The sequence below is a fragment of the Pseudorasbora parva genome, chromosome 22 (assembly GCF_024679245.1).
Source record: "Pseudorasbora parva isolate DD20220531a chromosome 22, ASM2467924v1, whole genome shotgun sequence".
Lineage (NCBI taxonomy): Eukaryota > Metazoa > Chordata > Actinopteri > Cypriniformes > Gobionidae > Pseudorasbora > Pseudorasbora parva.
In genome coordinates, this window is record NC_090193.1 from 38,104,297 (window position 1) to 38,248,475 (window position 144,179).

The 144,179-nt window shown below is 38.2% G+C and overlaps 8 protein-coding genes across 11 annotated transcripts in view; 6 read left to right on the top strand and 2 right to left on the bottom strand.

The window, feature by feature from the left end:
• The first annotated feature begins 2,397 nt into the window (after positions 1–2,397).
• LOC137058318 (dynein axonemal heavy chain 12-like) lies at positions 2,398–19,198 on the top strand. Of its 3 annotated transcripts, none has more exons than XM_067431563.1 (10): positions 2,398–2,589; positions 2,700–2,893; positions 2,980–3,032; positions 7,061–7,192; positions 7,278–7,436; positions 9,785–10,030; positions 11,767–11,938; positions 16,768–17,311; positions 17,397–17,550; positions 18,684–19,198. In XM_067431563.1, exons 2-10 carry the CDS (start codon positions 2,766–2,768, stop codon positions 18,851–18,853), a joined length of 1,758 nt encoding a protein of 585 aa, XP_067287664.1. In that variant the 5' UTR covers positions 2,398–2,589; positions 2,700–2,765; the 3' UTR covers positions 18,854–19,198. The 3 variants fall into 3 exon arrangements, with proteins under 3 accessions (XP_067287664.1, XP_067287665.1, XP_067287663.1); XM_067431564.1 differs by having other exon boundaries at positions 2,736–2,893; XM_067431562.1 differs by having other exon boundaries at positions 2,398–2,893.
• A 1,034-nt stretch (positions 19,199–20,232) lies between these two features.
• On the top strand, positions 20,233–45,005 carry appl1 (adaptor protein, phosphotyrosine interaction, PH domain and leucine zipper containing 1). 2 transcript variants are annotated; one of them, XM_067430766.1, is made up of 22 exons: positions 20,233–20,426; positions 21,317–21,415; positions 22,541–22,600; positions 22,708–22,779; positions 22,863–22,950; positions 23,188–23,229; positions 23,329–23,387; positions 24,585–24,731; positions 24,823–24,905; positions 28,476–28,634; positions 28,708–28,896; positions 30,554–30,596; positions 31,377–31,433; positions 31,538–31,629; positions 33,245–33,424; positions 33,544–33,596; positions 36,918–37,092; positions 41,177–41,213; positions 41,305–41,451; positions 41,545–41,595; positions 41,685–41,774; positions 43,705–45,005. In XM_067430766.1, exons 1-22 carry the CDS (start codon positions 20,373–20,375, stop codon positions 43,852–43,854), a joined length of 2,127 nt encoding a protein of 708 aa, XP_067286867.1. In that variant the 5' UTR covers positions 20,233–20,372; the 3' UTR covers positions 43,855–45,005. The 2 variants fall into 2 exon arrangements, with proteins under 2 accessions (XP_067286867.1, XP_067286868.1); XM_067430767.1 differs by having other exon boundaries at positions 33,547–33,596.
• Positions 45,006–47,934: 2,929 nt separating this feature from the next.
• hesx1 (HESX homeobox 1) lies at positions 47,935–50,318 on the top strand. Its single transcript, XM_067431576.1, has 4 exons — positions 47,935–48,068; positions 48,994–49,166; positions 49,779–49,880; positions 50,079–50,318. The coding sequence occupies exons 1-4, from the start codon at positions 47,945–47,947 to the stop codon at positions 50,187–50,189; spliced, it is 510 nt and encodes a 169-aa protein (XP_067287677.1). The 5' UTR covers positions 47,935–47,944; the 3' UTR covers positions 50,190–50,318.
• Positions 50,319–57,044: 6,726 nt separating this feature from the next.
• On the top strand, positions 57,045–114,810 carry il17rd (interleukin 17 receptor D). Its single transcript, XM_067431689.1, has 13 exons — positions 57,045–57,205; positions 93,481–93,544; positions 95,495–95,620; positions 102,399–102,517; positions 102,653–102,773; positions 102,975–103,019; positions 103,141–103,292; positions 106,311–106,376; positions 106,466–106,520; positions 106,600–106,710; positions 109,480–109,664; positions 111,263–112,178; positions 113,972–114,810. The coding sequence occupies exons 1-13, from the start codon at positions 57,092–57,094 to the stop codon at positions 114,088–114,090; spliced, it is 2,193 nt and encodes a 730-aa protein (XP_067287790.1). The 5' UTR covers positions 57,045–57,091; the 3' UTR covers positions 114,091–114,810.
• A 3,481-nt stretch (positions 114,811–118,291) lies between these two features.
• On the bottom strand, positions 118,292–121,865 carry si:ch73-106k19.2 (glycine N-acyltransferase-like protein 3). Its single transcript, XM_067431806.1, has 5 exons — positions 121,744–121,865; positions 120,891–120,998; positions 120,685–120,808; positions 120,389–120,515; positions 118,292–118,853 (listed from the first exon to the last, which is right to left on the bottom strand). The coding sequence occupies exons 1-5, from the start codon at positions 121,816–121,818 to the stop codon at positions 118,436–118,438; spliced, it is 852 nt and encodes a 283-aa protein (XP_067287907.1). The 5' UTR covers positions 121,819–121,865; the 3' UTR covers positions 118,292–118,435.
• zgc:194981 (uncharacterized protein LOC561073 homolog) lies at positions 121,818–129,039 on the top strand. The gene is made up of 5 exons (XM_067431807.1): positions 121,818–121,939; positions 122,872–123,109; positions 123,244–123,446; positions 123,525–123,638; positions 128,745–129,039. Exons 3-5 carry the CDS (start codon positions 123,261–123,263, stop codon positions 128,826–128,828), a joined length of 384 nt encoding a protein of 127 aa, XP_067287908.1. The 5' UTR covers positions 121,818–121,939; positions 122,872–123,109; positions 123,244–123,260; the 3' UTR covers positions 128,829–129,039.
• A 1,023-nt stretch (positions 129,040–130,062) lies between these two features.
• Positions 130,063–131,724, bottom strand: LOC137058259 (uncharacterized). The gene is made up of 2 exons (XM_067431502.1): positions 131,518–131,724; positions 130,063–131,260 (listed from the first exon to the last, which is right to left on the bottom strand). Exons 1-2 carry the CDS (start codon positions 131,576–131,578, stop codon positions 130,614–130,616), a joined length of 708 nt encoding a protein of 235 aa, XP_067287603.1. The 5' UTR covers positions 131,579–131,724; the 3' UTR covers positions 130,063–130,613.
• A 7,909-nt stretch (positions 131,725–139,633) lies between these two features.
• Positions 139,634–144,179, top strand: part of LOC137058283 (GTPase IMAP family member 4-like) — an 8,492-nt gene continuing 3,946 nt past the window's right edge. The window contains exon 1 of the mRNA XM_067431518.1: positions 139,634–139,749. Within this exon, the coding sequence (XP_067287619.1) occupies positions 139,740–139,749 (10 nt within the window). The 5' untranslated portion in view covers positions 139,634–139,739. The remainder of the gene's footprint in view (positions 139,750–144,179) is intronic.

Consider the following 144,179-nt stretch of genomic DNA (forward strand, 5'->3'; position numbering starts at 1 on the left):
GCACTTTAATGATGGACAGATGCACTTTAATGATGGATAGATACACTTTTATGGACTTCAAAAATGAGACAACCATTAACTCCCATTATAAAGCTTAGAAGTAATTTTTTAATATAACTCTTAATTGTATTCATCTGAAAGAAGAATGTTATATACACCTAGGATGACTTGAGGGTGAATAAATCTTGGGGTTATTTTTGGGCAAACTATCCCTTTAAGAAGTCTTAATGCTAAGTGCTTTCAAAACTGTTATATAACATTACATGCATGTTTTTAGCAGATGCATTCTTAACCCTAAAAAAATAAAAACAAATCTGATGTTACTTTGTTTGTTGCAGAGTAGACGATACAGGATCCAAGTGCTTACAGGCCGAGACAAACCACCTTCCAAAAAGACGAATAAAACAGCACATTATAAGAGGATTCTGGGCAGATTAGGACAGGAACACATAAGGTGAGATATGAAGTTATGAAATATGTTTTGTCAGATTGGTGTCAAGCCCGTCCTGGCCTAGAATCAACCTGGAACACAATTGCATCACCCCTCAGCATTTGATTCTTCTTAACCCAAAACCTGAAGCACTGTGTGTTAAAGCAGCGTCTGTCTCTGTGTGTGTGTGTGTGTGTGTGTGTGTGTGTGTGTGTGTGTGTGTGTGTGTCTGATCTCTGATGTCTGACTGGCACACTCTCAAACTGAGAGATATAATCTTTGGATTACTTTATGAGAAGTGAAATTAATGTCCATGCTTGTTCGAAAAGGAACCTCTTGTTTTGTTTATGCAACCAGACACAATATAGGCTAAACTATGATTTTTTAATCTCTAATTTGAGTATATTTGTTTGATTGGGGTGGCAGAATAAACACATTTGGATTTAAACACCATTTTTACTCACAAGACTTTTTCTGGTCACCAGACACTGAATTACACAAAAATGTTAATAAGTGTGAAATATTTAATCTTGCATATACTGCTTCATCTACAACTTTAGTTTTTTATAATAGTAGGCAGTATTGTATTATATTCCACAAATCTAAATCAGTGCAAACATATTGACGGTCGCCATCTAGTGTTCAGACGTGTGATGACATTATTATTTCTGTTTCACTACAGGGTTTTATTCCTCAGAGGAGCTTGATCATGAAGATATCACACTGTCACCTTCACATATGAACAGCATTATAAAGCATCAGGCAGCAATGATGCCTCCATTTCCAAAACAATGGGACCATACGTGGGATATTTCATGTTGCAGAATGACAGGCTAAGATGTGCGGACCATCCTCCGAAGCAGGGGTTTCCAGGGACCCCCAGGGGCCAAAGGGAGTGCTAAGGGGTCCATGGAAAAGCTTAGAAAAAAGCAGTGTAAAAAATAAATAAAAATAAGATTTACCTAACTAAATTAGATTAATATATATATATATATATATATATATATATATATATATATATATATATATATATATATATATATATATATATATATATATATATATATATATATATATATAAAATAAATGTGATTTTAAATGAATACATATGATTAAAATAAATACAAAAATATTTAAATAAAAAACTAATAACTCCATAAATATATTTTTAAATAAATTAAATTTTATTTAAATAAATTAAATTGATAAAACGAAATAAATCTTGTTTTAGATTTAGAGAAAAGAGAAAATCAATGTAAAAATAAATAAATAAAAATGATTTAAATACATAATACATTTGAATGAAATAATTTGATTAAAAAAACAAAAATAAATAAATACATCTAACAGAACAGTTAAAAATGCAATGATATAAAATAATATAAATACATTTTTAACACATTAATAATATACATTTTTCACAGTATTAATCGTGTCTTTATCCATGACAACATCTTTAGGATTGAAAACCGTTTACTTTAATATATTTTGTAAAAGTATTTAAATAAATAAATAAATAAATAAATAAATAAATAAATAATACATTTACATTATATTAAAATAAAGTGATTAAAATACAATTTGATATAATTACAAAAAAAAAGAACTACATATATATATATATATATATATATATATATATATATATATATATATATATATATATATATATATATATATTTATATATATATATATATATATATATATATATATATATATATATATATATATATATATATATATATATATATATATATATTAATACATTTTATATAAATAAAATAAAATTGATAAAACCAAACAAATACAACTTGATTTAAATTAATCAAAAATAAGGAAAGGGGTGTTTTTAAAAAATAATAATAATTAAAAAATCTAAAAAAAATGCAATATGTAAATATTTCATACATTATTAACATTAATTATTCGCCGTATTAATTAGGTCTTTTTACATGAAAACATATAGGCCTACAGTAGCTGCTTTTCCCCTGAATGAGGATGATCTTATCTGAGGGTAAAAGATTGAACAGCTCTTCTGTGTCGCATGATCCGGTATTTATAGAAGACCTCTGACCTAAATAACCTCAGTCAGTGCGACCCGGAGGACGACACAACAACACGTGCTGTCAGAAAGAGTCTGAACGCGAAGCTAAAGAGGGTTAGTTTGCTTCTGAAGATACACACACTGCTTTTATTAGGGTTATTGTGCTAGGCCTCATGACTTTGACATGCACTGAAGCATTCAAATATCACACTGATTGGTTTTAGACTTGCACGTGTGCTGCAGATCAGTGTTTTCTGTAGCGGGTTCACAGGAGATCTGCCTCTTTATCAATGGATTTGGAAACATCCGGAGGGATTTTCGACGATGATTCGGCGACTCAACTCATGATCGAGCAGAGTATTCGGCAGCGCCACAAACAAGCGGAGAGTAAGAGCTCCGCCTCTGGGGACGCCTGCAGGTCAGAGAGTCCTTCTGCGGTCAGTCAGATCACTATGGGATGTTACTTGTTATATTTATATATGAAATATTTATTTATGTCTGCAGGATCATTCAGATCAGCCCTGAGAGAGAGAAGATATTCAATGCAATCAAGCATGGTATGATGATGGGTGAACCGCGCAACCATATCCACAGTATGATAAATAAACATTTGATTAAAATAAATAAATACAATTTTGTATAAATTAATCATTTTATTCAAATAAATAAATTAAATTTGATTAAAATAATACATAGATATATAACCATTTGATAAAATTGTGTTTAAATAAATAATAAAAAAATAATATAAAAATAAATAAACTACATAGATAATAAAAAATTATATATTATTAAAATAAACTAATTCAAGTAAAATAAATTAATGATTGATTTAAATAAATAAAAAATAACTACATAAACATTTGATTAAAAATATATATAAATATTATTCAAATAAATTAATTCAAATGAATTTTACACTCTAAAAAATTCTGGGTAAAAAATAACCCAGTATGGGTTAACCCAGCGTTAAATATGGACTAACCCAGTGATTGGGTTGTCTTAAAGGGGGGGTGAAATGCTGTTTCATGCATACTGATCTTTTTACACTGTTAAAGACTTGGAATCCCATACTAAACATAGACAAAGTTTCAAAAGTTAAGGTGGACGTTTGATGGGAGTATTTCTTTGTCAAAAATACTACTTCCGGTTAGTCATAAGTTTCGGCAAGTTTTTTGAGATCATGCGTCCCCTTTGACGTTAATGGGGGCGGAATTTCCTTGTATGGGCCTTACGGACAATTCTACCGGAAGAGCGTGAGAGAGAGAGAGGGAGAGAGAGAGAGGGAGAGAGCGAAAGTAACAGGCTACGCCCATCAAAGCGCTGGCTCGTAGGCTGCGCTACACAGGTGATGTGCACATAACAATGTCACCAAAAAAGTGCGTTTTTGGTTACCAGACCAAGACAGTCCTGCACAGATTCCCCAAAAACCCCGCGTTAAGGCAACAGTGGATGTAATTTGCTTTTCCGGATCAGCAACTGAGTTGCGCGAATGTTTATATCTGTTCGCTGCATTTCGGTGCCGACTGTTTCATAAACAAGGCCCAGCTCGACGCCGGATTTTCCCAATCGCCTAATGCTGAATGATGGAGCAGTCCCAACGTTAGAAGGGTGAGTGAGACTGCTTCAAACGTCTGTGTTTTTTTTAGTCCGCTTACTGTCTACACAAACCACGCGTAAACACACAAACACACGTGCACAACTGCACTTCCCACATGTACACCTTCAAAGACAAAAATACGACGATATAATTCAAGTATAAATATGTAAATAACACAAGCCGCTAAGCATATTATATAGTTAGTGTATAACTTGTACCACATCCGACGTCCTGCTCTAGTCGTTTTTGCTGCTGCTCCTGTTCAACTGCAGCCTCTGGGTCTGATTCCGGATCATAGATGTATGGCTGTATCTGATTAAAAGCCATATTTTTATTTTCAATAAAGTTTTTTTCCCGCTGTTAGGGATGACGCACTCGACTCAACACACAGCGCGCTGCTGCACACGTCATTATTTAGCTCCGCTCACACGACACGCCCCCACCCGCTCGGCTTTTTCCGGAAAGACTCGGAACAGCGCATCTTTCTTATATAATTATTAAAAAAATAAAGACTTTTCGGAGATATGCAGGATGCAATGCTACTCTATAGGTACTCAAGATTGACATGACACTGACTGAAACTGAGTGTTTCACCCCCCCTTTAAGCAAATATTTAACCCAACCGCAGGATTAAAACAACCCAATCGCTGGGTTAGTCTATATGATTGGGAGAGGTGACTGCTTTGGTGAACATTGGGTGAAATGCTCTTTCATGCATACTGAGCTTTTTACACCTTTAAAGACTTGGATTCCCATCCTAAACATAGACAAAGTTTCAAAAACTAATGTTGGACGTTTGATGAAGTATTTCTGTGTTAAAAACACTCCTTCCGGTTTCTCACAAGTTTCGGAGAGTTTTTTTCGAGTATGGGTCGGCTTGACGTTAATAGAGCGGAAGGTCCTTGTATGGGCCGTACGGGCTCTTCTCCCGGTAGGGTGCGCGCGCGCGTGACTAGAGCGAGAGAGGAAATGCACGCCCATAAACACTCGCTCAGGTGCAGATCCAGTCGTCCGTGAACACTTATGTCGCGCGCCGCGCTCCACTTTATTCCTATGGGTGACGTCAAACGACTTCAACGCTTCAGCACAGCATTCTGGGAAGGCAGCGCTGCATTTGAACCGATTTGAACGCAGAAATGACAGGAAGCTTCACAGCATCGCTTCAGTCGCGTCGCAAAAGTGGATTTACACGCCACTGCTGTCAGGACTTCACCAAATCATACCAAAGAAGTGTGTTTTTGACGGAGCGGTCCCAGCGATAAAGGTTCGGTCCTGCTTTGGAAGCAGCCGGTGAGTAAAACGGCTTCAAATGTCTCTGCTATTGGCGACTGTAGCATGAGTAAACATCAGTAAACGACACGATCGCGTGCTTCGTCATTCAAATGCGCTAACGGTTACTCCATTGTTGTTCTCTGTATAATGTTACACTAGTCTGACTCTGACGTGCAAAACCGTTTTGCTTGCTACTTCTAAGGTCTAGTCGCATACAATAGTCCATAAACCGAATCATGTCCTCATAAACTGCGAGTAAACACACACAAATGTTGACAGGCCACTAAATACAGTCCATACCACAGAGACGGACGTCCTGATGTTGCCGTTTCTCCTGTTCAATTTATTTCTGCCTCAGATTTGATTGTGGATCATTATCTGTATTAGCTGAGATAGATGGGTTTCTCCACGCTTGAGGACGTCACCGCTTTGCGCTCGTCATTCTTTAGCTCCGCCCACACGATACGCCTCCAGGCGCTCGTTTTTTTCCGGAAAGACTCGGTACAGCCCATATTTCTTTTATAAATATAATAAAACTAAAGACTTTTCGGAGATATGAAGGATGCAATACTACTCTATAGTTACTCAAGATTGACATGAGATTGACTGAAACTGAGTGTTTCACCCCCCCTTTAATGATTGATTGAAATAAAAAATAGATAACTACATAAATAAAAAAACATTTGATTAAAAAAATATATAAAAAAAGATTTTATTTAAATAAAATAAATAAGTAAAACCTGGCTTAAATAAAGATTGCCCATTAAGATTTTTTTTAATGTGGCTATTTTCATGCCAAATATTGTGTGACTTATATTATTATTTCTTGTTATATTCTCAGTAGAGATTATCAGTAATAATTTGTTATAATTATATATATATATATATATATATATATATATATACACACTCTAAAAAATGCTGGGTTGTTTTAACCCAGCTGTTGGGTTGATTGTAACAACCCAATGGCTGGGTTAAAACAACCCAATTGCTGGGTTAGTCCATATTAGACCCAACATTGGGTTGTTTTTTTACCCAGAATTTTTTAGAGTGTGTATATATATATATAATATATATATATATATATATATATATATATATATATATATATATATATATATACACACACCAATGAGATTTATTTTGGAGATATGTACTTAATTGTCATAATCACAATATCAGTAAAGCAAACTATATTAAACTCAATATTCCAAAATGGTCCTAGGCTTGTTTTTACTTTGAGAAACATAATGCTTATTATTTATTTTCATATTTTATGAGTGATATGACCTAGACATCGTCATGTCAGGTTTCATGCACTGTAAAAAAAAAATCAGGTCTCCAATTTACCATTTTCTAGTGACGGATCACATCTACATTTTTCAGTTGGCCAAATTAAATTTCTATGAATTGATGCAATTTAATTCACAGAAATTCAGTCCGGCCAACTGAACAATGTAGATGTGATCCTTCACTAGAAAATGTTCAATTGGAGACCTAAAATGTTTTTACAGTGTGAGTTTTACCTGAATATATTATTAAATACAGTAATTATCATCACATTCAAACAGTAAATAACTTCATTAATTTCACGCTGCAGAAGGTTTAGTGCTGGTTTGGTGCTCGTCTAGCAGCTGGACTACAGCCATGAAGTTCCCCAATATCATTTCTCTGCTTTTGTTTGTCAATGTCTTTCTCTCGGCGGGTTATCAGGGGATGAAGGCACCCTCCGTACGCTGACTGTCCATCAGCAGGCTTTCTCTGAAGAGGACGACACCGGATTCGTGCCCTTACACGAGGCCGCCATACAGAGCAACCAAAACATCCTTCAGATCACATTCACGGGTTTGTCCTGAGGAGTCATGTTGTTGTTCTTATGTGTTTTACTCGTATCAGGACAGGAGTAACTGGGATATCATCTGTTCAACAGCCTCTCCTGAGGATGCAAAGCACAGAAAGACTCACCGGGGCAAAACCGCTCTCTTCTTAGCGGTGGAAAAAGGTCTTTTGGACAATGCTTGTTTCCTGCTGGACAACGGCAGCAGTCCAGACAGCCTGGATCAGGAGGAAGACTCGCCTCTCGTTGTAGGTCAGAAAAAACTCATTCTTCAATCAAATTCTCGGGAGGTTGGAGATTTAGTGGCTCAATGTCAGCATTTCTCACTCGTTATGAAACTAGCATCTGAACACACACACACACACACACACACACACACACACACACACACACACACACACACACACACACACACACACACACACAACTAACCTCTGCCACTCACACACACTCACACACACACACACACACACACACACACACACACACACACACACACACACACACACAACTAACCTCTGCCACTCACACACACACACACACACAACTAACCTCTGCCACTCACACACACACACACGCACGCACGCACGCACGCACGCACGCACGCACGCACGCACGCACGCACACACACAACTAACCTCTGCCACTCACACACACTCACACACACACACACACACACACACACAACTAACCTCTGCCACTCACACACACACACACACACACAACTAACCTCTGCCACTCACACACACACACACACACACACACACACACACACAACTAACCTCTGCCACTCACACACACACACACACACACACACACACACACACACACACACACACACACACACACACACTCAACTAACCTCTCCCACTCACACACACACACACACACACACAACTAACCTCTGCCTCTCACACACACACACACACACACACACACACAGACAACTAACCTCTGCCACTCACACACACACACACACACACACACACACACACACACACACACACAACTAACCTCTGCCACTCACACACACACACACACACACACACACACACACACACACACACACACACACACACAACTAACCTCTGCCACTCACACACACACACACACACACACACACACACACACACACACACACACACACACACACACAACTAACCTCTGCCACTCACACACACACACACACACACACACACACACACACACACAGACAACTAACCTCTGCCACTCACACACACACACACACACACACAGACAACTAACCTCTGCCACTCACACACACACACACACACACACACACACACACACACACACACACACACACACACAACTAACCTCTGCCACTCACACACACACACACACACACACACAACTAACCTCTGCCACTCACACACACACACACACACACACACACACACACACACACACACACACACACACACACACACACACAACTAACCTCTGCCACTCTCACACACCACACACTCAACTAACCTCTACCACTCACACACACTCAATTAACCTCTGCCACACACAAACACACACACACACACACACACACACACACACACACACACTCAACTAACGCCTGCCACTCTCACAAACACACACACACACACACACACACACACACACACACACACACACACACACACACACACACACTCAACTAACCTCTGCCAATCACACACTACACCCACACACACACACACACACACCCAACTAACCTCTGCCACTCTCACACACACACACACACACACGCACACACACACACACACACACACACACACACACACACACACACACACACACAGACAACTAACCTCTGCCACACACACACACACACACACACACACACACACACTCACACACACACACACACACACACACACACACACACACACACACACACACACACACACACACACACACACACACAGACAACTAACCTCTGCCACACACACACACACACACACACACACACACACACAGACAACTAACCTCTGCCACTCACACACACACACACACACACACACACACACACAGACAATTAACCTCTGCCACACACAAACACACACACACAGACACACACACACACACACACACACACACACTCAACTAACGCCTGCCACTCTCACAAACACACACACACACTCAACTAACCTCTGCCAATCACACACCACACACTACACCCACACACACACACACACACACACACACACCCAACTAACCTCTGCCACTCTCACACACCACACAAACACACACACACACACACACACACACACAACTAACCTCTGCCAACCAGATATGCACACCAGATATGCAATTACCTGTAAGGACCATCCCGACAGGTCTAAAATATAAACACGTATAATAGGCTTTCTATAGTGAACCAGGCTAAGACAAAAACACATTTCGGAAGAAGGACTGATAATCTATTGACTCATGATTTAAGTTACGTACAAAGTAGAGGAGACACCGCTTGCCACCGCAGATGAAGAATGGCCTCAGTATTTAAAAAGCCTTCAGGGGGTCTTTAAGTTTTGTCATGTTCAGTCTTTAATCTTCCTGTCCAAAATTTATTTTAATTCCTACAGCTATAAGAAATAACCACTACGACATGACGAAGCTTCTGCTCAAGTTCAGGGCCAGAGTTAACCAGGAGGGGGCGCACCGCAGGACTGCCCTGCATGAAGCCGCTCGACTGGGCCTGACGGATCTCCTGGATCTGCTGTTGAAGTGCGGAGCTCATCCTGACCCCAGAAGCTCCTACGGCTTGACCCCGTTAGCTTTAGCGGCACAGGCGGGACACCTGGAGGTCATCCGAACGCTTCTCTGCAGAGGTCAGGGGTCAACTGGGATGCAGCCCAGGGTTATTAGAGTTCACTATCTGTTTTTTTCTTTCTTTTTGCTTCTAGGACAGGACATATTTAGACAAAATATAGAAATACAAAACAAGCCTGACAACAAACAAACTAATCAAAAAACAAGAGTCAAAAAAGAATGCAATTATGATTAAGAAATGTGATTATGTGAAGTGTAGGTGAGGTTGTGTTGTATACTTTTCTATCTTGCATGTATCTAAGTATATCTTTAAAGTGTTTGAGAAAGGAGAAAAGAGAGGGAAGAAAAAATTATAAATAAATAAATTAAGAAAAAAAATAATTAAATACATTAAATTAAAAATATATTATTAAATTCAATTCAGCTGAAAACTCTATAGACATTACAGACGCACAGATAACAAACAACACAATTACACAAATTTGAAATAAAATTAAAATGAAGCTGGAAAATAAAACTATAACGTTTTATAAAATATAAATATATTGTAATATTTTGATGTATTGTATTTTGCCGTGGTTTGAAAAGCAATGTGCGGCATATGAAGTAAAATAAACCTTAACTGAAATAAAATCAAATATAAATTATTTCACAGATGTTGCAACATTTCTCATTTTTATTTAGTTTAATGACAGACACATAAAAAAAGACAAAAACACAACAAAATTACTAAAACTTTAGTTAAAATTAAGATTTTTATTTTATTTCACACATGCTGTGTATGTAAATAATAATAAATAAATGGATAAAATCTAATAAAATGAGCACTCAATGTGTATTTTGGATGTTTTCTTTTCTACTAGTCTGGAATTTTTTTAATCAAAATCTCAAAATTGACCTGCGCATGAAAAAACAAGACACTTGGTTGTAGTGTTTTGCCTTAAAATATATTAAAATATGTGTTTTATTTTTCATAATATGCTACATAAATATATATATTTTTTATTTGGGTTAAATTGTATGGTTGCACTTACATATCAGGATTCTTGTTGGGAACTTGCAGATTTTAAAGGTCCCGTTCTTCGCGTGTTTTCGAAGCTTTGATTGTGTTTACAGTGTGCAATATAACATGAGTTCATGTTTCGCGTGTAAAAAAACAGTATTTTTCACACAGTTGACTTATCTGTACAGCGCTGTTTCCTCTGTCCTAAAAACGGCCTGATGATTTCCTTGTTCTATGAAGTCCCTCCTTCAGAAACACGTAATGAGTTCTGATTGGGCCAGCGCTTCCCGTGATGTGATTGGACAGCAGCTTAGTGCACTTTGCCCAGAAAGGTCCCGCCTCTTACCTTAACGGGGAGATGCAAGCGCTGAATGCGCGCTCTTCTCCACGTGGGAGAGCAACAAGACCACGCCCCCTATTTTGCGTGTTCTTGTGGGCGGAGGGTTCGTCAACAAACGGTTCAAGTGACGTCATTACATCCCTGCACTTCCTGCTGTAGTCCAAACCAACCGTTCGCTGTAGGCTTTGAAAGGGAACTTCTGTTAAATAAAATATCTCGCTTGGCATTGAACTTTGAGCTTTATAATTTTACAGGTATTATTTATGCTCCAACAGCAACATTACACACTAACTAAAGTTTGAAAGATGGAATCGCGAAGAACAGGACCTTTAATATATCTTTCAAACTCAATGAAATATGTATTTTGAAACTTAACTTTTAACAATGCACAGTTTCTTTTCACCTTACAGAATCCAAGCATGTAAATGATAAAAGCATCTGTTGGTGTTCAGGTGCTGATGTGGAGTCTCAGGCTCAGGACAGCGCCACGATCCTATTTGAGGCGTCTGCTTCAGGAAACCCAGACGTCATATCATTACTGCTGGAGTACGGAGCGGATGCAAACATCCCCAAACACACCGGACACCTTCCCATCCACAGAGTGGCCCATCGGGGACATGTGAAGTTAGTGCTGCTCATATGTCACATAGGGTTCTTCTATATGACAGTGAATGTAACCCAGCATGGCGAAACCTTCTCACATTTTAATTTCACATTTATTCGATCTTATATTTTTCGGTGCATATATTATCAGGGCATACTGTACTCCGCTGTGCATAAGTCTAGAGTTGGTAATACCAAAAATACATTAATATTTTGAAATATTATTACAATTTAAATAACTGTTTGGTGTCCAAAAGAGATGTTTGGAGGAGATATTTGTCGTTAAAGGGATAGTTCACCCAAAAATGAGAATGATACCCCCCAGGGCATCCAAGTTGTAGGTATCTTTGTTTCTTCAGTCGAAAATTGATGTCATTAACTCCTCCCCCTAATGTCGTTCCAGAACCGATATTTTATATTTAGTCCGAGAGCGTATGCAAGTGTATGCACACTATACTGTCCATGTCCAGAAAGGGAATAAAAACATCATCAAAGTAGTCCATATGAGACATCAGTGGGTTAATTAGAGTCTCTTGAAGCATCCAAAATACGTTTGGGTCCAAAAATAACAAAAACTACGACTTTATTCAGCATTGTCTTCTCTTCCGGGTTTGTTTTCAATCCTCAAACAAAGTTTCAAACGGTTATGAATCAGTGTATTGATTCATGATTCGGATCGCCAATGTCACGTGATTTCAGCAGTTTGACACACAATCCGAATCATGAATCAATACACTGATTCATAACCGTTTGAATAGGCAACCGGAATAAACGTCTTTATCAAACAAACACAATGATTTATTTCTCATCCACCCGCGATTGATTGGACTATTATTTTTGTATTACATAGCCCGCATGATCGGTCGATATAAGCGCAAACCGCTCGCACCCTTCAAATGTCAAGTCGAGAGAGTAAACGGCGCAAATCAAGAAAGGAATATTATTTCACTATTTGAGATTCACTGGCCTTCCGACGGGCTTACGTTTTGGTAGCCCATCTGGAAAACACACAGCCCCGGGACATCGGGCTTTGTGAGCCTTGGCCCATACGTGTCTGAGTCCAGAGTGCGGTATGTTCTGTTAGACAAGTACACATAAGCAAAACTATCTATAACAATGCAATACTATTACATATTAAAAGACGTTTTACTCACATAAGTGTGTTGCACCATTCCTGTCGGATCCAATATAGAAGAAACATTATTGTGTTTTAATCTCAATATGTCTGCAAATCCAGCTTTGACCTGAGACTTATTTAGAAACGATTCTGCGGTGAAATGAAGCGAACACGCGTACATGTCTTCCCCACGTCAGCTGGAACTTCATTAAAAATAAAGTTCAACCACACATTCCTAAAATTAGGATCCAAAGGAAGCTTATGCAGCGACTGTGTTCTTCCACAACCAGGAATTACGCAACATCTTAATATATTCTTCGGCATGTTTATTGTTGTAGGTGTGTTTGGTCACGCGATGACATTAATATGCGACCACGATCGTTTTCTGGGCCTGGTGTCTATAAAAGCTTTTCCTTTACTAACAGATTCAGATTCAACTTTATGGTCATTGAGCAGAGTACAAGTACAGAGCCAATGATATGTAGTTAGCATCCAACCAGAAGTGCAAATCCAGTTTATATAAAAATAAATATACGTGAAAAATTTACATCTATATATATATATATATATATATATATATATATTAGACATGTGCCGATTTTCGATAATGCGATTTATCACGATAATGAATATGCACGATATTGTTATCGTGGGCACTTTAAAATATCGTAAATAATAATTTATTAACAATTTATCATTTTTTTATAATGCACTCAAGAATACTTTGCCCATCAACCGTATAAATGCTGTATCAACACCGCTGTATTCTGCGTCAAAGGGACACGTGCTCAGATATAAACAAGCCCAACGTGCGTTTGCACATGACTGAACCGGTGAAGGAGACGCGCTGCTGAAGTGCCGCTCAGTGACAGCAGAGGGCGCTGATGAACTGCAGAATGCGGCCGGTTACCCCGGAAACCAGCAAACAAACAAAAAAAAACGCGTGTAGTTTTTAAAACAGACATTCGTTTTTTGTAATCTCAATGTTGTTCATCACAGCACCAAATACTTAATACTTAAAGACTTAATAGGCTATTTATTTTCAATTTTAAACATTTTTATGTTTTAATCTGGACTACAGCATACCCTAATAATTAGAACTGTTCTAATTATTTGTTATTGTTCAGTATAACTTTGAGATACGACTTCATTAGTTAACATGTTAATTCATTATTACCAAACTGACAATGAAAAATACTTATAAAGAATTAATCATTCTATGTTAATTTCTTAGTTACTTTTTAATAACATTAAAATCAAAATCAAAATAACTTTTTTAATGGACCTAAGATAAAGCTAACAATGATCAGTATTTCTTAACTAACATTAACAAAAACATACTTTCTGTACCAAATGTAGCTATTGCTCAATCTTAGTTAAGGCATAAACTAATGAGACCTTATTGTAATTTGTAAGCCTACCTGTTGTTCTTTATAGTCTAATTCTTTTGCACTTTAATCTGTTTGAAAATTGTACTTTTACAGCTCTGAAAAAAACCAAGAGACCACATAACATTGTTTCTCAATGAGAGGTCTCTTAATTTTTTTTCCAGAGCTGTATATATTTTTGGTGCATTATTGTATTTAAACATTCAGTTATTTTTGTTCTTACAAAAGTAGTTCTTAAAGCTGTTATGCTATGGCAACACTTTTTTTTGCAACTTATTTCAATATCGTGATAATATCGTATATCGTGATAAAACTGCATCAATTAATCGCAACATGAAAAATTGATATCGGCACATGCCTAATATATATATATATATATATATATATATATATATATATATATATATATATATATATATATATATATACAGTCTTGTTCAAAATAATAGCAGTACAATGTGACTAACCAGAATAATCAAGGTTTTTAGTATATTTTTTATTGCTACGTGGCAAACAAGTTACCAGTAGGTTCAGTAGATTGTCAGAAAACAAACAAGACCCAGCATTCATGATATGCACGCTCTTAAGGCTGTGCAATTGGGCAATTAGTTGAATTAGTTGAAAGGGGTGTGTTCAAAAAAATAGCAGTGTGGCATTCAATCACTGAGGTCATCAATTTTGTGAAGAAACAGGTGTGAATCAGGTGGCCCCTATTTAAGGATGAAGCCAACACTTGTTGAACATGCATTTGAAAGCTGAGGAAAATGGGTCGTTCAAGACATTGTTCAGAAGAACAGCGTACTTTGATTAAAAAGTTGATTAGAGAGGGGAAAACCTATAAAGAGGTGCAAAAAATGATAGGCTGTTCAGCTAAAATGATCTCCAATGCCTTAAAATGGAGAGCAAAACCAGAGAGACGTGGAAGAAAACGGAAGACAACCATCAAAATGGATAGAAGAATAACCAGAATGGCAAAGGCTCAGCCAATGATCACCTCCAGGATGATCAAAGACAGTCTGGAGTTACCTGTAAGTACTGTGACAGTTAGAAGACGTCTGTGTGAAGCTAATCTATTTTCAAGAATCCCCCGCAAAGTCCCTCTGTTAAAAAAAAGGCATGTGCAGAAGAGGTTACAATTTGCCAAAGAACACATCAACTGGCCTAAAGAGAAATGGAGGAACATTTTGTGGACTGATGAGAGTAAAATTGTTCTTTTTGGGTCCAAGGGCCACAGGCAGTTTGTGAGACGACCCCCAAACTCTGAATTCAAGCCACAGTACACAGTGAAGACAGTGAAGCATGGAGGTGCAAGCATCATGATATGGGCATGTTTCTCCTACTATGGTGTTGGGCCTATTTATCGCATACCAGGGATCATGGATCAGTTTGCATATGTTAAAATACTTGAAGAGGTCATGTTGCCCTATGCTGAAGAGGACATGCCCTTGAAATGGTTGTTTCAACAAGACAATGACCCAAAACACACTAGTAAACGGGCAAAGTCTTGGTTCCAAACCAACAAAATTAATGTTATGGAGTGGCCAGCCCAATCTCCAGACCTTAATCCAATTGAGAACTTGTGGGGTGATATCAAAAATGCTGTTTCTGAAGCAAAACCAAGAAATGTGAATGAATTGTGGAATGTTGTTAAAGAATCATGGAGTGGAATAACAGCTGAGAGGTGCCACAAGTTGGTTGACTCCATGCCACACAGATGTCAAGCAGTTTTAAAAAACTGTGGTCATACAACTAAATATTAGTTTAGTGATTCACAGGATTGCTAAATCCCAGAAAAAAAAAATGTTTGTAAAAAATAGTTTTGAGTTTGTACAGTCAAAGGTAGACACTGCTATTTTTTTGAACACACCCCTTTCAACTAATTGCCCAATTGCACAGCCTTAAGAGCGTGCATATCATGAATGCTGGGTCTTGTTTGTTTTCTGACAATCTACTGAACCTACTGGTAACTTGTTTGCCACGTAGCAATAAAAAATATACTAAAAACCTTGATTATTCTGGTTAGTCACATTGTACTGCTATTATTTTGAACAAGACTGTATATATATATATATATATAAATACACTTATATACATACACACCATTTTACATAGTGTGAGATATAAAAGACCAGCTTACAATGCAGATAACTGTAAATATGTGTAAAGTGCAAATTAATAAGTACAATATAATACTGAATGTGCTGGAATCATTGAGATACCATATATCCACACACATACACGGACATATTCACATATATGCACATACATACACACATGTACGATGTATATGTTAGGGGCTAATCTTGGTACTATGACAGTCTAAATCCTTGACGTCCTGTGCACAGGGCTCTGGCTCTCCTGATCCCCATCACGACGTTGGATGCAGTGGACGACAGTGGGATCAGTCCTCTTCATTCAGCAGCGGCTGGTGGACACACACAGTGTCTGGAGATGCTGCTCCACGCCGGTTACGACCCCAACTTCATGCTCCATCCGTGGGTTCGGCGCAGCTATGACGACAAGCGACAGTCTGCGCTGTACTTCGCTGTATCCAATGGCGACGTCGCCTCCTCCAAAGTTTTACTGGAGGCCGGAGCGATGCCCAACCAGGACCCCGTCAAATGCCTCCAGGTGGCGCTGCGTCTGGGCAAGCACGAGCTCATCCACACGTTGCTTCGATACGGAGCCAATGTGAATTACTTCTGCAGGGTGAACACCACACACTTCCCCTCGGCCTTACAGTACGCTCTAAAGGATGAGGTGGTGCTGCGGATGCTGTGTAACTATGGTTACGATGTGGAGCGATGCTTTGACTGTCCGTATGGGGAGGGCTCTCATGTGCCAAGCGGTTATGAGGGCTGGAGCGATACTGTCATTAAAGACACCCTGGTGATTGATTTCATTGAGCTCGCTGTTGATTATTGATGAAATGTTTTGTGTTTGTGTTCTGCATCCTCTTTTCCTCTTCCTGCAGTTCTGTGAGTTCATGTGTGTTTCATGGCTGAAGGATCTCACGGGAAACGTGGTGCGCATCATGCTGGATTATGTAGATCACGTGACCTTTTGCTCCCAACTGAAGGCTCTGCTTATGGAGCATAAACAGTGGGCTGAAATATGCAAAATTCAAGGTTTGTACAGTAGCATTCATCTCACTTATATATATATATATATATATATATATATATATATATATATATATATATATATATATATATATAAATTGGATAAATCAGCAGTAAAAAAAATTCTGGTAGAATCAAGGTTTGTGTAATAGCAATTTATATAATAATAATAATAATATATTTATTATATAATACTTTGTATAATAATATTATATAGTATTGATATTTAAAGGAACATTTTATATAATAATCTATTAATATTTCTTAAAAATTTAAATTTACTGTTAAAATTCTGTTTTGTGTAATAGCAATTTACATAATAATAATAATATATATTCAAATTTCTCTTTGTATAATAATATTATTATGTATTATTGATATTATTATTAATAAAAGTAATTACCTTAAATTGTTCACACATTATTATTGTATTTGTATATTTTGTATAATTGTATTTTTTACCGCTTATTTTAAGTATAATATATTTTAAATACACATTTAAAATATATGTTGTAATGCAGAGAACAATTACTTTAAAAAAAATTACTGCTAAATTCAAGATTTGAACAATAGCAATTAATATAAAAATAAACTATTCATTATATTATACTTTATATAATAATATTATTATATATAATTCATATTTTTATATGTATAATTGATTTATTATATATTATATTTATAACATATTTATTACTGCTGATTTAAATTAAAACAAATATAATAATGCAGTGAAAAATAACTTTAAAATGACAAATTATTGCTAAATTGGAGGTTTGTACAATAGTACAATGTATATACTAATAAATAGATATTATACTGCTATTATTTATTATTGATATTATTTAATAATTGTTTTTAAATGTTGTATATTTGTATAAAAGTTTTACTGACGTTTTACTAAAATTACTTTAAAATGAGAATCACATCTAAAAAAAAATGACAAACTGCTTAGGTGTCATGAAAATGTAAAATTAGCTTCATTTTCTAAATGCAAAATATATGAACCTTTTTCTTTTGACTTCTGCATGAAACTGCTTGTTCAGCTCATGTCCTGTTTTGTGCAGTTGATTCTGAGTGTGTGTGTGCGCGCGCATGTGCGTGTGTGTGTGTGTGTGTGTTTGTGTGTGTATCACCAGAGAACGTGCGCTGTCTGCAGCATCTCTGCCGGCTGAGCATCAGAGCTGGTTTGGGTCGACTGCGTCTGAGAGCTCCGGTGTTCATGAGTTTCCTTCCTCTGCCTGACCGGCTGAAGCGATACATCCTGTACAAAGAATATGATCTCTACAGTCAGACACAAAGCAGATGAGCCAGAGCACAGAATTACAGCTGATTCTGATCACACACTGTCAGATAAAAGGTACAGTGCTGTCACTGGGGCAGAACCCTAAGGTACAAAACTGAAAAGGTACATATTTGTACCTTACTCACCCCTAAATGGTTCATATCAGAACCTTTTCGGTTTTGTACCTCAGGGTACCGCCCCAGTGACAGCACTGTACCTTTTTTTCTGTCAGTGCGTGTATAATGGACACTACTGACACTCCATGACATGCTTGTTCTCCAGAATATACATATAAACAAAGTCTTAATGAATATGAATATGTACCAAACTCAATAAATTGTTTAAATGAATGAATGAATAAAAAAATAATAGCCACTGTTGCATCTTTTATGAAGGGAAGTGGTCTTTATAAGATCATTAGCTTTTTTAGGAAGCACACCTGTGTAAAAAGCTTTTTTAATCTATTGAGATTTTACATTTTGCTGGCTAACGTTTTTGTGCAAAATATATTAAAATAGATGAAAATACATTTAGTTGTCTCATTTCAGATCTCATTAAATTGACCTTTTTAAATGTATCTATTTAAATCTTTCCCTTTATTGAAATACAAAATTTGACAAACATCAAACACACTCAGTCACACACACACAATAACACACACATACTTAATCAAATACACACACAAACACACACTCATGCACAATCACACGCTCACTCACAAACACGCACACACTCACACACACACTCACACAATAACAAACACACACACTTCTGGTGCGCTATCTTTCTAGGGACTCGCTACAGACGTAGCCTAATGGTTTTTATAGCCTACTGTAAACCATATATTCTATCCCCTACACTACCCCTAAACCTACCCATCACACGAAACTTTCTGCATTTTTATATTTTCAAATGAACTCATTCTGTATGATTTATAAGCTTTTTACCCGTTGGGACATCGATGTAGGTCCCCACAGTGACATGAGACCCCATGAGTATGTGTGCATTCAGCTCTCTCTCTCTCTCTCTCTCTCTCTCTCTCTCTCCTCTCTCTCTCTCTCTCTCTCTCTCTCTCTCTCTCTCTCTCTCTCTCTCTCTCTCTCTCTCTATCTCTATCTCTCTCTCTCTCTCTCTATCTCTATCTCTCTATCTCTCTCTCTTTCACACACACACAATACACTCTGCATAATATGAATTCAATACAACAAAAAACGAAAAATAAAGTAAAACATTTTTTTTTGTAAATTGTAGGTGAAGAGAAAAAAACACTAATGAAAGAAATATTTATCTTTTATACTAATATCATTTACCATCAAAGAGTCACGAATGTCTTTTATTTCTAATAAACAAGCGTAGACGTCATCAAATGATCGACAGCGTCTCCACCAATCAGCGGCCGGGGGAGGCGGGACTTCCGTGTTTGTGGGCGGATCCGGGTGGGTGTTGATTTGTCAGTAATAAAGCGAAGATCAACATTATAACATTAAGACTTTTGATTCTGAATAAAAGCATATATCGTTGCGCTCGCGTTAAATCCGAAATCATGCCTGGATTCGATACATTACCGATAGAGGAAACCCTGGAAGACAGTCCGCAGGTAAATATCATCATTTAGCTAACAAGCTAACAGAAATACATAAACACATGAGCATTATTAATAATAAACATCTGCTGCTCGTGCTTCGCATTCTGTGAAGATCATGAGTCTGTTCATCCTGATGGTTTGATTTGACTGATTTTGAGCTTTTTAGCTTTTTGATGGGTGGTGGTGGATTGGATTTGGCATGATGAGTTATTATAACACAGATGAATCAAAAACTCATATTTTAAATATATAAGAAAACTGCAAAGAGAGTCTAAACATTGCTTGATCAGTGCTGTACATAGATATCAGATGGAAACTGATCATTAATAAGAGCGAATGGTTAACATTAATATTCTGGATGATTTTGCTGTGAAAACTGGCACATTGCTCTGTAATGTCTCAACAGAACTGTCTCTTCAATAAACGATACATGTTATGATAGTAACACTACATTAAAGTCATGTCTACACATTGTTGCTTCTCATATTCATTATATATGTTATGATATATGTGACCCTGGACCACAAAACCAGTTTTAAGGGTTAATGAATAAATAATCTTTCCATTGATGTATGGTTTGTTAGGATAGGGCAATATTTGGCTGAGATACAACTATTTGAAAATCTGGAATCTGAGGGTGCAAAAAAATCTAAATATTGAAAAAAATAATCTGTACAAGTTGTCCAAATAAAGTCCTTAGCAATGCATATTACTACTAATAATATTTTTTTTTTTTTAGATATTTACGGTAGGAAATGTATAAAATATCTTCATGGAAAATTGGCTATTGCCACAAATATACCCGTGAGACTTATGACTGGTTTTGTGCTCCAGGGTCACATTTATTGTTGATAATGATATCTATTATTGTTTGATATATCTTCTCATATATGTTTTTCTAGACACGCTCTCTGCTCGGGGTGTTTGAGGAAGACACAGCAGCAATATCCAGTTATTTCAGTCAGCTCTTCAAAGCCATGCAGAGAATCTATGACGCCCAGGTGAGAACCCACTCCTAACACTCACATTATAATATTCTCTGTGTAAATCAGTGGAACTGACTCCTTACACATGAAATATTATATCAGGTATGCTCAAGAATATATCCACATTATTAGGATAGTGTTTGATTACTTTAGTCTTAATCGATGAATCACGCACAAGTTTAGAACGTCATATATTTAGATCCAAAAAGGATAACATGTTTGGATAAAGATAATTCATTTTCAGATATAAAAATGATATAATTTTATTTATACTATTTATTATTATTATTATTATTACTTTTAACAGCAGCAGCAGTAACAGTATTAATATTATTAATAAAAATATAATAATACATATTCATATTTATACTAGATAATATAATGTAGTAATAATAATGCTATTATGATATTAATATTATTATTAATGATAATAATAATAATAGTAGTAGTAATTACTGTAATTAAAGCAAATGAACAAAACAACTTAATGCAATGAGAAATTTATTTTTAGAATCATGATTTTTTGCATTATATTATTATTATAATCCACCCTAATATTATACTAGATACAATAATGATTTACTTTATTTTATTTCTACTAATTTTAAAATATTATTATTAACAACAGCAGTAATAGTATTAATAATAATATAATAATGATAGTATTTTATTTCTACTATTTGTAAATGATTATTATTAACAATAATATTAATATAATAATAGTAGTATTTTATTAATTATTTTTTAATTTATTCTTAACAACATCGCAGAAGAAATAGTATTAATATTATTAATAATAGTATAATACATATTCATATTTATAGAAGATATAATAATATATTAATAATGTTATTATATATTATTATTAATTATAGTAATTACTATTATGATATTATTATTAATAATTAATTTCATGTGTAAATAGTTTTTTAATACTGACTTGGAAAAAAATACAACTGAACAAAACAAATTAATGCAATTAAAAAAATCTTCATAATTGAGACAAAAAAACTGCTTAATTGTCATGAAAATGTCAATGCAAAAAAAATGTATGCAAAATATAATACTTTTCTTTCTTTTGACTGGGGTGAAAATGATCGATATACATGTTTTCACGAGACTTGCGTGGATCTCTTTCAGAATGAACTGAGCGCTGCCACACATTTGACCTCTAAATTACTGAAAGACTATGAGAAACAGGTGATTTCTGATCATTTGATGCGTTTATACCTCAGTTTATTGTCCATATAAGGGCTTGTGTTCTAGCTGCGTGGTATTGTAACCTCATTCTGTTCTCTGGCGTGCAGCGTTTTCCTCTGGGGGGCGACGATGAGGTCATGAGCTCCACTTTGCAGCAGTTTGCCAAAGTCATAGACGAGGTCAGAATGACATCAATCACTCATTAACATCCTGTGCTGGTATGATCATTGAGATTTCACTCATAATCCCGTTTTTATTTCAGCTCAGTTCCTGTCACGCCGTTCTCTCCACTCAGCTCGCAGACGCCATGATGTTCCCCATCACACAGTTTAAAGAGAGAGATTTGAGAGGTATGAGACAGCAATGCATTATTCTGATTTGGTATGCTGCTTATAATGACTGCATAATTGATTGTTATAGAAAGCCGACCATTTCCAGTGTTCATTTCATGTCTGTTATTCTTCACTCATAAAATGTAATTGACCTCAAATCAATATTTCAGGCTCTTTTAGTTAAGTAGCTGTGTAATACGCTGACTGATGGTACATTATCGCTTACATAACACATTAATTTTCCTCCATCTCTAGAAATTCTCATCCTGAAGGAAGTGTTTCAGATCGCAAGTGATGGTAAGCACTTTGTTATTGTTCTTTTCTACATAATTGCTGCGACATATGATAATGAAGCCATTATTTCTGCTTCATTATGTTTAATATATTTCGTTTCAGATCACGATGCAGCCATAAACAGATACAGCCGTCTGTCTAAGCGAAAGGAAAACGAGAAGGTGTGGCATTTTGAGACTTTACAGTGTTGTATAATTGACGCCTGGTTAGTTTGCATGTGCTGATAAGAGTGTAAGGTGTGTGTGTTTTTCTTGCTGAATGCTCTGGCTGTCCTCATTTATTAGAACACACACTGAGAGCTGGCCCGACCGCCGATAGATGAGCATCTGTTACTCTGAGACGGTTGGCTGATACCGGTGTCCTTGTCCAGGATGAGAAAAGAAGACAAATAACTCATTATTCAGTTTAAAGTGCCCCCATGACGCTATTTGAAAGGCTCCTAATTTTGTTTTGGACTGTCCTTCAATAGATTTCCATGCATCCAAGGTCAAAAAACACTTTCTCATAATGTATATTGCACATCATCTCATTTCTCAAAGTGTCTGAAAACGGCTTGTTTGAAGATTCGGTCTCTCTAAACCCGGTCTATCTGAGAGCCTGCTCTTCTATGATTGGTCAGATGGCCCAGTCTGTTGTGATTGGTCTACTGTGCTCTGATAGGTCAAAGGGCCCAGTCTGATGTGATTGGTCGACCACTTACTTCTGTATCAATTCCAGAGCAAGTCCTTATTTTTGTAAGTGTATTGTAGTGGATTTGCAGTGCTGAAAACAGCGTCTTCTTGACATGAACAACACAAACCAAACTCTTCCCATCTCGACTACAACTACTATGTTTGAGGGCGGGAAAAATTAGATGTTGTTTGCAGTCAGCCAATGAAGACCTTAGGCTGGCGTTACACAAGTTTGTTACATTGTTACGTAGGTATGCAACTGGACGTTAGACTACTCGACTCATTTCAGCAATTCAGAATAGATTATTTCTTTTAGGAGACAGTGACTTTATTTGTTATGAACTTTGGTCATTAAGACATTCATTGCAGACATTTTACAAAGAGCTTTATTACACAGGGCATGAAAGATAATATTTGAAAAAGCATAACAGGGGCACTTTAACAGAAATGAAGTTGAGATGAAACAAAACGTTCTTAGTGCATGTTCTCAATCTTACTGTGAACGATCAGTGACTGTTATTCCAAACACTAGTCTCCATTGTCTTGCATCAAACTTGCACCAACTCTGAAATAAGTTTTTGACCCACTTTATTTTTCAACCAGACTTTTCACCATCCAATCAATTCCCAGTTGAGAAAAGCATGTCCTGCTCTACCTGTAACTAACTCATCCATGCGTCCCCTGCAGGTGAAGAATGAAGTGATGGAGGACGTGTACACGTCTAGGAAAAAACACCACGAGACCACGATGCACTACTTCGCATCGCTAAACATGCTGCAGTACAAGAAGAAGATTGCGCTGTTGGAGCCGTTACTGGGATATATGCAGGCGCAGGTGTTCATGAACTATAGACCTCATATTTAATCCATAACACCTTCTGATAATATAGTCTGCTTATAGTTCATTATTGTTGCATTTTCATCAGATCAGTTTTTTCAAACTGGGATCAGAGAATCTGACGCAGCAATGGGAGGATTTTCTCACGAACATCGGAACCAGCGTGCAGAAGTGAGTTTCACACACAACTTAAACTAAAACTGATAAAAATGAAGATTAAATAAAATATGAAAAACTTAAAGGGATAGTTCACCCTGAAATTAAAATAAAACAATCTTTTACTTACCCTGCTGTTGTTCCAATGCCTTGATGTCCTTGGAGAAACATGGAGGAGCGCGCTGGACATTTCAATTTTTTTTTTGCTTTTGAGTAGAAAAAGCTACTTCACTTCTAAAACTGAAACAGCTGAATAATAAATAAATAATGAATAAAAAATATATAGCTGAGTAGAAATATATTTAAAAAAACTAAATAAACTAATAAAATGATAACTGGACATAACAATTACTAAAAGAAAATCAAAACTGGAAAATATAAAACTAAAATTTAAATATAAGTATATATATATACAGTCTTGTTCAAAATAATAGCAGTACAATGTGACTAACCAGAATAATCAAGGTTTTTAGAATATTTTTTATTGCTACGTGGCAAACAAGTTACCAGTAGGTTCAGTAGATTGTCAGAAAACAAACAAGACCCAGCATTCATGATATGCACGCTCTTAAGGCTGTGCAATTGGGCAATTAGTTGAATTAGTTGAAAGGGGTGTGTTCAAAAAAATAGCAGTGTGGCATTCAATCACTGAGGTCATCAATTTTGTGAAGAAACAGGTGTGAATCAGGTGGCCCCTATTTAAGGATGAAGCCAACACTTGTTGAACATGCATTTGAAAGCTGAGGAAAATGGGTCGTTCAAGACATTGTTCAGAAGAACAGCGTACTTTGATTAAAAAGTTGATTAGAGAGGGGAAAACCTATAAAGAGGTGCAAAAAATGATAGGCTGTTCAGCTAAAATGATCTCCAATGCCTTAAAATGGAGAGCAAAACCAGAGAGACGTGGAAGAAAACGGAAGACAACCATCAAAATGGATAGAAGAATAACCAGAATGGCAAAGGCTCAGCCAATGATCACCTCCAGGATGATCAAAGACAGTCTGGAGTTACCTGTAAGTACTGTGACAGTTAGAAGACGTCTGTGTGAAGCTAATCTATTTTCAAGAATCCCCCGCGAAGTCCCTCTGTTAAAAAAAAGGCATGTGCAGAAGAGGTTACAATTTGCCAAAGAACACATCAACTGGCCTAAAGAGAAATGGAGGAACATTTTGTGGACTGATGAGAGTAAAATTGTTCTTTTTGGGTCCAAGGGCCACAGGCAGTTTGTGAGACGACCCCCAAACTCTGAATTCAAGCCACAGTGCACAGTGAAGACAGTGAAGCATGGAGGTGCAAGCATCATGATATGGGCATGTTTCTCCTACTATGGTGTTGGGCCTATTTATCGCATACCAGGGATCATGGATCAGTTTGCATATGTTAAAATACTTGAAGAGGTCATGTTGCCCTATGCGGAAGAGGACATGCCCTTGAAACGGTTGTTTCAACAAGACAATGACCCAAAACACACTAGTAAACGGGCAAAGTCTTGGTTCCAAACCAACAAAATTAATGTTATGGAGTGGCCAGCCCAATCTCCAGACCTTAATCCAATTGAGAACTTGTGGGGTGATATCAAAAATGCTGTTTCTGAAGCAAAACCAAGAAATGTGAATGAATTGTGGAATGTTGTTAAAGAATCATGGAGTGGAATAACAGCTGAGAGGTGCCACAAGTTGGTTGACTCCATGCCACACAGATGTCAAGCAGTTTTAAAAAACTGTGGTCATACAACTAAATATTAGTTTAGTGATTCACAGGATTGCTAAATCCCAGAAAAAAAAAATGTTTGTACAAAATAGTTTTGAGTTTGTACAGTCAAAGGTAGACACTGCTATTTTTTTGAACACACCCCTTTCAACTAATTGCCCAATTGCACAGCCTTAAGAGCGTGCATATCATGAATGCTGGGTCTTGTTTGTTTTCTGACAATCTACTGAACCTACTGGTAACTTGTTTGCCACGTAGCAATAAAAAATATACTAAAAACCTTGATTATTCTGGTTAGTCACATTGTACTGCTATTATTTTGAACAAGACTGTATATATAGTATAAATAAATACTATAATAGTATATAAATAATACTAAAATATGCTGGATTAATGCATCTCACAATACATTTAAAGAAATGTATCAATTTATGTGATGGTAAGGTTTTTATTGGTCTGATTATCCGATTATCATATTTTGAAATTGGAAGCAGATGATTCAGAACTTATTTTTCTAATTCATACAATATGGTTAATTAGGGTTAAGTATTAAACACTTTTCTATTTTCAACAGCTTTCTATTTTCTTTCCATATTTCAATGTTAAGAATGAAAAAAAGCCAAAACTGTGCAGATTTATAATGTTATATCTATTATGAGTCGTCATATCGGTTTTAAAACAAAGATAATTATCAGTCAATCGTTATCTCTATCTGGGCTTTTAATAAATACATTGTAAAAAAATTTATCAGCAAGAGCACATTAAATCAAAAATTACAAAAGACATTTATAAAGATTTCATTTTAAATATATGCTGTTCTTTTGAACTTTTTCTTGCATATTAGAATGATTTCTGAAGAATCATGTGACACTGAAGATTTTTTAAAATTCAGATTTGATCACAGGAAAAAATTACATTTATTATATATTTACATAGAAAACAGCTATTTTGAAAGTAGAAATATTTCCAATATTTCAGTTTTTACTGTATTTTTGATCAGCCTCGGTGAGCAGAAGATGCTTGTTTTAGAAACCTTAAACGTTTCAACAGTCTTTTATATTTTATACAAAATGCAAATTATTGTACAACGTTAAATTCGCCGTTATGCTTTCTCGTTGTTCTTTGCATTTAAGTTTGTGCTATTTGCAAATGAGAAAAATAGTTCATTAAAGGGTTAGTTCACCCAAAAATTAAATTTATGTCATTAATGACTCACCCTCCTAAGGTTGTTCCTCACCCGTAAGACCTCCGTTCATCTTCACACACAGTTTAAGATATTTTATATTTAGTCCGAGAGCTTTTCTGTTCCTTCAATGCAAGTGTATGCACACTATACTGTCCATGTCCAGAAAGGGAATAAAAACATCATCAAAGTAGTCCATATGAGACATCAGTGGGTTAATTAGAGTCTCTTGAAGCATCGAAAATACATTTGGGTCCAAAAATAACAAAAACTACGACTTTATTCAGCATTGTCTTCTCTTCCGCATTTGTTTTCAATCCTCAAACAAAGAATCAAACGGTTATGAATCAGTGTATTGATTCATGATTCGGATCGCAAATGTCACGTGATTTCAGCAGTTTGACACGCAATCTGAATCATGAATCAATACACTGATTGATAACCGGTCAAATCTTTGTTTCAATCTACACCTACACTTTCATTTAAGGAACAGAAAAGCTCTCGAACTAAATATAATATATCTTAAACTGTGTCTAAAGATGAACGGAGGTCTTACGGGTGAGGAACGACATTAGGGTGAGTCATTAATGACATCAAGTTAATTTTTGGGTGAACTAACCCTTTAATTACGGGGAAATTAATGGTTGTGTACTGTATTTGTGAGCCTGATTTTCATCTCTTGGTGGTCATAGTGTTCGGAGGGAAATGGACAGGGACGCTGAAGCGGTGGAGCAGACGATTCAAGACCTGAAAGAGGCCAGTGACCCGCTGTACATGCCCGACCCGGACCCAAACACCATCCCTGTGAACCGCAACCTGACCCGCAAGGCCGGCTACCTCAACACTCGCAAGTAAGAGAACATCAACACTTCAATGTGCTTCAGTTGCCTGCGTTTATACTGATCTCATGCCTCTCTCCGCCAGTAAAACAGGCCTGGTGTCGTCCAGCTGGGACCGGCAGTACTTCTTCACCCAGGGAGGAAACCTCATGAGCCAATCACGTGGAGCCGTAGCCGGAGGTCTCGTGATGGACATTGACAACTGCTCCGTCATGGCAGTGGACTGTGAGGACCGCCGTTTCTGCTTTCAGATCACATCGTTTGACGGAAAGAAGTAAGATTTTAGATGCACAAATCTGTCTGGACTGGTATTACAATATACTTCTTCTAGGTGCAGTTTTGTGTAACATTTATTATTTCTGATAAACCTGCCTTTAAAGAAATTGGTTTGAGTGAATGATTCAATGACGGACTCGTAAAGACTTCACTTGTTTAATGTCTGAATAAATCAGCATTTTTTAACGATTACGATTATGATTCAATGATTCGTAAAGACTTTTTGTTTCATTACTGGATGAATCAGCGTTTTTGAATGAATCTCTTGAGTGAATGATTCAATCAATGATTCACTCGTAAAGACTTCACTTGTTTATTACTGGATGAATCAGCGTTTTTGATCGAATCTCTTGAGTGAATGATTCAGTGACCACTGGATGAATAAATAAAAAAATATAAATCTTTTTCCTCTATTTGTCTCTATTCCCTCCCTATTCTAGCTTATGCTACTCTGAGTAATGTCCAAAACCTTGTATTTAAGGCACTTTTTTGCGTTTCTTCGCCTCTTAATGACGGATCGCTTCCTGTACTCCTCAGTTGTAAGTCGCTTTGGATAAAAGCGTCTGCTAAATGCATAAATGTAAATGAATCAGCGTTTTTGATCGAATCTCTTGAGTGAATGATTCAATGATTCACTCGTAAAGACGTCACTTGTTTAATTACTGGATGAATCAGCATTTTTTAATGATTACGATTATGATTCAATGACTCATTAATAAATACTTCACTTGTTTCATTACTGGATAAATCAGCATTTTTGATCAAATCTCTTGAGTGAATGATTCAATGACTCACTCGTAAAGACTTCCCTTTTTTCATTACTGGATGAATCAGCGTTTTTGAATTTTTTTGATCATGCACCTCTACTATAAACTAAAGGAAGTGTTATTACAGTTAACTAAAACCATTAATAAAAATAGTTGCTTTAAATAAAATAAACGTTAACTGAAATAGGATAAAATCTATAATAAAATGTAGACTTATTTTATTTCAGCTAGTTGCCATAGCATAATTTCTCATTTTCATTGTTTAACGATGTGTTGAAATAATTAATAAAAACGACATAGACATACACAAACTTATAAAAATATTAGAAAAACAGAAAATTACAAAACTTCAAATGAAAACAGAAAATATATTTAAAAAAAAGATTACTTTTTTTTAACTAGATCAATACTAGTCACTCAGTGATACTAAAATGACACTGGTTCTGGTTGTTTTACATGTCGATCTTGTCCCGAGAAAGCTGTGACGTAGTGAAATGTGACATTTTTACAGTAATTTCATCTCTGTGGTTACTAAAATAGTTTTAGCAAATGTCTTTGTCTTGAAGCTGAGTCTAGTCATGGTCAGATTTCACAGTTTAGCTCTTTGTCAGCCCTTATTTGTTCTTTGGAAACTAAATTCCCTAAATGTTTTGGTGACCTGCGCTGGTCTTATGGTATTAGTAATGAGTGTAGTAATGAGAGATGTAAAAACTGAAGTGCTAAAGTGCTGTCCGAGAATTCCCAAATGCTGATCCGGTTTAAGCTGATGAACTGAATATTTATCAGCCGGGTAAAACGGCTGCATTATCCTTTCTCAGTGCGTGTGCCAGATATCGAGTCATTCTGAGTTTCACTGAATGACTGTTTCTTTCTTTCCTTGTACCGCAGGGCGGCCATATTACAGGCGGAGAGCAGGAAAGACTGTGAGGAGGTGAGAGAACTGACGGCCATTAAATCTCAGTCACATGGAGAACCTTCTGTGAAAAGCCACATACTGATATAAGGGTCAATTTCACCAAGAACATTTAAAAAATATATATTATTACACTACCATTCACAAGTTTAGGGTCAGTAAAAATGTTTTAAAAAGTAATTAATTATTTTATACAATTCAGCAAGGATTCGTTAAATTGATCAGAAATGTTTTGTAACATTTAAAATCTCTTTATTATTTATTTTGAACTTTCTGTTCATCAAAGAATCCTTTAAAAAATATGAATATATGAAAAAAATATGAAGCTGTACAACTCTTTTCAACATTGATCATAATCAGAAATATCACAATAGCTATTTTAAATTGTAATAATATTTCACAAAATTACTGTTCTTACTGTATTTTTAACCAAATAAAAGCAGCCTGGGTGAGTATAATTCTAATAACCCTATAATTCAAATGAGTTTATTAGTATTTCTCTTTAAATTCTCATTACTGTAATTGTAGCCTTTTTAAGAACAATTATTTCTTTAAAATTAGCATAAATAACGGCAGTAGAAGTAAAACTATCATGATGCAAAATATTAGATTTGATATACATTATTTACAATAATGAGAATTGTGGGGAAAATGTGCATCATGCATGTTATGTTACAATATGAAATAACTTATGGTTCTAAAAAATAGGCTTACTATTCAAAATATGGAGGAAATATGACCCTAAACATGATGGCCTTCTTTAGATTCACTAATTGGAATGTTTTTCTTTTTTTTTAGTGGATTGCAACGATAAACAACATCTCTAAGAGGATATACCTCAGTGAAAACCCAGAGGTGAGTGTAGGGTTCAGATCTTGAAAACCTAAGCCTCTGCATACATAACACCATAGCTTTAATGCAGTTTAAAGTCAGGTATTGCTAATGTTTCTCTATGGCAGGAAATCGCAGCAAGAGTGAATCAGTCGGCACTGGAGGCCGTGACTCCTTCTCCATCCTTTCAACAGCGACACGAGAGTTTTAGACCGAGCATGTGAGTAACAACATTACACCAGCACTTAAAGTGCCTCTATTATGCTTTTTCAAATATTATCTTTCATGCAGTGTGTAATAAAGCTCTTTGTTGAAAAGGTCTGCAATGTCTTAAATATCAAAGTGCATGATAAATAAAGTTTCTGAACCTCTGTCATCAATCATTCCAGACAAACTTCCTGTTACAAACCTATGTAACAATGTAACAAAATTTGCATATTATCAACCGATGGCCTTCATTGGCTACCGGTGAAAAACATGTGTTTTGCCCCGCCCTCAAACACTGTAGTTGTGGCTTCAGATATGGTAATGAGACTTTCATTTCTGACACTCTGTAAACGGTCGTCGACCAATCAGAGCAGGGTATCTCTCAGAAAGGCGGGGTTTGGAGAGATCGAATCATTTAGTGAACCGTTTCAGACACTGTGAGAAAAGAAGTGATGCTGCAATATACATTATGAGAAGATGTGTTTTTTGACATTGGATGCTTGTAAACATGTTGTAGGAGACAACATTAGGAGCCTTTAAAAAAGCATAATAGGGCCACTTTAATATTACAAAATTTCTTTTTTAATTTTGTCTATAATAGTTAATAGTCTTGAAGGCACAGTAAGTGTGGATATTGCATTACTAAGAATATACTACGAGTCAAACATTTACATTTTTTAAATGTTTTGAAAGTTGTCTTCTGCTCAGCAAAGCTGCATTTATTTGATCAAAATACAGCAAAAAGTGAAATTACAGTTTAAAATATATTTCTTTTATATGTGAATATACATTAAAGTGTAATTTATTCCTGTGATCAAAGCTGAATGTCCAGCATCATTACTCCAGTCTTCGGTGTCACATGATCCTTCACAAATCATTCTAATATACTGATTTTATGCTCAAAAAACCTTTCTGATTATTATTAGTGTTGAAAACAGTTGTGGCTCTTCACATTTTTGTAGAAACAATGATATATATAAAAAAAAAATTAAACATTATTACAGTTTTTATCGTCACCTTTTTGTATTTGCTGAACTTTTATCTTGTATTCAATTAAAAATAGTTATTTTAAATGTTATTAAATTTATATATATATATATATATATATATATATATATATATATATATATATATATATATATATATATATATATAAATTTTTTTTATTTTTTATTTTTTTATGTCAGATAAATGAAGCCTTGGTGAGCAGACCCCTTTCAAAAACATAACTTGATTTATTAAGAATTCAAACATTTGGGGACACAAATTTTAACTAAATAAACATTTAATTACTAAACAAAATTTATTTATCAACTAAATTACAGATCTGCCCACATATGATAATTGAAATGAGCTGATGACGTCACCGTTTTCTCCAGAGTGGCTATACAGCCGAATCACATTCTGTCGCATTATTTTCCCGTTTAACACTGTGGATCTGCTTTGAAACAATCGGCATTGTAAAAAGCGCTATATAAATGAAGTTGATTTGTCTTGACTTGATTTGACCGTTTTGTAAATACATTTAAACTCAAAACATGATTTCCCATATCGGAGAGAAGCATATATTGTGCTTGTAAATGATTCCATGTTTTCTTTCTCAAAGCATTCGTTTTTTTCCCCTGAAGGCAAGGGCGGCCCAAAACAGCCCGGTCAGGCAGTCAGTGCTCCGTGGGCTCCGAGTCTCCGGCGCTGTCGTCTCTGTCTCTGGATTCGCTGGTGGCTCCGGACACGCCCATTCAGTTTGACATCATCTCACCCGTCACCGAGGAGCACGCGAGTCAGGCCAAGAGCGGCGGCCAGGGCAGGTCTGCTTAAGAGTGCTCAAAGTTGATAGATAAAGAGGGCAGTTTACTCTTGACTCTTATTAGCGAATTATCAAGCATAGACGTAAAGCACTGGTTTGTGTTTTTCCCTTTGCTGAAAGAAGGACCAATCCATTCGGGGAATCTGGAGGGACACAGTCCGAAGAAAGTGAAGGTACATTGATAAAATTATATGTACAGTATTGTTCAAAATAATAGCAGTACAATGTGACTAACCAGAATAATCAAGGTTTTTCGTATATTTTTTTATTGCTACGTGGCAAACAAGTTACCAGTAGGTTCAGTAGATTGTCAGAAAACAAACAAGACCCAGCATTCATGATATGCACGCTCTTAAGGCTGTGCAATTGGGCAATTAGTTGAATTAGTTGAAAGGGGTGTGTTCAAAAAAATAGCAGTGTGGCATTCAATCACTGAGGTCATCAATTTTGTGAAGAAACAGGTGTGAATCAGGTGGCCCCTATTTAAGGATGAAGCCAACACTTGTTGAACATGCATTTGAAAGCTGAGGAAAATGGGTCGTTCAAGACATTGTTCAGAAGAACAGCGTACTTTGATTAAAAAGTTGATTAGAGAGGGGAAAACCTATAAAGAGGTGCAAAAAATGATAGGCTGTTCAGCTAAAATGATCTCCAATGCCTTAAAATGGAGAGCAAAACCAGAGAGACGTGGAAGAAAACGGAAGACAACCATCAAAATGGATAGAAGAATAACCAGAATGGCAAAGGCTCAGCCAATGATCACCTCCAGGATGATCAAAGACAGTCTGGAGTTACCTGTAAGTACTGTGACAGTTAGAAGACGTCTGTGTGAAGCTAATCTATTTTCAAGAATCCCCCGCAAAGTCCCTCTGTTAAAAAAAAGGCATGTGCAGAAGAGGTTACAATTTGCCAAAGAACACATCAACTGGCCTAAAGAGAAATGGAGGAACATTTTGTGGACTGATGAGAGTAAAATTGTTCTTTTTGGGTCCAAGGGCCACAGGCAGTTTGTGAGACGACCCCCAAACTCTGAATTCAAGCCACAGTACACAGTGAAGACAGTGAAGCATGGAGGTGCAAGCATCATGATATGGGCATGTTTCTCCTACTATGGTGTTGGGCCTATTTATCGCATACCAGGGATCATGGATCAGTTTGCATATGTTAAAATACTTGAAGAGGTCATGTTGCCCTATGCTGAAGAGGACATGCCCTTGAAATGGTTGTTTCAACAAGACAATGACCCAAAACACACTAGTAAACGGGCAAAGTCTTGGTTCCAAACCAACAAAATTAATGTTATGGAGTGGCCAGCCCAATCTCCAGACCTTAATCCAATTGAGAACTTGTGGGGTGATATCAAAAATGCTGTTTCTGAAGCAAAACCAAGAAATGTGAATGAATTGTGGAATGTTGTTAAAGAATCATGGAGTGGAATAACAGCTGAGAGGTGCCACAAGTTGGTTGACTCCATGCCACACAGATGTCAAGCAGTTTTAAAAAACTGTGGTCATACAACTAAATATTAGTTTAGTGATTCACAGGATTGCTAAATCCCAGAAGAAAAAAAAATGTTTGTACAAAATAGTTTTGAGTTTGTACAGTCAAAGGTAGACACTGCTATTTTTTTGAACACACCCCTTTCAACTAATTGCCCAATTGCACAGCCTTAAGAGCGTGCATATCATGAATGCTGGGTCTTGTTTGTTTTCTGAGAATCTACTGAACCTACTGGTAACTTGTTTGCCACGTAGCAATAAAAAATATACTAAAAACCTTGATTATTCTGGTTAGTCACATTGTACTGCTATTATTTTGAACAAGACTGTATATACTACCATTCAAAAGTTTGGGGTCAGTAAGATTTTATTTTTTTAAAGGAAATGTATGCTTTAATTAATTAAGCATGCATAAAAAATAGATAATAAATGTCAGTAATGACATTTATAAAATATTCTATTTAAAATAACTTTATATTTATCAAAGAATCCTGAAAAAAGTATCACAGATTCCACAAAAATCAAGCACGACTGTTTTCAACCTTGACAATAATAATAATTGAGCAGCAAATCATCATATAATAATGATTTCTGAAGGATCATGGGACACTGAAGACTGGAGTAATGATCACAGGAATTTTAGAAAACCCCAAAATGATCATATATATATATCATATATATATATATATATATATATATATATATATATATATATATATATATATATATATATATATATATATATATATATATATATATATATAATATAGAGAGAGACTAGAATATGAGTTTTAAAAGAATAGTTTATATAAAGGTATGCATTTTTATCTTTTATTTTAATGACAGAGTTTTATTTTTTGTGTGTACTATCCCTTTAATGGCTTAAACTGCACATGAAATGGCATTCACAATGCATTTAACATCAATAATGTCGTATTTTCTAGTGAAACATAATATTCAGGGATATAATATAGGCTGGGACTTGATTATTATATCCATCTGATTTGATTAGATTGTGCGAAGCAGGCTATGATATTATTCATTAATATTATTTTCTCCACTCATTTGGCTCTGGTTGCATGAGCAGAAAAGAGCAGAGAAAATGCTAAGAAAATGCATTTTGATTTCATGTTGCTGTGAAGTGGGACTCAGGGTGCGTTCACACTTGTCATGTTTGGTTGGATTAAAACGAACCCTGGTGCGATTGCTCTGTTAGTGCGGTTCATTTGAACATATGTGAACGCTGCCTTCCGAACCCTGGTGCGCACCAAACAAGTGGACCGAGAGCGCTTAAAAGATGAGTCTCGGTCCGCTTCCAAACCAACTCTGATGCGGTTCGACTGATTTATGAATGCAACACGGACCAAAGACATGTAAACGGACCAAAAACCGGACGTGATGTCATAAGATGCGACGCATAGTCAACTGATTTAACGACGCGGAAAGATCGGTGTATCCAAAATGAATAATGTTAGAGGGCGAACGTGGAGCAACGAGGAAGAGCCTTATCAATATTTGGTCCGACGAGCATGTTTTGAAAATGCTAGAAAATACGCACAAAAAGCTAACCTGGTTCTTCTCATCAGAGGACCTGTTGGCCATCAGTCGGTACAGACGACAGAACGGCCGTCTCTTTTCTGCACAACAGAGGAAATCCTGCTGCTGTTTTGAATGTTTTGAACATTTTATGAGCTCTTCATGAGTTCTCAGCGGGTAATAATAATGCCATATGTACACGCATAAAATGATGGTGTTTAATCAGCACACAGCATAGTTTTGAATGTTCGGTAAGCAGCTCCTGCGTCATATAAGCCGACCAATCAGGTTGTGAGCGTCTCCCTGTGCCTTTGGTTCGGTAACTTTAGGTTCGCTGTTAAAAATGCCAGTGTGAACGCTAAGCGGATCAGGACTATGTTTTGTTTTTGTTTTTTGGTCCGGACCAAACTAACCGAACTACAAGTGTGAACGCACCCTGAATCTCTCATGTTGTTCCAGACTCGATCCTGCACCAGCTTTTCATTGTTCGGTTTTTGGGCTGCATGGAGGTGAAGGCCACAGAGAGCACGGACGTCATCTATGAGACCATGAGACAGATCCTGGCAGCCCGAGCCATACACAACATCTTCAGAATGACCGAATCGCATCTGCTCGTCACGTGCGAATGCCTGAAGTGAGTTACGGCGTTTGATATTCTCACAGCGGTGTTGAACTGATCCTGGATCAGGGCTCTGCTGCTTGTCCTGAAGTCATTAAAAAGAGCCTGTGAATATGTCAAGCATTTTAAATTTGTTTTTTAAAATTTGTGTGTGTGACAGAGGGATTCCTGCCTCTGTTTTGACTCCTTTAGATGTTTTATAAACTCTTCACGAGTTCTCATCTGGTCAAAATAGCATCATCTGTAGCTACGCACACACAACGAGCACATTTAGCCAAAACACAACTTGGTATATTGTCAAAAGTATCGATTTTTTGATACATATAGATACTGAAATATATGAAACACTTCCAATACTCATTTTCCACAGAATAGAAACAATATCTACACTATCACACAAACCCTCCTCCTCTTACTCACTCGCTTCATTTGCTCCAGATGAATATTGTTGCTGTCACAGGGCTTGAATTTCGGCATGGGATTGCGTGTATTGCGCATAATGTTACTAATTTCCGCAGATTTTGTGCTCACACTCAAAGTGCTGCACATAAAGCCGCCAGAACTAAATTGAGTTCTTTTTCGCCGATTATTGCGCTTATACAGTCAAACACACAAAAATATGCACACACAAAAAATGTAAAAATGTCTTGGGGAGTATTCCCGTAAACTCAGTCAGTTCTGTTTTAGGTGAATGTAAACATTTGAGAAAGAAATGCACGTGTAACAGTATAATGGATCTGTGCGTCAGGTCTTAAAGGGGTCATATAATGGTACATGCACTTTTACAAGCTGATTGTGTGGAAATGTGTGTTGGCAGTGCCTGTACACAACTATCCTGTAATGATTTAATTTCCTTATATGTTTTCCCCTGTCTCAAATTGAGCCGTTCGGCCGTGTGACGTCACACGACCCGACGCCCCTCCCACGACTGTTGATTGACAGCAGCGTTTCATCTCAGACCCGCCCCGAGTGAGCTCTGTCATAGTCTGCCATTGTGAATACGCTGGAGCAGAAAGGCGTCTAAGTGAATGTAGTGTTCTGATCTTGGGTGTAATAATGAACACAGCAGTCATTCTGGTGTTCCTAAATCCAAACCGCTCAAGACGGAGTGGCTAAGTTTTGTTTTCGTCAATATTTTTATGTCTGCGCGAACCGTGAAGCATTTCTCACCAGTGAGTAGTTTGAAACGCGTACACGCTTCACGATAAATGCGGCTAAAGTGGGTAAGTTACATTATGGCATGCTTTCTACGTATGACGTTCTCAATATAATTCATAATCGCACGTTTATAATGAACAACGCATTATGGTTATTGTGTTATTACAAACTGTGTACGCTGGTTTTAAAGTTAACATGGACGTGGTAGCTAACATAAGCTTAATTATGTTAGATGGTTTATAAATTACTGTCAAAAAATAAATCGTGTTGTAACAGTTATTACACTGCATTGATAACGTTAAGCATCACTGACAAGCCGACATTTACAGAAAAAACGTTTTTATTGGCATTAGCTGTAACATCAATCTGTCAATGAACTAATGTAAACATCAGTAAACACAGCATTCATCGCTAACGTTACCCTGCCAGTACATGAAGACAGATCAGTGACATTACGTTAACCAGCCATTCAGAAACGCCTGTTTAGCTTTAATTGTCGAATTTCGTTGAAGCTGTTGTCTTGTCCCGTTGTCACACACCGGTTCATATTGCTAAAGTTGCACAGATTTCCTCAGAGAGTAGCGTGGCCATTCTTTCGACTCCGTGTGTGTGTGTGTGTGTGTAAGCATAGTGAGCAAAGCACATTAGCATTTAAAGCCGTATGCACGAGAACGGCTTGCTGAAAACAGAGCTGTTTTTGACGAGGTTAAATTAGTGTTCTTACAATACTAATGAGAATTTTTAATTAAAGTATATTACAAAGTTATCATTTAGACACTAAAGAATCATGTTAACTTGTACAAAAATGCCATTATATGACCCCTTTAAAGTGACAGCAGCCTAATAAACCTGCTGCTGAATTATGAGTTAATATTAAAAAAAAAATCTATATGGCAGTTTTTCCCATGGTATCAATGTCAGGGATCAGGAAGTGGAGGACCCAGATGCAGAGGGAAAAATAATGACGATTTATTAACAAGACAGATCAACAGACACAATGGGGTAGTGGATGAGTGACAGTCCAAACACCAGGGCAGGGGAAAGACACCACGTTGACGGGCAGGGGAGGATGACCACTGAGACCAGTCCAGGCAGCCAATGAACTTCACGACAGCCTCGGAGGCAACACCAGGCAGAGCGATGGTGGACCAATCCAGGCAGGAACCTGAGGCTTGATGTTCTCATAGAAGCAGCTCCCGTCTTGGCTGACAGGCAGTGGAGACAGCGGCCAGAGAAAAACTAAGGACAGAAAACAACACAGGACACACACACACGACAAGACTCTAGACAAGACAACAAGAAACAACAGTCACACTAAGAACTATGACTAAATTAAACAAAAACTTAAATAATAACTGGAGCTAGAAAACGAGGAAAAATAAAACAAAACCAATCTCTATAAAAAGACTGAACTGAAAATAAAAGTGGAAAACAGGAAAAATAAAAATAAAGAGGTAAGCTATCAAAACCAAGAAAACTAGACAATAAGGCTAGAGAGAAATACCAAAATAAAACCTGGAGAAAACGAGCAAAATAAAGAACTTCACTAGACTAAAAAACTCAGGAACAAAGAAAAAACTGAAAATAAATCCAAAGCTAGAAAGACAGGAGACACTAAATCTAGAACTGACTAGACACTGGGCTAGAAGCTTGCACGGACAAACAAACGCAACGAACCAGCAAAGACATGAGGGAAGGTAGCACAATATAAAGGGACCAGAGCACATGAGGAACAGGTGAGCACAATTAGTGAAACGAGGACTAGACCTGACTAAACAAGGGGGTGTGGTAACAGCAAACAAGGAGGCAGGACAAGAGGAACACATGACAAACACAGAGAGAGACAGATCCATGTACTAAGACACAACACAAACATAGAAACATTAAACAAAGACAAAACAGACAGAGCTGCCAGGGCAGAACCCTGACAATCAATGTCAAAATTGGGGCTAATAACCACTACACACAGTGGCTGGTGAGCAAAAAACCTAATGTCAAACCCTGTGTTCGGTAAGTTATGTCACAAAATATAAATTAAGTCATAAAACCAATACGATAAAAAAATGTCTTTTTTTTGTTGGGTTTTGTATCTTTAGGTTTGGACTTAAAAATGAAGTGCGTAACAGGACTAAATTGTATAATTTTCTTTTTTGGTCTGGACCAAAAACTAGAGAACTTGTGAACACACCCATAACCCTCTAGTGCTGTTCGATCATATTTGACAGTTTTTAATGTTTTACTTAATGGGAATGGTGCGAAACTTTGTAAAGGTTTTGGCACTTGGAGTGTGAACGCACAAACAAATCATAGATATGATTCGAAAAGGTAAATGGTCCTGACAAAAAGAGTCACACTTGAATTGTTTGTGCATTGGAAATGAACCGGAGGCGAATTTGGAAGCGTTTGGTACTGCGCCCAAACAAAATCTGACTGAAAGCACATTTTTTGAGATCTCAACCTCAAATTTGCTCGTTTTGATTTATGACTTTGATATTCTCTCAGTTTTAGAGTAGAACGTGTTTTGGAAAATATATATTTCATTACAATTTTTAAATGGTATTCTGGTGCATTTTATTGTATAACTTTTTTTCAAGTTCACTTTTTTAAACTTCTTTCACTTCAGCAATAATCTGCCAAGTGTCGTCTTTGAAAAGAGCTCAAACTTCAGTCTGTGCTCCAAAACATTTAAAGATGGGAAATTTCATTTTCAGAAATGTTCAAAAAGTTAATAAATGGATTATAACTACTGCATAAATATAATTTAGTACCATAAAATCCCCTAAAAATACAAAATATTTAACAATTGAACTAAAATATAGTATATAGAGTAATTTCATTGAAATAAAAAAGAAGTGGTAATCGTGTATTTTCAAAACTTTGACTAGGCTTACTTTACGCCAAACTTTTGTGTCTTTTATAAAGTTCTGTTTGTTTATTCCAGGCTTATTGACCCACAGACACAAGTCACAAGACTACGGGTACGTCCTTAACCAATCGTTTATCAGTTTTGTTCACTGCTCATATCGGGTGTGCTGTTCTGAAGCCAGTGTCTGCTCTGCCGTTCCTCAGTTCTCTCTCTCCAGCGTTGTGCTGTGTGCGACACATCAGGAGAACAAGCGCTTGTTTGGTTTCGTGCTGCAGACGGCAGGAGGACGAGTGGATGGGCGGCCTGTGACCGTCTGCTACGTCTTTGAGTCAAACAATGATGGAGAGAAGGTGCAAATACCTTGAGCTCATATTTGCATATAAACTTAAATTGTTCTATTTTAATAAGGACGTGTTTATACCTTTTTTTCTTGAATATATCAGATCTGTGACAGTGTTGGACTTGCAAAGCAGATCGCCCTCCACTCGGAGATGGTGAGAAAAATCTGCATTTATTTGAATACATGAAATTGATAATGCTGATGATTCTTGAGGATATGCATGTATGTATATTTTTATGACAGGACCGCAAAGCCTCAAAGAAACAGAGAGAGCTGGACAAAGCCAAGGAGAAACAACAGGAAGAACTGCATAAACAAAAACAGATCGAGAAGGTAACAGACATTCACATCCCATGATTCTCATTGTAACCAGCATCCACAAAATGTTGACTTTTTAATGGTTTTGAAGTCGTCTCTTCTGCTCATCGAGGCTGCATTTATTTGATCAAAAATACAGTAAAAATGTGAAATAATATTACAGTTTCAAAACGGCTGTTCTCTATGTGAAGTGTAATTTATTTCTGTGATCAAAGCTGAATTTATTATCATTACTCCAGTCTTCAGTGTCACATGATCCTTTACTAATCACTCATATGAGGATTATTAGTTTTATAACTTAAAGTTAACTTTAAAAAAAAAAAAAAAATTCACTTCAGCCATAATCTGCCAGATGTTGTCTTTAAAAAGCCCATGCTCAAAAAGTGAATAGATTATAACTACTGCGTAAATATATAATTTAGTACAATAAAATCCCATAAAAATACCAAATATTAAATAAAAGTATTTTCAAACTAATATCTAGTACAATCATTTCATTTAATTAATTAGTTTTTGTTCTCATTTTTGACCGACACACGAGCAGCACCAGAGGGTTAATCTTGTATTCTCAAGACTTTGGTCAATTTTTTGACAAAAATACAGTAAAAAATCTGAAATTTTATTACAATGTAAATAGGGTTGCCACCCGTCCCGTGAAATACGGAATCGTCCCGTATTTTCAGGAAAAATGACGATTTGTCCCGTATTTTACATAGGTCCACCCGCATTGTGTGAAGACACGTCCTATTCTGCCCCTAATTGGGTCGCTGCCGTCGTTGGTTTGTTTGATTGGTTTGTTTCAGAAGGCAGGTCCAAATACCCTGTATCAAAATAATTTTTTGATTGATAACGTTAGATTTCATATGCTGCCTATTAAGATATAATGTTAATAATGTAGGCTACATTAATGATGTTATGGTATGATTTGTTTATTAAGGTTAAGTTGTACAGTCAGACACAAGCATTACTTTAATAAGAGATAAGATATATATATATTTAATACATATTTAATCAAAATAGGACCTTTTAGGAATAAAATAAACAACTATTTGTTATGCTTAACAAATTTAAATAATTGCATCATCCAATAGGCTACTATAGAATTAAAAATAGACTATATAAAAACGGAATAATACATAAATATATTTACTTAACTTACCAAAACTAAAAATGTTGCTATGTGTTTTATTAAAATAAGAAATGATTGTAGATATTATATCATTTACAGTTATTTAGGTGTGGTTTCACTGTTTGGATGGTGTTACTGCAAACAATGACAAATATTTTAGTCAAAATCTTTGTTCACAACACTATAAAATTACTCGAGTTAATTTGCAATTTCTTATCCTGCTCCCCTCTAGGTTACAGCAGCTGAGTTTGTTTTTCATTGTCATAGCTGTGTATTATACTGAGTGCATCTGTTCACACTGATTTCAATAGCAGATATCCTATTATAATGTCCATTGGTATCAATCTTAATATATATACACATTATGAAAACATGTTTTAAGTTATGATATACGACCACTGCACTGGCACACCATCGGGACTGTGGTCATCGTGGCCCCAAGGGATGTGGCCACCGCTGTGGCAGGCGTCCCTTATTTTTCTGTATTGAAGGTGGCAACCCTAAATGTAAATGTGAATATATGGTAAAATGTAATTTATTCCTGTGATCAAAACTGAGTATTTAGCAACATTACTTCAGTCTTCAGTGTCACATGATCCTCCAGAAATCATTCTGATATGATGATTTGATGCTCAAGAGACATGATTATTATCAGTGTTGAAAACAGTTGTGCTGCTTATTTTTGTGGAAAGCGTGATATTTAAACCACATTTACTGTCACTTTTGATTCATTCAGTATTACTTTTCTTTAACTTTTAAGCAGAAGTGTATAATTAAACACATTTCATAAGTAAACCGTGTTCTCCAAACCTTCAGGATCTTGAGGAACAAAGCCGTTTGATCGCCGCCTCCAGCCGACCCAGCCAACCAGCTGCTGATGGACAGGTCTTGGTCCTTAGCAACAGCCAATCAGAGGACAGCGATGCAGGAGAGGAGGGGCAGAAAAAGGGCGAATCAGAGGCCTGATAAGAACCGTTTTTCACATATCACTTCCTGTTCTTCAAGGGTTTTCCAGAGTGGCCTGCAGGACCCATGATTTAATATGAAGCTGCAGAATATTATAAAACAAATTGTGGACACTTCGGGGGAAAACTTCTCAAAAGTTGTTATTTGTAAGAATACTGTATTTTTTACCATATCCGTTATCAAATTGCATTTGCTTTTAGAGGGTTTTATATATATATACGTGTGTGTCTGTGTGTGTGTGTAAATGAATCCACTACCACGACAAACTACAACCTAGCGAGACGTCAGGTGATGTTTGTTGAGCTGCACGTGTGAGTAACAGATGTGTAAAAGATATTAATACTGTATGTTGGGCTTCATTTTCGGTTCTCACTGATAATGTTTTAAGGCTGCATGTGTTTCCGTTCCTGTCACTTACGGTGAATTATTGTAATTGTCAATCTCGATTCTAAAAATCGTCATTTTCTTTATGCACTATTTTGACAGGTTCACCCTATGATGGGCTCAAAATCATTTAAGGTTATATTTCATCTTTACAATTAATAAGCCAATACAAATCAGATTTTTGTCTGTTAACTTTTGCAACCATGATTCACAATGTTTTACAAACGTGTTTCTGTTCATTTTACAGACTAAGTTTTGAGATCATTCAGTGTTTTTTGCCTAAAATGTTGGCTCGCGGCTTGGGGTATACGGTATTTTTTTGTATAACAGATATATTGAGGACTGCATTGCATCATAAGTGTTTTATTGGCCCAATATTTTGAAATCTGCAGTTCAAGCAAAATGATTAAAAATGGTGATGGAATTGCAAACTGAAACAGTCATGATTTTAGCTTTGCTCCTAAATTCTGGAGTGGTGGAAGTTGCACAGAACGCTACTGCATCAAATATTGTCTCATCCATTGATTTGGTTTATTTGACAATTTGCATTAAGTAATGAAAACTTTATGGTTTAAACTTTATCAAGTCTTTATGGTTTGTAAGATGTCAGAAAAATGCACTTTCTGTTCCATTATAATCCGTTTACTGAGTGTAAAGCATTTGCTCCTTTCAATTTGTCAATGATTGTTTCTAATCTTTAAAAAACGGTTTGTGTCTAAATGTCTTTCTACAAAATCATGGGGTACAATGAAGATTGGTATTAAAATCTGTTTTAAAAAAAAAATCCTCTTTGACTCCAGAATCTTTATTTATTTTTTTCCATTACTCTGGTTTAGACATTTTTTGAATAGATTTTTTGACACTTGGATTAAACTTCTTCACATAACAAAAAAGTGTGTGTGTATATGTATGTATATATATATATATATATATATATATATATATATATATATATATATACACACACACATATATTATATATATATATATATATATATATATATATACACACACACATATATTATATATATATATATATATATATATATATATATATATATATATATATATATATATATATATATATATATATATATACTTTGTTGGACGAGAAGGCCTGGCTCTCAGTCTCCGCTCTAATTCCTCCCAAAGCTGTTCTATCGGGTTGAGCTCAGGACTCTGCGCAGGCCAGTCAAGTTCCTCCACACCAAACTCACTCATCCAGTGCATTCGCTTTGTGCACTGGTGGGCAGTCATGTTCGAACAGGAAGGGGCCATCCCCAAACTGTTACCACAAAGTTGGGAGCATGAACTTGTCCAAAATGCTTTGGTATGCTGAAGCATTAAGAGTTCCTTTCACTGGAACTAAGGGGCCAAGCCCAACCCCTGAAAAAAACCCTCACCATAATCCCTCCTCCAACAAACTTTACACTCGACACAATACAGTCAGACAAATCCCGTTCTCCTGGCAACTGCTAAACCCAGACTCGTCAATGTGATTGCCAGACAGAGAAGTGTGATTGGTCACTCAGAGAACACGTCTCACTGCTCTAGAGTCCAGTGGCGGCTGCTTTACTCCACTGCATCCCACGCTTTGCATTGCTCTTGGTGATGTAAGGCTTGGATGAGCTGCTCGGCCATGGAAACCCATTCCATGAAGCTCTCTACGCTGTTCCTGAGCTCATCTGAAGGCCACAGAAGTTTGGAGGTCTGGAGCTGTTGACTCTGCAGAAAGTTGGTAACTTATGCTCACTGTGACCCTCAGCATGTACTGACCCGCTCTGTGATTTTTCGTGGCCTATCACTTCGTGGCTGAGTTGCTGTTGTTCCCAATCGCTTCCACTTTGTTATAATCCCACTAACAGTTGAGCGTGGAATATTTAGTAGTGAGGAAATGTCAGGAATGGACTTATTGCACAGGTGGCGACCTATCACGGCCCCACGCTTGAGTTCACTGAGCTCCTGAGAGCGACCCATTCTTTCACTAATGTGTGTAGAAGCGTCTGCAGGCCTAGTGCTTGATTTACACACCTGTGGACATGAAGAGATTGAACACCTGAAGTGAAGATTATTTGGAGGCGTGTCCCAAGACTTTTGGCATAAGGAATTGGTTGCTTTAAATATTCAGCTAAAATTTTCAAATCATTCTTAAATGCCACAAAACATAACAAAACATTTGTGTAAATAAATCTTATGATCAAAATATTAATACAGAAAATAAATCATTATCTTAATAGGCTATTCCATACCAAATATTTAAAAGTTATTGGCCAGGTTTAGGAAATATTTTTGTTGAATTTTCTGTAATTGCTAAAACAATTTACAGTTTAAAACAATATTACACAAAATCTTTTTTTTTAATTCAGCCGGGGTACCGAATATATTTCTTTTTTAACCTTTTAAGGGTTGTTAAACCTTTTTCAATACTTACTATTTCAATTTATAGTAAAATCAAATTGAGTTGAATAATCCTTATATTATTCATATTATTAATTTTTAATGAGTAAAAAACTAGAGCATAATAAAACATTTTGTATAAATATTAAATATACATTTTTTCATTCCATTCCATTTCTCTATTAGGATTTTATGCAAAATGTTTTATTAATTCATCAATTTGATGGAGTTTTACTATTAAATGCGTAAATCTTGAATAAGGCTTAATTTAGTCTTTAGTCTGTCCGTTCTCATGAGTTAATGCACTGTGAACTAATATGAACATGAACATTTTTATTGACAATGGTTGTTGTAAATATATATCGTACGTTGTTAGTTTATGTATAAACTGTTAATAAAATGACACCTTATTTTGAAGTGTTACCGAATAAACCTAACCCTAAGGATTTGAAAACAACCTCAATTTCATAAAACTCTCCAAAGTTGTGCCGCAACTGCACGTCTGGATTATCTCTGTATAATAAAGCGTTAAATGCTTGTATTGTTGGTTAAGTTATTTTCATTTCTAATTGGTCTTCATGGGGTTTGCATTTAAACAAGTCTAATTGGTCATTTCTTTGCAAAACAATGGAGCCGCAGGGGCCGCGCTCGTGTCCCCGGTGCTCTCCAAGAGCCCAAGACAAATAAACAAGCAAGTCATTTATTAAAAGCAGCCAAGCAACCAAAAGAGATCAATTCAGCACTGAATGAGACAATTATTACATGCTGCTTCCAGCAAATTGCCAGCCAGCTATTGTGCTTTTGTGATCCGGAGCATCTTCCTCCATGCATGTCAAGAGAGAATGGGAATATTCAGCAGGATTAGTTTAAACAGTATTAGGCTTTATTATTATTTTAAACTCGTGTGGTAGAAAATAAGGTAAATAAGATTAGGCACTAGTTGACTGCTTTCTCATAAAGCTGGAGATGCAGCAGAAGGAAATGAGAGGGAGATAAATCCTGGGAACGGGGCCTAATTTTCTACCTGGTGAGTAAAAAGAATGGCACATCAGCCGGGTTTTGTCCCGCTCAATAGCAGCTTTAAGGGATTCAGTGTCTCCAGAAGATAACAGGTTGCTGCTTCAGGTTGGAACGCCTCATTTAGACCCTGAATTACCTGCAGTCGTCCAGGGGCCCCATGGTGAGGGCCGGCGATTCACATGTAAAACATTCAGTCTCTGGCTTTAATTGGTGACGTTTGGAGCTATAAAGGCGAACCCAAGAGTTCAGATCACACCAGTCAGGAGAAGAAGAGCACTCAGGGCTCCAGATGGCCTCTCTCACGGTCAGCGTGCATCAGAACAGACAGTCCGTGTTCACCATCGACAGCATCCTGGGACTGAACCGACCGGACCAGAGAACCGCCCTGTCAGCGCCGCACCGACCCTGGACAGGTAAAACATCACAAATATTGAGTTTTTGCTATTTGTTTTTAATATATTTAAAAAAAAATGTGTGTATGCATCAGGAAAATTCACATTGCATTTACAATTATTCTATAGTGCTGTCAAATGTATCTAGTGTTTATATAATACATGTCGGTCAAAAGTTTAAAAAAGTCTCTTATGTTCATCTAGACTGCATTTGATCAAACATACAGAAACAAATTGTGAAATATTATTCTAATTTGAAATAATGGTTAATAACGGTAATTACTCCAGTCTTCAGTGTCACATGATCCTGCAGAAATCAGGATTCTTTAATCAATAAAACATTTTTAAAAAAGGACAGCATTTATTTAAAATATAAATCTTTTGTAACACTATACATTACTGGTCAAAAGTTTGGTGTCAGTAATTTCGATTTGACAGCAATAATCGATTCATTTTATCAGAAAGTGACAAATGGGGACTCTATACATCAAGTGCTGCTTATAAAATATAGTTACAACTAATATTTATTGTCAAAAATAACTCTGAATAAAGACCTAGGTCTATTTTTTTTTGTATAGCCTCCAATCTCCATTCCATTGTTGTAAACATTTTCGTAAAAAAAAAACAACATTATTTTTTTAAGAGTAAAACTGTAAAGTACACTTTTAATAACAATATTGGGAACAATTCATGATAATGTTACTTTAAAAGACGCGTCCCAGAAGTTTTATTTATTGACCGATGACTCGGTTTACTGAACCGGCTCTTGGTTCGAACGAATCGATTCACTTAAATGAAGCGCATTTCCCAACGATAACGCGCAGCTATCATAGGATGCTTCTCAATCAGATCCCTAGTTCAGTTGTCAGGGCACTGATCAGGACATACTATAGCGACTATAGCGATCTGTTTGAGACGCACCCATAATGTATTTTATTTTCTTCAGATGTGAAACCAGCATGCCAGAATCGTCGCGTGGTCGCAGACAGTGAAGCTTCGGTGGATGTGAGAGTGAATGAAGATGGTAAATCTTACAGTAAATCGCCAGCAGACTCGTACAGGAGAACACTGAACTGGTACATCGGGCGCAGGCCGCGGACGGCGTTCTCTAGCGTTCAGGTGAACTCTTCTGACCTGCGCATGCGCTTTAATCGCTTAATCACCTTTCATTGCCTACACAAGTGTGCACTGCTAACTAAATATAGTACTTTGATCCTGTTAAGTTATAAAAACATTATTTCTGAAAGTTCTCTGAACGTAAAACCTTTTTTATTGGTTATGAACGTTAAGAAAACATTCTATTTTATCATTTTGTAAACATTAAGAGTTTGGAACGTTAGTTTTAAATGTTCTATGAACATTCTGAAACACATTCAGAACGTTCCATGAACGATGTAGGCCTATTAGGTTTTTGTAACGTTTTGAGAACATTAGCAATTCATTACATAGAAACGTTCTAAGAACGTTGGAGTGTGTGTGATGATGAATAGCTCTATTCATCATCACACACACACACACACACACACACTCCAAAGTTTTCAGAACGTATTCTGTGTTGACTTTCTTGTCAAAACTTAATAAATTATTAGGATAAATTATTAAAGTTACTTCTAACATTGAAATCACAGAATTACATGGATGTAATTTTATCTAAAAAGGCACTAAAATACACTAAAGAATAAACTGTGTTTTCACCTGTAGTTTTGATATTAATGATGTTTTTCTGTCCAGATTAAGATATTGGAGAGTGTGTTTCAAGTGAACTCATACCCGGGCATCGATATACGGGAAGAACTTGCTAAGAAACTTCATCTAGATGAGGACAGAATCCAGGTAAAGACTGACCTGTTCATCAGTGCCTCATTTGCGTTAATATTTATTGATATTGTGTCAATAATAACCAAGATTATTAATTTAGCTAGTATAACAATGTTTGTTTTGGGATATTTGTGTTAGTTCTATAGATGTAGGATTAATAAACTGTTCAAACTGATGATGATGAAGTATATGGTGGATGTTTCTTTCTCTTAGATTTGGTTCCAGAACAGAAGAGCCAAGCTGAAGCGCTCACACAGAGAGTCTCAGTTTCTCATGGTGAAAACCGTCCTCAGTGATTTACAGTCCAGCAGGGAACAACGCTGAGGCTCGCAGAAACACATTCACTCTTTTTATTTCTGTCGCTCTGCCTCTGTTGTGATATTGTAATTTATTATATATGTCTTTGCATTTATGTAGCCTAAATAATAATGATCTCTCACTATGATTTAAAATGGTTCTCATTGTCATTTCTTATTGCGTATTACTGAAAATATAAAAGAATAAAGTCATTATAAATACAATTTTAATCTAACTCTTTGATTCAAACCTAAAGTTCAATTAAAACTTTAAACACTTTCTCTAGTTCCAAGTGAAGTTAAGTGAACATTGTCTTCTGCCAACTGTTAAGCAAACACACCACACACACACACACGTTGGTCTATGTGGTTTACAGGGACTCTATGGGCGTAATTTTCTATCCCCTTACACTGCCCCTAAACCTACCCATCACAGGAAACAATCTGCATTTTTACTTTCTCAAAAAAACATAATTTAGTATGTTTTTAAAGCTATTGGAAATATGAGCACATTTGATATGTCCTCATAAACCACATTTATAGTGTAATACCAGTGTAATATCCATGTAGTTATACAAATTTGTGTCCTCATAAACCACATAAACAGGCTCACACACGCACACACACACACACACACGCACGCAAATGAATTAGTGCTTTGTAACTATAGGACTCAGTAAACCTATTAAGTATTGATTGGGTCACAATGGGGGGTTTCTCTTAGGGGGGATTTATATTTGCATTTTGAGTCACTTTCAACATTTTCAGCACTTGTATAAATAAAATTGCCAAATATATGGTGTGAAAATGTGAACATGAAGGGTTTCACCATTTCCAGCACAGTTTTGCATGTTTGAAAGGGGGGATTTTTTTAAAACAAATATAATATTTGTAGGCTATGTTAATTGGCATGCATGTGTTGAGTATATTTGTAAACACGTGGTGGCGCTGTTGTTTTAGATTTTGCTCTGAGACGGAACTTTTTCAAATTTACAAAATATTATATTTTCTTTCATTCGTTATGCACTGTTTTTTTTTTTTAACAAATAGAACACTTACCATAAAAACAAACTCATTTATTCTGTCCTTAAACAAATGCATTTTTATTATCTTTGTCATTATATAATGTCTAATATTACAGTGATCTACATAAAATAATATTACAAAAATTATCCTAGGAAGAGAGACACAAATGTATAATTTTTCCAGAATATCAATGCATATTTTCAAAGGGCAATGCCACATTTGTTTACAGCTTTTAACATATATGAAGTGATAACTGATGATCTCTTCATCACGGCTCCTGTTGGTGGGTGGGATATATTAGGCAGCAAGTGAACATTTAGTCCTCAAAGTTGATGTGTTAGAAGCAGAAAAAATGATCATATGGTCATATGGTCACTGATCGTAAGGATTTGAGTGAGTTTGACAAGAGCCAAATTGTGACGGCTAGACGACTGGGTCAGAGCATCTCCTAAACTGCAGCTCTTGTGGGCTGTTCCCGGTCTGCAGTGGTCAGTATCTATCAAAAGTGCTCCAAGGAAGGAACAGTGGAGAACCGGCCACAGGGTCATAGGCGGCCAAGGCTCATTGATGCACGTGTGGAGCGAAGGCTGGCCCGTGTGGTCCGATCAAACAGACGAGCTACTGGAGCTCAAACTGCTCAAGAAGTTAATGCTGGTTCTGATAGAAAGCTGTCAGAATACACAGAGCATCTCAGTTTGTTGCGTATGGGGCGGCACAGCCGCTGACCAGTCAGGGTGCCCATGCTGGCCCCTGACCCCGCCGAATGCACCAACAGTGGCACGTGAGCATTATCTTTTACATCACGTGGCTGGCCGGGTGTGTGTGCGTGGCTTACCTGAGGAACACATGGCTTCAGGATGCTCCCCCTTGTGGGGCTCGTGAACCTCCTTCACAATCTTCGGCAGCGACTCGTTCGCGTTTATTCTCTCCAGAGGAGCTTCATGGACGGGCAGGAATGGCTGGATCACGGAGACTCTATGGGAAGAAGGCGGAGGCAGTGTGATGCTTTGGCCAATGTTCTGCTGGGAAACCTTGGGTCCTCCATCCATGTGGATGTTACTTTGACACGCTCCACCTACCTAAGCATTGCTGAGACCATGTTCAGCCTTTCATGGAAACGGTATTCTGGTGGCTGTGGCTCTTCCAGCAGGATAATGCTCCTGACACAAAGCACAAATGCTTCAGGAATGGTTTGAGGAGCACAACAACGAGTTTAAGGCGTTGACTTGGCCTCCAAATTCCCCAGATCTCAATCCAATTGAGCATCTGTGGGATGTGCTGAACAAACAAGTCCGATCCATGGAGGCCCCACCTCGCAACTTACAGGACTCAAAAGGATCTGTTGCTAACATCTTGGTGCCAGATACCACAGCACACCTTCAGGAAGTGGAGTCCATGCCTTGATGGGTCAGGGCTGTTTTGGCAGCAAAGGGGGACCAACACAATATTAGGATTGCCTGATCGGTGTATATCTAAATGATGGCCCTGCATTATGAATGCATGCTAAAGCTGTTTGGGGCATTGCTGGTGTGCTCATCTTTAAAAAGCAGCTTGTATGCTGTCAGTAACAGAAGCGGAGCTGAAAGAGGATCTGGGTGTATCAGTGCAGACGGCAGCTCAAATGCTCCCGATTCCTTTGGCCTCCAGTTTTCACTTTGATCTGAAACAGGATAGTTGGATGCACATTGTGGCTGTTGGCTACAGAGCCGATGAGCCAAACTTTCTGTCTTACATTGCCAGCAATATCATCAGGACTGCATAGACACCAGTATTTTCCAGGTGATCCATATTTGAAAAGAATGAATCTATTGGTCCAGAATCCTAAAGCTCTCACGACACGATTCACCTGTTTTTCTATTCTGAACTCTCTGGAAACTGTTCTCTGGCACCTGTACCGTATTTCATGTGTATTTGGTTCTGTCATCTAGGTTTTGTCTTTTATCTGAAACCAGAGTTTGATCTGAGGGAAGAGAATATTATTTTATGTGTTTGGTTTTGTCAGAAGTTTGAGGTTGGTACAAATGTGTTGAAAATCGAGAACACCGCATTCAAGAGATTAAGATGGAAAGAGATTATTCACTTTTCACTAATGCGTCCACAGTTGCGTATGATTTCACACTTTACATACTTCAGATGTCTCACATGTTTCGAGCGTGTCATAACAGGGTGTGAATGAATCTCTAACCTGTGAGGTCGGTAACCTGAAATTATAACACAATGAATTATGCCAGCGTGTCTATCACTGTAAAAACAAACATGGCTTCATAATGAACATGTCTGAGGGTACAGGTACACACACATCGGTCATAATCAGACAGTCATGAGCATGGACTATTTTTGCAGTATAATGCAAATATTCTATAGCTGGATAATCTACTACATTTATAGATTCAATTATGGATGCAACAGCAGCATTCTGGTGTTTGGAACATTTATGGTTGTATAAAACAATATTTAAATAAAACAAATTTTGGATTATATAGCACATGCATCATATAAATCAGGTTCTCAGGGAATTCCATAAATACATAACATTTGCATACTGGAGAAATAATTTTATGTTGGTATGTTGGTAAACTAGTCACTGAATAAACATAAACAAACAAATAAATAAATAAATAAGATTTCAGAGACTAGGATGATATATAAACACATTCACAAACACAATTATGCACTTAGACACACACACACACACACACACACACGCACACACACACACACACACACACACACACACCAACACACGTACACTCACACGCAAACACATACACAAATGTACACTCATTCACACGCGCACACACACACACACACACACAGACACAAACACACGCAAACACATACACAAATGTACACTCATTCACACGCGCACACACACACACACACACACAGACACAAACACACGTACACTCACACGCAAACACATACACAAATGTACACTCATTCACACGCACACACACACACACACACACACACACACACACACACACACACACACACACACACACACACTCTTCCATGAAATCTAGAATTTTAATAGATTTGAATTATTTTAAAGCAATGGATAACTTTTTAAAATTTTGATTAATTTGGTGTGTTGACAAACAGGCCAAAAGTTTGAACACATTACGATTTGTAATGTTTTTGTTTCTTCTGCTCATCAAGCCTGCATTTATTTGATGTAATACAATACAATTTAAAATAATTGGTTTTCAATTTATTATACTTTAAATGATCATTTCTTTCTGTGATAAAAGCTGAATTTTCAGGATCATTCCTCCAGTCTTCAGTGGTCATGATCCTTCAGAAATCATTCTCATATGAGGATTTAATATGAGTGTTGGAAACAGTTCTGCTGCTTAATATTTTTTTCATAACCTGTGATACTTTTTTAAAATAATACTTTGATGAATAAAAAGTCAAAAAATAAAAATAAAAAAAAGAAGCAAATTTTTTAAAAATAGAAATCTTTTGTATCAACAATATACACTACTGGTCATTAATTTGGGGTCAGTCATTATTTTTCTTTCTTTTTTTGAAATAATTCAATAATTTTATTCAGCAAGGTTGTGTTAAATTGATAAAAATTGATAGTAAAGGAGATTTATTTTATTTGAAAATGTTTTTATTTTGAATAAATGCAGCTCTTTTGAACCTTTTATTCATCAAATATATTAGGCCGCAGAACTGTTTCCAAACACTCATATTAAATGATTTCTGAAGGATCATGACCACTGAAGACTGGAGGAACCATCCTGAAAATTCAGCTTTTATCACAGAAATAAATGATCATTTAAAGTATAATAAATTAAAAACCAAATATTTTAAATTGTAATACAGTTTTTTTCAGTCGCTAACAAGCACTTACCCATACTTCAGATAATTTTTCTAAACTCTTAACACAGACTTACACCTACAAAACACAATTGGCCAAATGGATAATTTTATTCTCAATAACACATTTTGTTAAATATACACTAACTCTTCATTTCAAAACAGAACACATCTTTCTCTGCACACACTAACTTTACCAAAACACTGGAAATCTGACTCAAAATGGAATTATTCTGTCAAAGAATAACACTTGTTTTCACTTCACAAGGTACATGCAGTCAATTAAAGTATACCAGGTTTCAAAATTCTGGCTATTGTTAACATTACAAAGACTGCATAGACTTTTATGTTTCAATTTTACAGGTATCTGCATGCAAAACATGCAATCCTCTGTTTTGCACTAAATATCTTGGTTGGGAACTGTATGTCCACATGTACATGTTCACATTCAAAAGCATTCTAGTAAAAAACAAATCAGTTTTTTTTTTTTTTACTATTTACTACAGGAGATAAAGTAGATACAACGTATGATAGAACAGAAAAAAGTTTTACAGTATTGCTTACAGTGAACAAAATTAACACACAAGAACATTTTGAACAAAGAAAAAAATAAGCACAAAATTACTGTATCTAATCTCTGCGATCTACAGGGATAGGCCATGTTTTCATCAACATCACATCTGATATTATCCAAGTCGATGCACCTGGGATAAGACCACTTGGTATGTCGGATCCACTCTTAGCAATTACAAACTGTGATGTCCCTGCAGCCAGCATCCATGGCTTCAAGGAGGGACATCTGGTCATGTGGCTGATGGTCATAAACCTTCAATCTCCATGCACAAAAGATCTCCTCTATGGGGTTGAGGAAAGGTAGGGCTCCTTGACTCTCTCACTGTTCCTCTCAAAGGGAAGAGTGTAGAGCTGCTTCATTCGCACTCAGTGTTTGGACAATGCCCGCGTAATGGTTGTGAGGCTAATGCTATCGATATTGTCAAAAATCTCATGGTCCTCCACAATTCTAGTTTGAATATCTTGCGGTTTTATTGCATTATTTTCAAGAACCATGTGGCATGCTCTTGATCATTATTGAGGAGCTTTCCTCTTCTCCCAGAGGGTGGAAGACGTTGTTTTCTTTAGAGGGACAAATTATTCTACATATGCATTACTGTATGACCTTATTGACATGTCAATTGAGAATGGAATTATTATCAGCTGAGATATATTATTTTTGAAATGATAGCATTGCAGAAGCAGGGGTTTTTATACTGTATCTAAGGTTTGGAATATTGTTTTTACTATTGTGGGATGTTGTGTGTTAGCATTCGCAAATACAACAAAAACAATCCATAATTTTGTTGGGAGGTATAGCTTGTCTGTTAAGAAAATATAAGCATTGTGGAAATGTGTTCACTAACTGCATATTGTGTGAAAACGACATGAAATGTGTGAATGGTATGGCCACAAAAGACTGATGCTGTGCTAATTGTGTTTAGAGTTTTGAAAATGTGACAACTGATTGGACAAACGCTTGTTAGCGACTGAAAAAAACTGTAATATATCACAATATTTAAAAACAAATTCTGTATTTTTGATCAAATAAATTCAGGCTTGATGAGCAGAAGAAACTTTTTCAAAAACATTACAAATAGTAATGTGTCCAAACTTTTGGACTGTAGGCCTACTGTATATTGTATGAAATTGTTAACAATGAGTTATGGTTTCTTTTTCTTTTTTTAGAAAAGTTTGGGGTTTTCTTAGTGATTGATGCTTGATTTAAATGTTGGTTGAATGGTTTGTTTATTGTAATAAAGGGGTTTTAAAAATCTCTCTCTCTCTCTCTCTCTCTCTCTCTCTCACACACACACACACACACACACACACAGAGAGAGAGAGAGAGAGAGAGAGAGAGAGAGAGAGAGAGAGAGAGAGAGAGAGAGAGAGAGAGAGAGAGAGAGAGAGAGAGAGAGAGAGAGAGCTCCCCCTTGTGGGGCTCGTAAACCTCCTTCACAATCTTCGGCGGCGACTCGTTCGCGTTCATTCTCACCAGAGGAGCTTCATGGACGGGCAGGAATGGCTGGATCACGGAGACTTGTTCGTTTTCTCACGGCTTTATGCGTGTTTCTGTGCTGCAGCTGCTCGGCGAACGGAGGGAAGAAAGGAAACTCGGAGAAATGCAACTACAAGGTAAGAGACGCATTCCACTAAAATCTGTAAAACGTGTTGTGCGGTGTTTCTGTCAGAGACACGAGCTGAAACTTTACCAAAAAGTTTAGTCATGTCATGTTACACCAAAACAACATTGAAAGCTTATAATATTTGAGTTTAAGGTTTAAACAAGAGCATTCAATAACTATGATGTTTGTGTTGTGTGTAGTATCCGATACAAATGCAACAGAGCCTAGCTTTGATGTTTGTTGAGGTGTACACTCTTTAAAGTAAGGGTCTGGTGTCATAGGGAAACCTTTTTACATTTCTCCAGCCTTTGTTTTGGAACTGGATTTTAGCTGGCGCAAGTTGGACATTACCTGATTGACGGTCTAAAACCAAAACTACTAAAGCTCAACTTAATTTTTTCGACATAGCTGTTTATTCTCTAGTTCTTCAGAAAACCATTAAACACAGAATCTGAAGAAACTCTTAAGCAGCTTTTGTAACTTCTAAAGAACCACACAGCCAATAAAAACCACAAAATCTTTATTTTTAAGAGTGCACCTGTGTATTAAAGTGAACGTGTTCTTCTTCACTCTGATAGTCTTGTGTAAACAGTGTTCATCCGGTCAGGAGCATTGAGCTTTGGGGAATGGCCTTTTAGGAGGTCAGATGTGTGAATTAGTCTCTCAGTAAGGTCTATTGTTGACTCTATTGTTGGTGGAGTTGACCTGTTGATGCTTTTGTGAATGGAGTTCAATGGTGGTTGTAGTCTGGAGATCATATGGGAAGATAGAAATGAAAAGCCTTTACAGATTTTCATTTAAGCATTCAGTTGAATTTACTTCCTTTCCTTTTATAGGCATTGTACAAGTCCAGAACATGTCCTGAACAAAATCAACCTGCCTTATGTAACATAGTAAGCCAAAATGTGCACTTTAATAGTTTAATCTTTCGGATTTTATTGACATCAACATGACTTGAGGAACTACTGTAAATATAGTAAATGCAACTGTTTTGCACGATTTGTTGTTTAGGTATTTGCCTATAGATGATTTTTAGGAATGAGTTTCAAATTACCGTAAAGGATTTAAAGCACTATTTTGAGAATTTGAAATATCTTGCTGATCATGTAAAGGGAGTTGGGTTCAAATATGTTTTATATTAGACATCTTTAATGTGCAGTGAAAACTATTTATATTTAAAATAGACCAGCTAGCTAGTGAGAGCTTTTTAAATTAGTTTAAGAATAGTTAAACTCTTTAAATGAGTAAGGAAAGATGATTAAAAAATGAATATGGCTGTAATACGATACTCTCCACACGTCCATGTTGTGTTGGTAGTGTTTGGCTTTCGCCGTTCTTCCTGTTGAGCCGTGTCTGGGTAGTTTGCTGCTGACAGACGGGCTATTGACGGACAGATTGCCCCCCAATCTCATTGTCTTATAGGGGCAGAGCTGCTTTGAAGTCATTTCCCATAGGAAGTCAGTGAACTGTGTGCTCTATTAAAATTCTTTGGCATTTCCTTTTAGGAAGCAGTTCGCCTCCCTCCACCGCGGCATCAAAGCCGTCCTGTTGAGAGAAACACTTCAGGTGTGAATGAATTGTGTGGCCATTACAGTTTTTCTCCTGCACAGACTCCTGGGCTGATACATGGTTGAACTTCTTACTTTTTATATGCAAAAGAGTAAATGAGCAATTGTGAAATTGTCCATTTTTATGTGTGAAGATATTTTGTACGTAATGAAGTTGTGCTTTTGCTTACTTTCTGTGTTTTAAAGTCCTTTTTGGCTCTTTATCACTATCTTGCTCTATACCGAGAACCGTTTGTGCTATAGATGTGAATAATGCCTATGCAGCTGTACAGCAATTCATGATAGTCATGTTTATAATATCTGAAAGGGTTACTTTCACGGAAAGATAAAAGATAGAAAATGGAAAATTCTATTACCATATGTCAGTGGTGGACAGCATATAAATTAAAGTTATTAATATGGATATTTTTCCTTACACAAACCCCTTTATTAACCCCCTGGAGACATGTGCAGTACGTTTAAAATGGATGGATGCGTTTTTTTTGGGCTTTTAAATCTACCATTTTATAGATATTTTTTAAGATAACTCCAATATTGTTTGGCTAAAAGAATAAAGTCATGTACACCTAGGATGGCTTGAGGGCATGTAAATTATTGAAAAAAGATTCAAACAGTTATGAATCAGTGAATCGATCAATGATTCGGATCGCCAATGTCACGCGATTTCAGCAGTTTGGCACGCGATCCGAACTGCTAAAATCATGTGACATTGATCGATTCACTGATTCATGACCGTTTTAATCTTTTTTGAGGAACACGGAAGAGGAGACGATGCTGAATAAAGTCGTAGTTTTTGTTATTTTTGGACCAAATTGTATTTTGGATGCTTCAAGAGACTCTAACCCACTGATGTCTCATATGGACTACTGTGATGATGTTTTTATTCCCTTTCTTGACATGGACAGTAAAGTGTGCATAGACTGTATATGCTCTGGGATTAAAATATAAAATATCTTAAACTGTGTCTGAAGATGAACGGAGGTCTTACGGGTGTGGAGCGACATTAGGGGGAGTCAGTGTGATTTTTGGGTGAACTAACCCTTTAAAGCAGGATGGATTCTGATTGGCTTCGTTATCAGGTGGAAAAAATATAATTAACAATATAACTTCTCTGTGCTGTTATCATTATAGTTATAGTGTAAACTCTAAAAATGATTTTAAGAACTATATCGTTGTGTTGGGTATGAATGGGCATTATAGTCACATTATCAGAGTAGAGATGGGGGCTGATAATGCAGTTCACATTTTGCCACGATATAAACAATCACACAGCTGAGGTTTGAGTATACCTTAATGTGAGTATGCTGTATGCATGAAGGTAAAGTAGGATGTACTATATATTCAACTTTTAATATGCCTCGTAAAATATTTGATGTGGGTCATTAAACAATACCCTAGAAATGTATGTTTTGCATGCAAGTGTTTATTTTTAAGATGCAGATTTACACTTTTTGTCTTTGCATTGTTTCAGTTTTTTTTTTTTTTGACTGCCTGGCCTCCACCCATTTCAGGTTAAGACTCAGGAAAAACAAAGGTAGATATTTCAATTGGCCTGTGAGCTTTGCCGGGCTCCAGCCGAGGGGCCAGGAGGCTCAATTGGTTCTCCGATGGGGGCCTGTTGGACTCAGATTAAAGTGGTTGTTCTCTCCGGAAGTCCCAGGCCTCTCGGCTCAATAGCATCCTGCTTTCGGCTTTCCAATGAGCTCTGTGAGAAATCCCGCTGCCAGAGAGCCGGAGAAATGAGCTTTACTTTCCTCTCCTTCTCAGAGCGCTGTATCTCTGCTAAAGACATAACGGGACAGATATTACTGGCTGTGTTCAGCAAAAGTCCCCGTCCATCTGGTGAAGTTCTGCTCTCTGAGAGTGATGTCAGCCAAACCTCACAAACGTTAGCAAGCATCTCGAAATTGTTTCCAGTGAGGTTTCTGGGGGTGCGACGCGGCGGGCGATTAGCATCGGGGGAGGCCTGAGCTGGAGTCTGCGCTTTTAATGTTCAAGGGAATCGGCATGATTAATATTCAACGTGGAACTACGTAGAGCTCACTTTTCATTCGGCACTCGGGTAAATGTTTTGCAGAGAGCACATTTCCCTTCCAAGAACAAACAAAACAAAAAACATTAGTCTTTATTTACTCACTCTCGTTTTAACATATATTGTTGACTCTTGCATGAATTGCAGAATCTAAGCAAACTAATGTCTACAAAGTCAGCAAAAAATTGTCGTTACCTCTTAACTTAAAGCCTTTATGCATAATTATAAAGGTATTCATAATGTACTTTAAAATGTATTATATCTAATCATAAATATTTGTAACCAAACATAAAATGCATTATAATATTCACAGATTCAATTGGTTGTTTGTCGTGTTTTGATTAGTGCTGTCAAATCGATTAATCGCGAATAATTCAAAATAAAAGTTTGTGTTTACATAATATGTGTGTGTGTGTGTGTGTGTGCTGTGTATACTTACTATGTATATATAAATAGACACTCATTCATGTATAAGAAATATTTGCATATACTGTATATATATTAGGGCTTTCAAATGTGTAATCGCATCCAAAATAAGTTATATAATGTATGTGTGTGTGTGCTGTGCTGTGTATAATTATGTATATATAAATACATACATCCATGTATACATTTAAGAAAAATGTTATATTTATATATACAATATTAATATTTATAGATATCATAAATTATGATATGAATATGTATACTGTACGTATATAAAATATTTCTCAAATATATATATATATATATATATATATATATGTATTTGTGTGTATTTAAATATACATAATTATACACAGCACACACACACACACACATATTATGCAAACACAAACGTTTATTTTGGATTTGATTAATCCCGATTTATTGATTTGACAGATCTAGTTTTAATGCATTATACTATCTTGTAACAAGTTCGATAAGGTAAGGAAGGAAGAGGACACGGGGGTCGGCAGGACTGTTGATGCTTTTTATTCTTGTAACTCAATCACAACGTGCACACTTCTTCGTGTGTCTGTTTTCTCATATATCGCTCAGTCTCTGTATCACTTCCGGGTCACGCACTTCCAGCTTCCGGTAAACTCAGTGTCTCGCACCAACAGTCCGACTCTCTCTCTCCTCGGTCTCCGGTTCCGCTGGTGTTTTATCCCGTCTCCGCGCTCATTACTAGCACAAGAGACAGGTGTTATTAATCTGCGTCCAACCCACTCACTTACCGCTCGTCCCGTGGCCCTCTCTCCCGCTGCAGACCTCGCTGAACCACGCCCCCCTTGCCACATACCCCCACCGCCCGACTCAGGCCGGGGAGCCGTCCGGCCTGCAGCCCCCCCCCCCCCATTTCTGGAGAGGAAATCGGCCACAGCCATCTGAGCACCCGGCCTGTGGACCACCTTGAACTTAAACGGCTGAAGAGCCAGATACCAACGGGTGATCCGCGCGTTGGTATCCTTCATGCGGTGGAGCCATTGGAGAGGAGCGTGGTCCGAACAGAGAGTGAACTCCCGCCCCAGGAGGTAATAGCGGAGGGTGAGAACGGCCCATCTGATGGCCAAACACTCCTTTTCTACGGTGCTGTACCTAGCTTCCCTCTTGGAGAGCTTACGGCTAATGTACAGCACCGGCCGCTCTCCCCCCTCCACCTCCTGGGCCAGGACTGCGCCCAGCCCCCTGTCCGACGCGTCAGTCTGCAACAAGAAAGGGAGAGAAAAGTCAGGGGAGTGTAACAGCGGCCCGCCACATAGAGCAGCCTTTACTTGGGTAAAAGCCTGTTGACACGGCTCCGTCCACTGGACCGTATCTGGTAGCCCCTTTCTAGTAAGATCAGTCAAAGGGCTGGTGAGGTCCGAATAATTTGGTATAAACCGTCTATAATATCCCGCCAGCCCTAAGAACTGTCTTACCTCCTTTTTGGTCTTGGGCCTCGGACAGGTTGCAATTGCGGCAGTCTTATCAATTTGGGGACGCACCTGTCCATGACCCAAGTGGAAGCCCAGATACCTTACTTCCACCCGCCCAATCGCACACTTCTTCGGATTGGCCGTGAGCCCCGCTCTCCTCAGCGACCTCAGGACCGCCCTCACATGCTGCATATGCCGCTGCCAGTCGTGACTATAAATCACTATGTCATCTAGGTACGCAGCAGCATATGCAGCATGGGGACGCAAAATCCTGTCCATGAGTCGCTGGAAGGTTGCGGGCGCCCCGAACAAGCCGAAAGGAAGCGTGACAAATTGGTGTAATCCGAACGGCGTGGTGAAAGCTGTTTTTTCTTTGGACAATGGAGACAAGGGGATCTGCCAATAGCCCTTTGTTAAGTCCAGTGTCGAATAAAATCGAGCCGAGCCTAACCGATCAAGCAATTCGTCAACCCGTGGCATTGGATACGCGTCGAACTTCGACACAGCGTTCACCTTGCGGTAGTCCACACAGAACCTGACCGAGCCGTCCGTTTTGGGGACCAAAACTATCGGGCTCGCCCAGTCACTGTTGGACTCCTCGATTACTCCCATGTCGAGCATTGCGCCTAATTCGTCCTGAACTACTTTTTTCTTGTGTTCAGGCAAGCGATACGGCCGGCTGCGAACTACCACGCCCGGCTCGGTCTCGATATGGTGCTGAATCAAGTCGGTCCGTCCCGGTAGGGGCGAGAACACGTCAGCGAACTCCGCCTGCAACTTCGATAAATCAGCGAGTTGTAACGGTGAGAGGTGATCTCCCCCAGGGGCCAGCGCGACTGATTGCGCTTTAATGCTCGCCTCTGGCCCGAGATCATCCTCTCCCCCGATCACCGTTGCCAACAACACCGATTCCACCTCATTCCATTTTTTAAGCAGATTGAGGTGGTATATTTGACGTGCCCCGTTCCTATCGGATCGTATCACTTCATAATCGAGCTCTCCTATCTGCCGTGCGACCTCAAACGGCCCCTGCCACTTCGACATTAATTTTGAGCTCGACGTTGGGAGTAGAACGAGCACCTTCTCTCCCGGTGTGAATTTGCGCAGTTTAGTACCCCTGTTATATGACCGGCTCTGGCGGTCCTGGGCTTGCAACAAATTCTCCCTAGATAGCCGCCCCAAGGTGTGGAGTTTTGTTCGCAAGTCCATGACGTACTGAATTTCGTTTTTGGCCAACGAAGGCCCCTCCTCCCAAGTTTCTCGTAGGACGTCCAGCACCCCCCGTGGCTGACGCCCGTAGAGAAGCTCGAAGGGGGAAAACCCCGTGGAGGCTTGCGGGACCTCGCGCACAGCAAATAAGAGGGGTTCTAACCACCGATCCCAATTTTTGGCGTCTTCCTGTACGAATTTACGGATCATGGATTTAAGAGTGCGATTAAATCGTTCGACCAAGCCGTCTGTTTGTGGGTGATAGACGCTGGTTCGAATGGATTTAATGCCCAATAATCCGTACAATTCGCTTAACGTGCGTGACATAAACGCCGTGCCTTGATCAGTGAGGATTTCTTTCGGAATCCCCACCCGGGAGATTAAACGAAACAGTGCGTCCGCAACACTCTTCGGCGAGATGTTGCGGAGAGCCACTGCTTCCGGGTATCGTGTTGCGTAGTCCACGATAACTAGCGCAAAACGATGCCCGCGTGCGGATCGCTCTAATGGCCCGATGAGGTCCATCGCAATTCTCTCGAAGGGGACCTGCATTAATGGTAGAGGGCGCAATGGCGCTTTTGGGGCGGCCAGTGGGTTCACCAACTGACATTCAGGACAAGACGCGCACCACCTGCGCACATTGTCATAAATGCCTGGCCAAAAGAATCGGGTCATTAAACGATTCAGCGTGGCCGCCTGTCCCAGGTGGCCCGCCATCGGGTTCGAATGAGCCGCCTGGAAAAGCATTTCCCGGCGGCTCTTTGGTACTAACAATTGGGTTGTATCCATTTTTGTCTGAGCGTCTTGGGTCACTCGATACAACCTATCCTTAATTATGGCAAAATAAGGATACGTGACGGGCACTGCGGGTTGGAGGGACTGACGGTCGATAGTGCGGACCTGTTGAAACGCATGTTTTAGCGTCTCGTCTTGAGACTGCTCCAGAGGGAAGTCATCGCGGTCTGAGAGAATCAGTCTCTCAACCCCGCTCGGTTCCTCTGAAGCTGTTCCCAAGGGCCCCGTATCAGTCTCGCCAACCTGCACTCGCACCGCCCCGTTCCTAGCCTTGTTTCCCCAAGCGGCATCCGCGCACAACGACCCCAATAACGCCGAAAAGGCGGGCCAATTCGTCCCCAGAATTAGCGGATGCCGGAGGTGGGGACTAACCGCCACCTCCACACTATGCTTTTCCCCCCTAAACTGTATCGTGACTGGGACAACCGGATATTCCACCACATCCCCGTGCACACACCGCACCTTAACCACGCGGCTTGTATCCAACGCCCCAGGCTGAATCAGGCTTTGATGGATCGAGGTTTGGTTACATCCTGAATCCACCAAGGCCTGATATGTACCCCCCTTGATACTTACAGGAATTTGGTACTCTCCTGCTTGATCGGGGGTGGTCCGCTGGACGTCCGGGATCCGGATCATTGTTCCGATGTCCATCATCGGACATCGGTCCACAAAATGATCCGGATCACCGCACCGCCAGCAGGCCAGCCCAGGCCTACCCGCCGCCCCGGCGGCGGGGAGTGGGTTGGAGGCTGAGCGCGGAGAGGGGGCGGAACCGGATCCATAGTCACTACCCGTCCCCAGCGGCCCCGCCCCCCTGGGCGGGACCCGCGAACTCCCAGACGGTCCAAGGCCCATCCCACCCCGGCCTCTGGGGGGAACGCGAGGAGGGCCTGGAGGGCGGGACCTGGGGAGAGGGACAGGTCGAGAGAGAGAGAGAGAGGGGGGAGAGAGAGAGGGAGAAGTCAGTGGGGGTGCGCCGACCCCCGGGCACGCCACCAGGTGGTCCTCCGCCAAATTGATGGCCGTCTCCAGCGACGTGGGCCGGTGGCACTGGACCCACTCGGCGGTCTTCCTGGGGAGCCGAGTGATAAACTGCTCCAGCACCACCAGATCGACGACATGGTCCACGTCGCTGCCGCCGGCCAGCAGCCATCTGCGGCACTCGTCCCGGAGCTGTTGGGCCAATGCGAAGGGCCGACCGGACTCGCCCCACTCCAGGGAGCGGAAACGCTGGCGGTGTTGTTCTGGGGTCCGGCCGACCCGCTGAAGTATGGCCCGCTTCAAGTCGTCGTAGTCCAGGAGGTTCGCAACCGGTAGATGTTGCGCGGCCGCCTGGGCTTCGCCGGAGAGAAGTGGGATGAGGCGCACCGGCCACTGTGCCCGGGGCCACCCGCAGGCCTCCGCGGCTTTTTGGAAGAGATCCACGAAGGCCTCGGGGTCGTCTTCCGGCCCCATCTTCTGCAGGGGCACGTGAACCGGTGCGCTGGCCCGCCCAGCGGCCTCGGCGCGAACCTCCTGGTCCATCCAGCTCCGGAACCGCTCGCGGTCCTCTTGCTGGCCTTGGACGATCGCCTCGAAGCGACGCTCCTGTTCCGTCCTAAGGTCCAGCAATGCCTGATGGTGTTCCTGGTGGAGGACCGCGAGGGAGTTGATGATCTCCGCAAATGGCGAGGCGGAGGGCGTTGTCATGGCGGCGGCGCTGTCCTGCTTCCTTCCCGGGTTTCGGCACCAGTGTAACAAGTTCGATAAGGTAAGGAAGGAAGAGGACACGGGGGTCGGCAGGACTGTTGATGCTTTTTATTCTTGTAACTCAATCACAACGTGCACACTTCTTCGTGTGTCTGTTTTCTCATATATCGCTCAGTCTCTGTATCACTTCCGGGTCACGCACTTCCGGCTTCCGGTAAACTCAGTGTCTCGCACCAACAGTCCGACTCTCTCTCTCCTCGGTCTCCGGTTCCGCTGGTGTTTTATCCCGTCTCCGCGCTCATTACTAGCACAAGAGACAGGTGTTATTAATCTGCGTCCAACCCACTCACTTACCGCTCGTCCCGTGGCCCTCTCTCCCGCTGCAGACCTCGCTGAACCACGCCCCCCTTGCCACATATCTAAAGGTGTATTATAATGTATTATAAATGTGCTTACAGTTATTCATGAAATGAATGCACAATGCATTATAAAGTGCATTACAAGGTATAATTAATGCATTAAAATACCTTTATAATGCATCATACATAAAGGGTTTAAAGTGTTAAATAGTATTCGACTTGTGCACTGTATTCGAAGTCTTCTGAATTTATATGACTTTGTGTGAGGAACAGACCCCCAAAAAGTCAACTCTTTCCATCTACTATAAATATAAAAATTTTATCATGTGAAAAGCAATGGCAGGATGCCTCAAAAGCATTTTATCATAAGTTTAAATGAGCTTTGAGAGCACATTTTGAGTTGTTCCTCACACGACTTCAGGAAACATGAATAATGAATAATAACACAGGGTTGGAGTAAATCGTGAACTATTTTATATAATATTCTATTTCTTTAGAAAGTGAAGCTAATCTTGACCTTCAGCAATGCAATCAATTAGGATTTTAATGTCTTTAAAACTTGCTTTTATGGATATAATGTTTTCCTTTTTATTTTCCGGTGTTTTCAATGAAAACAAATATACTTAACAGTATCAACTTTATTATTTCTTAGTCTTGAGGTGCTTCATGTTATTTTAAACTTCAAACGGAAGCAGTCGGATGAGAAACGTTTATAAACCAGAAAGACTCTCATTGGTGGTCTCGACAACTGATCTTTATCAGGCGTTTAGTTACGGCTCAGAGAAATGAACAAGGATTGGCCTGAAATCTCCTAGCTACAGTCTCATATATGAAGTAAAATAAAACAAAAGCACAACGCCTGTGTTTTACTTTGTCCCGAGCAGAATCCCGGCCAAGACCTTACTTTTTTACACTGGTCCGGGGATCTAATAAGTGCGTGAGTGCATAAATGGGCCGCCTTTTTCCATTTGTGTGTTAGCCCTCACTTTGGGTCCTTGTTCTCGTAACATCTGTTTGGGGATGAATGATGGGGATGGGGGTGTGTTTCGTAGCGCTCGCTCGCAGAGAGAATGAAAAGGGGGGGTGAGATCTGAGTTATTTCTGTGCCATCTTAAGGGTGCATTGAAAACCATCCAAGCAGCCCGTCACCTTGGAGGCCTGTCTTGTGGTGCGGTGGGAAAATCCCTGGTTGGCTAGCTCTGAATCGGCCCGGTTCGCTGAACCGCTTTGAATTCTGGGATGGAGGTCTTTCAGCAGCGACACTTCTTTTGACCAGACGAGTGCTCCTGCCGCTCGGTCTGAATGGCAGGATGTCGCTGGTAAACTTAGGTATGTTAAAAGTGAATTAAGAGTTTGGACACTCTGTTCAGCTCGGTTGGGGGCCTGTGATTGGTCAGTGATTTTTCTGCTCTCAGTCTAAAGGAGTTGGTCTGGCCTGCGTGTGTTTTTCAGATTCAGTAGTGAAGAGTTTGAGAAATATTTAAAAGCCTTAGTTAATCGTTAGATAATGGTGTGTGAGAATTAATCTAAACTGTGACCAATATAATTATATAATTATATAATATATTAATCTATATAAAATAATCATTTATATATATATATATATATATATATATATATATATATATATATATATATATATATATATAATGTTATATAATATTATATGATTATTTAATATTATATAATTATCCTGTATATGTCCTGAAGTTTATGTAAACAAGAAAGTAAAAAAAGTATTTAGTCAGCCACCAATTGTGCAAGTTCTCCCACTTAAAAAGATTTGTAATTTTCATCATAGGTACACTTCAACTAAGAGAGACACAATGAGAAAAAAAAATCCAGAAAATCACATTGTCTGATTTTTTTTTAAAAATTCGACAAAAAAGCTAGATTTCTGGCTCTAAACAGACCTGTAACTTCTTCTGTCCTCCACTCTTTACCTGTATTAATGACACCTGTTTGAACTCGTTATCAGTATAAAAGACACCTGTCCACAACCTCAAACAGTCAGACTCCAAACTCCACTATGGCCAAGACCAAAGAGCTGTCAAAGGACACCAGAAACAAAAGTGTAGACCTGCACCAGGCTGGGAAGACTGAATCTGCAATAGGAAAGCAGCTTGGTGTGAAGATATCAACTGTGGGAGCAATTATTAGAAAATTAAAGGCATACAAGACCACTGATAATCTCCCTCGATCTGGGGCTCCACGCAAGATCTCACCCCGTGGGGTCAAAATGATGCTTAAGCTGGTACAGGTCTGGGCCCATCTGAAGTTTGCTAGAGAGCATTTGGATGATCCAGAAGAGGATTGGGAAAATGTCATATGAAACCAAAATATAACTTTTTGGTGAAAACTCAACTTGTCGTGTTTAGAGGAGAAAGAATTTTGAGTTGCACCATACCTACTGTGAAGCATGGGGGTGGAAATGCTTTGATGCTTTTGGGCTGTTTTTCTGCAAAAAGACCAGGATGACTGATCCGTTTAAAGTAAAGAATGAATGTATTGTGAGATTTTAAGTAAAAACCTCCTTCCATCAGCAAGGGCATTGAAGATGAAATGTGGCTGAGTCTTTCAGCATGACAATGATCCCAAACACACTGCCCGGGCAATCAATAAGTGGCTTCGTAAGAAGCATTTCAAGGTCCTGGAGTTGCCTAGCCAGTCTCCAGATCTCAACCCCATAGAAAATCTTTGGAGGGAGTTAAAATTCTGTGTTGTCCAGCGACAGCCCCAAAACATCACTGCTCTAGAGCAGACCTGCATGGAGGAATGGGCCAAACTACCAGCAACAGTTTGTAAAAATCTTGTGGCGACTTACAGAAAATGTTTGACCTCTGTCATTGCCAACAAAGGGTATATAACAAAGTATTGAGATGGTCTTTTGTTATTGACCAAATACTTATTTTCCACCATAATTTGCAAAAGAATTTTAAAGTTCATAAAAATCAGACAATTTGATTTTCTGGATTTTTTTTAATTATCATTCTGTCTCTCATAGTTGAAGTGTACCTGTGATGAAAATTTTAGGCGTCTCTCTTTTTAAGTGGGGGAACTTGCACAATTGGTGGCTGACTAAATACTTTTTTGTCCCACTGTATATAAATAGACAACTTACACAAGCGCACACGCTTACACAGAAACGTTGATAGAAAGGGATGTAATGGATTACAATCAAGCAATCAGATGTTAGATTTAAGAACACAATTATAATACCAATTCAGGTCAACCAATGACCATGTAATGCTTCCTTCTGTTCAGTCTGGGGTGTCAAAGGTCACATTAGCAATTAAAGAAAAAACACTTCAATAAAAAGTTGCTCAGGTCAAAGTGTCTGAATCATTTTGCTCCCACATTTTTACCAATTTTACTGATAGTCACTGTGTGAAGATTTTTTGGGTAATTTTTGGGTATATGTCACAGCTTACAGTTTTATACTATGAATATACTGTGGTATACATTAGCAAGTTCTGTCATTGAGTATGCTGTCCTACCTCCTCCTTCTATTCATAATTAACCATGAAAACAAATAAAAACGCTGAAATAAACCATGCAAAATATAATTATTTGTAATATGGCTATAAAATGTCTCCTAAACTTAATACAGAACAAATTTAAATATTTATGTATGCTATTGGAGCTTGCACTTTAACCTTGTACAGTTGGCGATGCTCAGTCGACCCCGAGGGCTGTAACTCGAGTGCGTCTGCATTGCAGAGAGACTCGATCTGCGGTCCAAACCAGTCCTTCCTCTTTCTCCCTGCCGCCCCACAGACTGAAGTCATTACAATCAATTAGCTGCTCTTTGCTCCGGCCTAATCAAGGATCTGGTACAGAGCAACTTCCTGCCTGTAGGTTTCAGGCAATGATTTGAGATTATACAGTGTCTGTCCTTTCCAGGGTGAAGTATGTGTGGCTCTGAGCTCTGGGGTGGATGCATCTTTATGGGCCCTGTTTTAAAACCACAGCTTTATGTGTGTTATCGCTGATCTTTTTTTTTTTTTCTTTCTTTTTTTTAGTTATAATGAAGTCCAGAGGGTCCTGAAGTTGTCAAGTTAAAGTAAATCGCATTAGGTTGATGTAACTATTCGATTTAAAGTCAAAAATTACCCTATTTACTTAATACACATTCTAGGCTCTTATACACATAAAAATGAAGGTGCTGTTTTCACAGTGCTGACAGAACCCTTTTAGGTTTTAGTTTTTCCTAGAATGTTTTAATTTTCTAAAGAACCTTTTACCGTGAAAAATGCTGAATGAATGCAAAGCTCCGGTACCCGCCATTTTTAAAAAGATGTGTAAACACAGGCTTTATATCCTAGTTTACTCCATGAACATGGAAAACAGTGAAATCCAACATGACTGTAAAAGGACCAGGCCAAACATGATTATGTATTTCTGATCCGCTAGCGACACTGGGCATCAACCACACAGCAAGTCAAGTCCAGGTCACCTTTATTTATAAAGCGCTTTTTACAAGTCCAATTGTTTCAAAGCAGCTTCACAGTGTTATCAGGAAGATAATGCAACAGAGCTCTGGAGAAAACAGTGATGTTATCCAGCTCATTTCAATTATCATATAGTGTCTATGTGGGCAGATCGGTAATATAGTTGAAATATAAAGGGGTGATGAATTGAGAAATCAGCTTTCCCTTGAGCTTTTTATATATAATTAGATAAAGATTATCCTGTAAGTTTCAGAGCTGAAAACTTCCTTGGTAGTCAAAGAAAAGCTTTTATAGACACCAGGCCCAGAAAACGATCGTGGGCTTCATCCTTACGTCATCGTGCAATGAAACACACTTCTACAGAATAATAAGCACGTCTAATTCAGTAGCCCCGCCCACCGACTCGTCTAATTCAGTAGCCCCGCCCACTGACTCATCTAATTCAGTAGCCCCGCCCACCCACTCGTCTAATTCAGTAGCCCCGCCCACCGACTCGTCTAATTCAGTAGCCCTGCCCACCGACTCGTCTAATTCAGTAGCCCCGCCCACCGACTCGTCTAATTCAGTAGCCCCGCCCACCGACTCGTCTAATTCAGTAGCCCCGCCCACCGACTCGTCTAATTCAGTAGCCCCGCCCACCGACTCGTCTAATTCAGTAGCCCCGCCCACCGACTCTTCTAATTCAGTAGCCTCGCCCACCGACTCGTCTAATTCAGTAGCCCCGCCCACTGACTCGTTTAATTCAGTTGCCCCGCCCACCGACTCATCGGAACACGCCAGCCAGCAGCAATAAATATGCTAATGAAGATAGCAAAATATTGTGGAAGAACACATTCGCTGCATACGCTTCCTTCTGATCCTAATTTTAGGAATTTTAGGAATGTGTGAGAACGTTTGTGTGTTAGTTTATTTTCACTGTGGAATCGTTTGTAATCAAGTCTCAGGTCGAGCTGGATTTGCAGACACAATGTTGTGCCTTCTATATTGGATCTGACAGGAATGGTGCAACAAACTTATGTGAATACAACACATTTTTTATATGTAATAGTAGTCCTGGGGCTATGTGTTTTCCAGACGGGCTATAGTGAAATAATATTCCATTCTTGATCTGGGCACACACATGTTTTTGTGTGTGTTCGTGCTTATATTCACTGATCGTGCGGGCCATGTAATACAGAAATAATATTCCAAGCAATCGCGGGTGGATGAGAGAGAAATCATTGTGTTTGTTTGATAAAGACGTTTACGAGCTCTGTGAGAGAATCATTCCAGTTGCCACTTTCAAAACAATCCCTCCCTCATGTGAACTGACAGGGGAGCTAAAGCTCATTAAATATGCAAATCTTATCCAATCCTAGCCGTGGGCGTTTACTTCCAAGTCTCCAGTGCGTCACGCCCATCAAAACCCAGCGTTCAGGAGACAGCCTCAAAACCAGTGTAGAAAAGTCTGATGTACTTTAAAATAAGGTACTCAAAACATAGTCATAGAGTGTAAAATGCAATACATTCTAAGGTGACTTTCTGACAGTCACTGCACTGCAAAAAGCGAAATAAATGCAACAACTGTGCATTTTAACTTGTACATCTAGAAGCTCCTGCGTTCGGGCTTTAAACAGTCACTCTGGTGACTTTCAAACGCAGCTCTGTGCCTCAGGCTGAGAGGTTAGTCAGCATGTGATCTCCTCTCTCTTGTGTCTCATCCGTCGTTCTTGGCACCGCCTCTGTGTTTTCCATTAGAGTCGCGAGATGATCTTCCCTTCTCTTCCTCTTCTTCATGGTCATGCAGTTCTGGAAGCCTCTGGGCAGCGGTGCATTCTTAACGCATGAAACCCAAAACTTCAAATCCCACAAGCCCTCTGTCCTCCCTGTGAAGACTTTCATTGTTTGTTAATGTCATCCGGCGGGTCATTCTTGGCCGTGTCTTTCTCGTGTCTTTTCGCGGTGTGCGCTGTATCTCTGCTTGTTCTTGCAGGGCAGACACACAATGTCGGTTTTATCGTTAATCCAGGCCTATAGAAGTGTAAATGAAAGGGCTTTTTTGAGGATCGGTTTCTCTCGTGCTCTTCGGCTTCTGAGAGCGTGTCTGGGCTTGTTTGGGGTATAGTCTCTGTCTGCTGTGTTTACATCCTTTTAATGTGATGTGAATTTCAAACGATTATACAAACAAGATGTAATGACAAAGGAGCAAGAATCAAAACAACAAAGATTCCCAAACTAGGGATGCACTGATGTAAAAATACATCCAAGGATGTTTGAAGGTGCTCTTTAGGGTCAGGGATTAAAATGAATGTAGAAAAAAGGAAATCCAAGGCACTCTTCTTCAAAATTATTAAAAAGCCTTTATTCATGTTTATTCATTTACTTCTATACTTTCTTTATTTCTGTAAAAACTCTACATATTTTAAGTTATTTTAATAGGTTAAAAACACATTCATGGTTCTCTGATGTTGGTTAATGGTCCATGATATGCAGGTAAAAATAATTTTTAGTAGTGTTTTATTTTGATAATTTAAAATGGTTTGTTTTAGCTTTATATTTGTATGATTTTATTTAGATTATTTTAAATATTTTGTTACTATTTAGTGTGTTTTGTTTTTATTTTTAATTATTTATTTTTGTTATATTTCATTTTTAATTTGTTATTTTTACATTTTGATTTGATACATATTTAGTAAGTGTTTTATTGTATTTTTTTTAAATTATTTTTTTTACAATGTTATTTTATTTTGATTATTTTAAATAATTTGTTTTAACCTCAAATTTGTATTATTTTATTTAGATTATTAAGATAATCATAAAAGACTTGTTTGCTATATACAAAGCCGTATAATATTTCTGTGCAAGAAACAGACCAAAATGAAAGTCATATTATAAAACTTGGGACATGATTTCAGAAACTTAATTGTAATATGTACACATTTAGGGATACTTCACTGCCTTTTCATATTAAACTATGTTATTCCCTTAACTTAAACGAGTTGATACATACTTCTCTCGTCTCAGTGCGTGCACCTAATCTCTCTGATGCGCGGTGACGATCTGATAGCATTTAGCTTAGCCCACTAAGCCCAGTTCATTCACTATGGAACCAAACAGAGATCACGTTAGAAGTACCAAACACCTCCACGTTTCCCCTATTTAAATACAGTTACACGAGTAGTTGAACGATCAAGTATGGTGACAAAATAAAACGTGGCGCGTTTCTAATCGGATTAAAAAGGAGAACTATAATGTATGGCGGAATAACACTTCTGAGAGTACTTCGGCTCGGGGCAGTAAAAAGTCCCGGCCGAAACATCTTCCCACACATCTCCCTATTGACAGAAATGAGAGAGTGAGGGGGAGGTGTGAGGAAAGATGTTTCGGCCGGGACTTTTTACTGCCCCGAGCCGAAGTACTCTCAGAAGTGCTAATCCGCCATACATTATAGTTCTCATTTTTAATCCGATTAGAGAAGTACCACGTTTTATTTTGTCACCATACTTGATCATTCAACTATTCATGTAAGTGTATTTAAATAGGGAAAAGATGGAGGTGTTTGGTACTTCTAACTTGATCGCTGTTTGGTACCATAGTGAATGAACTGGGCTTAGGGAGCTAAGCTAAATGCTATCAGATCATCACCGCGCGTCAGAGAGATTAAGTGCATTAAGTGTTGAAAACGTCTAAACAGTACTAAACAGTCCTCAACTGAGCAAGCCAAACCAAAGAAGACAGTGGCAAGAAACCAAAACTACAGGGCATGATGGAGAAAAATAAACCTTGGGAGAAACCAGACTCAGTCGGGGTGCCAGTTCTCACCTGTCCTATTAACAAACAGTGTATGATTATTATTCTGACCACCTTACAGGTCAGAAATCATATTAGATCGGAATATTCAAAAGTTTGAGAAGAGAGACGGGTTTATTGAGGATGACTCGTCGATTAAACAATTCGATCGGATCGGAGTCATCACACCGGCCTACACCTTTAAACTTTTAGTTTTACAAATCATCACATTAAAAGTAACATTAAAATTAGATAATATTTAGAGCTTTAAAGTGCTGGGAAAAGTGTGAAGCCCTTGAAAAGTTTGAACAAATCCATGGTGAATGTTGGTGATTTGTGGACTGGAATTTTTTTTGTCCTGGTCCCCATGTCAGCGCCGTTTGATCTGAGATCTGTGGTTGGTAACAGAATTCTGCTCAGAACGCTTCCACTAGATCTCGCTGCGATGTTATTCATTCAAACTCTTTTTCACTGGATCTCCAGCGCGGTTTATTAACGGTGTCGCGTGATCAAGATCGGCCCATTGTCGTTTCTTATATGTAACAGAAATGGGAGGTCTTATCAGTTTAATTTCTGTTGCTAGTAATGTAAATCATTGATCTTTTTAACGGTATATCAGACTATTAACATAAAATGTATAATAATATCAGACGTCACTCTACATCACCCAATAAAATGCCTTAGAAAGATCAAAACTCTAGTTTTAAAAAATGCAACGATGATTAGATGAACAAAAGCCTGATGATCATATTTAAGACTCGTATTTGAACATGATTTTTCCAGGAGTGATGTATGGATAATCAAGCAAACTTAAGTTGCTTTACTAGGTGTTTAGATTTTGTGTATGTGAAGGGAAGTGCTTGCTAATGAACGTGTGCTAGATCAAGATCACCTCAACTGTGCTCTGTTTACGTAAATGAGCTGCTTAAGTTCCTCAGAGCGAATGTAATGGCATATGGGAGCGTTTTTGTGACCGAATGGGCTGGGAAGACAGGAAAGACATTAAGGGAAGCAGACTGAAGCACGGTGCCCTCCAGCATTTGACCCTTCATCAGACATTCCCTCGCTGACCTGCCCATCCGGTTCCTCTTTAGGCTGAGAGTCGGATGTTTTAGGTACTTGATCGGTACCAATTCACGCAGTTGTGTTAAATGTATTTGTTATGTCTGCTTCGACTGGAGCTGACATGCACAGCAGTCAGTGTCACACATTTACTTCTAGTGCAGGATGTTTGTAGCTGTCGTTGATCTGAGATGACCATAATTACACAGATGAAGAAAGCTGATACCTGTTCATTAATGCCACATGATCACCTGCAGCTATGGGGCGGCAGCCGGAAATGGCGCCACACCGATGCATGCAACTTAATCTGGATCTGTGTTTGTTTTTGATGTCAAAAAGACAAAAACATGTAGTTTCTATGCAAGTTAGCAATGCAAGATTATATATCATATTACACTAAACACAGACTCCTCAAAACAAACAAAAGTCTTTGCTGAGTCACAAATCCCCAGGTTTTGAGGAATAAACCCACTAGAAAGTTGCATACAAAAGTGATTAATAACAACAGGACTAACGTTGATTTTCCTAGAAAATGACTCTTTTTGGAATATGAAATTGGAGACGCATGTTAAGGAAATGAGAAACGTGTGTTCGAGCTCTGCTAAGCTCGGCTGTGGTCAGATTTGTCAAATCCAATGCAAAAAGGTGCTTGCTTCCTTTGTTTGGACAATGGGGGGGTTGACAAGAGATTTCATCGGATATCGCTGATTCAAGGGGGTTTGTTAAGGAAGAGATGTGAACATGTTGTAAATTTATGAGTTTTGTTATAAATTACCATTAAAGAATTATGTTAAATATGAAATGTATCAAATAAAGTTCATTTATATATATATATTAGGGCTGTCAATCGATTAAAATATTTAATTGCGATTAATCACATGATTGCGATGAGTTAACTCATGATTAATCGCAATTTAATCGCACATTTTTTGCAATTGTTAATGTATCTTAAATTAAGTTTAAAAAAAGTTTTTTTAAACTCTAATCAACATGGGTTTGGACAAATATGTATGCTTTATGCAAATGTACATGTATCATTAGTGAAACCATACTTATTCAATAATAATCAGTACAGCATGAAGACTAGACATATCAAAGGTCAGAGATGTTTATCAAATAAATTGTTCATGTCTCTTAAACCTAAACTTAAAAATTAAGAATAAGCAGTGATTTCTCTCATTTTAAGAATATAAAGGGAGTTTTTACACTGGCAGTTTAATTCAGAGCAGGGCACAGTTCGTATGAAAAATTAGTAATGTGAAAGCTGCCATGTGGACCTGCGAGCACAACAGAACCACATCATACCTGGAGGAGGTCCATATTCCACGAGTAGGAATATAGTGCGGCCCCTTTAAGAGATCCGCGTTCCCAGTTGAACTGCCGGTATTTTGTATGTGTGCCGCGATTCACTTGGACATTGTGAAGAAGACGGACTCGGAAGCGCTCTTTTTCAGAAAACTAACCTGCGTATTTGTTTGTAGCGGAATGTAATGTATTTAGTTCAATATAACACATGTTCTGTAAGTGATGGTGTTAATGATTTACCTCAGATATGAGCGAGCGTGAGCTTCAGTGCATCGTGCTCGGACTGCAGAGAATGTGCTCCATGTAAAAACTCACTTTTCTTTCTTATAGACCTGGAGTCTAAGAAAAGTTAAACAGAAAATATGGTAACTTGTAGGCAAAAACTGCACTTTTGGGTTAGAATAGTAATGTTAATGTCAACCCTTTTCTAGGGATGCGCGGTTTACCGGTACTGGAAAAATACCGGTATATATTTTATTTAAAACGGTACGATATCATGATTTGGCACATTTCGGTATATGCTGCTGTTCCGAAGTTCACCGCTAGATGGCAGCGCGCTACACAAACTGACCCGAAACAACCGGCAAATGTGACAACAACATAGACGAACAAAATGGATAAAGCAGTTGAATCTCACTCAAGATGCCCAAAACGAATTAATAAAGAAAGGAGTAGAAGTGACATTTGTAATGACTTTGCTTATAAAACTGATGAAGAACCATCAAACCTAGCCAAGAAGCATCTGTCACTATCCTGACTTTAAGACTTCTTAAGAGATCGACAGGTCAGTGAATCATTCAAACCATCTCATTTAGACATTTATTTTCTTTTTACACTGATCAACGCACACACATAGCCTAACTTAAGATCGAATATCACAATCTCCAGCGTTCGTTTCAACCAATGACATTTAGATCTCATTATATTTGCACGCGTACTATTGCACTATTTATATTCGCGTTAGACACCGCCGACTGTGTTTATGTGAATACTCACTAAAGACGGACATTTGTACATAATTCTGTGTATTTGACTGTTTAAGGAAACTTAATGTGTAATGTGCGAGCGTGACTAAGTGACAGGCGCGCGTGTGTGTGTGTGTGTCGTATGAGCTCATATCTCCTGTAACTGTTATTACGAAATGCTATAAAATCTCTTGCATGTTCAAATGATTTCCGTTCTCCATCCCGAGACGAGCGTGAAATGTTGAATCGGATTATGCAGATTGCTTTAGTGTAGTGCGATGTCTTTTGAAACCAGAAGCAATTTGCTAATTTTGAGAGATTTTTGCTGAAATTATTTCTCACAAGAAAGTTTTCAAATGACTGATTTGATGTGATAAGCTTTGCTGATTCATTTACTAATAAACATTTGTGGTAATTTCCCACTTTATAAACTCAAAACTTGTATAATTGTACTCATTCGCGTGCAATATACCCGCGCTAATATCAGACCGTGTGGTACCGATTTAATATCGGTACTTCGGTATTAGATTGTGGTACCGTACCGAAGCCAAAATTGTGGTATCGAGCCATCCCTACCCTTTTCTTTCCCTATTAATGTTTGCTGCTGCATCCTTTGCGTCTATGACTGATCTCACTTTTTCCAACTACGGGCGCCACGGATCAAACAGAAAATGCGCGCTGCGTTAACGCGCGTTAATACATTTAGTGCTGTTAAAATGATTTTGCGTTAACGCGTTATTAGCGCGTTAACTTTGACAGCCCTAATATATATATAAATAAATATTTATTATTATAATTGCATTTAGTAGACAGTGACGAGTGACTGTTAAAAATGTATTTGTCATTGAATCATTCATTCAAGAGATTCATTCAAAAATGCTGATTCATCCAGTAATGAAACAAAGAAGTCTTTATGAGTGAGTCATTGAATCATTCAGTCAAGTGATTCGTTCAAAAACGCTGATTTATCCAGTAATGAAACGAAGAAGTCTTTATGAGTGAGTCATTGAATCATTCACTCAAGTGATTCGTTCAAAAACGCTGATTCATCCAGTAATGAAACAAAGAAGTCTTTATGAGTGAGTCATTGAATCATTCACTCAAGAGATTTGTTCAAAAACGCGGATTTATCCAGTAATGAAACAAAGGAAGTCTTTATGAGCGAGTTATTCATCATACATTTTTTTTAAAATAGACCACAGCAATTAACATTCTGTCAGAACCTCTAAATTAGAAGCCATTTTGTTAAAGTTCAAAATCGTGAGAGAATCATGATCTCTATTTGAAATAATTCAAATGATTCTCAATTTATCCAGAACCGTGCAGCTCTACTAAAGAGCTATTTGGTTTTTGGTTAATATTGGATAAGTCTTTTTCAGTAGGACCAGAATTAAAACAAATAGGGTGTATTTTGTAAAATAAAGTCAATTTTGACTTTTTGTTCCCCCTCACAACATTGAAAATCAAGCCAGTACTAATCTTGCTCTGTTCTTTCTTTTATATCCCAAGCAATTTGTTGGACAAACAGTGAGAAGTGGTCTGTTTGTTTTCGCAGCGCTGAGGAACAAGCCCCCCGAGAGCAGCACTGTTCTCAGATCAGCGAGATCTGAAGCTCAAAATCATAAGTGCATGTAAGACAAACACAATGATGGAGAGCGGCTGCCGCAGAATCTGACCCCTTTTAACTTTACAGCATCCGCTCTCCAGCGCTGGATTTATCACATCGGAGGAGACGTCTTCCTTTAGCCCACGAGGTCTCGACTATGCAACGTCATTTGATTTCTTGCATTTGTGACAGCGCATGCCTGACTGCTCTGGTGCTTTAGTTCATTTCAAGTTTATACATGCAAAAATGCAAAAATATGTCTGTTTTAGTAGTGCTGGACAATTAATCGAAATTGCAATATGGCTTAGTGTGATTATCAAATCGCTAAGGCTGTGATTTATTTAAACATCTGCTTTTCGCAGTGTAGCTTAGCTTTGAGTTCATTTATACGCCCAACTCTGCAGGTGCTGTGAATTTGTGTCGCTTATAATGTGCATTTGATCACACGTACACATGCATTTCACCCCATTCTTAATAAGAAATGTTTGCAAACCTTTTGCCAACAGAGGATAAACATTAACCATGCAGTTTTCCACCAAAATAAAAGATAATTTCAGTTGAAAATTAAGAAATTATGACACAAATATTAGTATTGTAAAATAAAATGTATTATTTTTTTACCAAACAATCTTTTTTTTATTCCACATTGAAATAATCGTATAATCGTACTTTATTTCCTACACTCTAAAAAATGCTGGGTTGTTTTAACCTAATGTTGTGTAATGCAGCAATTGGGTTGTGTTAACCCAGGGTTTGGGTTGTTTTAATCCTGCGGTTGGGTTAAATATTTGCTTAAGACAACCCAATCGCTGGGTTAACACAACCCAACTGCTGGGGTAGTCCATATTTGATTTTTTAGAGTGTATTTTATCTTGAAATAATATGAATATAATAAATTAATATATTATTAATGTCAGTAATAATAATAATAATAATAATAGTTAAATATAGATGTCTGTATATATAAGATGTGTACACTCTAAAAAATGCTGGGCTGTTTTAACCCAATGTTGGGTCAAATATGGACTAACCCAGCGATTGGGTTGTTTTAATCCTGCGGGTGGGTTAAATATTTGCTTAAGACAACCCAATCACTGGGTTAAAACAACCCAACTGCTGGGTTAGTCCATATTTGACCCAACATTGGGTTTTTTTTTATTCAGAATTTTTTAGAGTGTATTGATGCAAATAATTTATTTGACAGCACTAATATAAACCCAGCAAAACTGAAGGTCTTTTAAAAATCACAGTTTGATATTTTCCCCAAATTCATGCAGAAAGTTTTGCTCTCCGGTTACACTGAAGCGCTGTATTCACTTGTGATATTTATTCATGAAGTTTAATCGCATCATCTGGGCTCCATATGAGGCAGATCGTGTCTTGTAAATAGTTACCAGTCTATTCTGATAGACCGGGGGAATTTGTAAAGCAAGCACTGAGATGCAGGTCACGTGTAGTCCTAACAGGTAATTCAGTAAGTTCTCGGGATAGGGAGATTAGTTACTCCCCTCTTCCCGGTCCTAGACCAAAGAATAGCAGCAGTGTCCCTCTGATTGATCATCGCTGGTCAGATATATCCCATCATGCTCTATCTCCCCTTCAGCAAATAGAAACTGATAGCATGCGCGTTCGTTTTCCATGCAGGGGAAAAATCCCAGAGGGCTGCATTTCCTCAGAGTTGGTGGGAGAAGATTCAAGCAGCGAGGGATCAAACACATAGCTGCCCTTTGAAAAAAGTGTGGTCTTCTGGCTTGTTTGCTGTTGTCTCCATATGGGTTACAGCTAATTGGGTTCTTCAGAAGAACCATCTACACTTGTAACATAGCTGGCAGTGTTCTCATTAAATGAGCTTCATGTGTGAGGTTAGATGCCAAAGCACAAGTCAAACCAGGTACTTTTTAGGCCAGGAACACTCTGCTTTGATTATGTGTGCAGGGATTGGATTAGATTGGGAGAAGGTAACATTTCAGAATGGGACAGTGTGCTAACTAAAGGACAATTTATTACTGAATAACTAATAAAATTGGTTTAGAAATGGATTTTCTCAGAATTCGAGGTCTCATTTTTGACTTAATGCATTAACTAACTCATATATTTATTAACATTAGTGTTATTTAATAAAAAATAAGTTTGTTAATGTTAGTTCAGAGTGCATCATGAAAGGTTGTTTACGCCACAGAAAAAAACATTTTAAAAGATAATTGTGCATTTTTATCTTGCGAGTTATAAAGTCAGAATTGAGATATAAACTCGCATTTCTGAGAAAAAAGTCAGAATTGTGAGATATAAAGTCACTTTAGTAATGCAATTTATATATATATATATATATATATATATATATATATATATATATATATATATATTATATATTTATAATGTATAAAATATATATATAATATAATTTATCACGCAATTCTGATGTAAACTCGCAATTGCAAGAAAAAAGTCAGAATTGTGAGGTCGCAATTAAGCATCCATAACATCTTTTTATTTTAAGTTATTACATTAGTGAATGTTTAAATTAACTTGTAGGTGCTGTAAAACAATTGTTTATTAATTAATGTTAACAAATGAAACCTTATTGTGAAGTGATACCAATTTCACAAGTAAATAAAAAAAACTGAATTTTGAGCCCCGTTTCCACCACAGGAACTTTACCCAGGAACTTTGGGTGGTACTTCGTGTGTTTAGACCGCAGGAACCAGGGTATAAATGAAGTTCCGGGTAAATATTTCCCCCTCCAAACGGCCCTGCTCGCGGGGTAGTACTTTTTCAAAGTTCAGGAACTTTCGAGGGCGGGACTTTGGCGCTGAACATGCTGATTGGTTGAGCTCACGCAGCATTTAGGTCCAACTCGGCATTTTTAAAAGTCTTAGCCGCGCTCATGTTGACAAGAGAGGAAAGTTAATTTTTCTGAGGGGTTAACTTTTTATTTCGTAAGTTATAAGATAATGAAGATAATGTTGGAGTAAAGACACAGCGTATATTGCCCCAGGCAGTTTTTTACTTGCGCGCCTTACAGAAGAATTATTATTTTTTCTGAGATGATTATTTAAACAAATAAATAGCTTATAATAACGAAATCCACTAAATCTTTCAATCGGTACACACAAAAATGATTACTGTCTGCTAGGGCTGTCATTTTTGAAAAAAATCTAATTCGAACGGATATCAAATATCAAGCAAGGCATTCGAATATATTCAATTATCTACAACGCCGTCATCTCCAGCGCCTGGAATGTGTTTACGGATGCCATAGCAACTCTCAACGGCCACCAGGACTTTACGGTTTTATAAAAGCTATTCATTTGTTGTAAAGTGTAATAATCATCTCAGAAAAAATTAATTCTAATGTCAGGCGCAGTTGAAGAAGTTGATTGTTTGCTTACATAGGCTTAGGGGCAGTGTCATTATGCCAACATCATAACTTCTTATGAAATAAAAAGATTATCCCTCAGAAAAATGTATTTTCCTCTCTTGTCAACATGCTTGGTGCATGAGCGCGACGTGTGCTCTTCAGTGGGGCGCGCGCTGTTATCACATAAGGACGCACACTCAAAAGTAATCCGGTCAGGTCATTTACATGGTGAAATGTTTCGTTTGATCGATTCATGAAAAGATTTATCCACCCATCTCAAAACGATTACAATTTCATTCAGTTTGGGCATTTTTATTACGATTGAGGTGTTTATATGGAGCATTTTCCTTCAGATTGGACTTTTAAACTGATTACAGTGCTCCATGTAAACGCACCGACAGTAAAAAAAAAAAAAATAATTGCGCTACATGGCACTTTAAAAACCGGATAGTTTATTTATAGTTCGATTACGGATATTTCACGTCATCTTCGAATGCATATTCGAATATCGAATAAAAAGTGACAGCCCTTGTCCGTCACTGGCTTGGAGGAGCAGTCGCGCGCAGTCCTACATCACCGGACTAATTTGCCTAATCTTCTCGGAACTTTATCGCGGTCGAAACGCAGACAGCTGCAGGTCTGGGGGGGAGAAAAGTTCCTGTAAAAAAGTTCCTGGTACAAATTGTTCCGGGTAATTTTGGTGGAAACGGGGCTTTGGATGTAGAACTTTGAATTTTTACACCTTTGAAAAAAAATTATAATTTTGGACCCACTTAAAGCCTTTATGTATGTAAAGCATTTTAAAGGTATTTGCAATGCACATAATAATGCATTATATCTTTTCATAAATTATTATAATCAAAGTTAAAAGGCATTATAATATTCGCAGATTCCTTGTTGCGGTTGTTTGTCATGTGTTTTAATGTATTATACTTTCTAAGGGTGTAACAATGAATAGATATTGTAATGTATTATAACTTTGGTTACATTATTTACAAGACCAATGCATTATAAGGTGCATAATTCATGTATTAAAATACTGCATTTTATATAAAGGGTTACAGTATGTAGAATTTAACTTGCTCTACTGTCGTGTCTTTTGTGAAAATGACTGCATTAAAGATGGAGGCCAGCTCCCATGCTGTGAAGTTTTTTCCTCGTCTCGGATGATATAATTACTGTTATTATTCGTATGGAAGGTGGAACACCTGGTTGGATCGGCCTTTGGTGTTCAACAGGAAACACGCACCCCTTCACCTGCCGTCGCTCTGTTCAGACACGCTCGTATCCCTGATCCGCACAATAGCCGGCTAAATCTCATCTCCATAATGGCTCCTTCTGTTGCCCCTGCCAGGTGCGCGTGTTTGAGGAGAGGCGCAAATAAGAGCGTTCAATCTTCAATCGTCGTCTTCATCAAACTCTTACTATGGGAGTAGCATGACACTTTTGATATGCATTATGATGTATTAATGCTGTTCAAATATTTGGGTTCTAGTAGGAAATGAAAACTTTTATTCATCACAGATGCGTTAAATTAATCAAAAGTGTCAGTAAAAACATGTACGATTTAAGATTCAAATAAATTGTGTTCTTTTGATCTTTCAATCCAGAATAAAGAATACTGGAAAATAAATAAAAAATCAGTTTCCACACAAATATGAAATGTTTTTTAACATTGATAATAATCAGAAATGTTTGTTGAGCATCAAATCCTCATATTATATATTTTTAAATATTTTTCCTTTTCCAGTGTAGCACTTTGAGATTATTCAGAATGAAAAGTGCATTATAAATACAATCTATTATTAATATTAGTAAATTAGAGTGATTAGTGAAGGATCATGTGACACAGAAGACTGGAGTAATGATGATAAATTCAGCTTTGATCACAGGAATAAATTACACTTTACTATATATTCACATAGCAAACAGCTGATTGATATTGTAAAAATATTTCAGTTTTTAATATATTTTTACACAAATAAATGCAGCCTTGTTGACTTCAGTAGTATATATTCATGTACCATGGATTGAATTTGCAGATCAAGGTTTATCATGGTAATGCTGACTAAAAACATGTTACTGACTGGCTTTTGGTACTTTATTTTGTTAGTTTTGGCCTGCAAAATCACATTTCAAAGGATAGCTAATTGTAGTACCATGGTATTACCATACATGATTTGAAAAATATTGCATTATATCCATGCAAAATCATGCTTCAAGTTTTACCATGGAATTTTTTTGTAATTGTAGATTGGTTTTGACTTGGGTCATTGTGTGTTCTGTTAATTTCCACGGTGCGTTTAATGACCCCGGTCATTAAACAAAAGGCACACAGTCTTCCCTCTTTTACAATCACTTAATAAGGCCTAATAAAGCGTGGGGACCCTTGTTTGACCGGGGTCTGACCTCCTTGTTTTACCTCACGGGCAACATTTCTGCTCATTTGCCACATGGGATGCAGCAACTTTATGGGCCCCCGTCGCAGCACCCCCGGCCCAAACTGTCCATTTGAAGTTTTAGGATGCCAAATGACTGCTGGGGCTATTAGCACGATGAGGGCCGGGACGTCAGAGCGACTGCGGAAGGTTTTCAAGCCTCTCAGCGGGACGAATGGCCAACAGGTACAAGGGGAAGGAGAGGAGGAGGTGGAGGAGGGTCGTAAAAGGGTGTCGGGGAGAGTGTGACAGACTTGTTAGGAGGCATTGTGACACATCATAGACCCCCTTACTTCATCACAAACACTCATTTGCACAGAGAGAGAGAGAACTAGACCTGGAAGATGTGCAATTAAAGGGGTGAGAAATCCTTTTCTTTGGGCTTTTCACATATAGTATAAGAAGTCATCATACTATAAGAATATCAGAATTAAAAACTTCCTTGTTAGTCCAAAAACAAGTTTTATTGTAGCCAAGCCCAGATAACAACTCAAAAAAAAAGTTAGCCTCTGCAGAAGATGATCAACGCCTACTTCATCACTGTAACTTTGGCTCCGCCCACTGGAGTGTTAGTGAGATGACGAGGAGAGACGAACAGACTAAAAATAACGTTACCTTCCAAAGGATAATGCTAGGAATGTGCTTATTTATTCTCAATGATGTGGCATGGGCAGCTTACACATCTGGAAAGGCACCATCAATGCTGAAAAGTATATCCAAGTTTTAGAACAACATAAGCTCCCATCCAGACATTGTCTCTTTCAGGGAAGACCTTGCATTTTTCAACATGACAATTCCAGTCCACATACGGGATCAATTACAACATAATGGCTGTGTAGAAGAGGGATCCGGCACTGAAATGGCCAGCCTACAGTCCAGATCTTTCACCATTAGAAAACATTTGGAGCATCATAAAGAGGAAGATGCGACAAAGAAGACCTGAGACAGTTGTGCAACTAGAAGCCTGTATTAGACAAGAATAGACAACATTCCTATTCCTAAACTTGAGAAACTTGTCTCCTCAGTCATTTTGACATATAAGAGGTTATACTATAAGAGTATCCGGTTTAATTTCAGAATTTAAAACTTCCTTGTTAGTCCAAAAACAGCTTTTATTGAAACCATGACTATAATAGAGAGGTGGAAGAGCGCCTCTGCAGAAGATGATCAACGCCTATTTCATCATTGTAACTTTGGCTCCGCCCACTGGAGTGTTAGTGAGATGACGAGGAGAGACGAACAGACTAAAAATAACGTTACCTTTCACAGGATCATAATGCTAGGAATGTGTTTATTTATTCTCAACGATGTGAATGTCTCAGTTGAGCATTATTTCTGTGTATTCGGCACATTTCACTGTGGATTCTTTGGTAGATCAGTCGACATTTCGGCGCAGGCTTTGCAAACAGGCTTTAAGAGATGGTCTCTACAGTAATGCCACAACATGAGTAACCGTGTTAACGCCTGATCTGAGACCAGTGATTTCTGATATGATAAGATTAATGTACAGTCAGATCTTCTTTGTCTATGTGTCAGTAAATCAAACCAGTGACTAAACGCTCAACTTCACATGGTTTCTCTTAGTAAGATGAAAATAATCAGTTATTTAAACTGTGGTTTAATTATATATAGAAAGCGATCAAAGATCGTTCCCTTTACAATCACTGGAGCTGTCAATCAAACAGCTCGAGTTTATCATTGGCTCGTGCCAAAGCTCCCGTTATAATCAACCAATCTCTTCTTTATATTGTGTTTGCACTGTTAGTTATGATGAAAGCATTGGACATCACTGCATTCATGAGCTCAACATGTGTGTGATCGGCTACAATGCTCATTACTGCAATCTTTCATGCCACAATCTGAATATAATGCTATAATACAGCATTTACACACTTTCTGGTGGATTTTTGTTTTCAAGCGCTATTTCTTGCTCATGCTCTGTTGAATGTGCATCATCTGTGCGGACACAAAATTTAGGGTGTATAAAAACCCTCCCGATGATAACACTGTAATGTAGACGCATTCATTTTCTGTAGAGCTGCTTTGAAACTATATGTATTGTAAAAGTGCTATTCAAATAAATGTTAATTGAATTTCATGAAAATTACGTCTTGCAGTTTGTACTGCGCTGACCATCAGGCATGGCCTAAGTATACTTTGGGCTTTAGGTTGGTCCTTTAAAGTAAGTCTTTGGGATTTTTCCCCGAACCGTTTCATTATCTGACAGGCAAATTGTAAGTTTGACCATTTCTCTGTAGTTCAAACAGTGAATCATGGAATGCATGATGAAGTAATAAAATGGATATCCTAAATGCAATGCAATATGCTTTGGATAAAGGCATCTGCCAAATGCATAACCATGAACTCTAATAAAACGCCTCTTGGATGATTTCATGCCTGTCAAGGGTCACATGCAAAGGTTTGTTCAAATCACTATGACCCTATGAACATTAGTTATAGTGAAACATGCTTTGGCTATCTTGGTGGAGATGATCATTACAATGCTATATTTTTTTTTTTGGAGCAATGAGGATTCTTAAAGGGATAGTTCACCCCAAAATGAGAATGTGATGTTTTTCTGCTGACCCCCAGGGCATCCAACATGTAGGTGTGTTTGTTTCTTCAGTAGAACACAAATGAAGATTTTTAACTCAACCGTTGCTGTTTGTAGGTCATATAATTTTGTGAATGGGTAATATTTTATTAGAGCAACAAAGCAAAAAAAAACATGCAAACAAAGACACAAAACGATCAGTTTGTGTGAGAAATCGAGCCGTATTTATATAATTTTTTACCTCAAATACAACGCTATATCCGACAGCCTGGAACGCGCTTCACTTCCGGTAAGGTCAATAATACACGCTCTGACTCGTATTAAGAGCGTGAATATTGACTTTCTTTACAGGAAGTGAAGCGCGTTCCAGGCTGTTGGATATAGCGTTGTATTTGAGGTAAAAAATTATATAATACGGCTCGATTTCTCACACAAACTGATCGTTTTGTGTCTTAAGATATCAATGTGTCGTCATGAGCCGCAGGGTTTTTGTGCATGTTGTCTAAGCATGTTTTTTTTTTGCTCTCATAGAATTGTTACCCATTCACATGCATTATATGACCGACACACAGCAACGGTTAGAGTTAAAAATCTTCATTTGTGTTCTACTGAAGAAACAAACACACCTACATGTTGGATGCCCTGGGGGTCAGCAGAAAAACATCTCATTTTTGGATGAACTATCCCTTTAAATCTTGCACATTCAGAGTCTGTGGTCAGAGTCGCTCCTGTGATAATGTGCAGGTTTTGTAACCGTCGCTGCAGCAGCTGTCTGTGTGTCGGCCGTGACCCTCAGGACCCCGCTGGGCCCTCGGTGTTAAAACAACCCCAGGACAGCATGGCAGGAGCCATTAGTGCAGCTCTCGAGCTGCTGACTTTCTCACTTTATCCTGGTGCTGCTAAATGAGGAATCAGCCAGTCACCTCCTTCTTCTGCAGGCTGTAAAGGCTTTTTTGCTACCTAAAATCTCTGGTTTTAAAAGCGAGGCCAAGGGCTATGAACCAAATTAGTTTGTGCTTTCATTCCCCTCAGTTCATTAACTGGAGCGTTAAACTTTCAGGAAAGTTTTCCCAGTAAAAGTCACAGATGTTTTTCCACAAATGCTCCTGGACATTATAAGCAAGATTTTCAAATTTAGTAATTTTAGCATGTGCTTTTTATTCGTTTTTATTTTTATTTTTTATTACTTTACTATTTGGGTGTATTTTAAATTATTATTCATTTCCAGTTAGTCATTTTAGTGCTTCAATTTAAACAAAATTTCACATGTGTCTTTGGCAACTAAAGGAAGTTTTACGTTTCAAAATGTATAATATTTAAATATTATATATTAAAAAATATAATACCCCAGATTTGTTTGTATATATCGTTGTCTCTACATCTATTTTTATTTTTATATCCGTCTGTTTCAGTGTTATTATAATATTATTTATTTGTTTTATTTTTATATTTATTCATTTTTATTTTTATATTTATTTTTTGTTTAATTTCAAGCAGTTTTGTAACATGTTTTGATAATTTTTTTAATATTACTTTTAGGTTTCATTTGTATTTGTTTTATTTATTTATTTATTTATTTTTAAGTTCAGTTTTAGTTATTATTAATATCCAGTTAGTAATTTTAGTGCTTCAACTTAAACTAAATAAAATTAGGCATGTGTCTTTGGGTTTGGTTGGTTTAAGTTTTAAAATTAAACATATTTATATGTATTTTTGTATATAATACCCCAGGGTTGTTGTTTATAGTTGTTTATTATTTCATGTCTGTCTGTTAAATTTTTTAACATTTAAATTGTTTTTTTTTTTAATATTACTTTTTAGGTTTCATTTATTTTTTATTATTTTTTATTAAGGTTTAGTTTTTAGTTTCAAGTTTGTAATTTTAGTGCTTCAACTAAAGGTTTTTTCAGTAAGTTGCCAAAGACATTCATAAAATGTATTCAGTAAGTTGTATTTTATTTTATTTTATTTTATTTTATTTTATTATTTTATTTTATTTATTTTATATTTTATATTTTATATATATATATATATATATATATATATATATATATATATATATATATATATATATATATATTTTTTAATTTTTTGTTATTTAATTTAATTTAATTTTTTTTGTTTTTGTTTTGTTTTGTCTATAAGTAACAGACATGAGTATTCAAGTTTTTCCTATAATAATAGCCGTGCTCTGTTTGTCTGTAGTTGTACATCTGGTCCAGGTATGGTGTCAGAGAGACTCCGGGGTCAGAGGTCACGCCCTCATCAGTACACATCCTGTGGAAATGGGGCAGAGGATGTCATTAAGACAGATTAGTCAAAGTCTTGAGCATATGTTGAGTAGTTTACTCACACTGGTTTAGTAGCAGCTCACTGATGGCTTTGCATTCATTGTAAATTAGGTTGTTTGCTGCATTATTTTTAGTCCATAGATCTGCTCACTTACCATTTCAAACCACAATTTGGAAGCAGTTTCCCACAAATAATACATGCAAAGCAGTGAGTCTACAGTTTCACATGCTGCATAGTTTATTCTAATGTAAGCAAAATATCATTGGCATTTACCGGATTGGCATGCACACGCTGAAGTCCTCGGCCATGTTTATCTTTGGTCATGTGATTTGTTGAGGTTTCCAGAAGTGCGTTTAGGGGAACTATGGATGATTTATGTGTTTGGATGAAGAAATTGATTGTACGGGGAGTAGAGATGCTCCAGCTCGGGATAAAAACAGATTAGCATTGAAAATTGCTTTCCCAGATTGAACCAAGCAGGTGCATGCTGTCTCTGTCCAGATTATGATACAACTTTTGAGATTGGTTTTAGTTCTATAAGTGTTTTCTTTTTACAGGGTAAAATTAGAAAACCAATGGCTGTCGTCTTATCATTTTTGAATCACTTATCAAACTGCATATATTATTTTTTTTAATAGAAAAAAAGATATTGCATAAAATATATGTTTTTATTTAAATCTGAAAAAATAATAAACAAGGCATACTACATTAATGCATCGATACTTTGCAATTAAAACATAAATTATTTAGCATTATGATAAAGACAGTTGTTTTGGAAAATTATGCAAATTATTTAATATTTTATTATTTAAATCAGTGTAAACATATTGATGCATGAATATTATGCATCTGTACAATTTCCTTTTCAATTTTTTTTTTTTTATTGAATCACAAATCAAACTCTAGCATATATTATAAAAAAGAAGGAATATTAAATGCATTGTTTTTAAATCGGCATATATAATAAACAAGGCAATGCTTCAATATTTTTGGAATTAAAAAATGTATCATTAATTATTTTGCATTATGATAATGAGTCTGACTGCACATACATGTCAGAAATTGCTAGTAAATTTCAAATTAAAGGAACACTCCACTTTTTTAGAAAATAGGCTCCCGTTTTTGAATCCATTCAGCCGATCTCTGTATCTGGCAGTAGCACTTTTAGCATAGCTTAGCATACATCATTGAATCGGATTAGACCATTAGCATCACGCTAAAAAATTATGACCAAAGACTTTCACTATTTTCCTATTTAAAACTTGACTCTTTTGTAGTTACATCGTGTACTAAGACCAACGAAAATGAAAAACAATTTTTTTAGACCGATATAGCTAGGTACTATTTTCTGCGTAATATCACTGCACCGCTGCACCTATGGAATGAGAGAATAGTCTATAATCGGTCTAAAAATCTAAACTTTTATTTTCCGATGGTCAGTACACGAGGATGTTTTAAATTGGAAAAATATTATCTTTGAAAAAATAAAGTCTTTGGTCATTTTTGAGTGTGATGCTAATGGCCTAATCTGATTCAATGCTGTATGCTAAGCTATGGTAAAAGTGCTACCGCCAGATACAGAGATCGGCTGAATGGATTCAAAAACGGTGAAACTCAACTGATGAGCTCTATGGGACTTGGAAAATGAGCCTATTTTCTAAAAAAGTGGAGTGTTCCTTTAATTATAAAGAAAAAGGCAACTAATGCAAAATAATTTGTACAGTTCCATGAAAAATATCAAAGTTTTACTTTGAGCTCCTGTGTTGCATCCAAATATAAACTATGAACAAGTATTAATTTGTCCCCCATATAGTCTTTAGTCAAAATGAAGTATGGAGATCTGAATTAAACAAAATAAACACACTGTAAAAAAATATTTAGAAAAAAAGTTACCTGGTTACCTCATTTTTTGAGATTCGACAACCTTTATTAAAATATTATTAAAAGATTTTTGTAAGTATATTGGGTAATTGTGTGTTTTATTTCTGATGACGCAGCCAAATACTGCTATATTCATGATTTATCATATTTTTTTATGTGGTTCAGATATCAAATATTTTGAGTTTCTATTTATTAAACAAATTTCCTTCATTGTATCAACTCATTTTTTTAATTTAATAAACTCAAAATTTTAAGGCAACCAGGTTACTTACTTTTTAAAGTTAAACCAACAAAAACCAACACGTTTTATTTACAGTGCAGTGATCATTGATGTGGTTTTTAAACAGTAAAGCACAGCAGACCCTCTAAAGTTTATCTCATTATTGATGGTTTGTTAACATCTCATCTCCTGGGTGGGAGTGAATTGTGTCTCGGCCCGCCATGTCAAACAACTTCCTTTATCCCAGATAACACCAGGAATATGATAAGATCTGCGCTGATACACACAAGCTCGCTGTGGCCTGAGAACAAGGCCTCTTTAGTGTCACTCCACATCTGACTTTTCTCTTAAAATATGTCTTCATTTGATAATCCCTATTTTATATATCGTTGTGTTTTTACACATCCGCCCTGATCTGGCGCGCTGATTACAGAGCTCATGGGTGTCTGCTTCTGTCACGCAAGCGTATTTGTTTTGACTTCTTTTTTATGCACCTTAAAGCGCTGATCCAGAGTCAGTCGTAACCCCTCATTATCTCACCTGAGCTCACCGTGGCTGGTTCTGGGTCGGCCAGTGCTGTGCTGGGTATAAAGGGTTATATTTGTCTTTTGGCAGCGAGCGCTGTGTTGTTGAGTGCCAGGAGTCTGATAATTGTGGGATTGTGTGCTGCGGCTGTCACCACATGAAGAGCTGCTGGTTTTGAAGGCCCGAGCGCACATTCCTGTTACACAAGTTGCTGTTTGTCTCTAAGACGTCCCTAATGCTGCCATTACAGTCGACTTCAGATGTTGCATTGCATTTATGGCTGTGTAATAATAACATATTTCTGCTTGTGTCTCTTTCTCTGCAGGGAACGCAGTCGCCCAGCGTCGATGAGAGCGGTCGCAAACTCGCAGTCACTTTCCGAAATGACAGTAAGACCTCTCTCTACTTGTAGTACTTGAAGTTTTTTAGCTTTTAGTATGACTGTGTTAGCCTTAAAGTTATGAATAAGCTGGTATGTTCCAAAGCTATGACAAAATTTGCATTTAGGAGATATAAGCATTCAAAATGTACAGTCTCTCACTTCCGTTAAAACAAATCTCAGATTTTGGTGACATCATCGCAGACTTGACCTTCTCGTCAAATCTTCTGTCCAATCAAAATGCTCTCTAGAATCTAAAGCCTGCCCCTACACTGCTGAAGCTGCGGCTGAAATCGGTCATTTAACACACATTTACTAATTTCTACATGGTGAAAGGCACATAGCATACTATATATGTGATAGGAAACGATTCAGTGTAAATATGCTTTCATTTGAGGCGACTTAAGTCTGGTTTCACGTTAGTTTCATGCACCGCACTGTGCGCACTGCATTGATGCATCAGTATGTAGCAATTAAAAAATATGCAATTTTTTTTTTTATTAACATTAGTTTTTTCTATTAGTGTAAATTTAAATAAACAAAAACATATTGATGCATTAATATTATGCATCTGTGCATTTTACTTACTTAATTTTTTATTGACTCACAACTGAATATATTATAAACAGAAAAAAATATTTTTTATTTAAATCGGCATAAATAACAAAAAAGGCAGTGTGGATACTACATTAATGCATCAATACCTCACAATTAAAAATATATATAATTAATTATTTTGCATTATGATAATGTTGTTTGGGGAAATTATGCAAATAATTTTATTTTTATAAAAAAAAAATGATTTGAATCAGTACAATTTTAAATAAACAATCATAAATAATAAATATTATTTATTTTGCATGACTGAGAATTGTTTAAGAATATTATAAAAATAATTTTTATTTAAATCAGTGCAAATTAAAATATATATAATAAACCAAAAAAATATATATTTATTATTATATTATATTATATTATATTATATTATATTATATTATATTATATTATATTATATTATATTATATTATATTATATTATATTATATTATATTATATTATGTTATATTATATTATGTTATATTATATTATATTATATTATGTTATATTATTATATAATATAATATTATATATTAATTATATGCATTATGCTTTATAATTTAATAATATTAATTGGGTGGTAAATGTGCTTAATTGTCATTAAAATAATATCACAACTTTTAAAAAAAAGAAACAAGTAGGCCTACTAAAAAATATATATATATTTATATATTCTATAATATAATGTGATTTTTGTGGTGAAATGTGGCATGTTCAGTGTGAGATTCACTGTAATTGATTCTCTTTGCTTGGCTTAATATAGTATTTATTCTCTTGTTAATGCCTGACGTTGTTTCAGTCGAGCTTCCTGAGCTCTTGTCCGCCCCTTAAGCAATGAAAAGTCAAGTTTCTCATCCTGTAGCTAATCCTGATTTTTCCTCAGCATTCAGTCCCCATTATGTGTGACTACGAACGGGAACGGCCTCGGCTCAAAGCCATTCTCATTAGCATTACAATAAGGCTTGCGTAAAAAAAGAGCGGTGGGGTGTGAGGGACACAAACGACTGCTCCTCTTCCTTTACCTGCTTATCTGTAGTCACTGAGGGGAAAGAAAGAAGTGAAAGAAAGAAAGAAGGAAGGAAGGGGGTGGGGAAATAGTGTCTCCTTGCATGGCTGCATATTTTCTCTCGGAGCTTGCCAAAGAATCTCACCGATGTTCTCACATGGAAACACTGTCTCTCTCTCTCTCTCTCTCTCTCTCTCTCTCTCTCTCTCTCTCTCTCTCTCTCTCTCTCTCTCTCTCTCTCTCTCTCTCTCTCTCTCTCTCTCTCTCTCTCTCTCTCTCTCTCTCTCTCTCTCTCTCTCTCTCTCTCTCTCTCTCTCTCTCTCTCTCTCTCTCTCTTTCTTTCTTTCATCCCAATTAGACTGCTCTCTCAACTGGAATCTGCTGGGGAAACATGCCATCCATGAAGTGAACAACATCACCTACAGCCACTTGTCATGTGACAGCCAGGCGGCCGTGGTGGTCCACTGGATGGCCAGCCCTCTCGGTAGGTTTCTTTTCGGTAGTGCTGAAGAAAATACTCTCAAATGCCCGACATGTCAACTTCTGTCCACTGTTTGGGGCAGGACGACCTGTTAGTAGATAAAGAATGGGCCGTTTGCCAAAAGTATAGGTAACAACACTAGTTAACATTTAAAGTATATAGATGAAATAATTTGTCTAAAAAAGGTAGCCTGGGAAAACCCAGACAACTGCTCTGCAAGTAGTCTGGCAAAGAGCCCATTTAAGGCCATTTGTAATCCGTCGAAATCGCGGCACGAATCAGAAACATTGCTTTACATGATGACGACAGCGCAGCGGCGGTGAAGCAGGATGCCGCTGTGGATATCACTCGTTGTTCGAATCAGCTATTGCGTCTGTTTCCTTTTCATTAAAACCCGAGCAAAGAACAACACTCGGCTACCAGATGTGGATTACATCCTCACACTAGATCTGGTAATTATGTAAAGATTGTAACTAAATAACTAGCATAACTATGCTCAAGTCTGAAAATGTTCTAACACATCTGAAATGACTGAATTTGAATCAAGTTTGTGAGACACAATTTTCACAAATATTATTTTATTTTCAAAATATTACAAATCGCGTTCTAATCGCAATTCAAATGCCTTACAGCGGGGGCGAATGCAATCAGAGCTTGATGTTTTATATTCGACCGTCAATCCGAGATGTTTCAGTCGGTCTGAAAGGCTGTTAGGGTTTCCGAATTTTGCAAAAATGTTGATGTAGTGGCGGTGGACACTATTATCAGCTATTATCATATTTCTTTTACAACAATGGCAAAAGTCGTCAGAAGCCATTGCAACATCTTCCTCGAAATCACAAACAGAGAATTGCTGTCTCAGATGTTTCTCCGTCACTTTGCATACATCATTGTCTGTTGGTGACGCCCCTTTGGAAATTATTTGTCTATGAAGCTTTGCCAGTCCTGAGAATGGTCTGGTTTTAACCAGGCTACAAAAAAAGGCATAGCTGTGTTTATCTGATGCAAAACAATCACATAGAGGTTCTCGTTAGGGGTGTGCATTGGCACTTCCTTCACGATTCGATTCGATTACGATTCACCAGGTAACGATTCGATTCGATTCGATTCTACGATGCATTGTGATGCATCAAAATTCTACTGCACACAAAGCAAATTTTTCATCAGTCATGAGGCAATACAAGCAGATATTAAACAACAGATTGTATTGGCTGCTATGTCTCCTGTATCTTTGACATAAAAGTTATTAAATAAAATAAAATGTAATTAAATAAAATACAATTAGCCCTTAAATGCAGGACTGTTTCACCAAACATTCTTACATATTCAGGTCGTTAGCGACCCAGATCTATATTTAACATGGATAGACCTCTACCTGTCGTGATAATATATAAAACTCCTGATTTTAGAGTAACAGCTACAGAAGAATAAAATAAAACCTATTTCGTTCCCTTTTGGAGCTTGGAAGGATTCAGTTTGAGCAGATGTTTAATACCATCATCATCTGTCCTCGTCAGAGCTCGTTTACCAGTATATTCAGCATCTGCCACATATTCGCGATCTCCAGCATATTCTCCAAACTCATTTTCAATGTCTTCAAAATCAATTTTTTGATCACTGACAGCTTCTTGACCATCATCCATCATCAAGAGACAGTGACACTAACATATGATTGTGTTTAGTACTTGCTTTCTGCGGTAAATCACTGAGCCATTTCAAGTTTTGCAGATTATTGTTTCGTTTTCTGTCAGAGGTAACTATGAGTGAAACATCACTTCATCATTGCGTATCAGACATTGCCACCTTGTGGAATAAAGGTGAATTGCGGCGTTTTTCGTGATTATAGATTCATTGATTATTGTGCAAAAAAAAATATACGTACAATCCTACACACCTCGGGTCGTTAGCGCGTTTTTAATAACCCGTCTATCGCGGTCATCTCCCTCCGCCTCAGCCATCTTCTTTGTTGTTGTTGTTATTCTCTCGGAACCGGAAGTATTTGAAACTTCACAACTTTATCGTCCGCCAGAAAATAAACAGTGACATAATCGATTATGGCACTTTGCCGCATCGATGCTGAATCGTTCATGCCCCGCATCGCGATGCATCTTCGAATCGATTATTGTTGACACCCCTAGTTCTCGTTTAGGGTGATGCAAGAACTAACATTTTATATAAAATGGAACCTTTTTATATCAGTTGCATTTAGTTTAAATTATAATAATGTACACACACACACACACACACACACACACACACACACACACACACACACACACACATACACATAGATATAGATATTCTCATTACTACTCATTACGCTGTACGCTTTTCCTTTTCATGCATAACATTATGACAGGTAAAGTGATAACACTGATGATCTCTTCATCATGGCTCCTGTTAGTGTGTGGGATATATTAGGCAGTAAGTGAAAATTTTGTCCATTGATGTATTAGAAGCAGGAAAAATGTGCAAGCGTAAGGATTTGAGCGAGTTTGACAAGCGCCAAATTGTGATGGCTAGACGACTGGGTCAGAGCATCTCCAGAACTGCAGCTCTTGTGGGCTGTTCCCGGTCTGCAGTGGTCAGTATCTCTCAAAAGTGCTCCAAGGAAGGAACAGTGGAGAACCGGCCACAGGGTCATGGGCGGCCAAGACTCATTGATGCACGTGGGGAGCGAAGGCTGGCCCGTGTGGTCCGATAAAAGACGAGCTACTGGAGCTCAAACTGCTCCAGAAGTTAATGCTGGTTCTGATAGAAAGCTGTCAGAATACACAGAGCAGCTCAGTTTGTTGTGTATGCGGCGGCACAGCTGCTGACCAGTCAGGGTGCCCATGCTGACCCCTGACCCCGATATATATATATATATATATACATGTATGTATGTATGTATGTGTGTGTGTATTACATTTAAATGTTTTGCTAATATATTTATTAGTTGGCTTGTTAATGGCATTGCTGAATGATAGTCAACCGGCTGAAAAATAAAGTTAGTTATGTTGCTGCTTCTAGTAATTTGCTCCTCTCCACTAAAGTCACTATCCAGTAGATGGAGAAGTTTGTGTCCCCAAACAGTCCTAAAAAAGAGATTTCAGACTGCGTGTCTGCACTTTCCATTAGCGTGCACAAACCCATAACAAAGCGCATTTTAAAGTGCATGTGTGTTGCACGGGTGGTTGCACATGCGGGTGATTTATCTTAGTCTATCTGCAGCCTGGAGAGAATGGAAGAGGAGCTCAAAGAAAGGCTCTTCAAAGAGAGTTCCTGCAGGTCCTGATCAAAGCCGCAGGTTCCCTCCTTCAGGGCCATATTATTCTTCGACCCTGACAGTCCCACGGATCCGTCCAAGAGACGAGAATAGATCGGCACATAGCAGCAGTGCCGTGATTTTTGTCCTCTGAGGAATGTGTGTGTGTGTGGTTGAGAGAAAGACGGGGATGTCCCTTGCTTCCGTCTGCCAGGGCGCTATTGAACTTGGTAATGCGAGCTTGGGCCTGACAAGCGGGACAATGTGGCCTGTTGTTTGCTCGAGGTTAATCCTTTTGACTGGGGCAGGACTTGACACAGCTCAGGTGTATATTAAAGAAACTCATAGAAGAAAGCCTTGGGTGTGGGGCCTTTTCCTCATGCACACTTAAAGGGATAGTTCACCCCCAAAAATTTTTAATTCATCATTAGCAGCGTTTCCACTTTCGGTGCAAGATCGAGTGTCCTAGTGTGCCAGGGGCAGTCATGTTACTACTGTCACTTCCAGGGCTTGATTGGGCCTTTTTATATCTTCCCCTGCATCCAATGACCAGAGTGTTTTTTGCCCCACTGAATACCTTGGTCCTCATTGGCTCTTGCTAAAGCTCAAAATTAATGCGCAACACGAGAATGAACCTCATTGGTTCTTGAGGAGCTCAAATTTTTATTTTATTTTTGGGTGATCTATTCCATGTTTTATTCATGCAGGTATGTCATGCGACCATGAATCAAAATTAGAGAACTCTGAACATGCAAATGTCTTAAATTATATAAATAATAACAAAAAACATTTTCTGATCTCCCTGAATTTGTTTTAATGAATATAAAATTTGCTAATTTATGTGTGCTCATGAAATATGTAATATGCAGAGGTTAATACTAACATAGATAAATAAATGCCGTAAAAAGTGCTTTTGATTATTAGTTCATATGGCTAATGTTTGAAGCCCTCACATGCCCTTATTGTGAAGTGTTGCCTTACCGCTATTAATATTAAAGGAACCCCCTTGAGGGAATGATAAAAAGCGAGGAAAACGAGAGCGCACAACCAGTTCCACAGCTTTTTTTTCACCTTCAGTCGTGTTTTTGAAGGTTGTGTGATGGGACGGCTCTCTCTTGATGCTATCTGTACGCTGGCGGAGGTGTGGAGTTACACCCCGCACAAAGACTGAGCTCTCTCAGGCCGTTCCCGCCGCGGAAATCTGAACCACAGGGAATGTGTGCGGGAGCCTTTTCTTCTGCCCTCTTCCCTCTGCAACTGATAAGACAGAAATCTAATTAAAAGCAAGGCAGGCTGGCACACTTTGAAGGGCACAGGAACGCGCCGCTGGCACGCATGCTCCCGTCCTCTCGCTGTGGTAAAAGCCTCCTCTCTTTCTTCAGGGGTGCTAATAAAAAAAAACTAAAAACAGGGAAGGAAAGGAAGATTAAAAAAGGAAGATAAATGCCTTTTACAGTCCTGAAAGTTTATGGCGGGACTTAAGCAAGTTCGAATTATGCTGTAAAGTTGGACTATACAGATATAAACTCACATTTTTATCTGAAAATGGTAAACAGTGTTTTAAAGGGGTGGTTTCGTTTTTTTTCTAGGCTTGGTTGTGTTTATAGGATGCAGTATAACGTGTCTTAATACGCCGTATTTTTCTTATATTTGAACTTTATTCCACACCGCTGTCTCCACTGTCCTTTGAACGGCTCGTTTGCTTCCTGCTTCTATGAAGCCCATCCCTCCGAAAAACACAAATGCTGCGTCCCAATTCGCCTACTTATACTACGTCCTAAAAGTATGTACTTTTTTTTTGTGAAGAAAAGGTATATACTTTTGAGTGTGTAGCAGAAAAGTACGCAAGCTTCGGGACTACTTCACCTTCTTTAACGGACTCTGTCGCTTAGTTACGTGCACCCCGTCACCGTTTAACTGCCCTGTCAATCATCGTCAGATTCATCGCAGTTGAAATCCTCCACATTCAGTTTAATCTCCTGCCGTATCGGAGAGACATGTAGACGCATGATGTTGATCTGCCATGTGTGGGTCTTAAATGCAGAGACTCTCCTCATGTGTTTGCAGTTTTAATATAATGATGCCTTTAAAAGTTAATGGCCAAACGTGTCATTACAAAAGTTCTCAATGCTGCTGCGGGTGAAATATAATGTGACAACACTGAATAAATATATTTTTGTCAGGTTAAATACTGATAGTTGGTCACTCAAACCCCTTTATCTAAACTTCTCTACTTAACCGTCGAACTCACACATCCGTCATGTTTGAAGTTTTTAACATTTTTATCCGCGTTTGTAGTTCTAATCGAATCCTCGTCCAACTCGCAATGGGTTGTGGTCAATATCAGCCGTTAGAGTGCCCATCGATCCATACTACGAATTCGGACCGGAAATAGTAAACCATCCGGGAATCTTTGGAATAATCTTTTCAACATACTACGATTTGGGACATACTAATTCTATTTTTGAATACTATTTAGGGTGGATAGTATGCGAATTTGGGACGCAAGGAAAGAGTTTTCATTCACGTGTTTAGGAGCTGTGAAGGCTCCGCCCTCTGCGGCCGGGAGAAGCAACTCATTTGCATTTTAAGGAGACACAGAAAGTAGATTCTTTTTTTTCAAACCCCAAAATTTTTATTTTCTAAATAGTATATTAAGTGATCTGTTGGGAATTTCGATCTAAAACTTAAGAGACACTCTGGGGACATCTGAGACTTATATTACATCTTGTAAAAAGGGGCATAATGGGTGTCCTTTAAGTAATGTTATAAATCAATTCCAAGAAGAAACAAAATGCAAATATGTCTCTCTGAATCTTTTTGGGATGTGATCTATTTGGTAAACTTAAATTGCACCAGTTAACTGAGAATCCTAAAGGTACAGTAGCAACAGTCAGTTTATTCAGATGAGAAATAGTGGGAAATGGCCATAAAAAGCTACATTTACATTTTTGGGGCAATAAACCTTGACTAACATTATAAATCAAATCCAAGATAAAACAAGATGCAGCAATTTGTCTCTTAATGCTTTTAAAAATGTAATCTAAACTTGAATTGCACCAGTTAACTGACCATCTTAAAGGTACAGTAGCAAAAAAAGCCAGTTTATTCCTATCAGAAAGGATGCATAATGGCCATAAAAAAAGCTACATTTACATTTTTAGGGGCAGTAAACATTGAGTAACATTATAAATCAAAAAAAAAGAGGCCCTTTTAATGCTTTTGTAGGATGTGATCTATTCTGTCCACTTGAATTGCACCAGTTAACTGAGAATCTTAAAGGTACAGTAGCAAAAACAGGCAGTTTACTCACATCAGAAAGGCATTTTTTCGTCAATAAACGTTGACTAACATAACTCCAAAAAAAATAAAAAAGTAAATTTTAATGCTTTTTAGGATGTGATCTGTAATATAAACACTCTTGGCACAATGCAACTATGAATTGCTTAATCATTTATGCATTTTCAAAACTTTATATTGTGCTTTTCCATTGTGTAAACCCCTTTATTTCATGCAACCTGTTTGACATTCTAGGTATTGAACATGTGAAAGGATTCAGGGTGTATCTGGAGGACAAGAATCCCGAGGGAAAACAGTGCCAGCACATGATCCTAAAGGATCCGCGCCAGCTTAATTTCTCTTATAAAACCATTGTGAGTATATGGGGTTGTCCTCAGTAAAACTGAATCTATAGTAATATGGTTTATATCAGACGGATAATTCACTGGAAAATTAAATGTTATGCTCACATTCATCTGTTTGGCACCATTTTGCATTTTTCCCAACAGAGGATGAGCTCACAGCCCTTCGCAGGTCTCGCCTTCGAGGCCGACTACATGGTCCGAATCGTGCCGTTCCCCACGTTCCTGAACGACAGCTTCTTTCCACCATCTTTTCTGCGCACTAACAGTGAGTGTGAGACCTAAACATACATGCATACTGACCTTATTCTGTTCTACTTTTCAAAACAATATTTAATATTATAAATGTAAAATATTCTGCTACACAAAATGACTAACTACTTATGTTTTGCTATCAGTTATAGTGTTATATCCTAACTTAATGGATGTTTAAAATCATTTCTCTGGGTTGTTCCTTGCATTCTCACAGCTTGTGAAGTGCTTCTTGGCCCAGATAACCTCGTCTGCAAACCATGTGAGTTGAAAAAAAAAAGATATTAAATCCACTTCATCTGTTTTTGTTAGTCGAGCTGTGAAACAGCCCTAAACGGGGATCTCAAATAAAGCCGAAACTCTTCTTTCTCTTTCCCTGACAGTCTGGAAGCCCAAGATGCTGAATGTTTCCCAGCTGGGATCTAATTTGCATGTTGTGTTTGACCACGCCCCTTCCACGTTCGGCTTCACCATCTACTACCTGTACTACAAGCTCAGACAGGAGGGGCCCTTCAGACTCAATCGCTGCAAACCTGTGAGCAGTTTCTCTTCACAAATTTTTGTCTAGTAATTGCATTCTGGCACATTCATAAGCATTTGCATTCAGGTTATTTTTTTGAGAGACTGTTGTTGAAGGAATAATTCATCCCAAAATGCCCACTCATGTCATTCAGACCAGGTTATAACGGACTTAAGCTGAATCAAAGAGTTACATCTGTTAGGCTTGCTTTAAAATGCTATTATCTTTCATGATATTGTATCCTTTTAAAATTCACATTTTCAATAGAAAATGTAAACAATCTTAAATATGCAAAGGAGTGTGTCCTGAAATAGCCATCTTTTTGTCACAACCATGAGCTCATCATCATATGACCATCCACATTTACATATTTGTCTAAAAAACTAATTGCACCAGTTAACTGAGAATCTTAAAGGTACAGTAGCAACAAAAAGCCTGTTTATACAGATCAAAAATGGTGGGAAATGGCCAAAAAAAACTTAATTTATATTTTTGGGGCAATTAAACTTGACGAACATTATAAATAAAATCCAAGATAAAACAAGATGCAACAATTTGTCCCTTTTAATGCCTTTTAGGATATGGTCTAAACTTGAATTGCACCAGTTAACTGAGAATCTTAAAGGTACAGTAGCAAAATAGCCTGTTTATCCAGATTAAAAAGGGTGGAAAATGGCCATAAAAGCTACATTTAAATTTTTTGTCAATAAACCTTGACTAATATTATAAATCAAATCCAAGATTTGTCCCTTTTAATGCTTTTAAGGATGTGATCTATTGTATAAACTTGAATTGCACCAGTTAACTGAGAATCTTAAATGTACAGTAGCAAAACAACCTGTGTATTCTGATCAGAAAGGGTGGAAAATGCTGTTATTTTTTCAGTAAAGAGGAATGTTTGCCTCATCAGATAACTGTAATTGTTTTCATACTCTATCAGCGCTGAAGCTTTACACACACACACACACACACACACACACACACACACACGGAGAGATGCGGAGGCAGCTCTGGCTGGAAGTGAGATGTTCAGGGTTAACGCTCCCAGCAGCGTGTAATGTTCTTCCCAGACAGCTGGAATAATTTATAGTCTTGTCCGTTGAATGGGCCTGCAGACCTGAACCTCACGCCACACGGGGGACGTACGTGTTCTGATGCTCTCCACGCTTTGCTTGTGATGGAAACGGAAATGTAAAATCCTGAGTGCTTTCACAGCAGCACTTCGTCACATAGAAACTGTGCTGGGAGTTAAAAGACATGCTATCTGTCTTTCTGTTTGGCTAAAGACACATTTTTTGGTGTTCAGGACTAACTCTCTTAAAGGGATAGGTCAGCCAAAAATGAATGTACTTATCCTCGTGTGATTTCAAACATATTTGACTTCCTTCTGTGAAACTCAAAGGAGAAGTACTGCATGTTCATGCTGCTCTTTTCATTACAGAGAAATCGAGTCGAATGGGGACTGATGCTGTTAAAAAAATATTTTAATAATAAATAAAATAACCAAAATGTCCAAAATAATATATCCAAAAATAACGTGATAGCCCTTTGAAGCCATATGACTAATAATAAATACTATTACAACTAGATATAATAATAATAATAACCAATAAATAATAAGTAATAAATATGACTACTACTACAATTATTAATCATAATTTATATTATTTATGCATTATATTATTATGAGCAGTAGTAGTAGTAGCAGTATGCATTCATTATTTTGTATTAATTTATTATAATAACAATAATTGTTATTATTAATTATTATATTATTATTATTATTAGTAGTAGTAGTAGTAGTGGTAGTAGAAGGGGTATTTATTACTTATTATTATTTAATAATAATAATAACAAATAAGTAATAAATATGAATACTTTAATAATAATAAAAATTAATAATTGTTATTATTAAATATTATTATTATTATTAGTAGTAGTGGTGGTATTTATCATCATTATTTATTAAATATTTTGTATTTTATTATTAATAATAACAACAACAGCAACAATTATTACTTATTCATTATTAGGATTTATTATTATCATGCATTTTATTTGAAATGAGCTTTGCTCAACCAAAATGATACACGCAAATTAAACAATGAATTCACCAAATTATACAGGACACTCCGTGTTTAAAAATGCGAGTTTAGTTGTGTGTTTTTGCTGATTTGCTGATCTATCCTGTACGTCTGTATCTGATGCAGTCCTGAAATCAAAGTGCTGTGATTCATTTCCAGGTTTTATTATCTCAGGTGTTTCATGTTTGTGTCATTTTGGAACTTGATCTGGTTCTTTTGAACCCTTTTTTCCCACATATTCTTCCTATTAAAGGGTGTAAAAGCATTGTCCTCGCTCGTATCTGTAGCCGGGCCGGGCGGCATTGTTTGTAGCAATAATAGAACGAGGTGAAATTTGAGGTGTGCGACGCCACCAACGGGGGATTCCAGAGTTCAGACACTCCACGGATCTCTGTGAGCTCACCGTTAGAGTTTCAGTTTCCCACCATTGCTTTATAAGTAACAGTTCTCTTCATTAATGCATTTGGGGTTTTTATATAGAAACTCTGTGTTCACAGAGCACATCAGCAAACGTGCAAGTCAACATGAAATTTAATGTTAACCTCCGTGAAAAGTGACTGGGTCAACAGTTTATCTAGCTTGTTCTAGCCTTGTTCTTTAAGTAATGGGTATTTGTTAGAAAGACAATTCAGTGCTGATGTGTCTGCAAATATCGTTTTTTCATTACTAGATGAAATCATGATAATAGGATTGATTCTTTAAGATTGCATATTTTTGCTAAACCGAATATCAAGTGATAGAAAAATACTAGGCAAGTGTTTAGAAATGCATTTAAAAATATTATAAAAGTTGGTGCCAGTTATTCACGTATGCATTTGTTAATGAAGGGCACAAAAGACTAATATACTGTATAAATGTGACTTAATCCATCATATTTTTTTTGCACAGAGCATTGCATGTAATTCAACATGAAATGCATTAGATACTGATGTAAAAAATGTCTTTGCAGGAGCAAAATGGCCCTAAAACAACATGTGTTTTACAAGACGTCACTCCAGGAACGTATGCAATAGAGGTAAGGAGGAAGAGGATTAATCATATCATATAAAATGAGTTTAATTTATACACTTTCTTGAACTAAGAAAAACACTCTTTTTCCTGCAGCTTCGCGATGACAGCAACACAACCAGAAAACAGACGCAGTACCATGTGAGCCAAGGTAAAAGGACTCTTCTGAAGAAAGATGAAGCGCCTGGGCTTTTTGCACATTTAGCTGATGTTGTTTGTGTTTGTTGCAGTGCATTCCCCGTGGGCCGGACCCATCCGTGCCATGGCCATCACCGTCCCGCTGGTCATCATGTCCGCCTTTGCCACACTTTTCACCGTCATGTGTCGCAAGAAACAGCAAGGTGCGTGTCCGCCAATAGCTAGAGTCTCCGGTTTCCTCGCAAACTTGCTTTTGTCCAGTATCTGTAAAGCGATCTCTGTAATCTCGCGGCATTGACGAGGATTAATGGATGATGGAATCTAAGCTCTGGCTGTTCCAGACAAAAGAAACTTCTGTTAGTATGCAGTGCATGTGTTTGTTTGTAATTACATGTGTGTGTCCTTCAGAATAGCTCACATAACTTCTGTTTTTAACCTGCTTTTAGTTATGGGAAGTTTTCCAATAACGCTGGTATTTTCCCTGCCATTGATGGAATTTTGAGGCTTTCTGTGTTTTCACTGTTATACGGTATGGGGAGCATACTCTATATTGCCAAAAATATTGGGACGTCCCTCCAAATCATTGAATTCAAGTGTTCAATCACTTCATGTCCACAGGTGTGTAAATGAAGCTCTAGGCCTGCAGACGCTTCTACACACATTAGTGAAAGAATGGGTCGCTCTCAGGACCTCAGTGAACTCAAGCGTGGGGCCGTGATAGGTTGCCACCTGTGCAATAAGTCCATTCCTGACATTTCCTCACTACTAAATATTCCGCGCTCAACTGTTAGTGGGATTATAACAAAGAGGAAGCGATTTGAAACAACAGCAACTCAGCCATGAAGTGATAGGCCATGTAAAATCCCAGAGAGGGGTCAGCGCATGCTGAGGGAGGGTCACAGTGTGCAGAAGTCACCAACTTTCTGTCAACAGCTCCAGACCTCCAAACTTCTGTGGCCTTCAGATGAGCTCAAGAACAGCGTAGAGAGCTTCATGGAATGGGTTTCCATGGCCGAGCAGCTCATCCAAGCCTTACGTCACCAAGTGCAATGCAAAGCGTGGGATGCAGTGGAGTAAAGCAGCCGTCACTGGACTCTAGAGCAGTGCGACATGTTCTCTGGAGTGACCAATCACACTTCTGGCAATCCCATGGACGAGTCTGGGTTTGTCGGTTGTCAGGAGAATGGGACTTGCCTGACTGCATTGTGCCAAGTGTAAAGTTTGGTGGAGCAGGGATTATGGTGTGGGGTTGTTTTTCAGGGGTTGGGCTTGGCCCCTTAGTTCCAGTGAAAGGAACTCTTAATGCTTCAGCATACCAAGACATTTTGGACAATTTCATGCTGCTGATTTTGTGGGTCAAAATTTCGGGGACGGCCCCTTCCTGTTCCAACATGACTGCGCTCCAGTGCACAAAGCGTCGGTCCATAAAGGCATGGACAAGTGAGTTTGGTGTGGAGGAACTTGACTGGCCTGCACAGAGTCCTGAGCTCAACCCGATAGATCACCTTTGGGATGAATTAGGAGACTGAGAGCCAGGCCTTCTCGTCCAACATCAGTGCCTGACCTCACAAATGGGCTTCTAGAAGAATGGTCAAAGATTCCCATAAACACACTCCTAAACCTTGAGGAAAGCCTTCCCAGAAGAGCTGAAGCTGTTAGAGCTGCAAAGGGTGGGCCGACTCCATATTAAACCCTACGGATTAAGTTCATGTGCATGTTAAGCCAGGCGTCCCAAAACCTTTGGCAATATTGTGTATGTAAAATAACAAGATCATTAAGCATTAAACTGAATATAAACATGGAAGTTTGTTTCCACCACAAAATAAAACATTTTAAAAGATAATAGTGACTTTTTATCTTACAATCGCAAGTATACATCTCGTAATTCTGACTTTATAACTACAGTGTAAAAAATTTGTGGTGGTTTTTGTTAGTTTAACTTAAAAAAGTAAGTAACCTGGTTGCCTTAATTTTGAGTTTATTGAAATTAAAAATTTGAGTTGATACAATGAAGGAAAATAGTTTAATAAATAGAAACTCAAAATATTTTTGTATCTGAACCACATAAAAAATGTGATAAATCATGAAAATAGCACAATTTGGCATGTTTCACTGCTTCATCAGAAATAACACACACATAATTACCCAATATGCTTACAAAATCTTTTAATAATCTTTTAATAAAGTTTGTCGAATATCAATTTTTTAAAATTGTATTAACTCAAAATTTAAATTTCAATAAATTCAAAATTTTAAGGCAACCAGGTAACTTTTTTTCTAAATATTTTTTTACAGTGTAGCAATTGCGAGTATATATCACACAATTCTGACTCTATAACTTGTATTTGTATTATTTTATATCACTGAATTCTGCTGTAAATTCACAATTTGCAAGGAAACAAATTCAGAAATGTGAGATAAAAATTACCGTTTTTCTTCTATGGTGGAAACAAGCTTCTATATATTAATCAAAACTATCTAATGTTAGTGAATGAGGAGATATGCTCGGACCCAGGACGAGCTACAGGACTGAAGCATTAGAGGTGTTGATGGACTCGATCTCCTCCATCTGTGTTTGATCATCGCTCTGAATCTCATCTGGATATACAAAAACTTTTTTCTTAGCTTTTTGCTCAAAATGTAGCTTTTTTTATGAAACTTACCCATAGTCAAGTGTTGATAAAAAAGATTCCATGAAACTAGAATAATCTTTCTTTTGATATATTGCATGTTCAGATATTCATACAACAAAATATTCTCAGGGCCATTAAACTTTCAAAAACTCTTGCGGGGAAAGAGTTAAGCTGAACATTGTGCTCTAACATGGACAAATTAGGCTTTACTTTCAGTTTTTTAGTGCTCTGAAAGGAGTTCTCTTCATATGGAAACAATGAATGCACTTTTTTCCACTCGCTACAAATCTGATTTGATCCTGGTTAGATTCACGTCTGTGATCTGGAATTCCTCCGCAGAGAACATCTACTCCCACCTGGACGAGGAGAGCTCTGAGTCCTCGTCTCAGACCACGGCGCTCAGCACCGACAGGCCCTGGCCGAGACCCAAAATCTTCATCTGTTACTCCAGTAAAGACTGTCCCAAACATCTCGCTGTCATCCAGAGCTTTGCCTTCTTCCTGCAGGACTTCTGCGGGTGTGAGGTGAGGCTTTGCCTGTTAACATTGATGTGCAAAAACACTAGTGTTCAAAAGTTTGAGGAAACCCAAGTCATTTAGAGTCGGAGAACAGGTTTGTAATGTGTGTGGATGACGCCCCCTAGTGGCTGAAGAAAGTTTGGTAACCCACAATATTCCACAGATATTATGCCGGCTTCACGTGCTAACGAAAATGTGATAATTCCATACCTGTCAACATTTTGGGGGGTATTAAAGGTACTAAAGTTATTTAATCAAGAGCAGAGCATATTTAGTGAGCAATTACTTTTGTTCTTTACATTGTCATTATAAGTGGTTACTGTCACTTTAAAAGATCTTCCGCTGTCGCACATGATGCGTAGCCTATCTCACACACATCTCATTTTCTCACACCTCTTTAAACTCATTTAAGATGTTTTTTAACTTTTTAAGGCTGCTCTTACAAAGAAATTTAACAAAATTGGTATATTGGCATAATTGTGTGTGTTATTGTTTGTTAAAGCGCGAAATAGAACTTGAGTCTGGGCGTTGTGTGAGTTTTTCAGCACATTCTTTGTCTTGTTGCTCTTAAATGGTTCAAAAGCATTTGCATGGATAAACTCGTGATCATATAATGTAACAGTCAGGGGATTACAGAAAATAAATATTTACCAGTGAAGTCTTCTCTCGTTTCTACCATGGTTTCTACTAATGATGCTTGATTCAACTTTCCGCGCCCTGCGCAGATATCAACAGCGCAACTAGGTTACCAGGTCGAGGCCACAAAGGGTTTGAAATTTGTGCAATTTGTCGATTGTATGAGTCGCCATTTCATACAAGATCTGGCAACTGAACAACCTTGGAATAACATATTTGTGATTTTTCAAAGAACGAGGTTTGGGCCATACAAATTATGGGAGATTTCCGGGAGAAATTACAAAACGGGAGGGGGGCGGGAGATGGGTGTGAAATACGGGAGACTCCCGGCAAAAACGGGAGTGTTGACAGGTATGGATAATTCCCACTTCTGAACTGGTGATTACGAGCTCATCGCATTCAAATGTTAAAATGGGAGGGCGTTCATGTGCAATGTTTACCTAGGAAACTCGAATTTACACATTTTTTTTAGTCCCCATGAGGAAAACATCTCAATAAATCCTACAGGATGAGTTTTCTAGAGAAAGTAAAAATGCTATTTGTTTTCTGGTGATAGGTAGGGTTAGGGGCAGTGTAAGGGGATAGAAAATACGGATGGTACAGTATAAAAACCATTACGCCTATGGAAAGTCGCCATAAAACATATGAGCCAAGGTTTGGAAACACAACGTGTGTGTGTGTGTGCGTGTGCGTGTGATGGGTAGGTTTAGGGCAAAGGCAGTGTAGGGGGATAGAATATATGGTTTGTACAGTATATAAACCATTACGTCTATGGTGAGTCTCCAGAAAGATAGCGCACCAGACGTGTGTGTGTGTGTGTGTGTGTGTGTGGGTGTGTGTGTGTGATGGGTAGGTTTAGGGGCAGGGGTAGTGTAGGGGGATAGAATGTACACTTTGTACAGTGTAAAATCCATTATGACTATGGAAAGTCCCCACAATTCACAAAAAACAAATGTGTGTGTGTGCAGGTGTCTCTGGATCTCTGGGAACACCTGGAGATCTGTAAGGAGGGTCAGATGTCCTGGCTGAGCCGGCGTATCGACGAGGCTCACTTCATCATCACCGTCTGCTCCAAAGGCCTGAAGTATTACGTGGAGAAGAGACACCGCAAGGGCAAAGCCACATCGAAGGAGAACAACCGAGAGCCGAGCGCAGCCGGAGACGCCGGCGGGAGCAGCCGAGATCTGTTCATCGTGGCCACAGCCATAATCGCAGAGAAACTCAGAGAGGTGCAGGCGAAGTCCTCCGACCTCTCGCGCTTCATGGCCGTGTACTTCGACTACTCTCACGAGAGCGACGTGCCGACTTCACTCAGCCTGGCGCCGAAGTTTAAACTAATGGACCAGCTTCCGCAGCTCTTCGCCCGCCTCCACTCACGCCAGCTCAGCCTGACCGACCGCGAACCGCAGCCGCCTAACGTCAGCAGACGCAATTACTTCCGCAGCAAATCGGGCCGCTCGCTGTACGTGGCCATCTGCAACATGCACCAGCACATCGAACAGGAGCCCGACTGGTTCGAGAAGCAGCTCATGCCCCCGCCGGCTCCAAACAAACGCACCGTCCCACCTGCCGAATCGGGGCTCGTCCTGAACGAGGTTAAGCTGAAGCTTCCCTCAGAGAGCGACTGCCCGGTGAGGACCAACGTCCTGATCCTGCCGCAGGAGGAGCTCGGGGAGGGATCCTCGAGTCAGGACGTGGGTTTATCCAGGCCAGTTCTTCACATGGACGGGTCTGCCAGTCCGCCGGAGATGCCCAGAGACTCTGGGATCTATGATTCGTCCGTGCCCTCGTCTGAACTTTCCATCCCGCTGATGGAGGGACTCTCACCGGATCACGCCGACACCTCGTCTCTGGCCGACAGTGTGTCCTCATCCTCAGGACTTGGTAGGACTTTAGCAGATTTAATTGTATCAAATTGATTCTGTCATTAATGTCTCACCCCAATGTCGCTCCACACCCATAAGACCTGCGTTCATCTTCACACACAGTTTAAGATATTTTAGATTTAGTCCGAGAGCGTATGCAAGTGTATGCACACTATACTGTCCATGTCCAGAAAGAGAATAAAAACATCATCACAGTAGTCCATATGAGACATCAGTGGGTTAATTAGAGTCTCTTGAAGCATCCAAAATACATTTGGGTCCAAAAATAACAAAAACTACGACTTTATGCAGCATTGTCTCCTCTTCCGCGTTTGTTTTCAATCCTCAAATAAAGATTCAAATGGTTATGAATCAGCGAATCGATTCATGATTCGGATCGCCAATGTCACGTAATTTCAGCAGTTTGACACGTGTTTCGAATCATGGATCATCAATACGCTTATTCATAACCGTTGACTCGGGGATCTAAGATTCGTCCGTGCCTTCGTCTGAACTCTCCATCCCGCTGATGGAGGGACTCTCACCGGATCACGCCGACACCTCGTCTCTGGCCGACAGTGTCCTCATCCTCAGGACTTGGTAGGACTTTAGCAGATTTAATTGTATCAATTAAAGGGATAGTTCACCCAAAAATGAACATTTGGCGTTTATCTGCTGACCCCCAGTGCAACCAAGATGTAGGTGTGTTTGTTTCTTCACCAGAACACAAATGAAGATTTTTAACTTCAACCGTTGCATACCAATTGTATCAATTAACATTTTTATATTCCTATTTTTTAAACTACACATTTATATAGATTTCTTTATTTATAAATGATTGTCGTGCCAACCTTCTCACCAGTTTGATGATAAAAGAGCAGCTTTTTTGGTAGGACTTTAGCAGATTTAATTCAATTTGATATTCAATTTCAAAATACCATCATAAATTTTAATTTAATATCAATTAACATTTTGTTTTAGACATGGTTCGTCGGAATCAAATAAAATGTGGGTGGGTCCTCTCTTAAATGTTTTTTTTCTGGAGTAACGTTAGATGCCATTTACATTAAATACAAATATACCACTGTTTAATAAACAATTGATTGGGACAGGCAAAATGATGGAAATCAGTCAGTTCTTTACTGTGACTGGTGTAGGGGTAAGCCACATATCATCAAGTTTTGACGCAAATTGATCAGAGGTTCGAATCCGCCTTTTGTCACAGTCGCTCTACTCCCTTTTCCCATCACATATCAGATCGAAAAGGCATTTATTTTCAATAAAAAATGAGAAAATACTAGAAAAGTGGAAACAAAGCATCAAACGTGTTTAATGATAAGTGTTTCTCGGTTAAGGGTAGGTACACAGACGTGTGCTGAATTAGAGACGATAAAAGTGAGTGGGTCCAATATCATTGGTCGTAAAAAGTGGGTGGGTCTTGTCACACACACACACACACACAATGGTTCCGACGCTCATGGTTTTAGGATAATATTTCTTTTTTTAAATGACACATTTATACAGATTTCTGTATTTTTAAATGAATATCGTGCCAACCTTCTCACCAGTTTGATGATAAGACCTTTAAAATTTCTCAGAGGTTTTCCACCAGTAAGAGCTCTGTAGTTTAATGTTTTAATTTAAACATTTATGTGACTGAAAATCTTACAGCAGTTTTAAATCCATTCTGAGGATTATCTCACATTGTGACAAATCTTATGCAAGTAAATGCAGATGTACTTTTGCTGCAGTTCCAGCCTGTTGACGCTTTGTGTGTGTGTGTGTGTGTGTGTGTGTGTGTTCTGTTGACAGGAGACGAGGAGCCCCCTGCTGTCAGCTCGCTGCACTGCGCAGGACACACCATTTGCAAGGCTGAGCTCCATCACAACATCCATCCCAGTGAAGGACTCATAGCCGCAGTCTCCACCTAGTGGCCTTTAACTGAACTTGCATCGCCACTTTAAATTCTTACCATGCCACTGACTTGGACAAGCTGCCAACGAGTCTTAAAGTCCCTTCATCAGGGAATATCTTTGACGGACTGGATCTTAAGGGATTGGACATCGCAGTGTCTGAAAACAGGCACATTGTTTGCCGAGGCGCTTTTTAACCAAAGTGGTTGTGTACTAGGTATGCCACCGTGTTTGCTACAAAAACCACGTCGTCAAAAGACCCTCCAGCCTTAAATGTGCCTCCAGCGCCGTGAAGCCGTGGACTGAAGGCGAGAGTCGCTTCACTTTTATTTATTTTATGACCTGGCCTCAGTGAACATGTGGTGCTCGCTGCAGACGTGTGTAGATCAGCACTTTGTGCTCGTCAGCCCTGGGATCGTTTCACTGAACACTCACTTTTAGACGCATATCAAGAGCTTTTTAATGATTTTAGGCCTTTATTTTTTCAAATGGATCTTAAACGCATAAACAGATTAGCTTAGGTCTAATGTTTGTTTATGGCAAAGGGAAGTACAAGCTAAAAAACTGATGTGCCATTTTGTTAACTATGAAACAGTTTTATTTGTGTACTCTTTTATCCAGGTTTTGTACAGTTTTAATAGAATATTAGAAGTGATTTCTACATTATATAAGCTTTGTACTGTTTTATAGTACTCTAATGTAGGAGGTACGACTTAATAAAACTAAGATTTATATGCATTGTGAATTATTACTGAAGTGTTTTTGGCAGAAATACACATGCTTGAATAATCTCAGGATGGCAAAAGAATATGCTATGGGCTTTGTTCAAAATAACACTACCATAGTCTTACTATGTTCACCGTACAGTATTGTTCAAAATAATAGCAGTACAATGTGACTAACCAGAATAATCAAGGTTTTTCGTATATTTTTTTATTGCTACGTGGCAAACAAGTTACCAGTAGGTTCAGTAGATTCTCAGAAAACAAACAAGACCCAGCATTCATGATATGCACGCTCTTAAGGCTGTGCAATTGGGCAATTAGTTGAATTAGTTGAAAGGGGTGTGTTCAAAAAAATAGCAGTGTGGCATTCAATCACTGAGGTCATCAATTTTGTGAAGAAACAGGTGTGAATCAGGTGGCCCCTATTTAAGGATGAAGCCAACACTTGTTGAACATGCATTTGAAAGCTGAGGAAAATGGGTCGTTCAAGACATTGTTCAGAAGAACAGCGTACTTTGATTAAAAAGTTGATTAGAGAGGGGAAAACCTATAAAGAGGTGCAAAAAATGATAGGCTGTTCAGCTAAAATGATCTCCAATGCCTTAAAATGGAGAGCAAAACCAGAGAGACGTGGAAGAAAACGGAAGACAACCATCAAAATGGATAGAAGAATAACCAGAATGGCAAAGGCTCAGCCAATGATCACCTCCAGGATGATCAAAGACAGTCTGGAGTTACCTGTAAGTACTGTGACAGTTAGAAGACGTCTGTGTGAAGCTAATCTATTTTCAAGAATCCCCCGCAAAGTCCCTCTGTTAAAAAAAAGGCATGTGCAGAAGAGGTTACAATTTGCCAAAGAACACATCAACTGGCCTAAAGAGAAATGGAGGAACATTTTGTGGACTGATGAGAGTAAAATTGTTCTTTTTGGGTCCAAGGGCCACAGGCAGTTTGTGAGACGACCCCCAAACTCTGAATTCAAGCCACAGTACACAGTGAAGACAGTGAAGCATGGAGGTGCAAGCATCATGATATGGGCATGTTTCTCCTACTATGGTGTTGGGCCTATTTATCGCATACCAGGGATCATGGATCAGTTTGCATATGTTAAAATACTTGAAGAGGTCATGTTGCCCTATGCTGAAGAGGACATGCCCTTGAAACGGTTGTTTCAACAAGACAATGACCCAAAACACACTAGTAAACGGGCAAAGTCTCGGTTCCAAACCAACAAAATTAATGTTATGGAGTGGCCAGCCCAATCTCCAGACCTTAATCCAATTGAGAACTTGTGGGGTGATATCAAAAATGCTGTTTCTGAAGCAAAACCAAGAAATGTGAATGAATTGTGGAATGTTGTTAAAGAATCATGGAGTGGAATAACAGCTGAGAGGTGCCACAAGTTGGTTGACTCCATGCCACACAGATGTCAAGCAGTTTTAAAAAACTGTGGTCATACAACTAAATATTAGTTTAGTGATTCACAGGATTGCTAAATCCCAGAAGAAAAAAAAATGTTTGTACAAAATAGTTTTGAGTTTGTACAGTCAAAGGTAGACACTGCTATTTTTTTGAACACACCCCTTTCAACTAATTGCCCAATTGCACAGCCTTAAGAGCGTGCATATCATGAATGCTGGGTCTTGTTTGTTTTCTGAGAATCTACTGAACCTACTGGTAACTTGTTTGCCACGTAGCAATAAAAAATATACTAAAAACCTTGATTATTCTGGTTAGTCACATTGTACTGCTATTATTTTGAACAATACTGTATATAATACTTTAAACAGTTTGCAGATTTTTGTATGCTAGAAATATGCATAGAAAAAAATGGCATATAATGAAGTTTGAAATCTCCAGTGACATTTTAAAGCTGCACTATGTAACTTTTCCCTCCGCTAGAGGTCGCCTATTAAAAACAAATGCCAAGTTTGAGCTCAGAATCTTGGGACATGTTCTTCACCTCACAGCCGGTGGAAAAGCATCAGGATAGGACTCGGGCAGAAATCATGTTCATGGATGAGATTATTAACATTACTGTAGTTATGAAGCAGAACAGGAGCGAGTGTTGTGAAGCTGAGCAAGGCCACTGGAGCGATTGTTACACAAACACACACCTCGCGAGCAGCGGGACTTTTATTATGCCACAGTCGCCGGCGCAGTTTCCTCTTTTCCAGTGATGAGTGTGAGGTAACGCAGCTCTGTTGATCATATCAGACACATCTGAGTGTGTTGAGATGATGTTCTGACGTTAATCTGTGCGTTCTCTCAGCGGCTGCTGTGACTCTTGTTCACACTGCTAAGAGTAAAGCGCTTCTGCAGAATAAAACCAGAAACCGAGGGGAACGCAGATATGACGCAACTGACAGGCCAAGCCCTCACACATCTCAGTTCGTTGGTTAAAATATCAATTTTCCCACAATTTACAAATAGTTGGAAATACATATATAAATAATGGAAGTGATTTAAAAACTCCAGTTTTACATTTTAAAGTGATTTGTATTTGCATGCAGATTTGTAAAAAAAAAAAAAAAAAATGTATATATATATATATATATATATATATATATATATATATATATATATATATATATATACATATACACAAGCTGCCAATGAAAAATACTTATAAAGAATTAATTATTTTAAGTAATGTTAATTTCTTAGTTACTGTTTAATAACAAAATAACTTTTTAATGGACCTAAGATAAAACTAACAATGATCAGTATTTCTTAACTAACATTACCAAAAACATTATACTTTCTGTACCAAATGTAGCTGTTGCTCAATCTTAGTTAATGCATTAAATAACAAGAATTTGTTACCTGTAGTTCTTTATAGCCTAATTCTTTTGCACTTTAATCTGTTTAATTATTTTTACTTTTACAGCTATGGAAAAAATTAAGAGACCACTTAACATTGATTTCTCTTAATTTTTTCCAGAGCTGTATATATTTTGGTGCATTGTATTATTGTATTTAAACATTGTTATTTTTGTAACTAAAAAATAGTTCTTAAAGCTGTTATGCTATGGCAACACTTTTTTTTGCAACTTATTTAAATATCATGATATCATATACTGTGATAAAAGCGTTGCAATTAATCGCAACATGAAAAATTGATATCGGCACATGCCTAATATATATATATATATATATATATATATATATATATATATATATATATATATATATATATATATATTATATGAAAATTGTGATTTTAAAAAATTCCAGTGTTTTATATACCTACTCCAGGATTTATATTTGCATATATGCATATCTATTTGGTATGGTACGAATATGCATTTAAAATGAAAGTAATATCTTACAAATAATGAAGATGTGATTAAAACTCATAGGTGATATTTGTATGCTATTTGTATATTTGTGTATATATATTTATGGAATGCTAGAAATAAATATTAATACATTTTAATAGAAATAAATGATAAAATATTACAAATAATGAAGTGATTAAAAAGTAATTTTGTATATGCAGATTTGCTGTAGTTGTATGCTACAACATGCATTTATTGTAACATTTGGAGATAGAGACTTTACAGATTTATTTGGTATGCTACAAAAATATTACATATAATGAAGAGGAGATTGGGCATTTGAAGTGTTTGACAGGTCTATGTCTTGGCCTCTCGTGTATTGAGCTCAAACCACACAGCTCTGTAATCCGGCGAGTGCTGGAACCCCAGTGATGTGAAGAGTTTGCAGGAAGTGTTATTGTCCTCCTCCACGAAGCAATACACCGGATGTCCTCTCTCCAGCAGGAGTTTGGCAATCAGAGACACCAGCGACCTGCCGTGGCCTTTCCGTCTGTGCTGTGGTAACGTGTAGAGTAAACCGAGAGCCGCGTGTTGGTACACAAGCAGCCAAGAGACGGGCTCGGTGCCGCCCTCCTCCATCACACACAGTGAAGGATTATGGGAGATGTAGTTCAGCACTGAGTTATAGCTGTTACCGTCTCCGCCGTACTTCCATGTGCTGTTCACCAGATGAGCGTGAGCTGTGCTGAGCGGGGTTACTCTCAGACCTGCAGAACTGAACGCAATAATAAAATGTCAACTATTAACACAAGAAAAACATAAGACTGTGCAAGAACAAGGCATTGGAAAAAATGTCCAATTCCCTTTTACTGTTGTTCCCATTTTACTGGAAACAGTAAATTGTGATAATTTAGAGAATCTTAGAGTTACTTTAGAAGTAAGTAACCTGGTTGCCTTAATTTTGAGTTTGTTGAAATTAAAAATATTTCACTTCATTGTATCAAGAGTTGATACAATGAAGGAAATTGGTTTAATAAATAGAAAGTCAAGCTTGTATCTGAACCACATAAAAAAGTGATAAATCATGAAAATAGCAGTATTTGGCATGTTTCACTGCTTCATCTGAAATAAAACACACACAATTACCCAATTTGCTTAAAAAATCTTTTAATAGGCTAGACTAATATTTGAAAAAAGGTTGTCGATCTCAGAAATGTTAACTCAAAATTTTAATTTCAATGAATTCATTGGTGGATGTTTAGGAGATTCCCCTCTTCTATATGTAAAGCGCTTTGGGTGTCTAGAAAAGCACTATATAAATGTAATGAATTATTTAAAAAAATCGAAATTAAGACACTAAGTCATTAGCTAATGAGATGAAAAGTTGAATCTATGATAAAAAAGTCATAATTATGACAAGTTAAAGGCCCCGTTCTTCGCGTGTATTCGAAGCTTTGATTATGTTTCCAGTGTGCAATATAACATGAGTTCATGTTTTGCGTGTAAAAAAACACAGTATTTTTCACACAATTTCCTTATCTGTACAGCGCTGTTTCCTCTGTCCTAAAAACGGCCTGATGATTTCCTTGTTCTATGAAGTCCCTCCTTCAGAAACACGTAACGAGTTCTGATTGGGCCAGCGCTTCCCGTGTTGTGATTGGACAGCAGCTTAGCACACTTTGCCCGGAAAGGTCCCGCCTCTTACCATAACGGGAAGATGCAAGCGCTGAATGCGTGCTCTTCTCCACGTGGGAGAGCAACAAGACCACGCCCCCTATTTTGCGTGTTCTTGTGGGCGGAGGGTTCGTCAACAAACGGTTCTAGTGACGTCATCACAGCAGGAAGTGCAGCGGTGTAGTCCAAACCGGCCGATCGCTGTAGGCTTTGAAAGGGAACTTCTGTTAAATAAAATATCTCGCTTGGCATTGAACTTTGAGCTTTATAATTTTACAGGTATTATTTATGCTCTAACAGCAACATTACACACTAACTAAAGTTTGAAAGATGGAATCGCGAAGAACAGGACCTTTAAAATGCCATACTAAATCAAAATAATGACATACCAATTATGATAGGAAGTCTAAACTGTTATGACAATAATTATGACAAAGTTGAAGTGACATAAGTTAAAATGATGACATAGCTAAGTCATAATTATATGAAATGTCAAAATTACGACATTAAGTCGTTAATGAGATGAAAAGTTGAAATGAATGACAAAAAGATAAAATTATGACATACTGAATTGAAATTGACGTAATATTTATGAGAATAAAAGTTAAATGTGTTGATGAAGGGGATCATTTGTACCTGTTGTAAAACCGCAGCTGGCTCTCGTCCTGCAGCTGGAACACTTTCATCACTGTTTGCTTTCTCCACGGAAGTCCATGTTGATCCGCAAACTCCTGAGCCGCTTCTAAATGCCTGATGTCAATCCCTGTGTCAGCCAGCAGGTCAGTGCAGGAGTCAGCGAATAGTGTGTGTGAGTGAGTGAGTGAGTGAGTGAGTGAGTGAGTGAGTGAGTGAGTGAGTGAGTGAGTGAGTGAGTGAGTGAGTGAGTGAGTGAGTGAGTGAGCGAGTGAGTGTGTGAGTGAGTGTGTGTGTACCTGTCAATAATGTGAACGAGTCCTTATTGATCACACCAGGAGTGTCCAGAATCTTCCTCAGGCTGGCTTTGCTCTTCGAGTAGATGCTGTAGATGTTGAAATCTCCTTCTCGATCATTTGCGCCCTGCAACAATTATGGTTTTACATTTGCTTTGTTTTTTTACTACAGTAAATGATAACTGTCTGGATTTGTGAAATTATTTTACCTGAACTTTCGGTTTACAAACAATGACAGTGAAATCTGGCCACTGGTCTGCGATGACCTGCAGATTGTGAGGTTTCCCTCGGTTGATGTTGAAAATACAGCCATAAACCTGTAAAACAAGGTGTTATTAAGTTGGCATTAGAGAGCCAACTTATTAAAATTCTATTTAATTAAACATATTATTATTATTCTGACTCAAATTTGCAACTCAAACTCCTCCTAGAGCTTTAACTCTCCTCCAAACTCGGCTCAGACCTTCATACTGTTCTGACATTGTATGCTAGATCTTTTCAGAATGATCCGGCAATCACGCCAAGTACATTAGCAACCGAATAGCAACACCCTAGCAACCACCTAGAGTACCGTTGCAATCACATAGCAACACCTTAGCAACCACTCAGAGTACCCTAGCAACCGCATAGCAACACCCTAGCAACCACTCCAAGTACATTAGCAACCAAATAGCAACACTCTGCAACTACCCAGAGTAGCTTAGCAAGCACATAGAAACACCCTAGCAACCCCCATGCGTATCCTAGCAAATGCATAGCAACAAGCCTGAGTCCCCTTGCAAGCACATAGTAAAACCCCAGCAACCACTCCGAGTACACTAGCAACCACAATACACTATAGCAATCACTCATCTATCTATCTTCTGATAGACTGCATTGACTTTAAAACCATCAAACTCTAAACTATCTTAAACCTTCAAACTTTTCTGGATTAGCTTTCTCAAGCTAACTTTAAAGTGTGTGTACAAACGTTCCTCCTCTACCTGCTGCTCTTGAGGAAGTCAAACTAGAAGCATTGTGATCTCAGTATGAAGCAAAATACTTTCTTAACTTTCTCCACACCTTAAAGGACTCGGGGAAAAACTGCTTCAAAACGCTCTCAGCCTGTTTGAGTTCCTCTGTCCTGAGAACGATCATCCTGTGCCGTTCAGATGCTCTCAGAAATCACAAGATCTGTGCTGAGTAATGATCCAGGAAGTGCTTTACAGTCGCAGCTGCTGTGCATTTCAGTCTCACAGAGTATAGCAGTGAAATGGCGGTAAGAAGTGGATCATTTCTATCAGATATTAATTTTCTGTTTAAACCAAAGAGGTCTGCATGTGTTTATCTGCGCTCAGCTGGTGGCCACCAGGATATACTGGTCAGACTGGTTTGGTTTGGTAGTTTTGGGCACTCAGGAACCAGTTCACACCATTGCTGCGTCCCAATTCGCCTACTTATACTACGTCCTAAAAGTATGTACTCTTTTTGTGAAGAAAAGGTATATACTTTTGAGTGTGTAGCAGAAAAGTATGCAAGCTTCGGGACATACATACTACTTCACCTTCTTTAACGGACTCTGTCGCTTAGTTACGTTCACCCCGTCACCGTTTAACTGCCCTGTAAGGCATCGTCAGATTCGTCACAGTTGAAATCCTCCACATTCAGTTTAATCTCCTGCCGTATCGGAGAGAAATGGAGCCGCATGATGTTGATCTGCCATGTGTGGGTCTTTAATGCAGAGACTCTCCTCATGTGTTTTCAGTTTAAATATAATGATGCCTTTAAAAGTCAATGGCCAAACGTGTCATTACAAAAGTTCACAATGCTGCTGCAGGTGAAATATAATGTGGACAACACTGAATAAATATATTTTTGTCAGGTTAAATAGTGATAGTTGGTCACTCAAACCCCTTTATCTAAACCTCTCTACTTAACCGTCGAACTTGCATATCCGTCATATTTGTAGTTTTTAACACTTTTTATCTGCGTTTGTAGTTCTAATCGAATCCTCGTCCAACTCGTAATGGGTTCTTCTGGGCAATATCAGCCGTTAGAGTGCCCATCGATCCATACTTCGATACTATCTTTGGAAAGAATAGGCCTACTCTTTTCAACATACTACAATTTGGGACATAAGAATTCTATTTAGGATGGATAGTATGCGAATTGGGACGCAGGGCATGCTTTGTTAACGCTGTTTTCTTCCAGTCTTTTTGAGCAGGAGAAATTCTGGACTGCTCAGCATTGGGTCCTTGTCTGATCATGTGACCTGGCAGATGATGTACACACACACCACTGCAGCTGCTGTGAAGAACATGAGAATATGAGATTGCTTTTCTGTGATGGAAAGCAGTGTGTGTGTGTGGGTCAGTGAGTTGAACTCAAGGATGAGCGTCTCTTCATCAGCAGAAACACTAGAAGCGTGTGCATTGAGGAGTAAATAGAGGTGTGTGTGTGTGTGTGTGTGTGTGTGTGTGTGTGTGTTAACAGTAAGGGTGAGAGCTGTATTCCATGACTTCATGTTTCCACCCTCATACGGATACAAAACTATGATTCTGACTTTGCTTTTTTTTCCCACAGACTCTCGACCTGCAAGGATGGTTTGCGTTCTTCCTCTCTTCGCGTCTGTTTTCTCAGCTCTTATTGTTGCAGGAGATGGCACGACTCAAAACTACAGCAGTAATGTCATTAATGTGGCAGACTTTGCCATGAACTTCCACAATCGCATGAGCAGCTACCCATATGCCTTTAAAGTGGTGGATATCATATCAGACACGGCTCAGGTAAGTGTCATGTTCATCAGGTCACACACACACAGATCCTTTACTCTGATGGGTCTTCTAATCGTGTGTTTGTTGCAGCTGTATCCTCCTGCACGGGTCAAATACATGTTAAAGATACGAGCAGCTCAGACCGTCTGTGAGAATCGGGCTCGTGTCAATCTCACGGACTGTGCTGTGCAGTCTAACGCTGAGGTGAGGAATAACATCTGATGATAATCACATGACACTTCTTGTGTTGGGATGCATTTTAAGGATATAGGAGCTTTTGAGACGAGCAAAGAGCACTACTATATAAAAGTAACATTTTCTGGTTATGCAAGAATATTTTAGGCATATGCATTTTGAACCCCAGTGTAAATGTTAATTTATACTATTTGCATTTTGGGAAATGTAATGCAGGGGTGTCCAACCGTGCTGCAGATTTCAGTTCCAACCCTGCTCTAGCACACCTGTAATCATCAAGCACCCTGATCACCCTTAGCTGCTTCAGGTGTGTTTGATTCAGGTTGGAGCTCAAATCTGCAGGGTGGTGTCGTGGCTAATTCTAAGTCCTAATTGTCTTCAGTATGTCAATGAAAATCTCACTGAGTCAAAGTTCCAGGGGTACTGTACTGTACTATGATGGTAGTTTAACAAACTCAGGGTTACAGGATTAGTTTTAAGGTGAAAAAACCAAACCAATCTATTCAGGCTGTGTTGGTCCCATGATGTCCCAGCTTTCTCTGTCAACTCAGACTTTGATCCTGAGTTCAGGAGTTTAGCTGAACAGCCAATCACAGGCTGTGACATCAGTAGTGAACAGCCAATCACAGGCTGTGGATCAACTGAGGTTCACTTCTCGCAAGAGAAGCAGTGGGGTTCATTTCTCTCTTCTGCAGAATATTACGTGATTGAAAAATATTAAGAATTTTTAAAAAGCAAGAAGAAAAGAGCTGTCTATGAAAGAGGACAACTTAAAGAAATTATAATACGTCAAAGCAAGTAAAAGTTATGAAGTTAGTTTAGTTAATATAGAGAAAATGTAACATTTAAGCTCAGTAAGCTTCTTTTTTTAATAGTTTTATTTATTGATTTGAAAGCTTATTTATATGACTTTTAATGTTTATATTTCTATTTCTATTAATTTGAACAAAGTGCCTATTAATAATTGATTAACTAAAATGATAAATTTGTACCGTAATTGATTAAGGGTATAATAATTACATAAATTATATCTAAATCATTAAAAATTATTATTATTATAAATAAGCATTGTTCAAAGCCAGACGCTTTAGTCTTTAAAAACCATTTGCTATGTAGGGACCTTTAATTTGAAGTAGAAAAGGGGGAGGGACTTTACTGCATCAGAAGTGTGTCACTTTACTCACAGATGATTGGTCCAGTTTCAGTTTGAGATCTCTTATCCAGAACATAACCTGCCCCAGAGCAGGTTAGCCGTGGAGCATACGTTGCTATGGCGATGAACACAGCTAAAAGCCAAACCACTTTAATGGTACCTAAAACCCAGGATTGGCACAAACTAAGCTTAAACAAATCTGGCTAGCCAGCTTAACCAGCTTTATGGTACAGGCCCCAGGTCTCAGGAAGGTAAACTTTATTGTAAGAACAACAAGGTGAGATGTCAGCTGAACATCTGACCATCTCAATATCAGCTCACACTTTTTTCACTGCCGGTGCATTACTCCCAACACTCTTTGCCACATAAACTTATCTAGCCTTCTTCGTAATGGTGGCCGAATGCCACTTGTTTTTCTTTCTCATCCAATAGGCATGATTCTATTTATCTTTCTTGATAGTCATCTCATTTTTCCACAATTATATACAAGCACCATTTTCTTCTATAATCTTCCTTTGTTGGCCCTTCTTCTTTTTTTTCTTCTTTTTTTTTTGGTGCATAGTGTAAGTCTACTAAAAATAAATAAATGAAAAAAGGAGAATTTTTAGAAGTCCGCGACATCATCTTAAACGGGTGCCAATAATTGTGGAATTAAAATATTGAATCGCGATTAACTGCATGATTGTCATGAGTTAACTCGTGATTAATCGCACATTTTTAGCAATTGTAAATGTATGTTAAATTAAGTTTTTAATACTCTAATCCAGTGGTTCCCAACCACATTCCTGGAGCCCCCCTAACACTGCACATTTTGCATGTCTCCTCAATCAAACACACCTGATTCAGGTCATCAGCTCATTAGTAGTGACTCAAAGACCTGAAATGGGTGTGTCAGTCAAAGGAGAAATGCAAAATTTGTAGTGTTAGGGGGGCTCCAGGAATGTGGTTGGGAACTACTGCTCTAATCAACATGGGTATGGACAAATATGCATGCTTTATGCAAATGTCCATTTATTATTAGTGAAACCATACTTATTCAATAATAATCAATACAGCATGAAGACTAGACATATCAAAGGTCATAGATATGTTTATCTAAGAAATTGTTCATGTCTCTTAAGCCTAAACTTAAAAATAATGAGTAAGTAGTGATTTCTCTCATTTTAACAATATAAAGCGAGTTTTTACACTGGCAGTTTAATTCAGAACAGGGCAAAGTTCATATGAAAAATTGTTAATGTGTACCAGTGAGCGCACCAGAACCACACCATACCTGGAGGAGGTCCATATTACACGAGTGGAATATAGTGCGGCCCCTTTAAGATCCGCATTCCCTATTGAACTGCCGGTATTTTGCGTGTGCGCGCCGAACTGGGCCGCGATCATAGACAGTAAAAGAAATGGACAGAGCTATCCCATAGACGTCAACGGCGGAAAGTGAGGTCAGTAAAGGAGCACTCACTTCCTGATGGCGGAGCGAACTGCGCAGGCTCAGACTGAGCTTGACGACGTAGATGTGACGTGAGCCTCCTGTCTGACAGCTGTAGGTCTTCTAGTAGTTGTGGAAAGTGAAATCTGAATCCCGTTGTTTAAATATTTTCTCCCGTTGCTTTCGGCTCACTATGGGCTTCTCCTTATTCTTCTCCCTTGACTTTATCAGACTTTGTTTCCACGTCCCCCCGACTGTCTCATAGTCAGCTAAAGATTGCCTGCGAGCGTCTCCTCAGGTCTATACGGTAATTTTTCAACTGTGCGACAGGGTCGCGTTGGTTATGACGCAATCGTTAGTCTATTTTTACAAAAACAGCTTCTACGGGGCGATAGTGTAAGATACAAGGTAACGGAGCCTTTTATGCATTGTCGTGTTTCTTTAGAAATAAACAATGGACAAATTGAGTCTTTAAACGTCTCAGATGTAAAGTTATTCACTGTCAAAGTGACTCAAAAATGAATGGGAGTCAATGGGATGCTAACAGCAGGTGATGGCTTGGTTAGCAATGGCCGCCCCTAGGGGTGGAACGCTTTCCGAGCGCTAGATTACCCTCTTGGCCGCGATTCACGTGGACAGTGTGAAGAACACGGACGACTCGGGAGCGCGCTTGTTCAGGAAAGTAACCTGTGCATTCGTTTTAGCCGATTGTACTGTATTTAGTTCAATAAAACACGTCTACTGTAAGCGGTGATGGTGTTAATGATTTACCTCAGACATGAGCGAGAGTGAGCTGCAGTGCATCGCGCTCAGACTGCAGAGAATGTGCTCGGGGAAAAAACGCCCTTTTCTTTCTGGAGTCTAATAAAAGTTAAACAGAAAATATGGTAGTTTATGTAGGCAATAACTGCATTTTTGGTTTAGAATATTAATGCTAATGTCAAACATTTTCTTTCCCTATTAATGTTTGCTGCTACATCCTTTGTCTGACTGCTCTCACTTTTTCCAACTAACGTTACGGGCTATGCCTCAGATCAAACAGAAAATCCGCGCTGCGTTTTGTTATGTCTGCCCCATTCTCACACACACACATATACACACACACACACACACACACACACACATAATACACTAAATTATTTATATACTACGCAAATCATGCAGCAGTGCCATCTATCTTTATTTCGCGATCCATTTTTTTCGACCTCGATGCGTTTCGTCACGTTTTGTATCGCGATATTTTGTCAAACGATATTTTGTCTCATCCCTAATCCACATGCAGCCAAATTGTTGAAATCCACAAGAGTAATAAAACACAAGGAACTAAGGGTTAATCAAGAAACACAAGGAACCAAGGGTTAATAGAGAAACACAAGGAACCAAGGGTTAATAGAGAAACACAAGGAACCAAGGGTTAATAGAGAAACACAAGGAACCAAGGGTTAATAGAGAAACACAAGGAACCAAGGGTTAATAGAGAAACACAAGGAACCAAGGGTTAATAGAGAAACACAAGGAACCAATGGTTAAAGAGAAACACAAGGAACCAAGGGTTAATAGAGAAACACAAGGAACCAAGGGTTAATAGAGAAACACAAGGAACCAAGGGTTAAAGAGAAACACAAGGAACCAAGGGTTAATAGAGAAACACAAGGAACCAAGGGTTAATAGAGAAACACAAGGAACCAAGGGTTAATAGAGAAACACAAGGAACCAAGGGTTAATAGAGAAACACAAGGAACCAAGGGTTAATAGAGAAACACAAGGAACCAAGGGTTAATAGAGAAACACAAGGAACCAAGGGTTAATAGAGAAACACAAGGAACCAAGGGTTAATAGAGAAACACAAGGAACCAAGGGTTAATAGAGAAACACAAGGAACCAAGGGATAAAAGAGAAACACAAGGAACCAAGGGTTAATAGAGAAACACAAGGAACCAAGGGTTAATAGAGAAACACAAGGAACCAAGGGTTAATAGAGAAACACAAGGAACCAAGGGATAAAAGAGAAACACAAGGAACCAAGGGTTAATAGAGAAACACAAGGAACCAAGGGTTAATAGAGAAACACAAGGAACCAAGGGTTAATAGAGAAACACAAGGAACCAAGGGTTAATAGAGAAACACAAGGAACCAAGGGTTAAAGAGAAACACAAGGAACCAAGGGTTAATAGAGAAACACAAGGAACCAAGGGTTAACCAAGAAGCACTAGGCAGGAGGAAGTACAGCAAGATACAACGACTGACAAAACACAAGACCTATATACACTCAAGGGAAGACTATCTTAAGATAACAAACGGTGAGGTAAATGGGGAAACTAATCAATGTTGACAAACTACAAAGAACTACAAAACCTAGCACAGAAAGAGGAAACACTTCAACATAAAAGTCCAGGAATAATGCAGTGCAGTAATGTAGTAATTTTACATGTAATTGAAGTTTATATGAACATATCTATAATCCTCTGCATGCATTCTGATTGAAATGTGACTATATATGTATATAAATTTCTTCTTTTTGCTGTTTTCTCAGCTCATGACCTGCTCCTTCACTGTCCTTGCAGTGCCAGGAAACGATTACATCCCCAAACGGATGCTGTCAGATCATTGTTTCTGAGAAATATTATGATGATGTGTTCATGCTTTCTTAATGTATGGCTCATCATATAGTTTGTGGCATGTTATTGTGCATCACTATCAGTGGTTTATAATATGTTTGAAGCATAAGCTGCATGTCATTTTCATGTCGCACGCTCTTAAAAGCCTGTATTTTTCTTGGAGTAACATGGATTCAGTCGTGTCAAAAAAATAAATCAAATGCAAATGAATTGTCTCAGAAACCATTGAATCTTTTTTTCTTTAACTGTATTTAAGTGATTTAACATATTTGTATTTTATAAGACTAATAATAGACATTTTTCAGATACCAGAAATATTGTTGTCTATGTTTAACATTTATATAAACTACCAGCATATGGTTTGGGATGATGTGAGGGTGAGAAATCATATTAATTTTCTTTTAAAATAACACAGAGACGCTGATCTTTTGTGACTTTTATTTTGGAATGACTGAAGTTCAGTTTGACTCTGAGTTCAGCTGCACAAACCTCAGAAGAGAGGACTTAACACCCCTGTGATCTGGTCAGACATGAGACTTAAATGTTTTATAACATTTACCATGTTTATGCACCGATTTCAACATAAGAAAAGTGAAATTCAAAAACGAACAAAAAACGCATTCAAACCAAAATATCTGACTTCCTGTTGGTCGGAGCTAATGACTGTAAATTAGAAAGTTGTTTGATCAGAACCATAGGTGGCGCTATAAAGAATCACCTCCACTCCCATTTGTGCTCATGCCAACTGGAGGACAACTCTAATGTGTGTGTCGAGTTTAATGCAATTTGAAACATGCTAGTCTCAAAAACACCCAAAAATATTATTAAAGTTTGACGTGTTGCCATGGCAACAGTATTTAAGATATCAATAATGCTTTCACAGGTCTACATCTGCCATGTTTTGATATTATACTGATGGAGTTTAAACCAAATTGGGTAGAAATAAGAGGGTGATTTCAAAGCATTTGGGTCCGCCGTAATGGCCACAGATTCCGACCTGTGTAGTGCACATTTTCAAGAGTTTTGAGCATGTTAAAGGCCCCAAAAGCCCCCAAAATCTTGGAAGAAAAATAATAAGAATAATAAGAACAAGCCTAAAGAAAACAATTGAGTGCTAAAAACACAGCTGCATCTAATGGAAATTAATGGAAAGAGAAATACAGCTGCAAAAACAACAACAACAATAAAACACTGCAGAAGTTATTTTTTGTTTTCAGTTTATTGCATAAATGAGAAAAAAAATATGGCAAAAGTATCTAGAAAGTTCTGTGAACAACAGCATACACACTGCATAACCAAATGTATTCTTAAATGAAAACAAGTCCCAGCAGTTGTAGGATTATAAATGCTATAATAATAGCAATGATGATAATAAACATATTATGTTAGTATAACACTTTTCATATGTGGGATGCAACTCAAAGTGCTTTGCAAGCATAAAAACATAATACAATTTCATATTAATTAGAAATAAAGAAATAATAATAAAATAAAAAAAAGAAAGAAATAAAGAAATTGCCAATACAGTTTGACCTCAACCATACCTATCAATATAAAATAATACAAAATAAAAATATTTTTTTAATGTTTCCATATATTGTTAAAGTATAATTCTGCATATGTATAGCTCAACAACAATACTGATACTGTACTAAAAATGGGTTGTTGTTTTATTTTTGGCACTCAATGGCAAAAAAATGGCACAATGGCACTCAAATGGAGGCTTTAGAGACACTCAAACACCCCCCCATATTCACAAGTAATGAATGCCTGTACATGACTGACTACATGACTGAACATGACAGTTTTACTTCCGAACCCAGAAGAGATACACTAGTTTTTGGACCAATTGAGAATCCAGTTCCCAAGAATTTGGCCTCCACCCCACCCAGACCAAAAGAAGCACCCGTATCAACTCCAAGGCCCAGTTTCACACCAACTGGACCTGCTTTAGCCGATGCGCTGGCAATTTCAGCCCGAGCCATTGCTCCGACTCCAAGCACACTGGCTTCAGCACCAGCGGAGGCGTTGGGACCTTTGGCTTCAGCCTCCAATACACTGATTTCAGCACGAGCTCGTCCAACTCCTGCTTCAGCATAGGCTCCAATCTTGGGAATCCTCATTCCTGGTTCGTTTTCAAAACCTCCCCCATAAGTTCCACTTCGAGCATAGTTGCTTTCTGCACGGGTGCTTCCTGGTCTGTCAAACGTGTCAATCATATTGAATGTGTCAATCACATCAACTTTAACTGAGGCAAGTTGTACCCTAGCCTTTTTTGTACCACCGTTTTTGTTTTTCCCTGTTGCCTTCTGTGCTCCTACCCTTGACTTTTTCTCAGGATCCTTCTGTGCTTCTACCCTCGACTCTTTCTCAGGATCCTTCTGTGCTCCTACCCATGACTTTTTCTCAATAGTTTTTTCACATTCTTCATCTGCAAATAAAACAAATGAGCTTTAATGCAGTGTAAATAGCTTTATATGAATTGATTTCACACTGAATATTAGAACATTATGAATATGAGTTGATTTTACTCAACCCTGCAAGCTGTAAGTTCTGTATTTATTATGATTTATTCCACACAATCCTCCACACAACATAGTTTAAATTGTTCAAAAGAAATCTTAAAAAAATTGATTTTTAAAAATATCAATATAAAAAAAAAAAGGTCAACTTTTAAAATGCCCTTACCGCTTAGTTCTTCTTCTTCATCTTCATCTTCATGATATTTTAAGCATCGGTTATCAGACATCTTTGCAGAGAATCAGGAGGGCTTTGAGAGTTGCAGATGGAGTGTCGTTGAGGACCGCTGCTCGTCCTTATATGCAGAGGGCACTGACTGAAAGTGAAAGTGCATTGGGTTTTGCCCTTGATTTCTTTGAATTGACTGAATTATTCTCACCAAAAACTGAAAGAAAATTGCACAGACGAGAGCAATAGACAAATCGCTATTCCATTTGTTTCACTATCTAGTTTGACTGCCCCTTAAAGCAATGCACAGAAACACTGATTTTACTGAGAGAAAAAACTCACACACTCACACACACTCACAAAAAATAACAGTTCTTTATTTGTGGTGTTTTTCAATGTTTGTTATGTTTGGTTGTTTTTCACTAAGAAAGAACCAAAAATGGTTCTTCAACATCACTGTGAAAAACATTATCTGGAACCTTGGTAACAATCGGCTTAAGAACGTGCACGTAAACACACTCAAAGGGTTCTTTTCTTCTCTAGGCAGGTAAAAAAATGTAAGGTTTATTTATCAAAATGTTCTTTTATATTTGTGTGATGTTCTGTATTTCGATCGCGACTTTAAAATATTATGAGAAAACATTTTATGAATGTTTATCCATCACATTACCTTTTATTTAACCCTAAATAAGAAAGCATTGTCAGTTTGTCTGTCAGTTGGCAGGGAGTTTTTGGTCGCTCTATTAAAAGTTGTTACTGTGAAGTGTGTAAAGGAAAATAAAAATAAGTTTACCCTCCTGTTGACTAGTGTCGTGGCCCTCCCAAACCATTCACACACACATAGATGATTCGACTATCAGTCAAATAGGAGGATTTGAATATTCTGATTTGAATGTGTAAATCCTTAGTCAGGGACACCCCTAGTGCCTTGACATGCATGAACTTTAATGACATCCCATTCTTAATTCGTAGGGTTTAATATGGAGTTGGCCCACCCTTTGCAGCTATAACAGCTTCAGCTCTTCTGGGAAGGCTTTCCTGAAGGTTTAGGAGTGTGTTTATGGGGATTTTGACCGTTGTTCTAGAAGCTCATTTGTGAGGTCAGACACTGATGTTGGACGAGAAGGCCTGGCTCTCAGTCTCCGCTCTAATTCATCCCAAAGCTGTTCTATCGGGTTGAGCTCAGGACTCTGTGCAGGCCAGTCAAGTTCCTCCACACCAAACTCCTCATCCATGTCTTTATGGACTGACGCTTTGTGCATTGGAGCGCAGTCATGCTGGGACAGGAAGGGGCCGTCCCAAACTGTTCCCACAAAGTTGGGAGCATGAAATTGTCCAAAATGCCTTGGTATGCTGAAGCATTAAGAGTTCCTTTTACTGGAATTAAGGGGCCAAGCCCAACCCCTGAAAAAACATCCTCACACCATAATCCCCCCTACATCAAACTTTACACTCGACACAATGCAGTCAGACAAGTCCTGTTCTCCTGGCAAATGCCAAACTCAGACTCGAGACAGACAAAAAAAGCATGATTGGTCACTCCAGAGAACACGTCTCACTGCTCTAGAGTCCAGTGGCGGCTGCTTTACTGCATCCCACGCTTTGCATTGCTCTTGGTGATGTAAGGCTTGGATGAGCTGCTCGGCCATGGAAACCCCATGAAGCTCTCTACCCACTGTTCCTGAGCTCATCTGAAGGCCACAGAAGTTTGGAGGTCTGGAGCTGTTGACTCTGCAGAAAGTTGGTGACTTCTGCTCGCTGTGACCCTCAGCATGGGCTGACCCCGCTCTGTGATTTTTCGTGCCCTATCACTACATGGCTGAGTTGATGTTGTTCCCGAATCGTTTCCACTTTGTTATAATCTCACTAAAAGTTGAGCGTGGAATATTTAGTAGTGAGGAAATGTCAGGAATGGACTTATTGCACAGGTGGCAACCTATCACAGCCCCACGCTTGAGTTCACTGAGCTCCTGAGAGCGACCCATTCTTTCACTAATGTGTGTAGAAGCGTCTGAAGGCCTAGAGCTTGATTTATACACCTGTGGCCCTGGAAGTGATTGAACACCTGAATTCAGTGATTTGGAGGGGCGTCCCAATACTTTTGGCAATATAGTGTTACTATACTGTATATAACTAGCGGTTTTGGGATATTTTAATCCAAAACATAAATATTGTGCCTTTAAAGTTACGAAAGTGTTAATAGTGCATTACTCATTTGTTCCTGTGCAACGTTAGTGATGGAATCTCACATCTTCATTTGCCTGGAAGAAATACTGGCATTAGGGTATAGACTTGTTTTCACTTTGTCCTAAACTTGAGGGTTTCCCACACAGAATGTGGAAGTGAAAAGGCCTTATTCTCATATTAAAAGTATTTGCAATGTGTGGGTGTTCAGTGTCTCCGTGTTTTTAGGGGCTTTCACACTTACCACTAAACTACAGTTTTGTGATGCCAGTCCTGGCATGTTTACCGTATGTGAAGTTGCAACATCAGCAGTGAAGTACAATTTTGATGCTGTGTGTGAGCACTACGTGCAGTATGACGTAAGAATAATGAATCTTTGGCCATCAGTTCTGATGGAGATCATGTGATGACTCTGTGCTGTTTACAGTAAACACAGCTTTTTATTTATTTATTGTTTTTCATTCTAAACTTACTTGTTAGCATGACATATTGGGATGCATGCAATACATTTTTTACAAGATACAAAGGAACATCAAAAAATTTCACAAGTTCACACTTACATCAAATTAAGTAGAGTAAAGATTATGCGTATTTGGCGTGCTATCCGGGGGAGGGCTCCAGGTTTTTTTGTTGTTGCCTGAACTCATGATAAAGATATATAATCCTGTTTGACTGTATTGTACAGGTCCTTCTCAAAAAATTTGCATATTGTGATAAAGTTCATTATTTTCCATAATGTAATGATAAAAATAAACTTTCATATATTTTAGATTCATTGCACACCAACTGAAATATTTCAGGTCTTTTATTGTTTTAATACTGATGATTTTGGCATACAGCTCATGAAAACACAAAATTCCTATCTCAAAAAAATAGCATTTTTTATCCGACCAATAAAAGAAAAGTGTTTTAATACAAAAAAAGTCAACCTTTAAATAATTATGTTCAGTTCTGCACTCAGTACTTGGTGGGGAATCCTTTTGCAGAAATGACTGCTTCAGTGCGGCGTGGCATGGAGGCGATCAGCCTGTGGCACTGCTGAGGTGTTCTGGAGGCCCAGGGTGCTTCGATAGCGGCCTTAAGCTCATCCAGAGTGTTGGGTCTTGCATCTCTCAACTTTCTCTTCACAATATCCCACAGATTCTCTATGGCAGGGGTTTTCAAATCATTCCTGGAGCCTCCCAGCACTGCACATTTTGGATGTCTCCCTTATTAGACACACCCAGCTGAGGTCATGGAGTACTAAACTAATCAGCTGATGAGTTAATACAGCTGTGTTAAATAAGACACCAATCCATCATATGCAGCGCCTTTTACTATACAGAAGCCTAACCCTTTAAGAATCTGAAATCGGATTGGAAAAGTAGGGCAAGTATCTATTGAGATGCATTTCTTAGGGGGCTGCATATGTTGAACGAGTGTCTTATTTAACACAGCTGTATTAACTCATCAGCTGATTAGTTTAGTAATCCATGACCTGAGCTGGGTGTGTCCAATAAGGGAGACATCCAAAATGTGCAGTGCTGGGGAGGCTCCAGGAATAGTTTGAAAACCCCTACTCTATGGGGTTCAGGTCAGGAGAGTTGGCAGGCCAATTGAGCACAGTAATACCATGGTCAGTAAACCATTTACCAGTGGTTTTGGCACTGTGAGCAGGTGCCAGGTCGTGCTGAAAAACCAAATCTTCATCTCCATAAAGCTTTTCAGCAGATGGAAGCATGAAGTGCTCCAAAATCTCCTGATAGCGAGCTGCATTGACCCTGCCCTTGATAAAACACAGTGGACCAACACCAGCAGCTGACATGGCACCCCAGACCATCACTGACTGTGGGGACTTGACACGACTTCAGGCATTTTGGCATTTCCTTCTCCCCAGTCTTTCTCCAGACTCTGGCACCTTGATTTCCGAATGACATGCAAAATTTGAGCAACAGTCCAGTGCTGCTTCTCTGTAGCCCAAAAGTGTCTTGACCTGGGGAATGCGGCACCTGTAGCCCATTTCCTGCACACGCCTGTGCACGGCGGCTCTGGATGTTTCTCCTCCAGACTCAGTCCACTGCTTCCGCAGGTCCCCCAAGGTCTGGAATCGGTCCTTCTCCACAATCTTCCTCAGGGTCCGCTCACCTCTTCTCGTTTTTTGCTACACTTTTTCCTTCCCACAGACTTCCCACTGAGGTGCGTTGATACAGCACTCTGGGAACAGCCTATTCGTTCAGAAATGTCTTTCTGTGTCTTACCCTCTCGTTTGAGGGTGTCAATGATGGCCTTCTGGACAGCAGTCAGGTCGGCAGTCTTACCCATGATTGCGGTTTTGAGTAATGAACCAGGCTGGGAGTTTTTAAAAGCCTCAGGAATCTTTTGCAGGTGTTTAGAGTTCATTAGTTGATTCAGATGATTAGGTTAATAGCTCGTTTAGAGAACCTTTTCATGATATGCTAATTTTTTTGAGACAGGAATTTTGGGTTTTCATGAGCTGTATGCCAAAATCATCAGTATTAAAACAATAAAAGAACTGAAATATTTCAGTTGGTGTGCAATGAATCTAAAATATATGAAAGTTTAATTTTTTTGAGAAGGACCTTTATATATACACCACTTATCGTTGATTAGATTTATTATCTAGTGTGCTCCACTCGTGTTTAATTAGGTTTAATTATCTGAACGTCCTCCTCCTGAGATTTGTTCATAAAACATCACATCAGGAGGGCATATACATAAACATAGACTCAGATTTCCTCAGAGATGTCATATTAAAAAAAAATATTTCTGTGCAAACCAAACCAGTGCAGCAAGATTCTCTGCAGTCTAAGTGTCAATAGTTATCAAAGAAAAGTCAACATTTCAGTTCACGGGATATTTTCAAAGTGGGTGAATTTTTACTTAACTTTGCCTCTGATCACCACTGTCGTCAACTTTTGGAGATTATTTTAAAAAACTACTATTGTGAACTAGTCCTATCGGTTTTTGGCTCAACCTCGATAAAACCACTGTGGCACAATTCACTGACCTTTGGACAGCTATAGCGGGGTCATCTAAAAACCAGGCGTGGCCAAGTCTAACCAAAATGTTCCTAAACGAAAACTCAGATATTTGCATCATTACGTGAGCACATGATCACAAAGGTGCAAAACCATATATTTCCTAAGGTAAATTGCCTGCTGTAAATGGTCTTACATACTTTCTAAATAAAACATAATATTTTTATGCACCTAAAGGCCTTAAACCGCTTGAACCCAGATAATTGCTGCTCGCAGCTATATTACTCTTTTTTTTTAAACACTTCAGATCCAAATTAGACCAATCCACCTTTTAATATATTGAAAAAGTTATTACCAGTCTTATAAAAGTAGATGACTAACTTTTAGGATTAGTCTAGTCTAAGCAATTTATGCAGTCGGATCATTTTTTCTCATTTGAAAATGGGACATTAAAAACTAAATGGTACATGCAATGTGTTAGTATGAATCCGTTTATGTGATGAATGTAAGGAAGCTGAGACTGGATCATGTTTTAATGGCATGCCGATCTAGCAATTTTAGGGTAATTTACTGAGTTCCGTTGTCGATGTGTTGGTACGGGCAGGCAGACCACGAAAACAGAGTTCAAGAAGAGTGTCTTAAAAAAAAAAGAGGAAGAAATTTTTGTTTCATTCTGTTTAGATTATTTGTCATGTGATTTCCTGAACATGAGGGAAATTGTATGACATTTAAACTTCAAAAAAGTTTAAGTAACACTAAACCCTTCAATTTAAAGGAAACAGCAAAGGGGCAAAGTGTGAATCCTTGAAGAGTGATTCCTACAGTAATCTTTGAATCTTTTTGTTGTTTTTAATATTTTAGGTATTTAGAGAGTACATGCACATGAAGAAATTAAATGTGGCAGATTTATTTTAGGTTAATATATCTACAACGCATTAAAGGGCCATGGAACCACCTCTTTCACCACCAGATATTGTTCTCACCAGTTTTAAAAAATAATGATAATGCAGTGTGCAGATAGCCTGACGTGGTCAATTCTAGTCAGAATATGAGTCTGATGCTCCATTGGGCTGTGATTATGGGGCGTGTTTAAACCCAACCAGGAAAGACCTACAACCAATCAGAGTTAACGTTAGTTGTCAAATGTCAACAGAACTTAACTGCACTGTGCCGCCAAGTCTGCGTTTTTTTCAGTGGATTGTTTTCTATGTCCGCGGGTTTAAGCGACTATTATGTGATATATAGACCCATGAGTGCGAATTTAAGCAGAAACCTTCTTAAGAAACCGTCGGCAGAAACCGAAATAACACACATTTTACCCTCCAAACACCATTTTTTCCCTGGAGAACCCCCCGAGAAGCTATTGTTTAGGGCTAGTAGCGGATTTTTTTGTAAAAACTTGGCAACCCTGTCTGCACACGCACTGGAATGATCTTTGCCGGTGTTGTAAAAAAAAAAAAAAGTAATGATACACAGAGCACTTACCCAACATGATCATCATTTTTGAGAGGAACAGTGAAGGTGATGCAGATACAAACAAGCTCTCCGTTTAGGATTTGAACAAATATAACCCAAGCCCCTTTGATGACGTGATGATTACGTTACTGTTGATCATCTGTCCGTCATCGGCTAAAGCCCGCCCTGATGATTTCATTGGTCAGAATTTCAGATTTCTAGGCTCTATAAGTCATGTTTAACCGAGACATCAGAGCCTGCGGCAGACGTCAGAAGAACTGTTGATATCAAGAATTGAATTTCAACTAGTAAAAACTCATTTCACTAGTGAAATGTCACCACAGACTGCCATTCAAATTCATATTCTTAATATCAATATAATTTCAGATATCTAAAATGGCTTTCTTACTAGTAACGATCACATTCATGATATAAGAAATTAACATTGCCACCAGTGGCAATTAAATTGTTGATATCAAGAATTCATATCCTGTGAATGAATAAAAGTCAAAACGGCTTGCCATGCTCGGTTAGAACGTCTCATCTTTTTTATTTTCCCGGTGAAACGACCCGAGTCCTTCACATATAAATCAGTCTACAGGCTTTACACAAGCTGGGAAGATGGGGAAGGACTCATTTTTTAAGTTTCATTACAAGCTATTCACACATTGGTAATAAAAAAAGCAATTTTTGCACTAAAAGTTGAAAACTAAAATAAATAAAAAGAAATGCTGTAATTTAAAATGAGTAAGAAAAAAATTCAGCAGGGGAAGACAGAGAGAGTTTTTTTCATGTCTTGATAAAGATTATACATCGTATGTTTTTATTATCTTATTTTATTAATTACATGGCACTCTATTTTTAATATACTCTATATTTGTTTTTCTTGTCATAATTGTTTTGTGTGTGTAAAACTGTAAACTCAGTCATATCAGTAAAAATCAATTGAAATTGAGAGAGAGATTACAATAGAAAAACCAAAAAAAACATCCACATCCAAATACACAGACACAAATACAACAACTTGGTTGTAAAGAAAAAGAGAAAACATGTACATATTTAAAAAGAATAAGATGATAATACAATTATGAATACAACAGATTGTTTTCTCATAAGTCATGCACTGAAAGCATTTATAACCTGTCGCATGTGATTCTGTTATAAAAGCTGAAGCCTGATCAAAGTAGTCTATCATGCGCTCTCATGTTAACTTGTAAAATATCCAAGGGCTATTTGAACTCATAGGTTTAAAGAAAAGGAAAGCATGCATGGCAGGTCGAACTATAAATGAAGAAGAAACGATTCTGTCAGAGCTTGTTGATGAGTAAAATAAGGCCTTTATGCGTTCAGTGAATCTGCTCTCATAGGCTGAATATTATTCCTATAGTCATATAGATGCAGCATCTGCTGGTTTAAAGTTCATTTCTGAGATTTATTTGGGCAATATATAAACATGCAGGGAGTTGTCTTCCTCTCAGATAACCCTCTCCTATCATCACATGACCCCGTTCAAAGTTCATTCTGAAAGACACAGGTTTAAGACGACTTACTGTGACTTACTTTTCTCTTGGATTTGTGTTTGGATAAAAGGAGAAGGTGGAGCTGATGGAAGAAGGTAATGCTTACTGGCAATTTAAGACGTCAAATTATCATTTGATTTTAAACTCATTTAGGCCTAAACAAAACTTTGTCCTTTGTCTTGTTATTATAGCATCTGTGAACTAAACTGATCTCTCTCACCTAAATGTTTCATGTAGGCTATACGTAGTGTAAAGCATTTATTTTCTAGTTGGTTAACAGGTTTTTATATCATCACTTGGACTCCAGTCTTAAAGACTTCAGACTTGACTCGGAACAACAAACGCAGATAAAAAGTGTTAAACTACAAACATTGCGGATGTGCGAGTTTGACGGTTAAAGGTTCACCCTTTGTGAAAATGAAAATTAGCAATTAATATGAAAATTAATAATTAAATTATTATTTATTCATCCTCAAGTCATGCATTTAAAGAATAATAGCAGCCATTAGTGGACCCGTGGCCAAATTCTTTCCGTGAGGGAGCCCATGAGAGATTCCTTTCTAGATAATTAGCATTAGTTTTTCTCATCTTTCCCTGTCACCATCTCTTTCTCTTTTTTTCTCAATCTTTCTTCACTGTCCCTTAATCTTTCTATTATTAAGGTGTAACATTTGTTCAGTTAAATATCCAAAAACCACTAGGCCAGTGTTATATATTTTGTTGAGTTGAGTACTTACAATACCTCAAATATTTCCAACTATTTGTAAATTGAGAGAAAATTTATATTTTAACCAATGAACTGTGCCGTCTGAGGGAGTCGCCTGTCAGATGGGTCATATCTGCGTTCCCCTCGGTTTCTGGTTTTATTCTGCAGAAGCGCTTTACTCTTAGCAGTGTGAACAAGAGTCACAGCAGCCGCTGAGAGAACGCACAGAGTAACGTCAGATCCTCATCTCAACACACTCAGATGTGTCTGATATGATCAACAGAGCTGCGTTACCTCACACTCATCACTGGAAAAGAGGAAATTGCGCCGGCGACTGTGGCATAATAAAAGTCCCGCTGCTCGCAGGGCGTGTGTCACAATCGCTCCAGTGGCCTTGCTCAGCTTCACCCAAAAATGAAAATTATTTCATTAATTACTCACCCTCATGTCGTTCGACACCTGTAACACCTTCGTTCATCTTCGGAACACAAATGAAGATATTTTTGTTGAAAGCTGATGGCTGAGAAAGGCTTCAGATAGGCCTCCATTGGCATTCAGTACATTTTGACTGACCCACTCACAAGACCCATAAAAGGCACTAAAGACGACATTACAAAGTTCATCTCACTACAGTGGCTCTACAATAATTTTACAATGCGACGAAAATAGTTATTGTGTGCAAAAAAATCAAAATAACGACTTTATCCACCAAGTTATTGACGTGAACTCGACGCATGCGCGAGATTATGACGCAGATCCTCCATTCAATACATGACCAGGAAGAGGAGGAGCGCGGCTATCGCGTGAGTTCACGTCCGAGACCTACACGGAAGACAATAACTTGGCGGATAAAGTCATTATTTAGATTTTTTTGCGCACAAAAAATATTCTCGTCGCTTGGTAAAATGATTGTACAGCCACTGTAGTGAGATGGACTTTGTAACAAAGTCTTTAGTGCCTTTTATGGGTCTTGTGAGTGGGTCAGTGGAAATACAGTGCCTTGCAAAAATATCTGGCCCCCTTGAACTTTGCAACCTTTCGCCACATTTCAGGCTTCAAACATAAAGATATAAAACTATTTTTTTGTGAAGAATCAACAACAAGTGGGACACAATCATGAAGTGGAACGAAATTTATTGGATATTTTAAACTTTTTTAACAAATCAAAAACTGAAAAATTGGGCGTGCAAAATTATTCAGCCCCCTTAAGTTAATACTTTGTAGCGCCACCTTGTGCTGCGATTACAGCTGTAAGTCGCTTGGGGTATGTCTCTATCATTTTTGCACATTGAGAGACTGACATTTTTGCCCATTCCTCCTGCAGAACAGCTCGAGCTCAGTGAGGTTGGATGGAGAGCGTTTGTGAACAGCAGTTTTCAGTTCTTTCCACAGATTCTCGATTGGGTTCAGGTCTGGACTTTGACTTGGCCATTCTAACGCCTGGATATGATTATTTTTGAACCGTTCCATTGTAGATTTTGCTTTATGTTTTGGATCATTGTCTTGTTGGAAGACAAATCTCCGTCCCAGTCTCAGGTCTTTTGCGGACTCCATCAGGTTTTCTTCCAGAATGGTCCTGTATTTGGCTCCATCCATCTTCCCATCAATTTTAACCATCTTCCCTGTCCCTGCTGAAGAAAAGCAGGCCCACACCATGATGCTGCCACCACCATGTTTGACAGTGGGGATGGTGTGTTCAGGGTGATGAGTTTTGTTGCTTTTACACCAAACATAACGTTTTGCATTGTTGCCAAAAAGTTCAATTTTGGTTTCATCTGACCAGAGCACCTTCTTCCACATGTTTGGTGTGTCTCCCAGGTGGCTTGTGGCAAACTTTAAACGACACTTTTTATGGATATCTGTAAGAAATGGCTTTCTTCTTGCCACTCTTCCATAAAGGCCAGATTTGTGCAGTATATGACTGATTGTTGTCCTTTGGACAGAGTGTCCCTCCTCAGCTGTAGATGTCTGCAGTTCCTCCAGAGTGATCATGGGCCTCTTGGCTGCATCTCTGATCAGTCTTCTCATCACAGCTGAAAGTTTAGAGGGACGGCCAGGTCTTGGTAGATTTGCAGTGGTCTGATACTCCTTCCATTTCAATATTATCGCTTGCACAGTGCTCCTTGGGATGTTTAAAGTTTGGGAAATCTTTTTGTATCCAAATCCGGCTTTAAACTTCTCCACGACAGTATCTCGGACCTGCCTGGTGTGTTCCTTGTTCTTCATGATGCTCTCTGCGCTTTAAACGGACCTCTGAGACTATCACAGTGCAGGTGCATTTATACGGAGACTTGATTACACACAGGTGGATTCTGTTTCGATAATTATCGGGTTAATAACTCGACTGTATTTGATCACTAATGTCATCTGCCTCGTGATGTTTGGAATTACTTAAATGAAAATGATCTTACAAAATGGAGTTACTTTTAATAAATTAATTAATGAAAGTGAGTTAAAAAAAATTCACATCCAAACACCAGTCGAATGAGGACAGCTGTCCATCACCGCGTTCACGAGTGCAGAAGAGCACAGATGTTCACTGAGTGAGAGCGCAATAACGGACGATAGCAAAATGCATTTCATGCAAATCATGATTGAGACAAGGCTTCCTTTAAGTTTTGTTGAGGGATTAAGAACAGAAAACAAAGTGCTGTCAGAAACTTATCTTGACACCGTTATCTTTGTGTCTCTGCGTCTGTCATCGGGGTTTGTAGTTGCTCATTTAATTCAATGAGCGAGGCCGTGCGTGTGGGTGGAGGGAATATCTATATCTTACCCAGATACAGCAAATCTATTTTATGATTGGCTGTTCGGTCTCTATTTTTATTAGATTAACTGGTGCGTGGCAGGGCCGTCAGAACTCTATGGGGAACTCGCTTGATTGATTCCTCTAATAGCGCGCGTGTTACCCTGGCGATTTCTCTGCGTGAGAAATACAAGGTGTGGCGTGTGAGCGTGTGAACGGGTTGAAATGCGTGTGTCTCACGCCCAATGCGTGAGACTTGAGAGCCCTGCACTTGTTGTTGATTTTTCACAAAAAAAAATACAGTTTTACATCTTTATGTTTGAAGCCTGAAATGTGGCAAAAGTTCACAAAGTTCAAGGGGGCCGAATACTTTCGCAAGGCACTGTAGACTCATTAGCTGAGCGAAGGCTTCTGGTGGGGGTGTAGACTCGTAGGAGTGAGTCGAAGTATGCGGTGCTGAGCTTGTGGAAGATCCATAAGCAAGAGTCAGAGCTTTGAATTTGATCCTGGCAGCGAGTGGTAGCCAATGCAGAGAGATGAATAGAGGTGTGACATGAGCCATTTTAGGCTCATTGAAGACAAGACGTGCCGCAGCGTTCTGGATCATTTGCAGCGGTTTGATGTCACAAAATGGAAGTCCAGCCAGAAGCGCATTGCAATAGTCAAGTCTAGAAATGACCAGGGCTTGGAAAAGAAGCTGTGTTGCGTGCTCCGTAAGGAACGGTCTGATTTTCCTGATGTTGTGCAACGCAAACCTGCATGACAGAGCTGTCTTTGAGATGTGGTCTTTGAAGAACAGCTGGTCATCAAAGATTACTCCAAGATTTCTGTCCGATCTTGAAGGGGTAATCAAAGATGAACCTAGCTGGATGGTGAAGTCGTGTTGTAGGGTCGGAATAGCAGGGAAGACGAGCAGCTCAGTCTTTGCTAAGTTGAGCTGCAAGTGATGTATTTTCATCCATGCTGAGATGTCCGCAGACAAATTGGGAAGCAGCATATGACTAAATCTTAAGTATCAGTCTCAGCTCCGGGTATACTTAAGTTTCCGCGTCTCGCACAGCTTTCAAAGTATA

Coding starts and splice junctions, on each gene's coding strand:
- hesx1 (XM_067431576.1), top strand. CDS start 47,945: ATGGCCTCTCTCACGGTCAGCGTGCATCAGAACAGACAGTCCGTGTTC. Junction 49,167..49,778: donor CGGCGTTCTCTAGCGTTCAG/GTGAACTCTTCT, acceptor TTTTCTGTCCAG/ATTAAGATATTGGAGAGTGT. Junction 49,881..50,078: donor TAGATGAGGACAGAATCCAG/GTAAAGACTGAC, acceptor TCTTTCTCTTAG/ATTTGGTTCCAGAACAGAAG.
- si:ch73-106k19.2 (XM_067431806.1), bottom strand. CDS start 121,818: ATGATCGTTCTCAGGACAGAGGAACTCAAACAGGCTGAGAGCGTTTTG. Junction 120,809..120,890: donor TTTGTAAACCGAAAGTTCAG/GTAAAATAATTT, acceptor TAATTGTTGCAG/GGCGCAAATGATCGAGAAGG. Junction 120,516..120,684: donor CTCGTTCACATTATTGACAG/GTACACACACAC, acceptor TGGCTGACACAG/GGATTGACATCAGGCATTTA.
- LOC137058259 (XM_067431502.1), bottom strand. CDS start 131,578: ATGTCTGATAACCGATGCTTAAAATATCATGAAGATGAAGATGAAGAA. Junction 131,261..131,517: donor TGAAGAAGAAGAACTAAGCG/GTAAGGGCATTT, acceptor TTTTATTTGCAG/ATGAAGAATGTGAAAAAACT.
- appl1 (XM_067430766.1), top strand. CDS start 20,373: ATGCCTGGATTCGATACATTACCGATAGAGGAAACCCTGGAAGACAGT. Junction 22,601..22,707: donor TGAAAGACTATGAGAAACAG/GTGATTTCTGAT, acceptor TCTGGCGTGCAG/CGTTTTCCTCTGGGGGGCGA. Junction 28,897..30,553: donor ACATCGTTTGACGGAAAGAA/GTAAGATTTTAG, acceptor CTTGTACCGCAG/GGCGGCCATATTACAGGCGG.
- LOC137058318 (XM_067431562.1), top strand. CDS start 2,766: ATGGATTTGGAAACATCCGGAGGGATTTTCGACGATGATTCGGCGACT. Junction 10,031..11,766: donor CCGAACGCTTCTCTGCAGAG/GTCAGGGGTCAA, acceptor GTTGGTGTTCAG/GTGCTGATGTGGAGTCTCAG. Junction 11,939..16,767: donor GCCCATCGGGGACATGTGAA/GTTAGTGCTGCT, acceptor TCCTGTGCACAG/GGCTCTGGCTCTCCTGATCC.
- zgc:194981 (XM_067431807.1), top strand. CDS start 123,261: ATGGTTTGCGTTCTTCCTCTCTTCGCGTCTGTTTTCTCAGCTCTTATT. Junction 123,447..123,524: donor TCATATCAGACACGGCTCAG/GTAAGTGTCATG, acceptor TGTTTGTTGCAG/CTGTATCCTCCTGCACGGGT. Junction 123,639..128,744: donor CTGTGCAGTCTAACGCTGAG/GTGAGGAATAAC, acceptor CTGTTTTCTCAG/CTCATGACCTGCTCCTTCAC.
- il17rd (XM_067431689.1), top strand. CDS start 57,092: ATGGCTGGATCACGGAGACTTGTTCGTTTTCTCACGGCTTTATGCGTG. Junction 103,293..106,310: donor GACTCAATCGCTGCAAACCT/GTGAGCAGTTTC, acceptor ATGTCTTTGCAG/GAGCAAAATGGCCCTAAAAC. Junction 106,377..106,465: donor CAGGAACGTATGCAATAGAG/GTAAGGAGGAAG, acceptor TTTTTCCTGCAG/CTTCGCGATGACAGCAACAC.